This window comes from Coregonus clupeaformis, chromosome 17 (genome assembly GCF_020615455.1).
Source record: "Coregonus clupeaformis isolate EN_2021a chromosome 17, ASM2061545v1, whole genome shotgun sequence".
NCBI classification, from domain to species: domain Eukaryota; kingdom Metazoa; phylum Chordata; class Actinopteri; order Salmoniformes; family Salmonidae; genus Coregonus; species Coregonus clupeaformis.
Window position 1 is genome coordinate 35,960,159 of NC_059208.1, and position 143,199 is coordinate 36,103,357.

The 143,199-nt window shown below is 43.0% G+C and overlaps 6 protein-coding genes across 22 annotated transcripts in view; 4 read left to right on the forward strand and 2 right to left on the reverse strand.

Moving 5' to 3' along the window:
• The first annotated feature begins 3,246 nt into the window (after positions 1–3,246).
• Positions 3,247–38,683, forward strand: LOC121586322 (CUGBP Elav-like family member 3). Of its 7 annotated transcripts, none has more exons than XR_006003929.1 (14): positions 3,248–4,066; positions 4,749–5,025; positions 10,174–10,256; positions 27,724–27,772; positions 28,581–28,709; positions 29,167–29,246; positions 29,520–29,663; positions 31,400–31,532; positions 31,750–31,890; positions 32,101–32,376; positions 32,558–32,701; positions 32,914–33,046; positions 35,213–35,297; positions 37,857–38,683. XR_006003929.1 is itself a non-coding variant. In XM_041902928.2 (14 exons), exons 2-13 carry the CDS (start codon positions 4,881–4,883, stop codon positions 33,039–33,041), a joined length of 1,338 nt encoding a protein of 445 aa, XP_041758862.1. In that variant the 5' UTR covers positions 3,387–4,066; positions 4,749–4,880; the 3' UTR covers positions 33,042–33,046; positions 37,857–38,681. The 7 variants fall into 7 exon arrangements, 6 of the variants coding, with proteins under 6 accessions (XP_041758859.1, XP_041758856.1, XP_041758860.1 ...); XM_041902928.2 differs by lacking the exon at positions 35,213–35,297 and having other exon boundaries at positions 3,387–4,066; positions 28,584–28,709; positions 32,101–32,160; positions 32,272–32,376; positions 37,857–38,681; XM_041902927.2 differs by lacking the exon at positions 35,213–35,297 and having other exon boundaries at positions 3,395–4,066; positions 32,101–32,160; positions 32,272–32,376; positions 37,857–38,681.
• Positions 38,684–43,596: 4,913 nt separating this feature from the next.
• On the forward strand, positions 43,597–67,433 carry LOC121586323 (ceramide synthase 2). The gene is made up of 11 exons (XM_041902929.2): positions 43,597–44,165; positions 49,953–50,135; positions 50,426–50,543; positions 54,079–54,197; positions 54,710–54,767; positions 54,909–54,959; positions 55,263–55,355; positions 56,521–56,649; positions 56,972–57,078; positions 57,402–57,555; positions 63,500–67,433. Exons 2-11 carry the CDS (start codon positions 49,954–49,956, stop codon positions 63,647–63,649), a joined length of 1,161 nt encoding a protein of 386 aa, XP_041758863.1. The 5' UTR covers positions 43,597–44,165; position 49,953; the 3' UTR covers positions 63,650–67,433.
• Positions 67,434–86,454: 19,021 nt separating this feature from the next.
• LOC121586324 (histone-lysine N-methyltransferase SETDB1-B) lies at positions 86,455–101,709 on the forward strand. 3 transcript variants are annotated; one of them, XM_041902931.2, is made up of 20 exons: positions 86,455–86,754; positions 87,785–88,042; positions 91,703–91,866; positions 91,980–92,038; positions 92,158–92,665; positions 92,811–92,990; positions 93,266–93,467; positions 93,792–93,865; positions 94,167–94,357; positions 94,550–94,667; positions 94,877–95,036; positions 95,524–95,737; positions 96,160–96,512; positions 96,986–97,102; positions 97,327–97,496; positions 99,986–100,114; positions 100,336–100,617; positions 100,894–101,063; positions 101,194–101,282; positions 101,484–101,709. In XM_041902931.2, exons 2-20 carry the CDS (start codon positions 87,858–87,860, stop codon positions 101,596–101,598), a joined length of 3,480 nt encoding a protein of 1,159 aa, XP_041758865.1. In that variant the 5' UTR covers positions 86,455–86,754; positions 87,785–87,857; the 3' UTR covers positions 101,599–101,709. The 3 variants fall into 3 exon arrangements, with proteins under 3 accessions (XP_041758865.1, XP_041758864.1, XP_041758866.1); XM_041902930.1 differs by lacking the exon at positions 86,455–86,754 and adding an exon at positions 86,761–87,068; XM_041902932.2 differs by lacking the exon at positions 86,455–86,754 and adding an exon at positions 87,099–87,484.
• Positions 101,710–102,084: 375 nt separating this feature from the next.
• LOC121586325 (dual specificity protein kinase CLK2-like) lies at positions 102,085–116,785 on the forward strand. Of its 3 annotated transcripts, none has more exons than XM_041902934.2 (13): positions 102,085–102,240; positions 105,115–105,296; positions 105,553–105,838; positions 106,690–106,780; positions 107,893–107,959; positions 108,838–108,954; positions 109,691–109,857; positions 110,418–110,512; positions 111,012–111,141; positions 111,939–112,021; positions 112,578–112,657; positions 115,231–115,321; positions 115,538–116,785. In XM_041902934.2, the coding sequence occupies exons 2-13, from the start codon at positions 105,115–105,117 to the stop codon at positions 115,724–115,726; spliced, it is 1,578 nt and encodes a 525-aa protein (XP_041758868.1). In that variant the 5' UTR covers positions 102,085–102,240; the 3' UTR covers positions 115,727–116,785. The 3 variants fall into 3 exon arrangements, with proteins under 3 accessions (XP_041758868.1, XP_041758869.1, XP_041758870.1); XM_041902935.1 differs by lacking the exon at positions 102,085–102,240 and adding an exon at positions 104,117–104,152; XM_041902936.1 differs by lacking the exons at positions 102,085–102,240; positions 105,115–105,296; positions 106,690–106,780 and having other exon boundaries at positions 105,753–105,838.
• Positions 116,786–125,392: 8,607 nt separating this feature from the next.
• On the reverse strand, positions 125,393–132,591 carry LOC121586326 (dnaJ homolog subfamily C member 8-like). Of its 2 annotated transcripts, XM_041902937.2 has the most exons (10): positions 132,352–132,591; positions 131,791–131,877; positions 130,489–130,590; positions 129,932–129,988; positions 127,273–127,339; positions 127,085–127,179; positions 126,762–126,833; positions 126,559–126,650; positions 126,238–126,313; positions 125,393–125,950 (listed from the first exon to the last, which is right to left on the reverse strand). In XM_041902937.2, the coding sequence occupies exons 1-10, from the start codon at positions 132,352–132,354 to the stop codon at positions 125,825–125,827; spliced, it is 777 nt and encodes a 258-aa protein (XP_041758871.1). In that variant the 5' UTR covers positions 132,355–132,591; the 3' UTR covers positions 125,393–125,824. The 2 variants fall into 2 exon arrangements, with proteins under 2 accessions (XP_041758871.1, XP_041758872.1); XM_041902938.2 differs by lacking the exon at positions 132,352–132,591 and having other exon boundaries at positions 131,791–131,895.
• A 1,011-nt stretch (positions 132,592–133,602) lies between these two features.
• Positions 133,603–143,199, reverse strand: part of LOC121586327 (heterogeneous nuclear ribonucleoprotein R-like) — a 13,756-nt gene continuing 4,159 nt past the window's right edge. For 4 of the 6 annotated variants that reach the window (XM_045226308.1, XM_045226307.1, XM_045226305.1 and 1 more), the window contains exons 5-11: positions 139,796–139,909; positions 139,385–139,561; positions 138,981–139,116; positions 138,666–138,871; positions 138,392–138,541; positions 138,178–138,299; positions 136,679–138,056 (exon numbers count right to left, since the gene is read on the reverse strand). In XM_045226308.1, coding sequence (XP_045082243.1) covers positions 137,447–138,056; positions 138,178–138,299; positions 138,392–138,541; positions 138,666–138,871; positions 138,981–139,116; positions 139,385–139,561; positions 139,796–139,909 — 1,515 coding nt within the window. In that variant the 3' untranslated portion in view covers positions 136,679–137,446. Of the gene's footprint in view, positions 134,166–134,296; positions 134,477–134,500; positions 134,519–134,816; positions 134,903–135,965; positions 136,041–136,678; positions 138,057–138,177; positions 138,300–138,391; positions 138,542–138,665; positions 138,872–138,980; positions 139,117–139,384; positions 139,562–139,795; positions 139,910–143,199 lie in introns of those variants that run through there. The other 2 variants (XM_045226309.1, XM_045226310.1) reach the window with 2 other exon arrangements.

Consider the following 143,199-nt stretch of genomic DNA (forward strand, 5'->3'; position numbering starts at 1 on the left):
CAAGACGAAGTCAAGCTTCAGCGTTTGATTAAGACGGCGGGAAGGATAATTGGTATAGATCAAGAATCAGCCACCAACCTGTACACAAAACTCATCCTCCTAAAACTTGAAAGCATTTTACAGGACAGTACTCATCCCCTTCACTCAAAATTCAGTTACAGCAGCAGCCGGACAAGGAGAAAGAGACTTCTTCAAAATAAAATTAAAACAGATAGATATTGGGACTCTTTTATTCCAACAGCCATTAGGCAGTATAATAGATAGTCTGTTGGTCCCTCGACTACACAGCATATTGCACTTTCACTTTAAATGTGTAGCTATAGCACTTTGAATGAATTCTATTGTGTCGTTTCTGTGTTTTCATGTTTTATGTACCGTCTTTTTAAGCACATGACCAAATGAATTTCCTCCTGGTGGGATAATAAAGTTGATCTGAATCTGAATCCATCAAGAGAAATACGCCATTGACAGAAACAACTTGAATTGTTGCATCTCATTGTGTTGTTGTCCTCAGGGGGCTAGCTAGCTAGCAAAAAGTGTCCCTTTCCTAAATTAGCTATGGATGGAGATAGGGATTTGGACTTGTGACTTTACTTAATTCTACGTACTGGCCAATGATTACAACAGCAATTCTGATCCAACCATAAATTCATACATTGTGCCCCTAGACTGAGACGTTGGAAGTTCAATATGTAGCTAGATGTAGCTAGAAGGCTAATGTTAACTAGCTAACGTTGCCCATGAAAGGAAGTTAGGCTAGCGAGCAAGCCAGGTAGCCTAGGACAACAAAAAATAAAAGTGTGTACTGTATGACAGAGTCATAGACCGAGGATGGCATTGGCGTTTCTCTACAAGTAGGGTTAGTCAACATGTTTTTTCTACTTGCACAAACGCATGCATGCATGCGCGCACACACACACACACACACACACACAAATCAGAACCATGGACAGCCACATTATATTTAGCTTACATTGGACTAAATTGTTTTTGGTATCTTTTAGTAGTCATTGTATTATACTAAGCATAGGTGATTTGATGATGTTGAAATGTTGAAGTTGAAATAGTGCTGGAATAGCAGCTCCTGTTTTCTTTGTGACTTGCAGTAACTCTCCGTGGGTCTAAATCAATAGTTGTTTAGTAGTTCGAAAATGTCAGAAACATTAACTTGCTTGACCATGCTGTAGGTCATGTTACTGCTTGTTACATGCAATATGCTTTGTGGACTTCACTGGAAAGAGGTTGCTCTCCGGTTTTGTGATGAAACAAAGGTGTGGTTGAATATATTCTGCCACTGTGTCTTCTTATTGTCTCGGCCTTAGGCCTATATATCACGGTCGCAAGGCATATGAACTAACAGGTTATAGAGCAAATAACGCAATTATCACAACACATACAGTGCATTCGGAAAGTATTCAGACACCTTCCCTTTTTCCACATTTTGTTACGTTACAGCCTTATTGTAAAAAAGATTTTTTTTAAAAATTATCCTCATCAATCCACACACAATACCCCATAATGGCAAAGCGAAAACAGGTTTTTAGAAATGTTTGCAAATGTATTAAAAATACATTTGGGACCTCAGACTGGGGCGAAGGTTCACCTTCCAACAGGACAACGACCCTAAGCACACAGCCAAGACAACGCAGGAGTGGCTTCTGGACAAGTCTCTGAATGTCCTTGAGTGGCCCAGCCAGAGCCCGCACTTGAAGCCGATCGAACATCTCTGGAGAGACCTGAAAATAGCTGTGCAGCGACGCTCCCCATCTAACCTGACAGAGCTTGAGAGGATCAACAGAGAAGAATGGGAGAAACTCCCCAAATACAGGTGTGCCAAGCTTGTAGCGTCATACCCAAGAAGACTCGAGGCTGTAATCGCTGCCAAAGGTGCTTCAACAAAGTACTGAGTAAAGGGTCTGAATACTTATGTAAATGTGATAACGTTTTTTTTATATATACATTCGCAGAAATGTCTAAAAACCTGTTTTTGCTTTGTCAAAAAAAGCAATTTAATCAAATTTAGAGTACAGCTGTAACATAACAAAATGTGGAAAAAGTGGTCTGAATACTTTCCGAATGGGTTGTAAGGTTGTAATATGGCATTTTTTTCTGGCTTGGCTTCCTCAGTGATTTTACTGACGCACAGCTACTGATTGCGTTAGCTGTGTAGTAATGTATCTCTTCTGAACAGTGGCCTGGCAAGAGAGCAAATGTTCAATGAATGACAAAATCGCACATTATTAGCTCATTGTTATGGATGTATCCCCAAAAAATCACTAGAAAACAATTTAAACAAACGCAGATGCAGCTAATTTGCTGTTATTCTGGCTGCACTGTTTGACGTGACTGTGTTAGCCAAAGTTGGCTGGCTAGCTAGCAAGCAAGGGATAAGAACGCTGCCAGCCATCATGGCAATGGAACATTTAGAACGAACGATTGGGTCGCGTCCATAGATTTAGCGTGCATTCATAAATCCACTCTGGCTATCTACTCCGATTTCAGAGCACTCTCGTCTAAGTGTGCCAGATGGCAGAATAAAAGCATACTTATGCTTGAACCGAAAATGTGGTCAGAGGCTCCGTATGGAGGGTGTGACGCAATTGCGGAGCCTCTGGAGGCACGCAGAGGCCAAATTGAGCTCCATACCGCATCACTGTGCGCCTTCCAAAATGTTTTAACAATGTGGAGGGCTACAGTATAGCGCCGCATTGACATGATTGGTTGAAGGTAGGTGGGGGCGGGAGGTCCTGTATAAACACAAACTCACTTCCTTGACAACAGCTCTGTTCTGCAATATCCCAAAAGTATGTTTCCTCTGACTTCTGTGGAGGCAGCATCGCAGTAAATGCTGTATGGCCACTGCAGTTTGTGGATTGACCATTTAGAGCCTTTACTGGATGAATTTAGGAGCATGCTACCATGTAGAGCCTTTAATTTATGAATTTACGAACATGCTGCACATATCGGTGTCAGTAAACGTCGGCAAAAAAACATAATAAATTGTTGCCAGCAGCATAGTTAATCACCAACGCTCTAGATATCATGAACACAGCCTAACCAGCTCTGCTAGGGCGAGTAAAATGGTCAGTGAGGTGTCATTTGTGTCTTGAAGTAGCTAGCAAGCTAGCCAACTTTAGCCAGTTAGCTTGGGTGCTTGACTGCGGTTGAGGTCAGAACGCTCGGATCAACCCTACGTCCAGTGTAAACTCTGAACGCTCCTAGAGCGAAATGCTCTGAATGTATGAAGGGACAATCTGATAACGGTCTGAATTTACAAACGCCCAGAGCTCACCCTGAGCACTCTCTAACACTCCAGAGTGAATTTACGAACAAAAATGCTTAATGACTGGGTTGCGTCTCTGGCAACCGAACCGATAGAACGAACGAACGGCCAGCCGGCTTGGGTAGCAACCCTAGATTTGTGTCGGGAAGATATCTCTCTACTTCTCTATGGGGCGATCAATGGGAATTGTTTTAAACGGCCGAAATTCAGTTAAACTGCAGTACCGAAGCAATACTGTATGTGCAGTCAAAAGCGCGCTTCCAGGCGGGAACCCTGGCCCCTTGGCAGCAATAGATCGACCGGAGGGAGACACCGGTTTACGACGTGAAAGGCAACGAAGTAGACAGACAGAGAGCAAGCCAACGCGGGAGCGAGCGGCAGGAATAGCCTACCATTTCCTGTGTTGGATCATAGGGAGCCTGTCTTTATAACCACCAACCGCTTGAATAATCCCAGAGAGGTTGTCATTTTTATATAAAATCCTAATTTGTGTGTATTTAAAGTGGGAAACAGGGTTTGTACACAAATAAATAAAAATTACTAGGTAAAGCATCACACGCTCATGTTTATGGATAAAGAAGGACGTCGCTCGGATTTGTTACGTGCGCTCTTTTGGTGGTAATATGTCAAGGCACGGATTCAGAAGGGTCCTACATTAGACAAATGAATTGAACTGGAGAATAGACACAAACCGAAAAGAAACCCGATTTGATAGGGGACAGAGGAGAAAGGGGGATTCAGCTAGCAACGAACCATAAGACGAAGGAGCATCATAGAGAAATAGTAGGTTATTCTTTTGTTGTCCTATTGACGTGGTGTAAAATTACAGATTATGTTCAAGTCATTGTTATTGTCACCACATCTTGACAAAGGGACCGAACAGGCTATATGTTGACACACCGTGACAGTATAGCCTATGGGTTTAAACCAGCAGTTTAGACCCATAACGGTTGAACAAAGGAGTAGGCTACTTCGATGTCAATGTTATTTACATATACAAATATTTAAACAAAGATGTATATATATATATATATATATATATATATATATATATATATATATATATATATATATATAATAATGAGAGAGAGAGAGAGAGAGAGAGAGAGAGAGATTGTATATAGATAAATAGAAATTTGAGTCAGAACCTAATTGGTTAAAATCAACTCATCAATTTCACCCCCCCCCAAAAAAAATACAAACAATTATAGGCTAAATCATTTCAATTCATTATAATTTCAACATTCCTAGATTTTTGCATGACTATACCAACTTGTGACTGTGAAGTTTTTGTTAGTCAGCCTACACCAGATAGCTCCTGCTCTTCAAAAAATGTAAAGAAAATGAAAGTTATTATACATTTTAAGAATGAATTAATAATTTATTTAGTCTACATCTCTTCTTCTCATCTTTTCCTCTATCATTGTTTTCTAAACACCTTCCCTCTTTCTCTCCTCGTCTACAGGACTGAGTTGTAACGTTTACCCGTCATCTCCAACTCGTTCAAAGATCTATAGGTTCTTCCTGCTCCCTCTCACCACCTTTCCAGTGTCCATCCTCGGTGCGCAGCGGGTTGCTCCCATCCCACACCGTCTCAATGAAGGAGGCCGATGCAATCAAGCTCTTCATCGGGCAGATACCCCGAAATCTTGAGGAGAAGGACTTGAAACCCATCTTCGAACAGTTCGGGAAGATCTATGAGTTGACGGTGATAAAGGACAAATACACGGGGATGCACAAAGGTAAGGGGAGATTAAACAATTACTGTATAGGCTATGCTGTAGAGTGCATGGAAGTACTTTATTATAATATAATGGACAGATGTCTCACTTATCCCCTCCATAGGCATAGTAGCCTACATTTATTCTCTACATTTATTCTCTACAACAGAATACTAAAGGAGAAGTTCTTTTTTCAACCAAATCTCTATTTTTGTTATAGAAGGGTCCAGATAACTTTTTTGTGATTTGTGATTTCACATGTTTTAGAGAAACTTATACCAGACACCAAATTACTTCCGCATCCCCGGGCGCCGATGGATTAAGGCAGCCCCCCGCACCTCACTGATTCAGAGGGGTTGGGTTAAATGCATTCAGTTGTACTGGCTAGGTATCCCCCTTTCTCTAGTATGGGGGGCCCTGAAAAAACATGAACAAAGGCTCCAGAAACACCCAAATATGTCCTTTTAAATGACTAAAATTTAAATGTAACATGTAGAAACGGCAAAGCTCTCAGTCTAGGGATGCAGGTCTTTAGATGTTGTACACATGAAATTGTGTCATGAAATTGTATATTCCATTTTGTTGCGACTCGAGCGATAAGTCTCTGTCCATTCTACAGGCCAAAATAAAAGAAACACTTGAGTAAATGAGGGATACAAAGTATATTGAAAGCATGGGGTGCTTCCACATAGGAAGTTCCAGACACTTGTAGAATCTATGCCAAGGCACATTTACATCCATTGTGAATGACAACAGTTCCTCTCTCAATACGAAAAATCTTTACAACACTCCCCCTCGATAACAACCAAGCCTCGGTGTGAAATGGAACATTGTCATGCTCTGATCCCATATCTCCACATAGTTTTGCAAACAGGCATGCGTGCAGTGGATGTGGTTTGATGTAGTTTACAATCGAAGTTACCTACTGCAGTACATCTCCGAGTTCTGTGCTCAGGTCTTTTGCTGCCAGTTGCGCTCGGTGTATCATAAAATGCGTCCATATGACAGAGGGAGACACATTCATAACTAGAGTGCAGAGGCCTGCCCGCCGTCCCGCCATAGATGGAGCCCCATCTGCGCAAAAGCCCACCATTCGATCCCGTATGGAATCTGTTTTTCGTCAATATAGCCACGCAGCAGACTGAACATCCCTTATGCCGTTTCATGCTCGGGAATCGTGAGACAGAACAATATGTCCTCGTAAATAGCATCCCCCGCCATGTAGTGTGAACAAAAGTCAATGCATGGGCATCTAGGCCCTCACAGCTAATGTCCATTTGGAGAGCATAAACTGGGGAGTTTTTGAGTCGTTCAGTCAGTTCTCTTGATTGCTAGCAATAGCATAAATTCTTCATTTAACAGTGTTATCTGACAAAGGTATTGATGTGAGTTTCTGTGCCCCTGCCTCCCCACACATTGTTTTCAACATATCAATTGCAGCCTGTATTATCAAAGTCTCTGCAATAGTGTGTGGTTTCATAGTGTAGCAGGCCTAGCCATCACCGGGAAATGATTCAAGTGCGGCCTTTTTAAGTGCGCTCTCTGGTTTAATTTTATTTAAAAAAAAATTTAAATTTTTAGTCATTTAGCAGACTTACAGTTAGTGAGTGCATACATTTTTCATACTGGCCCCCCGTGGGAATCGAACCCACAACCCTGGCGTTGCAAGTGCTATGCTCTACCAACTGAGCTACAGGATATCTTTTAGATTTGAATAATTTTCATTTAGATTTTTAAGGTTAACCACATTACAATGATTTTGAGAAAACGATGTTATAATATATATTTTTCGTTTATATATATATATATATATTTTTTTGTCAGGATTTTGACAAAGTTAAAACAGGTTTTTAGAAATATCTTATTTACATAAGTATTCACACCCCTGAGTCAATATATGTTAGAATCACCTTTGACAGCGATTACACCTGTGGGTCTTTCTGGGTATGTCTCAAAGAGCTTTGCACACCTGGATTGTACAATGTTTGCACATTATTCTTTATAAAATTCTTCAGGCTCTGTCAAGTTGGTTGTTGATCATTGCTAGACAGCCATTTTCAAGTCTTGCCATAGATTTTCAAGCTGATTTAAGTCAAAACTGTAACTAGGCCACTCAGGAACATTCAATGTAGTCTTGGTAAGCAACTCCAGTGTATACAGTGGGGAAAAAAAGTATTTAGTCAGCCACCAATTGTGCAAGTTCTCCCACTTAAAAAGATGAGAGAGGCCTGTAATTTTCATCATAGGTACACGTCAACTATGACAGACAAATTGAGGGAAAAAAATCCAGAAAATCACATTGTAGGATTTTTAATGAATTTATTTGCAAATTATGGTGGAAAATAAGTATTTGGTCACCTACAAACAAGCAAGATTTCTGGCTCTCACAGACCTGTAACTTCTTCTTTAAGAGGCTCCTCTGTCCTCCACTCGTTACCTGTATTAATGGCACCTGTTTGAACTTGTTATCAGTATAAAAGACACCTGTCCACAACCTCAAACAGTCACACTCCAAACTCCACTATGGCCAAGACCAAAGAGCTGTCAAAGGACACCAGAAACAAAATTGTAGACCTGCACCAGGCTGGGAAGACTGAATCTGCAATAGGTAAGCAGCTTGGTTTGAAGAAATCAACTGTGGGAGCAATTATTAGGAAATGGAAGACATACAAGACCACTGATAATCTCCCTCGATCTGGGGCTCCACGCAAGATCTCACCCCGTGGGATCAAAATGATCACAAGAACGGTGAGCAAAAATCCCAGAACCACACAGGGGGACCTAGTGAATGACCTGCAGAGAGCTGGAACCAAAGTAACAAAGCCTACCATCAGTAACACACTACGCCGCCAGGGACTCAAATCCTGCAGTGCCAGACGTGTCCCCCTGCTTAAGCCAGTACATGTACAGGCCCGTCTGAAGTTTGCTAGAGTGCATTTGGATGATCCAGAAGAGGATTAGGAGAATGTCATATGGTCAGATGAAACCAAAATATAACTTTTTGGTAAAAACTCAACTTGTCGTGTTTGGAGGACAACGAATGCTGAGTTGCATCCAAAGAACACCATACCTACTGTGAAGCATGGGGGTGGAAACATCATGCTTTGGGGCTGTTTTTCTGCAAAGGGACCAGGACGACTGATCCGTGTAAAGAAAAGAATGAATGGGGCCATGTATCGTGAGATTTTGAGTGAAAACCTCCTTCCATCAGCAAGGGCATTGAAGATGAAACGTGGCTGGGTCTTTCAGCATGACAATGATCCCAAACACACCACCCGGGCAACGAAGGAGTGGCTTCGTAAGAAGCATTTCAAGGTCCTGGAGTGGCCTAGCCAGTCACCAGATCTCAACCCCATAGAAAACCTTTGGAGGGAGTTGAAATCTGTGTTGCCCAGCGACAGCCCCAAAACATCACTGCTCTAGAGGAGATCTGCATGGAGGAATGGGCCAAAATACCAGCAACAGTGTGTGAAAACCTTGTGAAGACTTACAGAAAACATTTGACCTGTGTCATTGCCAACAAAGGGTATATAACAAAGTATTGAGAAACTTTTGTTATTGACCAAATACTTATTTTCCACCATAATTTGCAAATAAATTCATTAAAAATCCTACAATGTGATTTTCTGGAATTTTTTTTCTCATTTTGTCTGTCATAGTTGACGTGTACCTATGATGAAAATTACAGGCCTCTCATCTTTTTAAGTGGGAGAACTTGTACAATTGGTGGCTGACTAAATACTTTTTTTCCCCCACTTTATTTGGCCTTGTGTTTTAGGTTATTGTCCTGCTGAAAGGTGAATTTTTCTCCTAGTGTTTGAACCAGATTTTCTTCTCGGATTTTGCATGTGCTTAGCTCTATTCCATTTATTTTTATCCTAAAAAAACTCTGTAGTCCTTGCCGATGACGATCATACCCATAACATGATGCAGCCCCCACCATGCTTGAAAATATGAAGAGTGGTACTTAGTGTTGTGTTGGATTTGCCCCAAACATACTGTAATGCTTTGTATTCAGGACATAAAGTTTATTTTTTTTGCAGTTTTATTTTAGTGCCTTATTACAAACAGGAAGCATGTTTTGGAATATTTGTTATTCTGTACAGGCTTCATCCTTTTCACTCTGTCATTTAGGTTAGTATTGGAGTAACTATTGGAGTAACTATAATGTTGTTTATCCATCCTCAATTTTCTCCTATCACAGCCATTAAACTCTGTAACTGTTCTAAAGTCACCATTGGCCTCGTGAAATCCCTGAGCGGTTTCCTTATCTCCTGAAACTGAGTTAGGAAGGACGCCTGTATCTTTGTAGTGACTGGGTGTATTGATACACCATCCAAAGTGTAATTAATAACTTCACCATGCTCAAAGGGATATTCAATGTCTTCTTTTTTCATTTTTACCCATCTACCAATAGGTGCCCTTCTTTGCGAGGCATTGGAAAACCTCCCTGGTCTTTGTGGTTGAATCTGTGTTTGAAATTCAATGCTCGACTCAGGGACCTTACAGATAATTGTATGTGTGGGGTACAGAGAAGGCGTAGTCAATCGAAAATCATGTTAAACACTATTATTGCACACATACAATTAGTGAGTCCATGCAACTTATTGTGAATTGTTAAGCAAATTTTTACTCCTGAAATTTAGGATTGCCATAACAAAGGGTTTGAATACTTATTGACTCAAGACATTTCAGCTTTTCATTTTGAATTAATTTGTAAAAACATAATTCCACTTTGACATTATGGGGTATTGACTGTAGCCCAGTGACAAAAAAAATCTAAATGTAATCTATTTTAAATTCAGGCTGTAACACAACAAAATGTGGAAAAAGTCAAGGGGTGTGAATACTTTCTGAAGGCACTGTATTTGGGAGTTGTTGGAGCCTTTGTTCATGTTTTTTCGGGGCCCCCATAATACACAACGAGGATGAGGAAGTGATTTGCTGTTTGGGGTAAGTTTCTAAAAAATTTGAAATCACAAAAAAGGTGTCTGGACCCTTCTATAACATCCCATTTACATCAAAAATAGAGAATTGGTTGAAAAACAACAACTTCTCCTTTAAAGTTACAATGCAACCTGCTGCAATTTCTCTTTGTCCACTGTTGTATCACAGTATACTAATACATCATTTGTTGAATGGTATAATGAACCCTCAATCCTACCCCAGGCTGTGCCTTCCTGACATACTGCGAACGAGAGTCTGCCCTCAAGGCCCAGAATGCACTGCACGAGCAGAAGACGCTACCAGGGGTGAGTGCGCTCTCTGACGTTCAACAGCATACACTGGCAGAGTTCCAAATGGCACCCTATTCCCCATGTAGTGCACTATTGGCTAGAGCCTTATGGCCTCTGGTCAAAATTAGTGCACTAGTACTACATTGGAAAATCGGGTCCCATATGGAACTCGGCCACTCCGATGAGCAAAAGGCAGAACAAGTGGCATTCTACCTCACTGCACTACACACACAGACACACAACAGTGTGCCACAGAAAAACTAACTCCCTCTGACATGTGAGCTCCACTTCCCTTTGAGTTGATGTGCCCAAGAGGAAGGTCAGAGGTGGCTTTCCTATATTCCCTGTACATGACACATCCAGTCAGAGCCTTAGACATCCTCCTACAACGTCTTTGGTTGTAAGTGACAGCTTAGGGGCATGCCGAAGTCACTTTGCCCTCTCTCTCTCTCGCCCCCTCTTTCGACTCGCACATTCTAATCAAAGTTAGAGCAGCTTGATTAGCATAATTAGCAGGTGTGCTGCCAAGTGACATTTATGGAGCAGAATGTGACGTGACAGGCGTTCTCTCTCGGCAGTCTCTATAGAAACAGACTAGTATTGTGTTCCAAATGCTATTCCCTATATAGTGCACTACTTTTGACCAGGGCTCATAGGGTTTAATTCAAAAGTAGTGTACTATATAGGGAATTAGGGGTGCCATTTGGGCTAAATGCAACACGGCTAGGAATTATTATTGGACAAGCCTGCTTTCCTCCTTCACTCAGTCTCTGCCTCTTCTCAATATTTTCCACTCATCTCCCTTTTCTTTTTATTAAGGTTTACTGAGTTGAATTCTTTGTTGGGTTTTATTACCAGTATTCCCATTTGAAGATAGTAGTAGGCCAAATCAACGTTTATTTGTCATATGCACAGGACATGGCGTAGTGTACTCAGTACAATGAAATGCTTACTGGTAAGCTGAGACAGTGAGGGAGTATGGGTTTTAGTAGGGGCGTCTGGGAGCCAGAGCGGTAGTTAGCACTAGCAGCAATATAAATCCTGTTATTAGCTTGACAGTAGTCTGACCTTCCTGACGTCTCAGAGGGGATCAGCAGGCACGTTCCCCGTCGCTAAACCTTCTCTTCCCCGTCTGTCTCCCCAGTGACTCCCCTCCCAGACCTCCTCACCCAAGTCTTGTACAACCGTCCGAGAACAACCTCCCCCTCGTGTCCCCCATCCTAACCCCCGCAATGATGAAAACCACGTTATTAGCTACACACTGACTACCACCCCCTAGACAAGTAGTACCCCCACCCCAACTACCAGCTGTGGTGTAATCGTCATCTAATAGCACCTGCACTGCCAGATAATTAACTTCACCATCCTCTTGTCAGGGATGCTACAAAGAAATTACATGAAAGTAATTGAAAGACACAAATACACCAATGCGCTTCTGAATACAGAAAGCTGAAGCATGTCATTATCTCTCTCCCTGTGCATTTATATTCAACGTCCCTCTCTCTAGTGAGCTATACACTGCCTGCTATGGTGGAAAATGTTACTGCTTTTAATTGTCCTCACAATACACAAGCTGCGTCCGAAAAGCAGATATAGAAGTAAGAAGGAGAGGAAAAAGAAAGTGAAAGGCGGGCAGGATGAACAGATGGTCTGATCTGAGTGGCACCTGGCCTTGTGTTTAATTTCAGGTGAGAGACAATCTGTCTCAAAGCTCACCGACATGGAGGCAGAGGAATAGTGTCAAAACACATTCACACACGGAGGAAGAGCGAGGTTGTAGACAGGGAGGGGAAAAATACACAAAAATAAGAATCTGCTGCTGTACTTTCTCTCCTCCTTTGCCCATCTTGTACTTGTGTCTTCCTGTCTCCTCTATCTTTAGCTCTCCATCTCCCCGCTGCTATCCCTTGCTGTCTGAATTCTGTTTTGTTGCCATCCCAGTGTGTCTGGTCAGCTTCTCTACTACAGCTGCTTGAGAAGTGAAACTCCTGGCAGATAAACATGACTACACAGACACGAAATGGGCCAACTCAGAAATTGCTCCCCATCCCAAACAATGTAACCTATATATCTCCTCTCCTCTATCCCCTCTATCTCTATCTGAGTTTTGGATCCTGGTGTTCAGACTGACATGATTTGCTGAAGGGGGGGATGGAGTATGCCAGGGAAGAAAATATCCAGAGATCTGGATTGGAGTTGAATATTTTTAGATCTTCATAAATGGAATAGAAACACGCACACTGCTCTTGCCAGTATCACTTTAGTTTATTCAGCTTTGTCAGGGCTTTTAAAAAAAGATCTTCATAAAGAAAATACGTTCTCCCCAAAAAATATTTTGTTGGAACATCTGACTAAGCTTGACATTTACTCAGCCATGCATGACAAGTCAGACGCATTATTTTGTGAATAGTCTCAAAATTATTTCATTTGTATGACTAACAATTGAGCATACACACAGTGCTTATATACAGTATGCCTGTGGGGTAGCCTATTTGTTCTGTGTACTGTGTGTCCATGTGTGTAAGCATAAAAAGCAGTGAGTAGTCTGAGCAGAGATTATTATAATATTGAATGCATATCTGAGCACACATGTCTGATTGATCTATTAAAGAGTGTGTGTGTTACATTTGGATATGTATGCATATCATTATGCGCTGATATCAATGTGTGCAAGCCAAGGGATGGTACAGATATTGTGCAAACTCACCTCACTGTAGAAAGGCTCAACAGCTGTCACTTGAGGAGACTGTAGTGATGAATGTAGAATAGATTCAATTTATGATGAAGATAAATGGGTGTGAATTGAAGAGAAATTGGATGAATGGGTAGAAGGGTGGGGGAGGGGGCAGTGTTGTGTTTGAGACCACCTAAAGTGAGACCATTCAAGACCAAGACCGGCGCAAATCGAGTTCTAGTCAAGACCAAGACCGGAGGCGGGGCGAGACTGAGTCAAGACTGAGACCGAGAGGGGGACAAGGGGTCCGAGACCGAGTCAAGACCGAGACCAGAAAAATGCAAGTCCAATTTTTTTTTTTTTTTATTGAGTCATTTAGCAGACGTTCTTATCCAGAGCGACTTACAGTTAGTGAGTGCATACATTTTCATACTGGCCCCCCGTGGGAAACGAACCCACAACCCTGGCGTTGCAAGCGCTGAGCTACAGGGGAAGACCATGATTGTAATTTTGTCAGATCACCACTATAATAAGAGTTCACAGTATTTCTGTGTTCATATTTCAGAACAACATATGGATTCCTTAGACATTCAGAATAGGGAAAAAATGCATGCTGAGGGAAAATAGAGCCACTCTACAAATTATTACTAACCCAAACACAGTGGGGGACAATTGGCCTTCAAAGGGCTAAGGATTCATTAAATAATGATTATAATAATAATAATTATATTATTATTTTCAATTATGTTCTAATTTAATCTCTTCCATTTTTGTTGGAAAGGAAAGGGTTAACACCGAAGAGAAAAAAAGATCCAATCAGGATTTTTCATTGCTGGTCTCTGGGGAGATAAATCTAGCTAGCTAAGTCAGCCATTGGCTAGGCCATCAGAAGCTAGATAAAGGAATATGCCATTCCACTGTATTGAGGCAAAATTTTAGAGTGACGGTGGAATCAACGAATCACATTTTTGACTTAGTGAGTGGGACCGTTTTTACAAAAACATATGGAAACGTGTGCCTTCTTGAAGGCCAACAGGTCACTGCGCAATAGTGAGCAGTAGTTTTCCCACGGTCTAGCTAGCTAGCTTTTTTTGTCGGCTAGTTTGCAGCGGCTGCAGCATGTGTTATCAAAGAGGATGTTGTTGATAATTTGTTAGCTTTTCCCTTTTCAAGAATAACTTGAGTTTCAAATTATCATCATCTGGTGAGTGGAACTGTGTTTTTTATTGCAGCGCGCTTGCTGTTAATAATTTGTGTGTGTGAAACGTTGTTGCATTTAAAGTGGAACTGACAGCATTTTAGCAACATGCAATCTTATTAAAATCTGTTCATATAGCGACCATTTAGATATGGTAATTTTCATAAATTCTTAGAATGTTTGGGAATTACATATACCAATATACTCACGTTGTATAATGATTAGAAGACAGGCACAGGAATATGTATTAGGAGTTTTATTTACTCCACCCAACACACAGTATATAACAAAGGGATGTAACCCAAACAAAAGAGCGAGGTGTAACCTCTACACAATACACGGGACGAGACCCCTAATAACAAGAGCACAATACACGGTACTCATGAGACCAACGGACATGGGACAATAAACGACAAGGACAATGGGGAACAGAGGGCACATATATACACATACGAATCAGGGGGAATGGGAACCAGGTGTGTGTAATGAGACAAGACAGTCCGGGGTTGGTGGTAATGAACCAGGTCAGTGACGCCTAGAAGGCCGGTGACGTAGACCTCTGGTGAACGGAATGAGCAGCAGTACAGGGGGGATCCGTGACAGTACCCCCAAACGCGCTGCACTAGCAGCGGGACAACACCGGCCTCGGGGACGACCACAGGAAAGCGGTGCGGTCAGTGCGCCGACGGTGAAAATCCCTGGTAAGTGAAGCATCCAGGATGTCCACCGCAGGAACCCAGCACCGCTCCTCTGGGCCGTACCCCTCCCAGTTGATGAGGTACTGGAGACGCCCGACGCCTCGAATCCAGGACTTCACGGACTGAGTACGCCGGACCTCCCTCGATGTCCAGAGGAGGAGGTCGGGCCGTCACTGGGTCCAGCCTCAGCGAGGGGACCAGGCACCACTGGCCTGAGGAGAGACACATGAAAAGTCGGGTTAATGCGGTAATCAGCAGGGAGTTGCAAACGGTATGTTACCTCATTAACCCTCGTCAGGACTTTAAACGGCCTCACAAACTGCAGCCTCAGCTTCTGGCAGGGCAAGCGGAGGGACAGGTTCCGGGTGGAGAGCAAGACCCGGTCGCCTGGAGAGAAAACAGGCGCCTCACTGCAATGGAGGTTGGCCTGTTCCTTGTGCCGACTCACGGCCCGCTGGAGACGAGTGTGCGCAGCGTTCCAGATCTCCTCAGCGCTCCGAAAACACTCATCCACCGCAGGGGCCTCAGTCTGGCTCGGATGCCAAGGTGCCAGGGCCAGCTGATACCCCAACATGCAATGGAAAGGAGTGAGGTTAGTGGAGGAGTGGCTGAGGGAATTCTGTGCATACTCAGCCCAAGGTAGAAAATACGCCCACTCCCCCGGCCAGTCCTGACAGTAACACCTCAGGAACCTGCACACTTCCTGATTGACCCTCTCCACCTGCCCATTAGCTTGAGGACGGTATCCAGAGGTGAGACTGACCGTGACCCCCAGGCGTTCCATGAACGCTTTCCATATGCGTGAGGTGAACTGAGGACCACGGTCTGACACAATGTCCTCCGGGATCCCGTAGTGCCGGAAGATGTGCGTAAAAAGAGCCTCCACGGTTTGCATGGCCGACGGGAGCCCAGGCAGAGGAAGAAGGCGACAAGCTTTGGAAAACCGGTCCACAACGACGAGAACGGTGTTGTTCCCCTGGGAGGGGGGAAGGTCAGTGACAAAGTCCACCGAGAGGTGAGACCAGGGTCGTTGTGAAACTGGCAGGGGAAGGAGCTTTCCATAAGGGAGGTGTCTGGGTGTCTTAGACTGAGCACAGATGGAGCAGGAAGAGACACAAACCCGTACGGACACAAACCCGTACGTCCCTAGCCAAGGTGGGCCACCAGTACTTCTCAGTCAGGCAGGCGATGGTACGGCCTATCCCAGGATGACCCGACACAAGCGCTGTGTGCACCCAGGAAAGGAGGCAGTCCCGCACACCCGTGGGCATGTAGGTGCGGTTCTCCGGGCACTGTGCAGGTGCGGGTTTCGTACGCAGGGCCTGCCCTATGTCGCCGTCCATGTCCCACACCACTGGCGCAATGATACGGAACGGAGGGATGATGGGGGTCTCCTCTCCCTGCATCTCCTCTGCGTCATAGAGGCGAGACAGGGCGTCCGCCATCACGTTCTTCGAGCCTGGCCTATAGGAAAGCGTAAATTGGAACCTGGTGAAGATAAAGCCCACCTGCCCTGTCTTGGATTTAGCCTCTTCGCTTCCCTGATGTACTCCAGGTTGCGGTAGTCCGTCCACACCAGGAAAGGGTGTTTGGACCCCTCCAGCCCGTGCCTCCACACCTTCAGAACCTTCTTGACCGCCAAGAGTTCCCGGTCCCCTACGTCGTAGTTCCTCTGGGCAGGGCTCAGCTGCTTGGAGTAGAAGGCGCAGAGCCGCAGTTTTGGAGGGGTTCCGGTGCGCTGGGACAGCACTGCCCCGACTCCTACATCGGAGGCATCCACCTCGACGATGAAGGGGAGTGAGCTGTCGGGATCTGCCTGCACGGGAGCAGTGGTGAAGCATGCCTTCAGCGTCTCGAATGCCCTCTCCGCCTCCGCCGTCCAACAAAGCCGCTGGGGACCTCCTCTCAGCAGGGAGGTAAGAGGCGCGACCACCGTGCTGAAGCCCCGGATGAACCTCCGGAAATAGTTGGCGAACCCCAGGAATCGCTGGACTGCTTTCACAGAGTTTGGGATGGGCCATGACCTGACTGCACTGATTCGTTGCTCGTCCATCTCCACTCCCTCCGTGGATATGAGGTAGCCCAAGAAGGACATGGACTGCTGGAAAAACAAACACTTTTCTTGTTTAACTTAGAGATTATGCTCCAACAGTCTTCCCAGCACAGACCTGACTAACGAGACATGCTGGGTTCGGTCAGCAGAATAGACCAAAATGTTGTCTATATAAACCACTACACCCCGTCCCAGCATGTCCCGAAACACTTCGTTTATAAAGGCCTGGAAGACTGAAGGATCATTAGACAGGCCAAAGGGCATTACGAGATACTCGTAATATCCCGTGGTCGTGGAAAAGGCCTTTTTCCATTCGTCGCCTGCACAAATGCGCACCAGATTGTAGGCACTACTCAAGTCCAGTTTTGTGAAGTACTGCGCCCCCTGCCTTTGTTCGATGATGGTTGGAATGAGGGGTAAAGAATAGCTGAACTTAACGGTGGCTTTGTTCAGTGTTCGATAATCAATGCAGGGGAGCAGTCCCCCACCTTTCTTCTTAACAAAAAAGAAGCTTGAGGAGGCTGGTGACGTAGAGGGGTGGATAAAAACCCTGCTGGAGGCTCTCCATGGCCTCGGTCTCCACGTAGGAGAGGGGATAGACGTGTCCTCTCGGGAGGACTGCGTCAGACAGCAGGTCAATGGCACAGTCTCAGGGGCGATGAGGAGGCAGGCGTGTAGCCTGGGTCCAGATCCTGGTATTCTTCCGGTAAATCCACTTGAGTGGCGTGGACCCGACTTTCCACCGTAGTGGTGTTGACAGACACGGCGAGACACCTCACCTGACACTCCTGCGACCAACCCAGCAATCTCGTCTCGGACCAGGAAATAACAGGGTTCTGCCAACTCAACCAGGGGAGACCTAAAACAACGGGGGGCGTGGGGGTGTCTATAATCAAAAAGGTGATCTGTTCTAAATGAGTGTCATAGGTCAGCAGAGAAACGGGAACAGTGATGTGATGTATGAGCCCTGTCCCTATTGGACTAATATCCAGGGCTCAAACCGGAATGGGTGACTGTAGGGGAACCACAGGAATGCGTAAAGCAGTGGCCAGTGGCAGCTCCGGAATCAATCAGAGCTAACGGAAGTGAGGGTCTAGGATATTCAGGGAATTTAATGGAAAAACACTCTGGTTGAGTTGACAGAAAAGGAGAAGAGATCTTGCATCCTCCCTGGGTTGGAGCAGGGGAATTCCCTGGCTTGTCACCTCCTCTCGTATTAGTGGATAGAGGGCAGGTCGGGGAGAAATGACCCCTTTCTCCACCATAGGAGCAGAGGCCCAGATTCCTCCTTCTCCTACGCTCTGCCTCGGGCAAATGTGCAGAGCCCACCTCCATCGGCTCTGGCCACGGAGCAGGTGTAGCCATGGGCTCCGGATTCCGCGCAGGTCTTCGTCGGGACCGCAGGAGGTTGTCCAACCGGATTGCCATGCTGATGAGCTGGTCGAGTGACAGGTTGTCATCACGGCAGGCTAACTCCATCTGTACCTCCTCCTGCAGTCCGCTGCGAAAAACGGTGACCAGAGCCGACTTGTTCCATCCGGTGGAGGCCACGACGGTCCGGAACTCCAGGGCGAACTCCGAGGCGGTCCTAGATCACTGGCATAGTTGGAGTAGACGCTCACCCTCCTCTCGGCCCTCCACAGGATGATCAAACACCGAGCAGAAGAGGAGGTTGAAGCGCTCGTAGGACACGACCTCGGGTCCTCCCGTCTCCCAGACCGGCGGCACCCCAGTCCAGAACCTGTCCGGTCAGTGCCGAGATGACTGTGGCAACCCTGTCTCTCCCGGAGACAGCCTCGGCATAGCGAGCGAGGTACAGGTCGCATTGCAGAAGGAATCCCTTGCATCTCACTGGCGCGCCGTTAAAGCGCTCTGGGAGGGACAGGGGTATTATGCGGACCGGCTCGTATAGAACGGAGGTAGGTTGTGGTGGTGTGGGAGCTGGTGCCGGAACCGGTGCTGGAGACTGGAGGGACTGCACTTTCCCCTCCAACCACAGGATGGTTGCCAGCACGCTGTCCACGACACTGTCCTCGTGATGCTGGACTGTCTCTACGATGGTCGCCAGCTCGGCCTTTCCCGCTGTCTCCATTTTTATGGGTCGATTATTCTGTCATGTTGTATAATGATTAGAAGACTGGCGCAGGAATACGTATTAGGGGTTTTATTTACTCCACCCAACACATGGTACGTCATCAAAAACGACGGGGACGAAGCCCCAAAACAAACACGTATATATAATTTATATAACAAAGGAATGTAACCCAAACAAAAGAGCGAGGTGTAACCTCTACACAATACACGGGACGAGACATGTAATAACAAGAGCACAATACACGGTACTCACGAGACCAACGGACATGGGACAATAATCGACAAGTACAATGGGGAACAGAGCTTCTACCCCCAAGCCATAAGACTCCTGAACAGCTAATCATGGCTACCCGGACTATTTGCACTGCCCCCCCACCCCATACTTTTTACGCTGCTGCTACTCTGTTAAGTATTTATGCATAGTCACTTTAACTCTACCCACATGTACATATTACCTCAACTACCTCAACTAGCCGGTGCCCCCGCACATTGACTATGCAACGGTACCCCCCTGTATATATAGCCTCCCTACTGTCACTTTATTCTATTGTATATATAGCCTCCCTACTGTCACTTTATTTTTACTTCTGCTCTTTTTTTCTCAACACTTTTTTGTTGTTGTTTTATTCTTACTTTTTTGTTTAAAATAAATGCACTGTTGGTTAAGGGCTGTAAGTAAGCATTTCACTGTAATGTCTGCACCTGTTGTATTCGGCGCATGTGACCAATAAAATTTGATTTGATTTGATTTGATTTGATTTATACACATACTAATCAGGGGGAATGGGAACCAGGTGTGTGTAATGAGACAAGACAGTCCGGGGTTGGTGGTAATGAACCAGGTCAGTGACGCCTAGAAGGCCGGTGATGTAGACCTCCGGAGCTGGTGAACGGAATGAGCAGCAGTACCGGGGGGATCTGTGGCATTTGTGAAAATTCTATAGCAATATAGAGTGGGAAAGTGACCGTGTGTTTGGACAATTAATAGACACTGCAGTAAATAAAACCGTCGGTCTTGTCCAGAACTAGAGTCTACACAGACCTGTGCGCTATAGCCTATCAGAGCTACAGTACACCTTTGATACAAACAAGCCATTTGCCACATGGGCCTGCCATCATTCACTTTGAACTGGACTGTGTGTTTACAGGCAGTTGCAACAGCACGACTTTAGATCATTAGAACGCATTCGCCAAAAGCCATGTAAACACCTCCTCTTACATTTGGGAACTTTACAGTCCTATTGATCAAACAACCATGAAAAGGTAGGCTCTCTCTCCCTCATCAACAACAACAAGATCAACAAATAATGCTAGCCAGAGCAAGATGAGCTAAAATCTAAGTAAGGAACATTAGATTAAACCTCTCAAACTTTTTCAGCTAGTTAGCCTCCTCTTCCTTCTGCAGCTTGCTAGTTAGCCTCCTCTTCCTTCTGCAGCTTGCCTGCCAATGCATGCTTGTCCCAACCAAGCACCCAAGCTAACTGGCTAAAGTTGGCTTGCTTGCTAGCTACAGTGGAGAAAAAATGTATTTAGTCAGCCACCAATTGTGCAAGTTCTCCCACTTAAAAAGATGAGAGAGGCCTGTAATTTTCATCATAGGTACGCGTCAACTATGACAGACAAATTGAGAAAAAAAATCCCAGAAAATCACATTGTAGGATTTTTAATGAATTTATTTGCAAATTATGGTGGAAAATAAGTATTTGGTCACCTACAAACAAGCAAGATTTCTGGCTCTCACAGACCTGTAACTTCTTCTTTAAGAGGCTCCTCTGTCCTCCACTCGTTACCTGTATTAATGGCACCTGTTTGAACTTGTTATCAGTATAAAAGACACCTGTCCACAACCTCAAACAATCACACTCCAAACTCCACTATGGCCAAGACCAAAGAGCTGTCAAAGGACACCAGAAACAAAATTGTAGACCTGCACCAGGCTGGGAAGACTGAATCTGCAATAGGTAAGCAGCTTGGTTTGAAGAAATCAACTGTGGGAGCAATTATTAGGAAATGGAAGACATACAAGACCACTGATAATCTCCCTCGATCTGGGGCTCCACGCAAGATCTCACACCGTGGGGTCAAAATGATCACAAGAACAGTGAGCAAAAATCCCAGAACCACACGGGGGGACCTAGTGAATGACCTGCAGAGAGCTGGGGACCAAAGTAACAAAGCCTACCATCAGTAACACACTACGCCGCCAGGGACTCAAATCCTGCAGTGCCAGACGTGTCCCCCTGCTTAAGCCAGTACATGTCCAGGCCCGTCTGAAGTTTGCTAGAGTGCATTTGGATGATCCAGAAGAGGATTGGGAGAATGTCATATGGTCAGATGAAACCAAAATATAACTTTTTGGTAAAAACTCAACTCGTTGTGTTTGGAGGACAAAGAATGCTGAGTTGCATCCAAAGAACACCATACCTACTGTGAAGCATGGGGGTGGAAACATCATGCTTTGGGGCTGTTTTTCTGCAAAGGGACCAGGACGACTGATCCGTGTAAAGTCTAAGTCCACAACAATGCTTAAACCATATCTACACCCCTGATGCAAACAGCACATGAAGACAATTGCACATCACAAATAGCCTACTAACCAACACTTCGGACTAAACTTTTTCAATATCTGGTTTGCATATCATCAGTGGCGATTTTAGCATGTAAATCTAGGTGGGGCAAACAAAAAAAGAAAAAAATGTATGCATGCCAGCAAAGCCACTACACAACACAACACTAAACAATACATTAATTCCACTATAACGGTGACAAACGGTGCCCACAAACTGTTATGGCCTACATAAAGCTGTCTCAACAGCAGAGTCCCAACACCTTACCACTGCTACACCTGGCTATCATCAGAGCCTTGTCTGGCAGCGAAACAGTCAATTCAGCCTCATTTACTGCCTTTAAAAAACATAGCTGATATGGCTGACTTGCTTAAACAAATGTGGTTTCTACTGACAATTTAGATGTACAGACTATGGCATAAGGGGACGACGAGCGGATAAGAGGCGATCCGTAATTTTGATTAAGACATTAATGAGCGAGCTAGGACGGACATAGTCAATATAACTATTTGTTCAGCACTTTTGAAATGTACAGCGACAGAACATGGGCCGTTCTTACAGTATTCTCACTGTACACAAAGTCAGAACCGTCTGATAAATAAAGGGGGCATATAAGCAGACAATGAAAGCTCTTACAATATTCGATGATGACATTTCTCTAAAACAGGCTATAGGCTACATGTGCACCACCAACAGCTACACAACATACACTTAGTATTACTTTCTTAGCTACAGTATACATATCTCCCTGACATATTATATCATTTATGCAGCAGCATACAATACATTTTTGGATTTACCTTGTTGTGCTGTGCTCACTTGAACAGGAAGGTGGTGCGGCGGTCCTTCGTGGGCAAATTTTGTCATCAAACTTTGTCATCAAAGTCTGGCATTCTCTGGATTTATGGTGCTTTCAAGACAACTGGGAACTCAGAAGGTCGAAACATGACTGCCGAGTGCTGAAGCGCGTAGCGTGTAAAAATCGTCTGTCCTCGGTTGCAACACTCACTACTGAGTTCCAAACTGCCTCTGGAAGCAACATCAGCACAAGAACTGTTCGTCGGGAGCTTCATTAAATGAGTTTCATTGGCAGAGCAGCCGCACACAAGCCTAGGATCACCATGCTGAATGCCAAGCGTCGGCAGGAGTGATGTAAAGCTCGCCGCCATTGGACTCTGGAGCAGTGGAAACGCGTTCTCTGGAGTGCTTCACCATTTGGCAGTCCGACGGACGATTCTGGGTTTGGCAGATGCCAGGAGAACGCTACCTGCCGCAATGCATAGTGCCAACTGTAAAGTTTGGTGGAGGAGAAATAATGGTCTGGGGCTGTTTTTCATGGTTTGGGCTAGGCCCCTTAGTTCCTGTGAAGGGAAATCTTAATGATACAGCATACAATGACATTCTAGACGATTCTGTGCTTCCAACTTTGTGGCAACAGTTTGGGGAAGGCCCCGCAGCAATGTTCCAACATCTAGTGGAAAGCCTTCCCAGAAGAGTGGAGGCTGTTATAGCAGCAATGGGGGGACCAACTCCATATTAATGCCCATGATTTTGGAATGAGATGTTCGACGAGCAGGTGTCCACATACTTTTGGTCATGTAGTGTAGCTCTACTTTTAGAGATATACTGTGCATCTTCTGATGAAGAAAAGCAGCTAGAGGAAAGAGTAGCATAAATAATTGTGGTACTTTTTCTATGTCTGTGTGAGTTTATTTTTGTTTGCATCTGCGAATAGAGATATAGCCTATATTTCCACCTGTGTGTTTTCTGTGCTCTAAGTATCTCTGTACATGTTCGTGTGTGTGTGATGTGTAGGGAGAGATGAGGGAGCGGAGAGAAGAGGGGGGATGGGGTGGCAGGTTGATTATGGTCGCAGGTCTCGTTGCCAGGAGACAGCGGGGACGAGGGATGCCAGGTTGCTAGGTAACCGGTGCGATGCAATGACCAGCGCTGTGTGATGGAGCGGAGGGAGACAAAATTGAAAATGGTCTTTCTGCTCCCCCCCATCCCCTCCCCCTCCCTCCTTGTAAACGCTCTTGAAAGAGACAGAGATGGTCTCCACTGATATATTTACTGTTCAGAGTCACTGCTTTTCTGGAAGACAAGCAGAATGGATTTAAATTTGAGATAAAACTGGGAGACAGAAATGTGTCACCCTCTTTACTGCAGCCTGTTTGGGGCTTATTGATACAGTGAGTGAGTGGAGGGGACAAGAGATTATGGAAGAGGGCAAGTGAGGAGAGAAAAATGTGATGAAGAATGTGATTAACAGGGATGTACACACCCTGTCTCTCCTATCATCTCCCATCCCACATCCCACATTCACACTCCTCAATAAATGCAAGTGTGTGTTTGTTTGTGTGTGTGTGTGTGTGTGTGTGTGCGCAAGCATCTGTAGTGTGATGTGTGTGTTTGCATTGAGGGGATGGGGTGGGGGAGGGGTCTTGCTGTGATTTGATTGGATAATCTATGGATTTAATACAGTGGGGGAAAAAAGTATTTAGTCAGCCACCAATTGTGCAAGTTCTCCCACTTAAAAAGATGAGAGAGGCCTGTAATTTTCATCATAGGTACACGTCAACTATGACAGACAAAATGAGGAAAAAAAATCCAGAAGATCACATTGTAGGATTTTTTATGAATTTATTTGCAAATTATGGTGGAAAAGAAGTATTTGGTCAATAACAAAAGTTTCTCAATACTTTGTTCTATACCCTTTGTTGGCAATGACACAGGTCAAACGTTTTCTGTAAGTCTTCACAAGATTTTCACACACTGTTGCTGGTATTTTGGCCCATTCCTCCATGCAGATCTCCTCTAGAGCAGTGATGTTTTGGGGCTGTCGCTGGGCAACACGGACTTTCAACTCCCTCCAAAGATTTTCTATGGGGTTGAGATCTGGAGACTGGCTAGGCCACTCCTTTGTTGCCCGGGCGGTGTGTTTGGGATCATTGTCATGCTGAAAGACCCAGCCACGTTTCATCTTCAATGCCCTTGCTGATGGAAGGAGGTTTTCACTCAAAATCTCACGATACATGGCCCCATTCATTCTTTCCTTTACACGGATCAGTCGTCCTGGTCCCTTTGCAGAAAAACAGCCCCAAAGCATGATGTTTCCACCCCCATGCTTCACAGTAGGTATGGTGTTCTTTGGATGCAACTCAGCATTCTTTGTCCTCCAAACACGACGAGTTGAGTTTTTACCAAAAAGTTCAATTTTGGTTTCATCTGACATTCTCCCAATCCTCTTCTGGATCATCCAAATGCACTCTAGCAAACTTCAGACGGGCCTGGACATGTACTGGCTTAAGCAGGGGGGACACGTTTTGCACTGCAGGATTTGAGTCCCTGGCGGCGTAGTGTGTTACTGATGGTAGGCTTTGTTACTTTGGTCCCAGCTCTCTGCAGGTCATTCACTAGGTCCCCCCGTGTGGTTCTGGGATTTTTGCTCACCGTTCTTGTGATCATTTTGACCCCACGGGGTGAGATCTTGCGTGGAGCCCCAGATCGAGGGAGATTATCAGTGGTCTTGTATGTCTTCCATTTCCTAATAATTGCTCCCACAGTTGATTTCTTCAAACCAAGCTGCTTACCTATTGCAGATTCAGTCTTCCCAGCCTGGTGCAGGTCTACAATTTTGTTTCTGGTGTCCTTTGACAGCTCTTTGGTCTTGGCCATAGTGGAGTTTGGAGTGTGACTGTTTGAGGTTGTGGACAGGTGTCTTTTATACTGATAACAAGTTCAAACAGGTGCCATTAATACAGGTAACGAGTGGAGGACAGAGGAGCCTCTTAAAGAAGAAGTTACAGGTCTGTGAGAGCCAGAAATCTTGCTTGTTTGTAGGTGACCAAATACTTATTTTCCACCATAATTTGCAAATAAATTCATTAAAAATCCTACAATGTGATTTTCTGGATTTTTTTTTCTCAATTTGTCTGTCATAGTTGACGTGTACCTATGATGAAAATTACAGGCCTCTCTCATCTTTTTAAGTGGGAGAACTTGCACAATTGGTGGCTGACTAAATACTTTTTTCCCCACTGTATCTCATACTGTAATCCTAGTGAAATCCTGTTTGGCATCACAGAGGAAAATATTAACTATGTGTGGTCATGTCAATGTGGACATTTGTGTTTGTGCCTCTGTGTATGTTGAGTTGTAAAAATAATCATAATGTCTCTGTAGATTTAGATTTTTAAAAGGACAATATGAACATTTAAAGCTAAATTGGGTCACAGATAGGGCTGGTTTGGCCTTTGTCCGTGTTTAATCTGTGCTGTGTTTTTAAAATGAGCCTGTTGATTTGCAGAGAAAGAGAAAATATAAAAGATAAAAATATTAAAGTGGCTCGGCTTCACAGTGGAATAGAAGGAGACATTTTCTTGGTCCCTACAGTATCTGCCCTTGAGGCAGCAATTAAATGCAACAGGCACCATCTCTTGTCCTTTTGTCCCTACAATTCCAGTTCTCCCCCAAGCATCCTCTCTCCCTTACGACATACACATCTAATAATCCCACCGTCTCTCGACCTAGTACCACCCTTTATTCCTCATTTGTTTTTTCTCTCCTTCATCCCTCGCTTTTTTTCTGCTACACACAATGTTCTGGGCAACCTTGTTTACCTGCTGTGGATCTCATCACAAGGTTGTCATGGTGACCGCAATGTGAGGTGGAGACTTAGTCAGAGGAGCAGGGCTGGTTGCCGTGCCGACCTCGAGTGCCACTGCCTTGATGGCCTCCCCTTCTCCAAGCCCCTGCTCTTGTATATTCTAATTCCATTCTCTTGTGCCATCTGCTCCGCTTCTCATCTCCTTATCACAACCGTGGTAAACATGGAAGCACTCAAGTCATAATAGACTAACCTAGCGTTTATATGAAATATACTCTGTAATGTTTTATTCAGGGCATATTATATCCTGAAATTTGATTTGAGACATTTCTATCAAACAGTTGTTGCATCATGATTAGGTTGTGTCGTTAAAGTCGAAGTGTAGGCTAAGATGTGATGTTTTGGTTTTGTTCTGTGTTTTAATACAGTAGTCTTTCACCTGATGCAAATTAGGACTGCATTTATTCTGCAACTCATTTAGTGGATGACTTTATCCAAGGTGACTTTGCCGAACATTTGAGGCGTGTAGAAAAACAAAACCTCTGAGCTCAAAATTCTATTCTATTTGCTGACTACCGGGAACATTCACGATGTGCAAATGCATTATGATTACTGCTTTCAATCCTTCCCGGTAAACAGGTGCTTCTCAATCCCCATGGTCATCTAATTAATTGTCGTAATCAATGGGACACTCTCCATTAGAAAACCCAAGGCCTGCCGGTGATGATGTTTGTGCATGCAAGTGGCAAGGGCCCGACCATCTCTGATCAATACTGTCTCCCGCTGACCAATCACAGCTGATCAATCAGAGACAGGGATCAGTGACTCAAATGTCACCAGCTCCATAATTAAGACCTTCATTAAGCCACCGTTAACACACTGTCACTCTGCTCCACTCTGCTCACAAATCCCTGTCCTCTCTGCATCCTCCACCTGCTCTCCTTCTCAGTGCACCACCATACATTTGAAAGAGAGTATTGAAGTGCCTAGCTAGGCCTGCATCATTATAAGGATTGTGTCAATGGTCCACAAAAGTAATTTCAGTGGATTATGTTTTTATGATGTGTGAAAGGTTGTCTGTTTCCTCCTTTGTTTTGGTTGCTCTCTCCTCACTCTGGCCTGATTCTGATTCTATCCATTCCTCTACAGCGCTTTCCCCCTCTCTCTCTGTTCAGAATCTCTCACCATTCTAATCCAGCGTGCTTCTGTAATCCGGATTAGCCAGCGAGCGTTCTTAATCTTATCACTTGCCTAATCCCGCGTGGGTGTGTGCCAGTGTGTGGGTGTGTGCTTTTCCTGTGTGTGTGTGTGTGTGTGTGTGTGTGTGAGAGACACTCACTCTCTGGGAGGGAATAGAATTGATAGGGAATGAGATGAGAGTAAAAGAAGAACAGTAAGCCAGGAGGGTAATGGGCAGGGCTTCATCAGAAGCCGAGGGAGTGGCCAGCTCATATTCCAGCCCTTTCTTGTGTTCTACATACATGTACACATTATATGTAATAATAAACAAGAATCTTCATAATTATGGATGTGCCTTGGGATAAGAGGAACCTACTTACTGACCATGTAATATGGGCTTTCGATTTCAGATGAACCGGCCCATTCAAGTGAAGCCAGCAGACAGCGAGGGCAGAGGGGGTAAGAGACAGCTGTTCATAGCAACACCCGTCCATAGCAACACCCGTTCAAACAACACCTGAAGAGAAATGCAACTGTTCTAACAACACCTTTCCAAAACACCTGTCTAACGTATTACCTTTTTGAAACAACAAACTGATGTTTCAAGACAAAACCCTGAAACGGCTTCAGCCCAGCTTCAGCAAAAATACCCACTCATCACTGCTGCTAAGCAACACCTGTTTCTAAACAACACCTCTTTCCCATCCCCCAAATATTCAAGTAGCAGCATTCTTAAGTGCCTGACTAAAGAAAGTAAATATAATAACGATTTCAACTGCTGTTTTCATTACCTCAAAGACATTGTCACCTAGCATACCGAACAGTGGATGACGAAGGAGCATTCCAGTCAGAGCCAGATCATGCTCTTTGTGCAGCAGGTTTATTGATACTGCACTCTGGTGGCCTTTTCCATATATAGCAGGGTTATAGCGCAATAGTCACAGACACAATATACTATTTATTGTAACTACATCCAATAAAAAAATTAGCTGATCGATTAACACGTTGGGTTTATAAAGTAAAACAAGGTGCAAATTCCTGAGCATGTTCTTGTGTTATATGATAGCTTTTTCCTCTTCACCTACATTTGATAATTTTTCTCTCCTTTCTCAATCATTCAATCATTCCATTTTAATCCATGCCCTTTGCCTCTACCTATTCTTGGCCTCAACCAACCACTCTCTCTCTGTTCTTCCCTCCATCACTCTCTGTCCATATTCCTCTCTCTTCGTTCCTGTCTTGGCCCTTCACCTCACCTTCCCCTTAGAAGACAGGAAGCTGTTTGTGGGCATGCTGGGGAAGCAGCAGTCTGATGCCGACGTGAGGAAGATGTTTGAGGCGTTTGGGAGCATTGAAGAGTGCACAGTGCTCCGTGGGCCTGACGGCACTAGCAAAGGTAGCTAACACCATTACTGCAACACTGACCGCTACAACGTCTAGCTTTACATCACCAGCACTAATATTACCATTAAGGTCAGAAATCAGTCACATCTAAACTCGTGACACTACAAAGATAGATGCTTAATTTTCTGTGTTTGTTGTATGAGGCATGACTAATGTTTTTATTTTATTTATTATTTAACTCTTATTTTACCAGGTAAGTTGACTGAGAACACATGCTCATTTACAGCAACAACCTGGGGAATATAATGATGCAATATGTTTTATAGGTCATAGTTAATAATGCTCAATGCGGTTTATGAGCTATGATTGATGAAGCAATTAATGTTTTGTGGACCACAGTTAATGACGCAGCTATAACTAATGAAGCGCCGAACGTCTGGTGCATTTTGTAGGGATATGTTGTGTCACGTGAGGGGGGCCAGGGTTTTACAATGTGTCATGTGTTGTAGGCTGTGCCTTCGTGAAGTACCAGAACAACACAGAGGCTGCGGCAGCCATCAGCACTCTGCATGGGAGCCGTACTCTACCGGTCAGTCTCTCTCAATCTCACTCTCACACACACACACACACACACACAGTAATTTAGACACTTAACATAGTGACTCATCAACAGTGAAACGCTGCTACTGTCAGACCTCCTCCTACACAAACACTCCATAGCCTATTGTAATTTATAGGAGTGGAGAAAATATTTGTGGAATGCCCTCCTCAGTCCTCGTGTTAGTGATATAGGTAATTTGGTACAGTGATGTGTGTAATTTTCACTGTGTAACATCTGTAATATCCCTCTCTCTCCCTGCAGGGTGCCTCCTCCAGCCTGGTGGTGAAGTTCGCCGACTCTGAGAAAGAACGAGGGATAAGGCGCATGCAGCAGGTGGCATCCCAGCTGGGGGTCATCAGTCCCATGACATTACACCTCGGGGCTTACAATGCCTACACACAGGTAGTGAGTACTAGTAGTACTGAACCCCAAACACAGGCATTATGCAGAGATTGGAATACACAGGCGAACACACTGGTAGTAAATGGCTATGTCGCAAATGGCACCCTATTTCTTATATGGGTCAAAAGTAGTGCACTACAGTGCATTCGGAAAGTATTCAGACCCCTTGACTTTTTCCACATTTTGTTAAGTTACAGCCTTATTTAAAAAAAAAATACTAATCAATCTACACACAATACCCCATAATGAGAAAGCGAAAACAGGTTTTTAGAAATGTTTACAAATGTATCAAAAATTAAAAACGTATTCAGACCTTTTACTATGAGCCTTGAAATTGAGCTCAGGTGCATTCTGTTTCCATTGATCATCCTTGAGATGTTTCTACAACTTAATTGGAGTCCACCTGTGGTAAATTCAATTGATTGGACATGATTTGGAAAGGCACACACCTGTCTATATAAGGTCCCACAGTAGACAATGCATGTCAGAGCAAAAACCAAGCCATGAGGTCAAAGGAATTGTCCGTAGAGCTCCGAGACAGGATTGTGTCGAGGCACAGATCTGGGGAAGGATACCAAAACATTTATACAGCATTGAAGGTCCCCAAGAACACAGTGGCCTCCATCATTCTTAAATAGAAGAAGTTTGGAACCACCAAGACTCTTCATAGAGCTGGCCGCCCGGCCAAACTGAGTAATTGGGGGAGAAGGGCCTTGGTCAGGGAGGTGACCAAGAACCCGATGGTCACTCTGACAGAGCTCCAGAGTTCCTCTGTGGAGATGGGAGAACCTTCCAGAAGGACAACCATATTTGCAGCACTCCACCAATCAGGCCTTTATGGTAGAGTGGCCAGACTCCGCCTGGAGTTTGCCAAAAGGCACCTAAAGGACTTTCAGACCATGTGAAACAAGATTCTCTGGTCTGATGAAACCTCTTTGGCCTGAATGGCAAGCGTCACGTCTGGAGGAAACCTGGCACCATCCCTACGGTGAAGCATGGTGGTGTCAGCATCATGCTGTGGGGATGTTTTTCAGCGGCAGGGACTGGGAGTCAGGATCGAGGGAAAGATTAACGGAGCAAAGTACAGAGAGATCCTTGATGAAAACCTGCTCCAGAGTGCTCAGGACCTCAGACTGGGGCAACGGTTCACCTTCCAACAGGACAATGACCCAAGCACAAAGCCAAGACAACGCAGGAGTGGCATCGGGACAAGTCTCTGAATGTCCTTGAGTGGCCCAGCTAGAGCCTGGACTTGAACCCGATCGAACATCTCTGGAGAGACCTGAAAATAGCTGTGCAGTGACGCTTTCCATCCAACATGACAGAGCTTGAGAGGATCTGCAGAGAAGAATGGGAGAAACTCCCCAAAACAGGTGTGCCAAGCTTGTAGCGTCATACCCAAGAAGACTCGAGGCTGTAATTGCTGTCAAAGGTGCTTCAACAAAGTACTGAGTAAAGGGTCTGAATACTTATGTAAATGTGATATCAGTTTTTTATTTTTAATACATTTGCCAACATTTCGAAACCTGTTTTTGCTTTGTCATTATGGGGTATTGTGTGTAGATTGATGAGGGGGAAAAAACAATTTCATCAATTTTAGAATAAGGCTGTAACGTAACAAAATGTGGGAAAAGTCAAGGTCTGAATACTTTCCAAATGGGAATAGGGTGCCATTTGGGAAGCATACTGACAGTGAATGAGATCGAAGGACTCACTCTCTCTCTCTTTCTTCCTTGTAGCTGGTGCAACAGCAGGCTCTGGTGGCCCAGTCGGCGTACTTGTCTCCTGTATCCACTATCACCATGCAGCAGTTGGCTGCCCTCAACCCCAGCAGCCTTATTGCCACGCCCATCGCATCACTCACTACCTCAGGTAATAAGAAGCTGCCATCCTCCGCCACTTCATCCCCTCCCACAGGATTCTCTGCTCTGCTCATCTCACAGTTTCTCTTTATTCTTTATACAGTATATATCTCGTTTTTCTAGAGTCTTTGCCCCATATATTTCTGCCTTTGATTCTATTTTATTGCGTTTGTTATTGTGTTTGTTTGACCATGTCTGTCTGTCCCCTGAATGGTCGTCCTGTGCAGGTACCAGCACTCCGCCCACCATGGCAGCCACAACAGTGCCTGCTCTGCCTCCACCACTCAGCTACCCTCCAGTGCCAGCTCCACTCAATGGACAGTCAGCATCTGAAACCCTGTACACCAATGGAATCCATTCTTACCAAGGTATCTCACTCAATCTGATGGAAGCAAGGTCAGAGGATCATTATGAATATGTAATCAAATTAACCTTATCTAGGATTTTGGTTTGTTTACTAAGAATCCTGTTGTACGGCACCCAATGCTATTTGGAGCATGTAACCATCCTAAAAAAGCATGTTTGTACAGCAGTTGATAAATCATGCTGTTATTTTTCTCTTTGATTCTCTCTCTCAGCTCAGAGTCCAGTTTTAGATCCTCTTCAGCAAGCATACGCAGGGATGCAGCACTACACAGGTGGGGCAGTAGTGAGTCCGTTTGAGTCCTTAAAATTTCCCGGAGGGAATTTTAGGTTTGAAATGCCCTCTCAACAGTCCTTAATGTTTACTTATGCAAACACACCCACAGCAACCTACCCTGCTGCCTATGGAATGGTGGGGCAGCCATTCCCACACCAACACACAATGCTTGCACAGCAACATCAGCAGCCTCAGCAACTGCAGCAACGAGAAGGTGATTTCTACCTACTTGTCCTCCCTCCTATGAATTCTCACTTTTGACTATTTTCAATGTTGGTTTCCCACAAAGTTTACACTGCCTCAATCACTACCTCATCCTGATCATCTCAAGTCACGTTAGAACCCTCAGGGAGCCTTGATGGTCTAACCTTCCACTGTATTCTTCTTCTTCTTAGGTCCTGAGGGGTGTAACATCTTCATTTATCACCTGCCTCAGGAGTTCACTGACTCAGAGATGCTGCAAATGTTCATCCCCTTCGGCAACGTCATCTCAGCAAAGGTCTTTGTTGACCGTGCAACCAATCAGAGCAAGTGCTTTGGTGAGTGATGATGATGACAACGAGTGCGTCCAAAATGACACGCTATACCCTATGTAGTACACTACTTTTGACCAGGGCCCATAGGGAATAATGTGCCACATTGGGAACACAGTCAATGATGATAATGAGGAGGCAGTGCTGGGAAGGATTGCTCCCTTCTTGTAGTATTAATACTTTCACAGAATTGTCTATAACTGTTTGCTTCTCTTCAGGTTTTGTGAGTTTTGACAACCCGTCCAGTGCACAGACGGCAATTCAGGCCATGAATGGTTTCCAGATTGGCATGAAGAGGCTCAAGGTGCAGCTTAAGAGGCCCAAGGATGCCAACCGACCCTACTAAATGAGGTGAGAATGAGGGGTGAGGTGGAGGGTCAGGGGGATTGACAGGCAGTGGAAACTGTGTTTAAGGTAGGTTATGGCAGGGGTATTCATCTTATAACCTAAGAGGGCAGGAGCCTGCTGGTTTTCTGTTCTACCTGAGAATTAATTGTACCCACCTGCTGTCCCAGGTCTAAATCAGTACCTGATTAGAGAGCAATAATGAAAAAATGCAGTGGAACTGGCTTTGAGGTCCAAAGTTGAGTTTGAGGGGGTTATGGGATAAAGGGAGAATTGTATGTTTTAATTTTGTGTATTAAATTATCAACTGGGATAAAATACACTACATGACCAAAGGTATGTGGACACCTGCTCGTCAAACATCTCATTGCAAAATCATGGGCATTAATATGGAGTTGGTCCCCCCCCCTTTGCTGCGACAACAGCCTCCACTCTTCTGAGAAGGCTTTCCACTAGATGTTGGAAAATTTCTGCGGGGACTTACTTCCATTCAGCCACAGGCATTAGTGAGGTTGGGCACTAATGTTGGGCGATTAGGCCTGGCTCGCAGTCAGCGTTCCAATTCATCCCAAAAGTGGTCGATGGGGTTGAGGTCAGGGCTCTGTGCAGACCAGTCAAGTTCTTCCACACTGATCTTGACAAACCATTTCTGTATGGACCTCGCTTTGTGCACGGGAGCGTTGTCATGCGGAAACAGGAAAGGGCCTTCCCCAAACTGTTGCCACAAAATTGGAAGCACAGAATAGTCTAGAATGTAATTGTATGCTGTAGCATTAAGATTTCCCTTCACTGGAACTAAGGAGTCTGAACCATGAAAAACAGCCCCAGACCATTATTCCTCCTCCACCAAACTTTACAGTTGGCTCTAAGCATTGGGGCAGGTAGCGTTCTCCTGGCATCTGCCAAACCCAGATTTGTCCGTCGACTGCCAGATAGTGAAGCGTGATTCATCACTCCAGAGAACACGTTTCCACTGCTCCAGAGTTCAATGGTGGCGAGCATTACACCAATCCAGCCGATGCTTGGCATAGCGCATGGTGACCTTAGGGTTGTGTGTGGCTGCTCGGCCATGGAAACCCATTTCATGAAGCTCCAGACGAACAGTTATTGTGCTGCCATTGCTTCTAGAGGCAGTTTGGAACTCGGTAGTGGGTGTTGCAACCGAGGACAGACAATTTTTACGCGCTACGCACTTCAGCACTCTGAGGTCCTGTTCTGTGAGCTTGTGTGGCCTACCACTTCGGGGCTGAGCCGTTGTTGCTTTTCACTTCACAATAACAGCATTTACAGTTGACTGGAGCAGCTCTAGCAGGGCAGAAATGTGTGAACTGACTTGTTGGAAAGGTGGCATTGTGACGAGTACTGAGGATACGAAGAGGCAGGACGCAGACACAGGAATCAACAATGTAAAGGTTTACTTAACACTGAGCAAGAGAACAACAACGAGCACGTACACGTCATGACACTAACAATCACACACAACACAACACTGAACAGTCCAGGGCTATATAGGGATGGTGATGAGATGATGAGGTGCAGGTGCGCTGGAGGTGATTAGGGTGCGTTGGGTTTCCATTCCGGTGTTGCCGAGGTGGTGCGCTCAGACCGGTGGCTCAGTAGACTGGCGAATCAGAGCGCCTGAGGGGAGCAACGGGAGGAGACGTGACAGGCATCCTATGATGGTGCCACGTTGAAAGTGACTGAGCTCTTCAGTAAGGCCATTCTACTGCGAATGTTCGTCTATGGAGATTGCATGGCTGTGTGCTCGATTTAATACACCTGTCAGCAACGGCTGTGGCTGAAATAGTAGAATCCACTAATTTGAAGGGGTGTCCACAAACTTTTGTATATATAGTGTAAGTGAACCAGATCCACATGTGAGTGAGGTGACAGTCTTTTAAAAGCAGTAAGTAATTAGTTAAAACATTTAGACAACATCATAGGAATTATTGGTTTGTTGAGATATGGCCATAACACTGCCATGACAAATGGGTTGACAACATGTTTCATTATTCAAAAGTAGATTTTAAATAGTCCAGACAAATATAACAAGTGTTGTATGATTGGGTTGAAGACAATAACTACGTCATTAATTTATTTTGTACTTTTTATTTATTGTTTTTGTGCTGTCTCATATGTCATTTTCCTGAAAAACATCATACCACACTCAAGACTGTCCTGTCCATACATATATCGTGGAGACTACGTGGCTATGGTTGCCTAGCAACCGCTAAAAAACCCTTCCTCTCACAGCGTTGTAAGTTAATTGGCCTGTGTTGGTTGCTGTGGCGATATTGCCTGTGATGGTTACCATTAGCAATTTTATTTTTGGCCGTTGCCTTTATTCACCATGCTCAACTGCATGGCGAGTTGCTGTGGCGACCATGAATTGTGTTTGGTGCATTGTGAGTTCCCTCTATTATTTTGTCCTGTTTTGCAAACACTGATCAATTATATGGCACTGTACCTCAGATTTTGTAAGAAATTGATTATCATGACATGCTATTATATTTTTTGTAATACAAGTATTTTATTGCGCAGAGCAATATTAAGCATTAACCATAAATCAAATATGGATCTAAATATTTCCTTTGATGGATTTTGTTTTTGATTAGTTTCCTTTTTGTTGTTTGTCATGATTATCATTCTTACATATCCCCCATGTTTAGTTGGTTGTTGTTTTAGTTTCCGGGAGTGCAGGGTTTTTGTGAGGTTGTAATTGAATCCATGTGACTTTGTGCCTGAACTTTGTTTATTTTAGGTATGACTCATTGTGAGAATAAGTATGTGTAGCCTACCTACAAGTTAGTGACATAATGATGCTGTGTGCGTGTATGTGTACGTGTGCGGATCCACATAAAGTACTTGTGTGTATTAATAAATAAAGTAGTGTGTGTGGTTTTGTGTGTGTACCAAGTGAGACACTAACATTTCATGTGAGGGTTTTGGGTAAAACTGTATGGTTGTCATTGTGACACATCACACGTGCTGCTGACTGAGGTACAGCATTCCTCTGTAGGAATTCTGGGTTACTACGAATTTCCAATCAAACAAAAAGCCATAGGTTATGGTCTCATGTGCAACCTTTGATATAACCACTTATTTTAGAGGATGAGTTTGAAAATCGTCCTCTGTTATCTCTTAAAATTATTTAATAAGAAATGTTCATCTCTTTTGACGCAATTGTTTGGTCAATGAGATGTAACATTAGACTAGAGTATTAAGAAGAGATTTCGTTTTTTTAAATACCGCCCAGAATTCCTATTGTGCATGTCTGGAATTTATTTGCCTGCCAAAACGAGACAAAAAAATATTTAAGTAAGAAATGCACATCAATGCAGCAGTATGGTTGTCACTGTATGAGATGCATGTACCCTAGGCGTGCGTGCTTGTATAGTTAAAAATTAGGACATCCATGTGATATCTGTGTAACCAACGTGTTTGCAGATGTTTCTCCCACACTTCCGAAGAGTGTGAACATATTAAATATACAGTGGGGTCAGAAATGATTGACACCCTTGATAAAGATGAGGAAAAATTACTGTAGAAAATGAATAATTCAAATTCTGACCTATATTGTATGCAATTGGTAAATTATATAATTTTATACTAATACTGCTCAGGGAAATAGATTTTGTTTAACAAGTAATACTTTTTTTTCTTAAGAAAGGTAGGGGTCCAAATTATTGACACCACTGTTTTCAAAACCTTTCAATACCTCACCTTGCGAGGATAACGTCACTGAGACTTTTTCTAAAATGTTTTATGAGTTGGAGGACATATTGGGAGGGATCTTAGACCATTTGTCCATACAGAATCCTTCCAGATCCTAGATATCATTCATCTGCGCTTATGGACTGCCCTCTTCAATTCAAACCACAGGTTTTCAGTGGGTTTCAAGTCCTGAGACTGAGATGGCCATTAAAAAATGTTGATTTTTGGCAAATTAACAATTTATTTGTAGATTTAGATGTGTGCTTGTGGTTGTCTTGCTGGAAGATTCACTTGCGGCCAAGTTTCAGCCTCCTGGTAGAGGCAACCAGGTTTTTGGCTAAAATATCCTGGTACTGGGTAAAGTTCATGATGCCGTTGACCTTAACAAGGCCCCAGGACCAGTTTAAGCAAAATAGCTTAAGGGTAGGCCTTGTCAAAGAAGTCAACAGCATCATGAACTTTACCCAGTCCAGGGATATTTTAGCCAAAAACCTGGTTGACTCTGCCAGGAGGCTGAAACTTGGCCGCAAGTGAATCTTCCAGCAAGACAATAACCCCAAGCACTGAAGCACACATCAAAATCCACAAATAAATTGTTAATTGGCCACAAAATCAGTCTCCAGACTTGAAACCCATTGAAAACCTCTGATTTGAATTGAAAAGAGTAGTCCATAAGCGCAGACAAAGGATATCAAGCATCTGGAAGGATTCTGAATGGATGAATGGTCTAAGATCCCTCCCAATGTGTTCTCCAACTCATAAAACATTTTAGAAAAAGGCTCAGTGCCATTATCCTTGCAAGGTGAGGTATTGAAAACAGGGTGTCAATCATTTTGACCCCTACCTTTTTGAGGAAAAAAATAATTACTTGTTAAACAAAATCTCTTTCTCTGAGCAATTGTATTAGTATAAAATAATATAATTTCCCCATTATTTTAAGCATACAATATAGCTCAGTATTTGAATTATTTATTTTATACAGTCATTTTTGCTCATCTTTATCAAGGCTGTCAATAATTTCGGACCCAACTGTATATGCTCATCTAAACTGTTTTAATATTTGTATTCATCCTCTCTCTTTCTTTCTGTCTCTCTCTCCCAGGGAAGATATGAGTTCTATCAAGAAACTACTTCCAGCATTTTGGTTTCGCCCAAACCATATAGCAAAGGAGCAACAACACTTCTAAAAAAAATAAGATAAAATATATGTATCTTCTAAAAATCTGCAACAACAGAATAAAACAAATGTAGGTGGGTGGTTCGGAGTACACATACCATACCAACAGCTGGATTCAGTCATTATGTACATACTGTACTGTCAGCTACAAGGTCTACATGAAAAAGCATATCACTTATTCTAATGAACAGGGTTTTACTGTATAGTGTGGTTTGTGGTCCATAACTTAAGAGGGAAGGGCAATGTATGGGGATGGAGAAGTGGGATGGGAACCTTATTGGGGAAAAATTACTATTCTGTATGATTACCATTGGTCGAATTGGTATGTAGATTTAGTTTATTATTTAAAATTAAATTAAAGATGAGGAGTAATTAAACAGAAAGAACAATCAACTTCTTCTCACTGTACATATCTTTGTTTTAAATGGAGTCAAATAATGAACAAATGTGTAAGTTATTACAACCACTACTTCTGGTATTGGAATAGGGGTGTGAGGGATGGGAATTGGGTGGAATTTTTGTATCTTCATTTTTTTACTTTTAATGTATTTGTTAACCAATTGAAGAGGGAGACATGGCTATTTTTTATTTTAGAAAATATAATATTCCTGTGGTCTACAGTACAAGACTATGGATAAACTTATTGTAGAATTTGTAATTACATAAATGTAATTATCAAAAAATCATAATTGTTTCATTATTTATTCTCTACAATTGCTGTTTTTAAATATATGTCTTTAAGAAAAATAAAGTACAATTTCGAAAATGATGTGTGCATATGCATTGGTGTGCAACAGAGAGCTGTGGGTTTTTTAAATGCAGTTGCGGCCAAATATATAGGCACCCTTGCACTTTTCTTAAATAAGAAATTGATAGAAACTTTTGCTTTCCACACCTTGTTAGATTTAAACATTGCAGAACCACATTTATTTTTGTAAACTTAAGTTTACAATTTTAATTTGGAAAATAAAGAAAAATGGCATGACAAAACTATTGGTACCCTGGAACTAGTACTTGGTTGCACAGCTTTTGGCCAAGATACAGTAACTGCCAACAAATGCACCCTACCTACAATCAAAGATGTGGGAGGTTGTTTTGCTGCCTCTGGTACTGGGGGCCTTGAACATGCACAAAGCATCATGAAATCAGCAGTTTATCAGGTGTTTTGTAGTCCAATGTTCAACCCAGAGTCTAAAAACTGGGTCTCCATTGAAGGTTGTGGGTCTTCCAGCAGGACAACGACCCCCAACCCATCAAAAAGCACCCAGGAACGGTTAAGAAGAGATACTGGACTGTTTTGGAGTGGCCAGCTAAGATTACAGATCTGAATCACATCCAAAACCTATGGCGAGATCTGAAAACAGCAGTTGGTGGAGGGCACCCCTCAAATATTGAAGAATTAGATGAGTTTGCTGCTGAAAAGTAGGCCAAATTGTCAGTAGAAAGGTGCAGCCAGTTCATTGATGGCTACAATAAGCATATGTCTGCAGTTGTCATGGTTAAGGGTGTGAAACCAAGTACTAGCTTCGGGGTGCCAATAATTTTGTCCATGCCATTTGCCTTTAATTTCTCAATTCAAAGTTGTAAACTTAAATGTACAAAAATAAAATAGGTTTTGCAATGTTGAAAATCCAATAAGGTGTGGTGACCCAAAGTTGTATTTTCAATTTCAACTTATTTTAGAAGAAATAGGGAATTATTTAAGAAAAGTGCAAGGGTGCCAATATTTGTCTGTAACTGTATACCTTGAAATATGGGTTTTCTAGCTTTCACTTTACTCTAGTACCCCTTTCATACACAGACAAAAATCCCACTAATTTACCATGCCTGCTCTTTAAAAAAGTATATCGGAAAGGGCTAAAAAATATATTTAAAAAACACGGCAAATGAAAAACCACATAAAGACCTAGTCATGATTCCTGCATTTTTACAGACCCTGCAAACAAAATACAGGTATTGGGTCTGTGTGAATGGTCCTCAGCTTTTTTTGCACGTAAATTCATTAAGACTTCCATTGTTTAACACCTCCCTAATTTGAAATGCAAACTGCTCCCATGGTTTAACAACTCCCCCCACCCCTCCCTCTTTGCCAGTTACGCACTGATATGTATAAAAGGGTTATACCTGCAAGAAGGTGGTAAATAAGGGCTTATTTGAAAGGGGGTCATGTAAACATTGCCTTATATTTTTTTACAGGTAATATACCACATCTTCTGTCTGAAATGGGTATATCAAACTACATGTTAGTAAATGTTAAATATTTGCTGTAAAATATTTTCTTGGATGATGCCTGTTTGTCATTTGAAAGCATATCCAATTTATATGGATCCACAGGCAAAAAAACAACAACTGAAAACTGAACAGTATCTGAATAGATATGCTGTCATTGGGTGGAGTACAGTATTTTGTCTGAGATCACCTGGAGTTTGCTGCTCTACAGGTCCCAAGAAGTAGAGCATTCTAGTCATTGCAATAGAACTGTGACGTGCAGAGAAATATGTGGGGAAATATGCTGCAAAGGGTAACACCCAGGCTACTGCTGAAAGGGTTATTCATTCACATGTAGTCTACTTTACCATTGGGTCGTTCCATGTCATTTCAGCAAGCCATGACAACCACCGTCTCAGATTGTTCTGAAACCGTTTCTGTAGTTAGAAACAGATAAGATTAGCATTCCTGCAACATTGTTTTGTTGAAATATAATTTGATCTAAAAAATTCAGCTAATTGATTGCACCCAAATTGACCATTTTAATTTACAGGATTCAGATAATATTAAATAAATACAGTACCTAAAATTCAATTTGGACCAGACTTTTTTCTAACAATGAGTAAGAAATTAGGAATCCAAAGAAATTGTAAAACGCCACCCACGGACCCCCCACGCCAATCCCACATGAATCCTATAAATTAAAGTGGCCAATTTGGGTGCAATCAATTAGCTTAATTTCTTAGAGATCAAATTATACTTCAACAAAATTGTTGCAGGAATGCTAATCTTATCTGTTCCTAACAACAGAAACAATTTCAGAATCATCTGAGATGGTGGGTGTCAATCCTCTTTCTTGTGCTTTTTGAGGTGGAAAGACCCCATTGCAATATAGCAAGACACAATTTAAACACTGAGATTCCCATTGGCCTAGACCAGGGCTCTCGCAACCCTGTTCCTGGAGAGCTACCCTCCTGTAGGTTTTTGCTCCAACCCCAGTTGTAACTAACCTGATTCAGCTTATCAACCAGCTAATTATTAGAATCAGGTGTGCTTGATTAGGGTTGGAGTGAAAACCTAAAGGACGGTAGCTCTCCAGGAACAGGGTTGGAGAACCCTGGTCTAGACCTAGCGTATCTATATCAAACCTCCAGCAGCATAGTTAAACTAGTTTGTACTGGAGGTCGAGCCGATGGTCCATTGAAAGCATGGCAAACTTATTTTTAACCAACCTTTACCTGGCAATACTTTCTTAATTCTTGATTTGCAAGGAATCCGTGTCTTATAAACGTTTGTTTCTAGTTCCAGGAGGAACTCCAAAAACCAGAGAATATTCTGAAAAATATTAAATCCATTTTTGCTGGAACTAGTCATTTCTAAGCGACGTGGCTACGTGTAGGAGAAGATAACAACATGTCACACAGCACAACCTAAACAACACAAACAAAGACCTATACACATGCAGGAGGCATTTCTCACTCGGTACAAAAAGTGGATTTGTGTTTATAATTTTTTACTTGCAGGCGCCCGGCCCGCCTCAAGGAGTCGCTAGAGTGCAATGGAACAAGGAAATCCCGGCAGGCCAAACCCTCCCCTAACCCGGATGACGCTGGCCCAAGTGTGCGCCTCTCCCGGTCACGGCCGGCTGTGACACAGCCTGGGATCGAACCTGGTTCTGTAGTGACGCCTCAAGCACTGCGATGCAGTGCCTTAGACCACTGCGCCACTCGGGAGGCCCACAAAAAGTGGATTTAGTATCTTTCTTTATATTTCCTCGTTATCGGAGTTCCTCCTGCAACTGGAAACATGCGTTTATAAGACACCGGTGCCTTACAAATCGAGAAATAAGGAAGTATCACCAAGTAAAGGTGAAAAATTGTCCCCTATCCATAACCCATCCTAAGCTAAAACCCTGTACAGCAGGGTTCTTCAATTCCGGTCCTGGAGGGCCGAAACACCTCTGTTTTTTATTTCTACCTGGTAGTTAATTGCACTCACCTGGTGTCCCAGGTCTGAATTAGCCCCTGATTAGAAGGAGAGGATGAAAAACAGAAGTGTTTCGGCCCTCCAGGACCGGAATTGAAGAACCCTGCTGTACAGGGTAGGCCTACAGGAATCTAAGTAGAACTATAGGCCCTGCTTTTTCACTCATATTGCAGCCTTGCCTGGCTACCCAGAATCCTTGCTCTGGCCAAACTCTACACCACACCGTTAGTTTCTTCTCAGCAATGAGTCTAGATCTGAGTACCTCCCGACCCCTTCATGGAATGAGAACACATTCGGGGCCGTCTGATTGGTCCAGAAACCAATGGGTTGGGCCACAGCCAGAACACGTGGGTAAAGCAGCGTTTGAAAATGTGTCAATGACTTTGATACTCTGATTGGTTAGAGATGATCCAATCACTGATTACTTTGTTTGGTACAACGCCCCTCCTCACTACAAACCACTTCAATTATGGTAGTCTGACTGAAGTATGTAGCAAAAGACAGAGCAGTGGAATAATTTAGTGTGAGTTGTCATGTTAATTGCAGCCTAGATAATAGGCTACAATTGATTTCATGATTTTGTTTAAAAATGTGATTAATTCTAGCTCTAACACCAACAATTTGTTTCATAGTCATTTATTACAGGTCAGCCCCACAGATTCTCAGCAGATCTTCAGACAACATTTACACAGTTCAGTGCATGTAGCCAACGATTTCCCTTTATGCAAGATAGTCGATTGACGACTCTGACAATGAAAATACGCAGGCAGAAGGGGGCGAGATCAGGTGGGACCATTCTAGCCAATGAGAGGGCAGATACGCGTGTGAACAACGGGGTATAGAGAGAGATGGATAGATATAATTTTTTGTTGACCAAATTCGACACATTGACTTCCATACAAAAATGCCTCACTTCGTAGGCTTATTTTTCGTTGAAAGATTTTGGACGGAGTAAAACCTCTCGCTTGTATGGCGGTCAATGACTGTCGAATTTGGTTAACTAAAAAATGTAATGGCTTATTTGATCGAATAGACGTTTCGTAATCATTAGGTTGTTACGAGTGTACGGATATAAGTAGGACACACGTGACATCCTAGTAACTTTGAGAAAAAAGCACTTTATAATGTTGTACCTGGTAGTCACTAGTTACCTAGTCATAAACCCCGCTTATTTCTACAATTTATCTTCTTAAAATGTGATTTTAAACCTAACCTTAATGACACTGCTAACCTTATTCCTAAACTTAAATTAAGACCAAAAAGCAAATGTTTGTTTTAATGATTTTTTACTATATAGCCCATTTTTACTTTGTGGCTGTGGTAACTAGTGGAAACCGGTGTGCCTGTTGTTCACACGCGTATCTGCCCTCTCATTGGCTAGAATGGTACCACCTGAATTTTCCTCCTCCCATTTTTGAAGAAATGTACTTTCATTGTTAAAGCCGCCACTGGAGTATCTGGTCAATATAATGGTTAATCTGTCGACTGCGCTAGGGTTTGGCAGTTGCGTCTCAACACGTCCAAGCCTTTTCGCATGCCGTAAAACGTCACTTTAAATAGCCTGATCCCCGCCACTCCCATTGTCCCGACTCCTGCCCTTACCTCAGTGCTCCTACTCTACCATCTTCTACTCCCATTCCGTTTGTCCAACTGAGAAACCGGGCTAACCGACGCCAATTCCCAGCAAACATTTGTCATATTGCTCCGAGCAAGTAAAATAACTGTTTATTTCCGGGCCCTCATCCCAACAAAAAGTATAAGTATTTCAGAAGGGAGAAAGTGCTACAAGCCAAGGGGGATCATTACATTTTCCTTGAAAATGCAGAAAATTGGCGATGATCGAGAGGCCGGATAATAATCTTCAAAGCAGACTCCAACCCATTTTCATAATCAATTTGGATTATCTCTGATGGCGTCGCCGGTATAGAGTTCAATTGCTTATTCTACAGGGGACATACCGAAATATTCCAGGGGCGGTAAGAGTTTCCGCCTTTTCACACTGCGGCGAATAGGCCTACCTGCTTGAAAGATCAAACGGAGGTAAGATCCCACCATTATATGGAAATAGATGTGTTATCGGTTTTGTTTGAGTTCTTGCAATTGCCATTTGAAAACAGGCTACGTAGGCCTACTCACCTCGTCTGTCTTGCTAGTATTTTAACATTCACTCTCCCTTGGATAGTTAGTCACCTGCGATGCGCGCGCCTATAATGGCTTTTCCGCAAACTTGTCACCCCCTACCACACAAACAAAGAGATAAACATACTTTAATGTTTTAACAAACTATTCAGGAATACGACAGAAACTCATGTTAACTCGAGTTTGTCTGAATAGGCTACGTGTGGGCTGATCTCGTGGTGATGTTTGTTTAGGAACACGGCGATAAATGAAGGTCATGGTTTGAAATGCAACCATGAACTATCGCACAATAACACAGTTTGGAAAGAAGAAAATCGTGAAAACGAATGCTTTGGACGTCCTTCGTTTAATTTGGTTGTGGAGAAAATAGCCTGTAACGAGCTATAACCTACAGATGATGAAACGTAAAAAGTTCCACACCCTAAAGAAAGTTACCGGAAATGTTCAGAAGGGTGTGATTGCGGCCCGCAATTCGGGGCGTTGCTGCATTTGCAGGAACCCCTCTATTGGTCCAATTCTATTGGTCCATTTTTAAGCTAGGACTCCGTTACAGTAGCTGGCGGGAGGCAGCGGGCGACACCAGTAGTTAGTTAGTTAGGACACCGGTAGACAGTGACCTTCGCCCCCGCTTGCCGAACACTGCTTTCCCACGTTTTGTTAACGTTACAGCGAGGGCAGGTGCTCGTCAGGTGGGCGCGAAGGACACTGTGTGCTAGCTAGCTAGTTAGTACTTCGGTAACGTTAGAGGCAGGGGCAACACCAGTAGGTAGGTAGCTAGCTAGGACAATAGCCGCGGGAAGTAGGGGTGCTGAGGGTGCTGCAGCAGCCTTTGAAAAATCAGAATTTAAAAAATTATAATAATTGAAAAAAATATTCACCAAGTAGTGCATTGGGCCTTTACGTACCGATATAAAAAATGTTTTCAGCATCTCTGCTTTGGCAAAAAAGGTAGTTGTATAATGAGTCACTCACCACCTTCCGGAGACATTTGAAACCCCACCTCTTTAAGGAATACCTGGGATAGCATAAAGTAATCCTTCTACCCCCCCTTACCCCAACCCAAACCCCAAAACAAAAAAAAAAACATTGTAAAGTGGTGATCCCACTGGCCATAAGGTGAATGCACCTATTTGTAAGTCGCTCTGGATAAGAGCGTCTGCTAAATGACGTAAATGTAAGAACAGTATCTTGCAGGATTCAGTAGTTGGAATTGTAAGAGTTGTTGACCTCTCCCTTTCGCTGCGATTTGTCATTCTAATGGAATCCAGAAAGAACAAAACCATGTCCTCAAACATTTACATCAAAAGGTGCAAAGTTATGGGCAAAGAAAAAAGTAGTCCGGGTAGCTATTTGGTTAACTATTTAGCGGTCTTATGCCTTGGGGATAGAAGCTGTTCAGGGTCCTGTTGATTCCAGACTTGGTGCATCGGTACCGCTTGCCGTGCAGTAGTAGAGCGAACAGTCTATGACTTGGGTGGCTGGAGTCTTTGAATGTTTTTAGGACCTTCCTCAGACACCGCCTGGTATAGAGGTCCTGGATGGCAGGGAGCTCGGCCCCAGTGATGTACTGGGCTGTACGCACTACCCTCTGTAGCGCCTTGCGGTCGAATGCCAAGCAATTCCCATACCAAGCGGTGATGTAGCCAGTCAAGATGCTCTCAATGGTGCAGTTGTATAACCTTTTGAGGATCTGACGGCCCATGCAAAATCTTTTCAGCCTCCTGAGGGGGAAGAGGCATTGTTGTGCCTTCACCACTGTGTTGGTATGTGTGGACCATGTTAATTCCTTAGTGATGTGGACAATGAGGAACTTGAAGCTGTCGACCCACTCCACTATAGCCCTGTGGAGGGGGCGTGGTCGGTCCTCGGTTTCCTGTAGTGCACGATCAGCTCCTTTGTCTTGCTGACGTTGAGGGAAAGGTTGTTGTCCTGGCACCACACTGCCAGGTCTCTGACCTCCTCCCTATAGGCTGTCTCATCGTCGTCGGTGATCAGGCCTACCACCATCGTGTTGTCAGCAAGTTTAATGATGGTGTTGGAGTCGTGCGTGGCCACGCAGTCGTGGGTGAACGGGGAGTACAGGAGGGGACTGAGCACGGGGGTAAGAGCGTTGCGCATGCTGTCAATTAACTTCTGGGCCACATCCTGACTGATGGCAGCCCATTCTTGCATAATCAATGCTTGGAGTTTGTCAGAATTGGTGGGTTTTTGTTTGTCCACCTGCCTCTTGAGGATCGACCACAAGTTCTCAATGGGATTAAGGTCTGGGGAGTTTCCTGGCCATGGACCCGAAATTTCAATGTTTTGTTCCCCGAGCCACTTAGTTATCACTTTTGCCTTATGGCAAGGTGCTCCATCATGCTGGAAAAGGCATTGGTCGTCACCAAACTGTTCTTGGATGGTTGGGAGAAGTTGCTCTCGGAGGATGTGTTGGTACCATTCTTTATTCATGGCTGTGTTCTTAGGCAAAATTGTGAGTGAGCCCACTCCCTTGGCTGAGAAGCAACCCCACACATGAATGGTCTCAGGATGCTTTACTGTTGGCATGACACAGGACTGATGGTAGCGCTCACCTTGTCTTCTCCGGACAAGGTCTTTTCCGGATGCCCCAAACAATCGGAAAGGGGATTCATCAGAGAAAATGACTTTACCCCAGTCCTCAGCAGGCCAATCCCTGTACCTTTTGCAGAATATCAGTCTTTCCCTTATTTTTTTTCCTGGAGAGAAGTGGCTTCATTGCTGCCCTTCTTGACACCAGGCCATCCTCCAAAAGTATTTGCCTCACTGTGCGTGCAGATGCACTCACACCTGCCTGCTGACATTCCTGAGCAAGCTCTACACTGGTGGTGCCCCGATCCCGCAGCTGAATCAATTTTAAGAGACGGTCCTGGCGCTTGCTGGACTTTCTTGGGCGCCCTGACGCCTTCTTCACCACAATTGAACCTCTCTCCTTGAAGTTCTTGATGATCCGATAAATGGTTGATTTAGGTGCAATCTTACTAGCAGCAATATCCTTGCCTGTGAAGCCCTTTTTGTGCAAAGCAATGATGACGGCACGTGTTTCCTTGCAGGTAACCATGGTTAATAGAGGAAGAACAATGATTTAAAGCACCACTCTCCTTTTAAAGCTTCCAGTCTGTTATTCTAACTCAATCATCATGACAGAGTGATCTCCAGCCTTGCCCTCGTCAACACTCTCACCTGTGTTAACGAGATAATCACTGACATGATGGCAGCAGGTCCTTTTGTGGCAGGGCTGAAATGCAGTGGAAATATTTTTGGGGGATTAAGTTCATTTTCATGGCAAAGAGGGACTTTGCAATTCATCTGATCACTCTTCATGACATTCTGGAGTATATGCAAATTGCCATCATTTCATTTACATTTTACATTTTAGTCATTTAGCAGACGCTCTTATCCAGAGCGACTTACAGTTAGTGAGTGCATACATAATTTTTTTATACTGGCCCCCCGTGGGAATCAAACCCACAACCCTGGCGTTGCAAACGCCATGCTCTACCAACTGAGCTACACCCCTGCCGGCCATTCCTTCCCCTACCCTGGACGACGCTGGGCCAATTGTGCGCCGCCCCATGGGTCTCCCGGTCGCGGCCGGTTACGACAGAGCCTGGATTCGAACCAGAAACAAAACTGAAACAGCAGACTTTGTGAAAATTAGTATTTGTGTCATTCTCAAAACTTTTAACCACAACTGTAGTTACACAGGTGACATGCTGGTAAAAATGAGGTAAAACGGATTTCAGTTTCCCTGCATTAAATCACAGGCCACAAGAAGCACACTATTGAAATGCTCACAATATTGTTTCTACTCTTTGGGCTGATGATTGAATACAAAGTAGCCTATCGTTCGTCTCATTTGACCATCTGACTACAATGTTTCATTTACGGTGTTATTTGTGAGGTTTCCCTCCATGTCCTTTGACATTGTAAGTAAGTCAATAAGTCACCTGGAGGGTAAAGGAGATTCCAGGATCTGCTGTTTGAAGCAACTGATGTGACAAACACCATGCATATGCGTGCTATACTGACTGTAACTACTCCATCAATTAATTAAGTCAGTGGTGTACTATTGTCAGTATGTTTCACATACACACTCCACTGCTTTACAATTTTTTTTATTTTTTTAAGCCAGCTTTCTCTGGAAACTGCAAGAATGGTCCTTCCTCCTGTGCAAACAAAAAGGGCCCCAGAGCGCCACCCCTATTAATTCACAGTAAGCATAGGAGTGTTCAAAGTCCTTGCATGCAATCCCTGTTAAACAATCAATCAACAGACAGGAGAGGGGTGCTGGGTGTCACACAGTGACTGTTTTGTTTGGAACATCTCTCTAGTGTAGCTGGCACTGAGGCTTCCCTGTGTGAAAACTCTTAAACCCTTTTGTACCAAGAACTGTCATCGTAAGTGAAAATAATCCCAACCCCCCCAAAAAACAAGGCATCTCCTGTGCCTAGGATTGTGTAAAATGTGTGATGTTGGGCACAGATCTTCTCTCCCTGTGCATTAATTTGATGATCTGGCTGTGCACAACTATCAGTGTCACAGTCAGTGTGTGTTTTAAAATAACCAAGCAGGTAGTGTTGTCATGCTGGCCTCTTGCCCTCAAACAGACTTCAGACACAAAGGTGCCTCAGTAAAGTGAGAATCAGGCCCTCTTGTTTACACGCCATTTCTAACAAAACTAGCAAACCTGCCAGTAATGACTGTAGCAGTGATGTCATAGTGGCTCTGAGAGCCGTTCACAGCAAAGCCCATTGCCTGTATTGTAATTAAACCTACACAGTATCTTTCCCACTCTACTAGTATCAATGGCTGCATCTATGCCACAACAGCTGCTCTGCACTGTCAAAGCTTGTATTCAGATAGCTAATGGATTCATCTGGGAAATGTCAGGAAGTCCTGCAGTAGGTGTTTGAAGCATCTGTAGATTATTCTTTGTGTTATAAATTATTATACACCAGGCCAACACATTGTTGGAAATGTTGATGGGTCAGATAAGGTCGTCAATGTATTAAGTGTCACCAGCTCACTCCTGTTTTCATGGCTGAGTGACTATGCAAATATGGATGGATGCACCAGCACACCAAGATCAACATGACATAATAATCACATCACAAATAATCACAGAAAAATTATGGCTGCAAATAGTAATCCTCTTTTACCTATTGTCTAATGATATTTAATCCCCACAATTTAAATTCACTAACACAACAATACATTCCGTACAAATATTTGAGGCAGCATTCCTTTACTTTAATCGTTTTGGACGTAATTTTGGTATGTGATCTACCAAAGAATGTCTTGACGTCAGACTGTACCTGACACCAAAAAAGCCTTGTCCCTTTGTCTAAATGTATTTTTCTTTCTTTCTTTCTTTCTTTCTTTCTTTCTTTCTTTCTTTCTTTCTTTCTTTCTTTCTTTCTTTCTTTCTTTCTTTCTTTCTTTCTTTCTTTCTTTCTTTCTTTCTTTCTTTCTTTCTTTCTTTCTTTCTTTCTTTCTTTCTTTCTTTCTTTCTTTCTTTCTTTCTTTCTTTCTTTCTTTCTTTCTTTCTTTCTTTCTTTCTTTCTTTCTTTCTTTCTTTCTTTCTTTCTTTCTTTCTTTCTTTCTTTCTTTCTTTCTTTCTTTCTTTCTTTCTTTCTTTCTTTCTTTCTTTCTTTCTTTCTTTCGCAGAATGTTGACCTTGCTCAGGGAGCTCAGTGACTGGGTCTGGCAGGACCGGCTGTGGTTCCCAGCGGGCCTGGGTTGGGCCGACCTCAAGGACCGGGATGGCCAAGTCTTCGCTAAAGGAAGGGATCTCTGGGTCATCTTCCCCATCGCAGTATGCTTCCTGATTATCCGACAGATATTTGAGAGGTCAGTACTCAAGGCCCAATACCAATAATCCTTTGGGCCCTGGTCAGAAGTAGTGCACTATAAAGGGAATAGGGTGTCATTTAGGACAAAACCAATACCTCCCCCTCCTCACATTGCAATGGCCTCGCTATGTTCCATTATTTTTGCTGTTGTTTTTGACCCGTATTGCTCAAATATTGTTTGCCTGTTCATCTAGCTATGTTGACTTATGTGTTCACTGCAACAACCAGAACTGATTTACAGTCCCTACAACACTTTCCTCTCCTCCTTTGCTTCCTTTGACTATCCAGGACCGTAGCCGTTCAACTTGCCTCTTTACTTGGAGTGAGGGAGAAACCGCGTGTCAGAGCTGCTCCCAACATCACACTGGAATCCTTTTTCTGCAATGCATCAAAGTTCCCCTCACAGGTAATTGCACAGCATAACTGTAATGCCAACACCTTCCTAATCCTACATGTAGGAAACTACCATACAGTTCCACTGACCAAATCCAAGTGACCACTCAGTTCAATAGTTCACACAAATGCCACACAACTCCTTAGTCAAATCCAGGCACGATTCCTACATTAAATCAACCATTATTTAAAGTGCATTTAAAATCGCAACACACTTTACAGTAAAACAATATAATGAAGGAGACATTAGCACATAAGATGTTGAAGGGATAATCCACCCCAAACCACTAATTCCTATGATTAACATTTACATTTACTTCATTTAGCAGACGCTCTTATCCAGAGCGACTTACAATTAGTGAGTGCATACATTATTTTATTTTTTTATATTTTATTTTTTTATACCCCCCGTGGGAATCGAACCCACAACCCTGGCGTTGCAAACGCCATGCACTACCAACTGAGCTACATCCCCTGCCGGCCATTCCCTCCCCTACCCTAACGACGCTGGGCCAATTGTGTGCCGCCCCATGGGTCTCCCGGTCGCGGCCGGCTACGGCAGAGCCTGGATTCGAACCAGGATCTCTAGTGGCACAGCTAGCACTGCGATGCAGTGCCTTAGACCACTGCGCCACTCGGGAGACAACAGTGTTAAATAACACTAATATGTGAAAACAACAATGTTTTTTGTGAACAAATGTTTCATTTTGTTGTTATAACAAGGTTGGTAGCAACATGTGAAAATCATTGGAAATCTGTTGCAGTTCAAGTCGACTACAAACCCCACAATGCAATGTTCTCTCTGGGCTGGTTGGCTAGCTAAACTCAGCAAAAAAAGAAACGTCCTCTTACTGTCAACTGCGTTTATTTTCAGCAAACTTAACATTTGTAAATATTTGTATGAACATAACAAGATTCAACAACTGAGACATAAACTGAACAAGTTCCACAGACATGACTAACAGAAATTGAATAATGTGTCCCTGAACAAAGGGGGGATCAAAATCAAAAGTAACAGTCAGTATCTGGTGTGGCCACCAGCTGCATTAAGTACTGCAGTGCATCTCCTCCTCATGGACTGCACCAGATTTGCCAGTTCTTGCTGTGAGATGTTACCCCACTCTTCCACCAAGGCACCTGCAAGTTCCTGGACATTTCTGGGGGGAATGGCCCTAGCCCTAACCCTCCGATCCAACAGGTCCCAGACATGCTCAATGGGGTTGAGATCCGGGCTCTTCGCTGGCCATGGCAGAACACTGACATTCCTGTCTTGCAGGAAATCACGCACAGAATGAGCAGTATGGCTGGTGGCATTGTCATGCTGGAGGGTCATGTCAGGATGAGCCTGCAGGAAGGGTACCACATGAGGGAGGAGGATGTCTTCCCTGTAACGCACAGCGTTGAGATTGCCTGCAATGACAACAAGCTCAGTCCGATGATGCTGTGACACACCGCCCCAGACCATGACGGACCCTCCACCTCCAAATCGACCCCGCTCTAGAGTACAGGCCTCGGATTAACGCTCATTCCTCGACGATAAACGCGAATCCAACAATCACCCCAGGTGAGACAAAACCGTGACTCGTCAGTGAAGAGCACTTTTTGCCAGTCCTGTCTGGTCCAGCAACGGTGGGTTTCTGCCCATAGGCGACGTTGTTACCAGTGATGTCTGGTGAGGACCTGCCTTACAACATGCCTACAAGCCCTCAGTCCAGCCTCTCTCAGCCTATTGCGGACAGTCTGAGCACTGATGGAGGGATTGTGCGTTCCTGGTGTAACTTGGGCAGTTGTTGTTTCCATCTTGTACCTGTCCCGCAGGTGTGGTGATCGGATGTACCAATCCTGTGCAGGTGTTGTTACACGTGGTCTGCCACTGCGAGGACGATCAGCTGTCCGTCCTGTCTCCCTGTAGTGCTGTCTTAGGCGTCTCACAGTACAGACATTGCAATTTATTGCCCTGGCCACACCTGCAGTCCTCATGCCTCCTTGCAGCATGCCTAAGGCACGTTCACGCAGATGAGCAGGGACCCTGGGCATCTTTCTTTTGGTGTTTTTCAGAGTCAGTAGAAAGGCCTCTTTAGTGTCCTAAGTTTTCATAACGGTGACCTTAATTGCCTACCATCTGTAAGCTGTTAGTGTCTTAACGACCGTTCCACAGGTGCATGTTCATTAATTGTTTATGGTTCATTGAACAAGCATGGGAAACCGTGTTTAAACCCTTTACAAAGAAGATCTGTGAAGTTATTTTGATTTTTACAAATTATCTTTGAAAGACAGACGTTTCTTTTTTTGCTGAGTTTAGTTAGCAAACGTAGCTACACTACACACAAAAATACCAAAGTCAATATTAGCATGTGAAGTAACTAGCTAGCTGTAAAATCGCTTGAAAAAAACTGCACTATCAATTTAGGAGTCTAACTTGCAGTTCATCCTTCCCATGTTTCCCAGAGACACACACGGTGCATTGAAAGATGGTACTTGAAGGAGAAACTGAGGGTGCATTCGTAAATTCACTCTAGCTATCAACTCCGGTTTCAGAGCACTATCGTCTGAGTGTGCCAGAGAGCAGAATAACTGAGGAATTTACGAATGCGTAACACCCATTGAATATGACCGGTGTCAGTCAACGTTGGCAAAAAAAACGTAATTAAATTATTGCCTGCAGCACAGTTAGTCACCAATGCTCTAGATGACATGTAAACAACCTAACCAGCTCTGCTAAGGTGAGTAAAATGGTAAGAGGGAGTTGTTCTCTCATTCGTGTCTGGAAGTAGCTAGCTAGCTAGCTAGCTAGCTAGCTAGCCAACTTTAGCCAGTTAGCTTAGGTGCTTGACTGCCGTTGTGAGGTCAGATCGCTCGGATCAACCCTACTGGACAATCTGACAACCCTCTGAATTTACGAACGGCCAAAGCGCACTCTGAGCGCACTCAGGCACTCCAGAGTGAATTTACGAACACACCCTGAGTTGAATAATTTGGTAAACTGTTTAGATTGAGCACATCTAAGCGAAATATATACTGTACTTCGTCATGACGATATAAACGGATGGATATGTTCTAGACAAGTAAACCATCTATTGGCTAATTTGGCGATCTGGGGTGAAGGTAATTATTTTAAAAGCGTTATGAAATGTGATGTTGTGTTATCTCCTGTGACGAGAACCATGTAGCTATGACACATTCATACACAATTTCCTGATTTCACAGAAGGACCACAAAGAGGTTTAATCATTGTGCGATCCGGAATGGCTCATAGGAGCAGGAGCCTATCTCCTGTTTCTGTAGCGTGAGGCAGCTTGATGTACAAGTATACCCCCTGAACAGGACGCTAGTCTAGCTCAGGGCCTTACCCCCAATTTACAGTCTGGACTCCCAACCTTCCAATCTCAGGGCGGACACTCTAATCACAAGGCCACTGAGTTGGTACACTGATTAAACATAGGCCTTCACCAAATTGACAGGAGTTTCATATTATTATTTATTTTGGGGGGTAGATTATCCCTTTAATTTAAGTCTGTTGCTCTTTAACCCTCGTTTCACTCTGTCAGAGTTCAGTGGAGGAGTTAACTAAACAGTCGGCCTGCTCGGTGCGGCAGGTCCAGAGGTGGTTCCGGCGGCGGAGGAACCAGGAACGGCCGAGCCAGATCAAGAAGTTCCGGGAAGCCAGGTACCCTCAGCAGCAAAGTGCAAACCCACAAGCCTTATGTTTCTATCTGTGGTTATACAGTTGGAGGCTACAGTCATTTCTGTATTGAATATGGTTGAAATCAATTGTTTTAGCAAAGAAAGTATAGTACCGCTAACTGAAATGAATAGTAGCGGAGCAGATGAAAATGGTTGAATGGAACTTGCACTTGCCAACATTTAATGAATTAAACAACCCTTATTTATTTCCGACGTGGGCGTATTTCTATTGTGTAACATGTTAGGTGTCATGTGCCTTCTGTAAAAGTGCCTGTTATTGTCTTTACCGTGATTTGACGCGAGTCTTATTCACCTGATCAAAATACAAGCTCTCTTGTATAGTTTACAGGTAGTTGTAGCTTATGTTTTACTTTGTCTTGAAGGAGCCGTAGTTTGCATTGTCTATCTGTGTGTACATATGACATTGTTGTAAGCTGTGTGAAATTGTGTTCTGTTCATATGGGGTTTCTGAGGTTGCTGTGTGTTCTCTTACAGTTGGAGATTTACCTTTTACCTTCTTGCTTTCATTGCTGGCCTGGGTGCCCTAATTGATGTGAGTACCACCATTTACTGTTGGCATATATTTTCTCTAGCAATGCTTTGCCTCTGTAATGTTTTATACATTTGAGTGTGCCATTTTGTGTTTGTTGTGTTTGAGACCGAAATCCTCACTAATATGTGAATCTCTTCCCAGAAACCATGGTTCTATGACATGGAGGAGATGTGGAATGGCTTCCCCACACTGGTATGTCCATTCTGTGTCACCTTTTTTCATCATATTTTCTATAAGACTGTTGGTCTCTAAATCTTAAATTGGTTTTAAATGTTTAGTTGGTCACAAGCAAAGGAGTTTTCAAAGGTTTCCAGTACGTGCTTGTTTATCAAATTGAATGAGCTGCCTGATAGAAGATACCAGCTTGGCATTTCTAGACACCTTTTCTAAATGTTACGAAAATGTAGGCATGTACTACTTTAAGTCACTTTGGATAGAAGTGTGTGCTAAATACCATATTTTTTTATATTCAATGTTTGGTCTTCCCTCTTATAGCCACTGCTGCCTTCTCAGTACTGGTACTACATGATTGAGCTGGGATTCTACATATCACTGCTCTTCAGTGTGGCAACAGATATCAAGCGCAAAGTAAGTGGAGCCTAATTCAGAAACCTTTACAATTTACATACAGTACCATTACAATGGCAACAGGAGAGACTGTTGTCAAGAGGGCAGAGGGAGAGAGAAGACATAGCTAACCACATCTCTGCAGATGTCAGTTTGGGTATCACAACTAAGTTATATGACCTTCAGTTCACCACAAAAAATATAGTAGTTTCGGTTGTAAGTAATTTCCCCTCTTCCTTGTTGTGTGTATGTCTCAGGCAGGGAGGGGTGTTGATGTGTCTAGGGCATCTGTGGGTTAATGTGTGACTGGCGCACTGTGGAAAGGTATGGCAGTGGAGACTGATTGACCATGTTCTCCAGCCGTATTTATTTTCCAGCCGGCGAGTCCAAATGAAAGGTGGCAACTCTTCAAAACAGTCAGCAGACTTGACTGAAATCCAGTCCTGTTTGTCGGTTGATTTGACAGACACAAGGAATTAATAGGGCTGATCCAAAACAATGGTTTTAGAGACTTGTTTGGGATAACTTTTTTGTTGTTACATTAGCTCTAATTGCAGTGGAATTCCGAATTGGGCATTTTTGCTCGCCTCAAGCTCATGGCTAGGGTTTTTAGTTCAGTTGTAATTGGAAAGTGCACATGGATACATGCACTCAGTGTTTCCATTATCCATTTAGGCACATTAATAAATTGGCGACAGCCTGTATGACTTCCCATCTGTTTCATGTGTCAGGTAGCCAGCATGGATAGAATGCAAGTATGTACTAATTTGCCATGTAATAATTCTCATGTGCGAACTATCGCCACGGTCTGTGTCATGGTGAAACTTGCACTCCTGTAGATCTGAAATAATTGGCTGGTGAAACTTGCATCCAGCCAACCAGAAAAGCAAGGCGAAGCAATTCAGTCAAGACAATTCTTGTCCTGCAAATAAATATTCAGCAGTGTTAAAGCTCTCATTAAAATAACTGTAGTTCAGAACAACGCATCCAAAATAAACTTGATAATCAAGTTGCGAGTGAGGAATGTCATGACCATGGTGCCATATCCATCAGAACTATAACTAGTTTCAACAAGATTTTAAAGTGAACAACTACCACCTCCCTCTGTTATGACTGAAGCTGATGTGCAGTGCACAAAGTAAACATAACATTTGCATAACTGACACTCCCCCTCTCTCTCTTCCAGGATTTTAAGGAGCAGATTGTTCACCATGTGGCCACTATTCTGCTGATCAGTTTCTCGTGGTTGGTCAACTACATCCGTGCCGGGACTTTGATCATGCTGGTGCACGATGCCTCAGACTATCTACTGGAGGTACAGCCCCCCACCCCATACCCAATCGTATTACTCCAACAATGCAATACAATGTCATGCAAAAAGGCATCTGGCTATTTCACCATTACAAACCTAAAGAAACTATATCCATTCCATGATAAGTATAGAAGAGTGAGTGTTATTTCTATATGGACAGTAATTGTATTATCATTATAATAATAAATGGTGCTTACAGAATTTCTACTCTCACAGAACTGGTCATACTGTTAAGCCTGCCATCTAGAGGAGAATATTATAGGAAACGGCAACCGAATCGTTATTTCTTTTCTTTTATTCTTCTTCTTCTGTTGCTTCTTTTTAGTCAGCAAAGATGTTCAACTATGCAGGATGGAGAAAGACCTGCAACTACATCTTCATCCTGTTTGCAGCTGTGTTCATCCTTACCCGCCTCGTCATACTCCCCTTCTGGTAAGATGCTCAGATCTTGGATGACACTCATCTGCATCCTAGAGGTGGACACATATTAAGCCTAATCCTGGACTAAGAAGCGTTTTCAACTGAGCTTTTCCATTGAGCTTGCTTTTTAGTCCAGGACTAGGTTTAATCTGCGTCTGGGAAACTGCCTCCATATGTCTAAAGAACCGATAACTAAGTGTAAAGTATTATTTTCTGTCATTTTTCAGTGATACAGGATGCAATGCATTCTAGTGATTTACTTAGGTTGTTGTCAAAATGCTTTTGACTGCTAATGCAGATCTGTATTGACTAGATCTGTCTGTTTCTTCCCCCAGGATCATACATACTACGTGGGTGTACCCATTGACCCTCTATCCCCCTTTCTTTGGGTTCTACTTCTTCAACGGGCTGTTGTTTGTGCTGCAGTGTCTGCACATCTTCTGGGCTGGCCTCATCCTGCGCATGGCCATCAAGTTCCTACCCGGAAATGTACGTATTCCCAAACCTTATCACTATAGGGAGGTTTCCTGGACACAGATTGAGCCTAGTCCAGAGCCCTATATGTGGTTTGAGGAGTTAGTAAGGTATCTCTGAGTTCAACTCGGGATAACCGGTACCACAAACGTGACTCACCTTTTAGCCAGGTACATTTCTTTGGCAATGAATCCTTCAGAACTAACCTGCTCCTGGGCAGGTTAACTCAGGGCTAACTCCATTTATTCTGAATTAATTGTCTGAGCTGCGAGTTGAGGACCAATAAAATCATATTCCCTCTAGTAAAGATTGCATCATCATCACCTTCAAGACGACTGATTAAATATTTTATTAGTCAAATGTATTTTTGTGTTCAGAAATAGTAAATGTTAAATACCTATCACATTACACATTTAGTAATGACAGAATGCATTTGAAATTCACGCATAGTAAAACTTGTGTACGACTTAATACAATTATTTTATTGATAGGAGTGGGGAAAAAGGTGCTCAAACCACGTAGGGCTCTGGAATATTAAGCTTTTAGAAAACCCTGAGTAGATCTAGCTTCAATCGTAGTATACCCCTAAGGACTAAAAAGAAAACTCAGAGAATTTCCATTGAAAGTGCTTTTTAGTCCAGGGTGAGGCTTAATCTGTGTCTGGGGAAACTGCCCCTATGTCAAACTGTTCTGAGCCTTACTGCTCTACTTTCAATCACCCAACTGTACATGTAAACCTACTGTTCGACATCACCACTCAAACTCAACGTTTACTTACAATTATTTTGATATGTAGTTGTCTGACCTAGCTAACTTAAAGCTAGAGTCCTTCATTGAAGCAATAACAAAGCGGACACCCCGCCTCTGTTTTGGTAAAAAGTTGAGGGATGGGCCTGGAGAAAAGTAACCACTCTCAAATTCATAGACTGGGCTATGGATGCAAGGACTGATCATCCATTATATAAAAATGATAGTTTTAACCATGTTTATTACTGTTTGTTTACATTGCTTATAAACATTGTTGTAAAATAAGCTTGTATTTTGGGTTCTGATGTGGTACGACAGTTTAACTAAGCTCATGAGGCATTTATAAGTTATATTCTTCAAGAATCAATAGGTACATTTATATGCAGTGCCTTCAGAAAGTATTCACACCCCTTGACTTTTTCCACATTTTGTTGTGTTACAGCCTGAATTTAAAATTGATAAAATGCAGAATTTTTAGTCACTGACCTACCCCATAATGTCTAAGTCGAATTATATTTTTTGACATTTTTACAAATTCATTCAAAATTAAAAGCTGAAATGTCTTGAGTCAATAAGTATTCAACCCTTTTGTTATGGCAAGCCTAAATAAGTTCAGGAGTAAAAAATGTGCTTAACAAGTCACAAGTTGGATGGTCTCACTCTGTGTGCAATAATAGTGTTTAACATAATTTTTGAATAACTACCTCATCTCTGTACCCCACACATACAATTATCTGTAAGGACCCTCAGTTGAGCTGTGACTTTCAAACACAGATTCAACCACAAAGACCAGGGAGGGTTTCCAATGCCTTGCAAGGAAGGGCAACTATTGGTAGAGGGGTAAAAAAATAAAAATCACTACAAAGATACAGGCGTCCTTCCTATCTCAGTTCCCGGAGAGGAAAGAAGCTGCTCAGGGATTTCACCATGAGGCCAATGGTGACTTTAAAACAGTTTTATGGCTGTGATAGGAGAAAACAACTGAGGATGGATAAACAACATTGTAGTTCAGGGATGGGCAACTTTGATGGGGGTGGGTTCCACAAAGAAAACGGAACTCAGCCCCGTGTAGCTCAGTTGGGAGAGCATGGCGTTTGCAACGCCAGGGTTGTGGGTTCGATTCCCACGGGGGGCCAGTATGAAAGATGTATGCACTCACTAACTGTAAGTCGCTCTGGATAAGAGCGTCGGCTAAAATGATTAAAATGTAAATGATGAGGGGCCGCAGTGGCCCACCACCACCTTGCAAGCAAAACATTTTAGCGGCCCCCCTCGTGACAGCGAAGATGAAATAAATCAGTTAATTTCCTGCAATGATGCACATTTTGCCATGGGGCGTAGAGAAAATGTTGCAGTTTTAAAGCAAGTTTGATGCAATTCTACAAATTTTGCCATGGGGCAGAGAAAAATTAGCAGTTTTACAGCTGATTTCCTGCTATTCTACACATTTTGCAATAGGGTAGAGGCAAATGTTTGCAGTTTTTAATATGATAACTGATGATCAGTAATTTGACCTTACTACAAGTTTAGATAGCTGGATGCTAGATTAATCTACCAATCTAAAAAAAATATATGCTGACATGGGCTAATTGAGTGACTGCTGATGCACAACCAAATTTCGAAATTGCACCTTGTGTATTTTATTATTCTAACTCAACAGTTAAAAACATTTTATATATTTTTAATTGGTCCGTGGGCCTACAAAAGGGCAGCTAGTTTCCCATCCCTGTTGTAGTTACTCCACAATACTAACCTAAATGACAGAGTGAAAACACTGAAGCCTGTACAGAATACAAATATTCCAAAACGTGCATCCTGTTTGCATTAAGGCACTAAAGTAAAACTGCAAAAAAATGTGGCAAAGAAATCAACTTTGTCCTGAATACAAAGCGTTATGTTTGGGGCAAATCCAACACAACACATCACTGAGTACCTCTCTTCATATTTTCAAGAATGGTGGTGGCTGCACCATGCTATGGGTATGCTTGTCTTCGGCAAGGACTAGGGAGTTCTTTAGGATAAAAAGAAACGGAATTGAGCTAAGCACAAGCGAAATCCTAAAGGAAAACCTAGTTTAGTCTGCTTTCCAACCGACACTAGGTGACAAATTGGTGGCCTAGTTACAGTTTTGACTTAAATCGGCTTGGAAATCTATGGCAAGACTTGAAAAGGGCTGTCTGGCAATGATCCTGACCCTGAAGAAGGCACAGTGATGCCGAAATGTTGGTGGTTTTTTACCCAATAAATAACTGGGAGTTTATACATTAACTCTTTATTTGTTGTTATAGCTTACAGTTTATTCTCCGTTAGTCAGCACCTCTACACAAAGTGATGTTCTCTAGGTGTGCGCCAGCTCATGCTTTTTATTTGTATAGCAATTATCATCAACCTATTTGACAGAGCTTGAATAATTTAAAAAATAATAATGTGCAAATATTGTACAATATTGTGGGCAAAGCTCTTAGAGACTTACCCAGAAAGACTTGCAGCTGTAATCACTGCCAAAGGTGATTCTAACATGTATTAACTCAGGGGTGTGAATACTTATGTAAATGAGATTTCGGTATTTCATTTTCAATAAATTAGCAAATATTTCTAAAAACATGTTTTCACTTTGTCATTATGGGGTATTATGTGTAGATGGGTGAGAAAAACAATCTATTTATTCAATTTTTAATTCAGGCTGTAACAACAAAATCTGGAATAAGTCAAGGGATATTAATAATTTTTGAAGGCACTGTAACTTTTTAAAAAATGTGTTACCTTTTGCGGCATAAAGTCATGATATTTTCATCTGATTTGTCAATCACTTCAAAAGGGCTCCTTTACTAGGCTACCAGCGCACGTTCATCCACACGCAACATATTTCCAGCCTCCAAACAGTTGTGAATGGAAAGAGGCATCGGTTACACAAACACCAAAAAGTGTAATGACATTTGGCAATTGTCATTAGGCCAGAATTTATGCATCCACTGCTGTCCGCACGTGTCTGGGCCACTCATCTGCCTTGGCAAAATGTCGGTCTTCTCTTCGAACCACATCGCATTTTGGAGCGTAGACTATACCACCTGTTTTCAAGTCCATTCGCTCATTTTTCATGCCTCTGACATACGGTAATGATAAATAATGGTGTAGTAGCCTACAGTTTTCTTGACATTTTGTTTTCATTATAGGCTCATGTTTTACCAGTATGGCGTACCCCCCACTATTTATTTTGCCGGGACGCCGTACCACCTTACTCTCACCCCTGGTTAGTACTAGTAGCCTAGTCAATGCAATATTGGCACACAACGGCATAAATGTAAACCTTGAATTTGTAGGTTTAAAATATCCCTCTGGTGGCCAGGGTTGACCTATTTTTTAAGAAATGCCGTTGGTTGGTGGATATAAAGTCTAAGACAGTGGTCACCAACCTTTTTTGGAGTCGAGATCACTGAGTCAAAAGGCAAGCCGACCTCTACCGCTCAGATGTTTTTTAACATGATTTTAAAAAGTTATGTTAAGCCTATGCAACATTAACCTATTAAAAACATTACTGTAGTAATGGGGTTTGTTTAGTAGGCTTTAGGCCCAATACATTATCACCACATGTTGGCTTTGCTTGAATTGCCCTGACAATGCATTGTTGTTCTCTCAGACAATTTTTGTTTTATATATTTCAACATTTGAGGTAGGCTATATGATCACACCAGTAATAGATCAGTTGTTGTGTTACTTGTGAGGCACAGCTGAGTGAGCATAAATGTAAATAATTAGCTTTTTTTATTTTACTGGGTTGATGGTGTCTGCCTCTGATGGTCAGTCTCAGCAGAGGGAGACGGCAACAAACTCAGAGGGCCGCTCTCCCTTTCCTCTGCTGACACTGACCAAAAAGGGGGGACAGTCTTCTTGTTGTTCAATTTAGTTATTTCCTTTAGACTTTGCTGAGGCCATATGGTTGTTTTTGTCTGTCTACTTGGCATTGTTTAGAAGGGCTACTTTGTCTGTCTGTATAATTATTCCATTGCTGATATGTCTGTCGCTTGCTGGTAGGGCTGGCCACGACAACAACAACAAAATCTTGGTCGACCGAGAGTCGTCGGTTCTTTCAACCAATCGATTGGTCGAAATTTTAAAACATGTATTCTTACTTATCTAGACACACCCTATGTTTGAATAAAATCAACTATATGTAGGGTACTGAGCTTGTCTGATGTTTTAAGCAATGCGATTTAAAAATGAAGACACACAAATTACTAAAGAGGGAGCCAGAGATCAATATAGCCTAACCAGAAGCAAAAAAAAACGGTTACCGATGCTCCTCCTCCCACTAGAGCATGTGAGCTGAGTTGAGAGGGTGGAAATCCTGCTCATGGAGCGGTGTGCAAGCTCCTTTCCAACCGCTCCGCTCTGCGCTCACAACCCGCACTGCCGCTCCAAATTCGCTCCATTCGTTAAAATCACAATTTAACCAACACCAATCTATTTTTGTGACTACCTGGACCTACCATTTGGTTTTGAAGTATTGAAACCAAAACCATATGGATTTGAATGAAAAGTATTTGAATAAACATGAAAAGGTGAATGTAAGAAGCTAACATAATTTCAAATAGGCTACATGTTATATTAAACAGCATATAAACACTAAATAGGTCAGGAGCCAGACAGGGAGCCTAAGAAGGAACGGAAATGAATTATTTCGGCTATATTATTTCAAGGCTATAGCCTACAAAGAAATACATTGTGAAGCAATGTAGTGGTCGGCCCTACTTGCTAGTATTATTTATTCTCACCCAGCCATGTTTACCAAGTGACAGGTCATTGGAAAATAAAATGACAAATGTAGCTTGTACAAATGTTGTGGTTGAGTTATAGGCTACAGTTTCGATATAGCCTTTTAACTGAGGATCTAAATACATAACCCCATGAAACTGATTTGAGATCAAATGGTTGGTATGCAGATGCTGCATGGACATTTCACCTGTAAAATTTGAAGAATTATCATTCACTATTGACAGTGAGAAATGTGAAGGGAGGTTCTCTACGAGTAGATCAGAGAATATGCACAAAGTAGAGAGTCCTGCACATGTGCAGAAGCCCCGGGACCTCCAGCCGCTAGGAAGGGGGGTCCAGAAACTTAAGTGCCTTAACTTAAATGCACTAATTGTAAGTCGCTGTAGATAAGAGCGTCTGCTAAATGACCTAAATGTAAATGTACTCTCTCTCCCATCAGGATATCGTTGAGGATGAGAGGAGCGACAGGGAAGAGACTGAGTCAGACGAGGAGGACGAAGACCATGAGAAAATGAAAAATGGATTTGTGCAGAATGGCAATGGCCACACAGTGCATAACAACAACCACCGCCACAGCAAAATGGAGTGATTTGTTACAGAGACACCAAGGAGGATGTGTCTGGAAAGGGGAAGAGCAACTCTCACGCGGCCTAGGCCATGAGGCCAAAGTAGGGCAGAATGGAAGGTGGAAAAGCCACACACACACACACACACACCGCTGAATGATATATACACAAATAATGCTAAAGATTACACTCCTTACGAGGCCCAGATGGGTTTCACTGCTCTGTAGATCACACTAGTTGAAGGAGGGGGGAGTTCAGGAAAGACTGCAATGGAAACAAACTGTGTGCATGGTCTATGAGCTGTCCAGTGCCTTAGCAACAAACTGTTATTCCCTATTATTTCTATCCATCCCCCTCTATTTCTTACTGTTCTCTGAGTCCTTACATTGCAAATAATTCACTAAGGCAGGATTTCCCAAATTGGGTCCTGGGTCCTGTGTTGGTTATTTGAATCAGCTGTGTAGTGCTAGGGCAAAAACCAAAACGTGTACCCAGGTGGGGCCCCAGGACCGAGTTTGGGAAACCCTGCACTATGGTGCCTAGCCGTACTCGCAGCTTCCCATCCTGAGTTATGGAAAGCGATATAACTAATTGTTGTTCACAGGGGCATTCCCTTCCTGCATGCTTGGTTAACGCTCTGAGTATTGCTAGACTTAAACTTGACTGTTCAAATGCTGCCTTCTCAGTACACTGACACCCGTCCCAGATAATGACACACTGAGGTAAATGACATGCCATGTGCTAACACTTAAAACTGCCAAGAGAGATGAGGTGCTCTTAATGACCACAACATGGTACAGGTCAGTGTAAGTGTTCAAATCACCATGTCAGACCACTAAAGCATACAGTAGCGATAATGGAAAATGAGTCTTTGTTTTTTGCACCTACCATTTTGTTATTGGATTGTAGTAGAGCAGGCACTACTATTGTTGTCATGGCATTCTTATTCAACCTGGACTGTGCCAGTGTTGTTAATGTTCTTTGGTAAAATGTTGTTGAAAAAAATATGGCGGTTAATAATTAAGTTTTAACGGTTTAAAAGCTGGCAAGTTTGGTTTGCATTGTGTGGATATTTGTCTTAGTTTATGCCGGTCTCCAAATGAAATGGCTCTTGGGGAGCAGAAAGCACACAGCTTGAAATAATACTTTTTAAATGTTTGTTCATGTTTTGAAAATAACTTTTTAGTTATCAGATTTGATTTTGTTTTATTTCTTTATTTAAAAAGTCCAGTCACTGATCCAGACACATTTCAGAGAAATGGTCCAACCTACCCAAACCAGTCCAACACTTAATTCAACCAGACTGGAGGAGAATATATTCATTAAAATCTGTATTTTTCTGCCCATTCGTCCAAAAATGCACTTTATGGGTTTCAGTTATGGGTCAGCATAGACCCAATACAACATAAAGCAAAATGAACATCCAGGCCATACTGTATGTCTATTTGAGTGAGTTGGATTATGATTGGGGTTTACAATTACACTACAGTTTTCATTTCTTATTTATTTCATTTTGTAAAGCGTTTGGTTCAATTCATTAGGTTTTTTAATAAAATGGGACACCAAAGTATGTTTTATTTCAGTTTTGCAAGTGCCTTATCTGTTATGTGTAAAAAAGAATCTCACAATGTCTCTTTTTCAGTCTTTTTCATTTCCTGTCTAGCATCTTTCTCTTTCTTTATTCTCCAATATGGACTAATTGGTCACAGGTGGTACACTATATAGGAAATGGTGTGCCATTTGGGATGCACTTGATCTCCCTGCAGTGCTGTAACATGTTATTTGTTCCCCTTCACTTCTTCATGTCTCAACGCAAAGACCAATCCCTATGACCCTCCCCCCTTCCCTCAAAAACGCTTTTCCCCTACTAGTGTTTTTATTTTGTCATATTGCAAAGATATGATAAAGGTTATTGTGGATGAAATGGTTGTCTTCTGTGATTTATTTATTTCTGAATACGTTTTGTGTGTTGTCTGGTTCAAAGTACAAACCATGGAAATTCCGTAAAATGACTGAATGGTCCCGTCTGCTTTCCATTCCTAATTCCTCATGCTAATTATATTGTGTCACTAACCTTCCATTGTCCTAATGCGGGCTAGCTACAGTCATATCAGATGGGGGTAAAGTTAATTTGACTGAGTTGCCGTCTCAAGGGGATAATCTCAATTGCATACTCCTCGCGGCCTCTCTCCTTGCATCCTTCTCAAAACCCATTGGAGAAGGTCAGAGGGGAGGGACCTCTGGCTTTCTCTTACAATGGGTTTTGAGATGGATGCAAGGAGAGAGGACACCAGGAGTATGCAATTGAGATTATCCCAGAGTCTCTGTTGGACGTAAAAGAAGCAGTGATCACTGCTGCATCCGGCTTCCCCATCTTCTCTTAGTCATCCTCCATACAGCTTCGCGGATCAAATTATATTTTTCACTAATCTCATCCTCCAGTCGGCTCTCTTTTTCTGTCGAACCTACATGCGGTAGCAATTGAGCCTGGGAACGAGGTCACTTACTCACTAACATTGCTGCCCCTTTTCTACTTACTTTATTTGTACTTGGGCTATTTCAGACATTTTAATTAGAACGAATGAATGCCTTTGGCCATGTTATTAAAGGTTTGTTTGCATAACCAAATGTTACTTCTCCTTTGAAGATAAGAGTAATGTTTCTCTGTTGGTGGTGGCTCCAGTAGTCTGGTTTAAATTTAAATATGCACATAAATGCTAGAGAGTCATTTAGCAGACGCTCTTATCCAGAGCGACTTACAGTTAGTGAGTGCATACATTTTTTTTTTTTTCATACTGGTCCCCTGTGGGAAAAGAACCCACAACCCTGGCGTTGCAAATGCCATGGGGGGGAATACGTTTTGGATCCTTAGGCTAGGCCTGCTTAACAATGGTATAGTTTGAAAAGCTTGTCAGCATTTGAGTGGCTGCAGATCTAGCCAAAAGATAGTGGTTGGACTATTGAAGAATATTGTTTTGATATTTCTTCTTATCCATATGTCAATGAAACCAGATACCATACTCTCTCTTAAGGTCTTCCTGACAGGGAAACAAAGGACAGGGGTAATTGATTCACATGTGAACTCCAGGGAACATTATTCAACTCCTGTTAAACTATTTATAAAGGCTTTAGCGCCAGGGGGAGGTCGCATGTGCCCATGGATGTGTGTGTTCCCGAGAGTGTATGTGTGTCTGCCTGTGTATGTGTAGAGTATTTTGTGGGGTGCACATTTTTCCTCTGATTGTGACAGGGTGGGAGGATGAAGAGATCTGTAATAGAAGGATTGTGTTATGTAAGAAAAAGCAATAAGAGGGGAGCTGAAATTGAGAGATCCCTGAGAGCTTTGACAGGTGGGTTCATGTTAAAAGGGGTTCGGAAAGGTTCTGTGAAACAACAGGGAGACAGATAGACCTGTGCCATTTCTTCATACATATGAAAGACATAAGCAGGGACGGTGAGTTTTAATCTATGTTTTATGTTATCAGATTTATTGGGAGTTATGCTCTTTGCGTTTAAGAGGGAGATTGTCATTACTGTTTGTCATTACTTGTATAACCATCAAAATAGAAATGTGTGTATCTTAGTTGTTTAGTTGAGTCCATTCAAATGCTATTTTGCCACAGTTGGAGCTTTTCATATGTGTACATTTTTATTATAGGACTACTGCTAAGTACTTTGACTGTTTTGTGTAAACACAAACGAAATGTATTAATCGATATGAACTATATCTCTTGTTGCAATTTCATATTAACTGTAAAAATTGTGTTATGTTTAAGATGCTTAAAATAAACAATACTTTTATATACACGTGTGTACAAAATATTGAAAAGAGAAACACATTTAAGTATTATCGGAATATTGAGAATATCAAAGGGTGCTCCTAAATATGTACAAAGTACTGTATTAGCTCTCTTTCTTTTTTTTGGTCTATTTCTTCTCCGTCAGAGCAACATGTTTGTATGAGTGTATGTCTTCTTTGTGAGCAATACATTAACAAGGGTACACGTACACCTCAGAGCCAGTGAGTGTGTTTGATTAAGGTTAGACTGATAATGATGTTTCCTCTCCCATAGGAGGACACTCGCTGGGCTGGGGGCCAATGTAGTGTTCACTTATGCTGCAAGTGACTTACCTTACAAGACTTACCTTGGATCTCTAATGAGATATAATATGATTTACATTGCAATTTCACGACAAGATATTACCTACCTGAGAAGACAACTTACCTGGCAACTGATCTCAACATACAGTGAATATACATTGGAAGACAAGCCATAGGAAAAGCAGCTAACTCTCAGTTTTCTTAATTTATCCTGTTCATATAATAAATAATATGCCATTTAGCAGACGCTTTTATCCAAAGCGACTTACAGTCATGCGTGCATAAATTATTATTTTTTTGTGTATGGGTGGTCCCGGGGATCGAACCCACTACCTTGGCGTTACAAGCGCCGTGCTCTACCAGCTGAGCTACAGAGGACCATCCAGGACAACTATTATCTGCCTAAGGAATCCCACACCTGGGACCTGTAACACAAGCATCTCTCAACCTACTACTGACCCTTACCTTGTTCAGTCACATGGACCAGCACCAGCCAGCTCCCCCTCTGTCCAAGCTGGAGGTGGATGTGGACCTGGGCTTTGCTCTCTTCTTTCTCGTCCTCCTCTGCTTCTTCCTGCTGCTGACGGTGGTGCGCTGCGCTCAGACAGTGGTGGACCCTTATGGCGCCATCTCAATCTCCACCTATCAAGAGGAACAGATCACCAATTAAGAAGAGAGGCCCCCACAAAAGAGAGGCCCTCACAAATCATGTGCTGGAGAGAGTTGACATTCTGCCACTCACCATGCTGGAGATATACAGCATGAATCCCTTAGCTGTGTGAAAAGATAGGCTAAATGAGGGATGTGGCCATGAAGTGCTTTGAAAGGCTGGTCATGGCTCACATCAACACCATTATCCCATAAACCCTAGACCCACTCCAATTTGCATACCGACCCAACAGATCCACAGATGATGCAATCTCTATTGCACTCCACACTGCCCTTTCCCACCTAGACAAGAGGAACACCTACGTGAAAATGCTATTCATTGACTACAGCTCAGCGTTCAACACCACATTGCCCTCAAAGCTCATCACTAAGCTAAGGACCCTGGGACTAAACACCTCCCTCTGCAACTGGATCCTGGACTTCCTGACGGGCCACCCCCAGGTGGTAAGGGTAGGTAACAACACATCTGCCGCGCTGATCCTCAACACGGGGGCCCCTCAGGGGTGCGTGTTCAGTCCCCTCCTGTATGCCCTGTTCACCCATGACTGCATGGCCAGGCACGACTCCAACACCATCATTAAGTTTGCAGACGACACAACAGTGGTAGGCCTGATCACAGACAACGATTAGACAGCCTATAGAGAGGAGGTCAGAGACCTGGCCGTGTGGTGCCAGAATAACAACCTCTTCTTCAACGTGATCAAGACAAAGGAGATGATTGTGGACTACAGGGGAAATAAAGAGGACTGAGCACGCCCCCATTCTCATCGACGGGGCTGTAGTGGAACAGGTTGAGAGCTTCAAGTTCCTTGGTGTCTACATCACCAACAAACTATCATGGTCCAAACATACCAAGACAGTCGTGAAGAGGGCACGACAAAGCCTATTCCCCCTCAGGAGACTGAAAAGATTTGGCATGGGTCCTCAGATCCTCAAAACGTTCTACAGCTGCACCATCGAGAGCATCCTGATTGGTTGCTTCACCGCCTGGTATGGCAACTGTTCGGCCTCCGACCGCAAGGCACTACAGAGGGTAGTGCGTACGGCCTAGTACATCACTGGGGCCAAGCTTCCTGCCATCCAGGACCTCTATACCAGGCGGTGTCAGAGGAAGGCCCTAAAAATTGTCAAAGACTCCAGCCACCCTAGTCATAGACTGTTCTCTCTGCTACCGCACGGCAAGCGGTACCGGAGCACCAAGTCTAGGTCCAAAAGGCTTCTTAACAGCTTCTACCCACAAGTCATAAGACTCCTGAACAGCTAATCATGGCTACCCAGACAATGTCCCCCCCTTTTCTTAAAACTGCATTGTTGGTTAAGGGCTTGTAAATAAGCATTTCACTGTTGTATTCGGCGCATGTGGCAAATAAAATGTGATTTGATTTGAGTTTATATCATTAAAATTAGCAACAAACTTTGGTTTATTTGGGAGATTCAGCAGAAATAGCTAGGCCAGTGTATAATACAAGATGATCACCACTGAAATTCGGCATGCCACCCCGAATCCTCTCCAAATACTACTGCTGCACCATCAAAACTTGAATCAGAATAATTTCCACAATGGCAGCTGAGTTGCACTGTTCATTTGTATCCTTTTGTAAATCAAGTTTTTGCGTGACCTGTACTATATGTATTTCTCTAGTCTGTACATTCCCTGATGAGTGATTCATGTTTAATGCGTTGACTGTATAGGGTTTAATGCCAGACAATCTTATCAGATCATGCAATGTTTACTGTATCAGAGGTTGATACTCTTTTTTATTTTATGAAAAATTAGAAAATCAGAGCATGTTGAAGTTGTCACAATTTAGGCTGAGATGTATGGAGGTAAATCATTGTCATAATGATTTGAGCATTTAGAATATATTTATAGTTGTAAACACAATTTTCAAATGTGTAACTGATGAGTTGTGAACATGAAAAAAAGTCATGTGTAGTTGTAATCGCATTTGCAAACTTGTATGTTAATATGTGAAAGCAATAATTGCATCTGTACACCTGCGCATGTCAAATTCGCACGCTCAGACTTTTCGCACCATGACAAAAATATTTGCAGAGAAAGAGAAAGAGAGAAAGAAAAATAGAGAAAGAGAACATGAGCTCTGGGAGGTGGGACCTGTTTCTTCTAACCAATTAGATTAAGTTTTCATAGACCAGCATACTCTATACTGGTCGGTTGGTGACAGCTCACATGGGCCGTGTTGTCTGGAGCAACCACCTGTCAATCACGACATGCGTTACCAGTTTCCTTAAGGAGACGAGAATATTGGGTAGGATTTAGACCTTCCTTGTCTCTGGTCTACACTCCAGTCCAGTTGGTGGCGGTAATGCACCATAAAGTTGTTTGCCAACCACCATAAAATATCCACAGACGAAGAAAAATAAGTGTCACCAGTTTACCACTGACTAATTGTGCAATGTCCACCAAGAATCGTAGCTGTGTCATGGCGGGTAAGTTTAAATGTCTTTCTTTTATGGCTAGGTAGCAAGCTTTTTATTCTTTGTAATATGTTTTTGAAAGCTATTGTCCAAGTCATTGTTATTAAGAGTTTGTAATGCTAACGTAGTCTGATACTACCTACCAAAATCTATTAGGTAAAGTTATTTTGCATGCTATTTTTAAACTAGCTAGCTTGATTCTGTATGGAACCATAACTACACTGAACAAAAATATAATCGCAACATGCAACAATTTCAATTCATATAAGGAAATCAGTCAATTGAAATAAATTCATTAGGTCCTAATCTATAGATTTCACATGACTAGGAATACAGATACGCATCACAGATACCTTTAAAAAAATAAGTTAGGGGCGTGGATCAGAAAACCAGTCAGTATCTGGTGTGACCACCATTTGCTGGAATATTGGCGGGAACTGGAACACGCTGTCGTACAGGTTGATCCAGAGCATCCCAAACATGCTCAATTGGTGACATATCTGGTGAGTATGCAGGCCATGGAAGAACTGGGACATTTTCAGCTGCCAGGAATTGTGTACAGATCCTTGCGACATGGGGCCGTGCATTATCATGCTGAAACATGAGGTGATGGCAGCAGATGAATGGCACGACAATGGGCCTAAGGATCTTGTCACGGTATCTCTGTACATTCAAATTGCCATTGATAATGCAATGGTGTTCGTTGTCCATAGCTTATGCCTGCCCATACCATAACCCCACCACCACGGGGCACTCTGTTCACAACGTTGACATCAGCAAACCACTCGCCCACACAACGCCATACCCGCGGTCCTTCTTCTGCCCAGTACATTTGAAACTGGGATTCATCCATGAAGAGCACACTTCTCCAGCGTGCCAGTGGCCATTGAAGGTGAGCATTTGCCCACTGACAACGAGCACACAGATGAGCTTTCCTAAGACGGTTTCTGACAATTTGTGCAGAAATTCTTCGGTTGTGCAAACCCACAATTTCTTCAGCTGTCTGGGTGGCTGGTCTCAGTCGATCCCGCAGGTGAAGAAGCAGGATGTGGAGGTCCTGGGCTTGCGTGGTTACACGTGGTCTGCGGTTGTGAAGCCGGTTGGACGTAAATTCTCTAAAAATACGTTTTGGCGGCAGCTTATGGTCGAGAAATTAACATACAATTCTCTGGCAACAGCTCTGATGGACATTCCTGCAGTCAGCATGCCAATTGCACGCTCCCTCAACTTGTGTGACAAAACTGCACATTTTAGAGTGGCCTTTTATTGTCCCCAGCAGAAAGTGCACCTGTGTAATGATCATGCTGTTTAATCAGCTTCTTGATATGCCACACCTGTCAGGGGGACGCATTATCTTGGCAAAAGAGAAATGCTCACTAACAGGGATGCAAACAAATTTGTGCACAACATTTGAGAGAAATAAGCTTTGTGCGTATGGAACATTTCGGGGATCTTTTATTTCAGCTCATGAAACATTGGACCGGGAATCAGAAAGCAGGTGAGTTTTAATACAGGTGAGTTTTAATACTGACAAGATACAAAAGAACAGCACGGAGACAATGCTTCCGCATTGTCTCCGTGCTGCTGTGCTGTTTGCTGCTACTTGGCTACCTGCCAAACTATTCACGTTTTACTTTTAATAAACGTTTAATCAATCTCTGTGTTCAACAAATTTACCAACTTTTTAGTTTTGTCCTCACTCATCTTTTTTCGTTAAACTTTTTCACCCCGGACGTTTTATCCCGAGACAGAAGAGTCATTTTCCTGTGCGTTTTTGCTGCCAACTTTCCTTTTTTCCATCGCAACTTTTTTCCCTCATTCAACTTTTTCACTCCGGACGCTTTATCTGGACATGGTTCGTCAACATCTTCAACAGCCGAAGCTAAGTAGTAACATTAACATGATGTCTTCTAATTGCAGTCGCTGTACTCATAATATACAGGAGAACGATCGCCTTACGGCGAGAATAGCTGTGCTACAAGCCCAGCTTCAGACGCAATCGTTAGGCAAGGGTAATTTCAGTGTAGGAAAGGAAGAAACAGCGTCTGTGCCACCAGTAAGTACAGATAGTAACGTTAGTATAAATCCCCCCGCACAGTCCCCGCGAGCCGGACAACTTTCTCATGGCTTCTGGAGGGAAATACTGTTGGAATGATCAACCGGTGTCGCTCATTCAGCCGACAGAAACTTTCAACCGGTTTTCCCCATTATGTAGCGAGTCGGAGTCTGAGTCTGAGTCTTCTCTTGTCTCTACTCCTCCCGTTACGGGGTCTGAGACGCCGAAGGCTCCCACCATTAGCTCTGACAAATTGAAAACCCTAGTCATTGGCGACTCCATTACCCGCAGTATTAGACTTAAAACGAATCACCCAGCGATCATACACTGTTTACCAGGGGGCAGGGCTACCGACGTTAAGGCTAATCTAAAGATGGTGCTGGCTAAAGCTAAAACTGGCGAGTGTAGAGAGTATAGAGATATTGTTATCCACGTCGGCACCAACGATGTTAGGATGAAACAGTCAGAGGTCACCAAGTGCAACATAGCTTCAGCGTGTAAATTAGCTAGAAAGATGTGTCGGCATCGAGTAATTCATAATCGGCATCGAGCAGATCATATTCTAATTTTTGGTGATTTTAATATTCACATGGAGAAGTCCACAGACCCACTCCAAAAGTCTTTCGGAGCCATCATCGACTCAGTGGGTTTTGTCCAACATGTCTCTGGACCTACTCACTGCCACAGTCATACTCTGGACCTAGTTTTGTCCCATGGAATAAATGTTGTAGATCTTAATGTTTTTCCACAAAATCCTGGACTATCGGACCACCATTTTATTACGTTTGCAATCGCAACAAATAATCTGCTCAGACCCCAACCAAGGAGCATCAAAAGTCGTGCTATAAATTCTCAGACAACACAAAAATTCCTTGATGCCCTTCCAGACTCCTTCTGCCTACCCAAGGACGTCAGAGGACAAAAATCAGTTAACCACTTAACTGAGGAACTCAATTTAACCTTGCGCAATACCCTAGATGCAGTTGCACCCCTAAAAAAAGAAAAAACATTTGTCATAAGAAACTAGCTCCCTGGTATACAGAAAATACCCGAGCTTTGAAGCAAGCTTCCAGGAAATTGGAACGGAAATGGCGCCACACCAAACTGGAAGTCTTCCGACTAGCTTGGAAAGACAGTACCGTGCAGTACCGAAGAGCCCTCACTGCTGCTCGATCATCCTACTTTTCCAACTTAATCGAGGAAAATAAGAACAATCCAAAATTTCTTTTTGATACTGTTGCAAAGCTAACTAAAAAGCAGCATTCCCCAAGAGAGGATGGCTTTCACTTCAGCAGTAATAAATTCATGAACTTCTTTGAGGAAAAGATCATGACCATTAGAAAGCAAATTACGGACTCCTCTTTGAATCTGCGTATTCCTCCAGGGCTTAGCTGTCCTGGATCTGCACAGATCTCCGCGAGGGCCTGGGATCGGGAGAGACACTTAAGTGTTTTAGTACTATATCTCTTGACACAATGATGAAAATAATCATGGCCTCTAAACCTTCAAGCTGCATACTGGATCCTATTCCTACTAAACTGCTGAAGGAGCTGCTTCCTGTGCTTGGCCCTCCTATGTTGAACATAATAAACAGCTCTCTATCCACCGGATGTGTACCAAACTCACTAAAAGTGGCAGTGATAAAGCCTCTCTTGAAAAGCCAAACCTTGACCCGGAAAATATAAAAACTATCGGCCTATATCGAATCTTCCATTCCTCTCAAAAATTTTAGAAAAAGCTGTTGCGCAGCAACTCACTGCCTTTCTGAAGACAAACAATGTATACGAAATGCTTCAGTCTGGTTTTAGACCCCATCATAGCACTGAGACTGCACTTGTGAAGGTGGTAAATGACCTTTTAATGGCGTCAGACCGAGGCTCTGCATCTGTCCTCGTGCTACTAGACCTTAGTGCTGCCTTTGACACTATCGATCACCACATTCTTTTGGAGAGACTGGAAACCCAAATTGGTCTACACGGACAAGTTCTGGCCTGGTTTAGATCTTACCTGTCGGAAAGATATCAGTTTGTCTCTGTGAATGGTCTGTCCTCCGACAAATCAACTGTACATTTCGGTGTTCCTCAAGGTTCCGTTTTAGGACCACTATTGTTTTCACTATATATTTTACCTCTTGGGGATGTTATTCGAAAACATAATGTTAACTTTCACTGCTATGCGGATGACACACAGCTGTACATTTCAATGAAACATGGTGAAGCCCCAAAATTGCCCTCGCTAGAAGCCTGTGTTTCAGACATAAGGAAGTGGATGGCTGAAAACTTTCTACTTTTAAACTCGGACAAAACAGAGATGCTTGTTCTAGGTCCCAAGAAACAAAGAGATCTTCTGTTAAATCTGACAATTCATCTTGATGGTTGTAAAGTCGTCTCAAATAAAACTGTGAAGGACCTCAGGCGTTACTCTTGACCCTGATCTCTCTTTTGACGAACATATCAAGACTGTTTCAAGGACAGCTTTTTTTCCATCTACGTAACATTGCAAAAATCAGAAATTTTCTGTCCAAAAATGATGCAGAAAAATTAATCCATGCATTTGTTACTTCTAGGTTAGACTACTGCAATGCTCTACTTTCCGGCTACCGGATAAAGCACTAAATAAACTTCAGTTAGTGCTAAATACGGCTGCTAGAATCCTGACTAGAACCAAGAAATTTGATCATATTACTCCAGTGCTAGCTTCCCTACACTGGCTTCCTGTTAAGGCAAGGGCTGATTTCAAGGTTTTACTGTTAACCTATAAAGCGTTACATGGGCTTGCTCCTACCTATCTTTCCGAGTTGGTCCTGCCGTACATACCAATACGTACGCTACGGTCACAAGACGCAGGCCTCCTAATTGTCCCTAGAATTTCTAAGCAAACAGCGGGAGGCAGGGCTTTCTCCTATAGATCTCCATTTTTATGGAACAGTTTGCCTACCCATGTGAGAGACGCAGACTCGGTCTCAACCTTTAAGTCTTTACTGAAGACTTATCTCTTCAGTAGGTCATATGATTGAGTGTAGTCTGGCCCAGGAGTGTGAAGGTGAACGGAAAGGCTCTGGAGCAACGAACAGCCCTTGCTGTCTCTGCCAGGCCGGTTCCCCTCTCTCCACTGGGGTTCTCTGCCTCTAACCCTGTTACAGGGGCTGAGTCACTGGCTTGCTGGTGCTCTTTCATGCCGTCCCCTAGGAGGGGTGCGTCACTTGAGTGGGTTGAGTTACTGACGTGATCTTCCTGTCTGGGTTGGCGCCCCCCCTTGGTTTGTGCTGTGGTGGAGACCTCTGTGGGCTATACTCGGCCTTGTCTCAGGATTGTAAGTTGGTGGTTGAGGATATCCCTCTGGTGGTGCGGGGGCTGTGCTTTGGCAGAGTGGGTGGGGTTATATCCTTCCTGTTTGGCCCTGTCCGGGGTTTCTTCGGATGGGGCCACAGTGTCTCCGGACCGCTCCTGTCTCAGCCTCCAGTATTTATGCTGCAGTAGTTTATGTGTCGGGGGGCTGGGGTTAGTTGGTTATACCTGGAGTACTTCTCCTGTCTTATCCAGTGTCCTGTGTGAATTTAAGTATGCTCTCTCTAATTCTCTCGTTCTCTCTTTCTCTCTGAGAACCTGAGCCCTAGGACCATACGTCAGGACTACCGGGCATGCTGACACCTTGCTGTCCCCAGTCCGCCTGGCCTTGCTGCTATTCCAGTTTCAACTGTTCTGCCTGCGGTTACGAAACCCCTACCTGTCCCAGACCTGCTGTTTTCAACTCTTAATGATCGGCTATGAAAAGCCAACTGAGAGACCTGAGCCCTAGGACCATACGTCGGGACTACCGGCCGTGGTGACTCCTTGCTGTCCCCAGTCCGCCTGGCCTTGCTGCTATTCCAGTTTCAACTGTTCTGCCTGCGGTTATGGAACCCCTACCTGTCCCAGACCTGCTGTTTTCAACTCTTAATGATCGGCTATGAAAAGCCAACTGAGATTTATTCCTGATTATTATTTGACCATGCTTGTCACTTATGAACATTTTTGAACATCTTGGCATGGTTCTGTTATAATCTCCACCCGGCACAGCCAGAAGAGGACTGGCCACCCCTCATAGCCTGGTTCCTCTCTAGGTTTCTTCCTAGGTTTTGGCCTTTCTAGGGAGTTTTTCCTAGCCACCGTGCTTCTACACCTGCATTACTAGCTGTTTGGGGTTTTAGGCTGGGTTTCTGTAAAGCACTTCGAGATATTAGCTGATGTAAGAAGGGCTATATAAAATAAAATTGATTGATTGATTGAACAAACATGGGAAGCGTACTGAACGTGAGAGAAAAACAGGGAAGTGTAATCAGGGAAGTGATGAAGTCCAGGTGTGCCAAATGATGAGGCGCATGTGTGCGTAATGAAGGTTGCCAGGTGTGCGTAATGAAGGGTTGCCAGGACCGGTGGTTAGTAGACCGGCGACATCGAGCACCAGAGAGGGGGAGCGGGGGTAGACGTGACAGATCAACACTTCACATGTTACGTTTATAATTTTGTTCAGTATAGTTCAAGCCACTGTCAGCCACATTAGAATATAAAGGTATTATTGGACTGGTGCCCAGATATCACTAATGCTACATGAGTAACAGAGAGGGCAGTACAGACTTAATTTTGTTAAGTATTAATTGAGGACCCAGGTGAGGAGGGACACAATTTTGTTGGCCGCCAGGTCCTCTGTAGCCAGTTCCTGCACCCTCATGGACACCATGTTGTGGTAGAGCTTGAAGAAGAAGCACTGCTCACTTTGGCCTCCAGCCTTGCCCATGGCGCGCTGCAGCACTATCAACAGTTGCTTGGCCAGGTCGTCCGACAGGCCCTGCACCTTGCCAATGTAGTTTCGAATGAGGTTCATGTTGTTCGTGTTTATTGCTGCCCATGCAGTACTGATCGTACATGAGGTCATTCCATGAGCACTCCAGGTTCATCAGCTTGTGCCGGCCCTCCAGCAGCTCGGCTTGCTCTATCATTAACAGAGTGTCTGCCACCATCTCAGGCATTGCATAGGGAGGAGAAATATGAATACACAAATACATTGTAACTGTACAGTGTCACATACACTCAATAACTGGTTGTGCCACCTTTAGCTGCAATGACTCCAACCAAATGCTTCCTGTAGTTGTTGATTAGTCTCTCACGTCGCTGTGAAGGAATTTTGGCCCACTCTTCCATGCAGAACTGCTTTAACTCAGTGACGTGTGGGTTTTCAAGCATGAACTGCTCGTTTCAAGTCCTGCCACAACATCTCTATTGGGATTAGGTCTGGACTTTGACTAGGCCATTCCAAAACTTCAAATTTGTTGCTTTTTAGCAATTTTCATGTAGACTTGATTGTGTGTTTTGGATCATTGTCTTGCTGCATGACCCAGCTGCGTTTCAGCTTCAGCTCACAGACGAATGGTCTGACATTCACCTGTAGAATTCTCTGATACAGAGCAGAATTCATGGTTTCTTCTATTAAGGCAAGTCGTCCAGGTCCTGAGGCAGCAAAGCATCCCCAAACCATCACCTTTGGTTAATTTGTGGTCTGTATATTTTATCATTTCATTGAGGATACCATCAACACCACAGGCCTTATTGGGTTGGAGGGTTTGTATTTTGTCCTGTAGTTCATTCAATGTAATTGTAGAATCCAGTGGGTTCTGGTAGTCTTTAATAGTTGATTCTAAGATTTGCATTTGATCATGTATCTTTTTTTGCTGTTTGTTCTTTGTTACAGGGCCAAATGGATTGGAGAAGTGGTTTTTCCATACATCTCCCTTTTGGATAGATAGCTCTTCGTGTTGTTGTTTGTTTAGTGTTTTCCAATTTTCCCAGAAGTGGTTAGAGTCTATGCATTCTTCAATTACATTGAGCTGATTTCTGACATGCTGTTCCTTCTTTTTCTGTAGTGTATTTCTGTATTGTTTTAGTGATTCACCACAGTGAAGGCATAGGCTCAGGTTTTCTATGTTTTTGTTTGGATAGGTTTCTCAATTTCTTTCTTAGGTTTTTGCATTCTTCATCAAACCATTTGTCACTGTTGTTACTTTTCTTCGGTTTTCTGTTAGAGATTTTTTGATTTGATAGGGAAGCTGAGAGGTCAAATATACTGTTTAGGTTTTCTACTGCCAAGTTTACACCTTCACTATTTACATTTACGTCATTTAGCAGACGCTCTTATCCAGAGCGACTTACAGTTAGTGCATACATTATTATTATTTTTATTTTTTCATACTGGCCCCCCGTGGGAATCGAACCCACAACCCTGGCGTTGCAAACACCATGCTCTACCAACTGAGCTACCTCCCTATTACACTGGAACGTTTTATCCAGGAAGTTGTCTAAAAGGGATTTAATTTGTTGTTGCCTAATTGTTTTTTGGTAGGTTTCGACATTACTTTCCTTCCATCTATAGCATTTCTTAATATTATTCAGTTCCTTTGACTTTGATGCCTCATGATTGAGTATTGCTCTGTTCAAGTAGACTGTGATTTTGCTGTGCTCTGATAGGGGTGTCAGTGGGCTGACTGTGAATGCTCTTAGAGACTCTGGGTTGATGTCAGTGATGAAGTAGTCTACAGTACTACTGCCAAGAGATGAGCTATAGGTGTATCTACCATAGGAGTCCCCTCGAAGCCTACCATTGACTATGTACATACCCAGCGTGCGACAGAGCTGCAGGAGTTGTGACCCGTTTTTGTTGGATATGTTGTCGTAGTTGTGCCTAGGGGGGCATATGGGGGAGGGAATGCTGTCACTTCCAGGTAGGTGTTTGTCCCCCTGTGTGCTGAGGGTGTCAGGTTCTTGTCCAGTTCTGGCATTTAGGTCGCCACAGACTAGTACATGTCCCTGGGTCTGGAAATGATTGATTTCCCCCTCCAGGATGGAGAAGCTGTCTTCATTAAAGTATGGGGATTCTAGTGAGGGGATATAGGTAGCACACAGGAGAACATTTTTCTCTGTTGAGATAATTTCCTTTTGAATTTCTAGCCAAATGTAAAACGTTCCTGTTTTGATTAATTTAATAGAGTGAGTTAGGTCTGCTCTATACCAAATTAGTATACCCCCTGAGTCCCTTCCCTGTTTCACACCTGGTAGTTTGGTGGATGGGACTACCAGCTCTCTGTAACCTAGAGGGCAACCAGTGGGTCCGTCTCCTCTATACCATGTTTCTTGTAGGATGACAATGTCTGTATTTCCGATTTCTTTGGTGAAGTCCAGGTTCCTGCTCTTTAGGCCAAAGGCAGATGACCTCAGGCCTTGGATATTCCAGGATGAAATAGTGATGGCTTTGTGTTCCATAAAGTGTCTAATGTTGTTGGTCATGTGGTTTGGCTCATAATAATGGCTGGAATGGAGCGAATGGAATGGCATCAAACACATATAAACCAACTCTTTAGTATTATCCCAGTTTACCTATTTGCTTATGGTCTTGCCTAGCGAACAGTTTTTTAAATTATATGAAAAAAAAATATTCAATTTTATTTGGAACGGCAAGCCAGACAAAATTAAACGGGCCTATTTATATAATGAATATGAATTCGGAGGACAGAAATGATTAAATATTAAAGCATTAGACCTATCACTAAAAGCTTCAGTCATACATAAGTTATACTTAAATCCAAACTGGTTCTCTAGCAAATTAGTAAGATTGTCTCACCCCATGTTCAAGAATGGCCTTTTTCCCTTTATTCAGATTACAACCACTCACTTTCAGTTATTTGAAAAGGAAATAATCTCCCAGATATCACTATTTCTAAAACAAGCCATAGAAGTTGGTTGCAATTTCAATTTAATCCTCCAGAAACGACAGAACAAATAATGCAACAAATATTGTGGTTAAACTCAAATATACTAATTGACAAAAAAACTTCTTTTTTTTGACAAAATGTTTAAAAAAGGTATAATCTTTGTAAATGATATCATCGGTAGGACTGGTGGAGTTATGTCGCACATGCAGCTAACAAAAACATATGGAAATGTCTGCTCTACCCAAAATTACAACCAAATAATTGCAGCCTTACCGCAAAAATGGAAGAGGAAAGTGGAAGGAGGAGAAAGTAAGGAACTTGTCTGTCGGCCTTGCATTAAAGAACATAATTGGTTAAGGAAAACTGTGATAAATAAAAAGGTATATCAGTTTCATTTAAGGACCAAAGGATTGACAGCTGTCCCATATAGATTGCAAAATAGTTGGGAAGAGATTCTTGACGTACCGATCCCATGGCATAGTGTTTATGAACTGATACGCAAAACGACACCGGATTCAAAACTTAGAATCTTTCAATTTAAATTATTATATAAAATGATTGCTACCAATATAATGTTATTTATATGGGGGATAAAATTTTCCCAGCTCTGCAGATTTTGCTGCGAAGAGACAGAATCATTAGATCATTTTGTTTTGGTACTGTCCATTTGTAGCTTGTTTTTGGACACAGGTCCAGGAATGGCTAAAGGATTGCAATATTTACCTGGAGCTAACCCTGCAGATAGCTGTGGTCCTCTGTAGCTCAGCTGGTAGAGCACGGCGCTTGTAACGCCAAGGTAGTGGGTTCGAACCCCGGGACCACCCATACACAAAAAAAATTATGCACGCACGACTGTAAGTCGCTTTGGATAAAAGCATCAGCTAAATGGCATATTATTATTATTATTATAGCACTACTGGGTGATCTGAAAAGTCATAGTCAATCGATCAATAACATAATAATACTTTTAGCAAAAATGTTTATTTTCAATTCACAATCTGTAGAAACAATGAGAATAGAAAGGTTCAGAACTTTTGTAAGACATCACAGTACAGTTGAAATATATATGGCAAATAGAAATCCTATATGGATGGTGTTAAAAGATAGATGGGAAGTGTTAAATGGAATTGAAGGATGGGACTAATAACAACTAACAACAAACAATAACAAGATAACTAATAATGTAGGCACGCTGTGTCCATAATAAGTGCATGGGTTGTAGGTTGGGAGCTTTTGTGAAGGAGCACAGTTAGAAAGATATGGCATATAGAAGCAAACCGGATGGACATCATGAAAATGATCGGAGAGGTTGAGAGCAGAAGAAGTTCAGGAGAAAGAACAAACAAAATGTAATTACTGTAAAATTGACTGTGTCCATAAAATGTAGATAGTGGGTATGGGCTGGAAGTAGAGGCCTAGGCGTTGTTGTTCACTAGTTTACTCCAAGTGGGGAAAGGGTGGCGGGGTTGGAAAGTAATAAAGGGGAATGTATATATTTTTTTAAAGGATATGTATGTGTGTGTATGTGTATATATATATATATATATATATATATATATATATATATATATATATATAAAAAACATGGGGGATTGGAAGTGAACAGCACCAGCTGTTCCGGATGACTATGTGATCACGCTCTCCGTAGCCGATGTGAGTAAGACTTTTAAGCAGGTCAACATTCACAAGGCCGCAGGGCCAGACGGATTACCAGGACGTGTACTCCGAGCATGTGCTGACCAACTGGCAAGTGTCTTCACTGACATTTTCAACATGTCCCTGACTGAGTCTGTAATACCAACATGTTTCAAGCAGACCACCATAGTCCCCGTGCCCAAGGACACTAAGATAACCTGCCTAAATGACTACCGACCCGTAGCACTGACGTCTGTAGCCATGAAGTGCTTTGAAAGGCTGGTCATGGCTCACATCAACACCATTATCCCAGAAACCCTAGACCCACTCCAATTTGCATACCGCCCCAACAGATCCACAGATGATGCAATCTCTATTGCACTCCACACTGCCCTTTCCCACCTGGACAAGAGGAACACCTACGTGAGAATGCTATTCATTGACTACAGCTCAGCATTCAACACCATAGTGCCCTCAAAGCTCATCACTAAGCTAAGGATCCTGGGACTAAACACCTCCCTCTGCAACTGGATCCTGGACTTCCTGACGGGCCACCCCCAGGTGGTAAGGCTAGGTAACAACACATCTGCCACACTGATCCTCAACACGGGGGCCCCTCAGGGGTGCGTGCTCAGTCCCCTCCTGTACTCCCTGTTCACCCATGACTGCATGGCCAGGCACGACTCCAACACCATCATTAAGTTTGCAGACGACACAACAGTGGTAGGCCTGATCACCGACAACGATGAGACAGCCTATAGGGAGGAGGTCAGAGACCTGGCCGTGTGGTGCCAGGACAACAACCTCTCCCTCAACGTGACCAAGACAAATGAGATGATTGTGGACTACAGGAAAAAGAGGACTGAGCACGCCCCCACTCTCATCGACGGGGATGTAGTGGAACAGGTTGAGAGCTTCAAGTTCCTTGGTGTCCACATCACCAACGAACTATCATGGTCCAAACACACCAAGACAGTCGTGAAGAGGGCACGACAAAGCCTATTCCCCCTCAGGAGACTGAAAAAGATTCGGCATGGGTCCTCAGATCCTCAAAAATTCTACAGCTGCACCATCGAGAGCATCCTGACTGGTTGCATCACCGCCTGGTATGGCAACTGCTTGGCCTCCGACCGCAAGGCACTACAGAGGGTAGTGCGTACGGCCCAGTACATCACTGGGGCCAAGCTTCCTGCCATCCAGGACCTCTAATCCAGGCGGTGTCAGAGGAAGGCCCTCAAAGTTGTCAAAGACTCCAGCCACCCTAGTCATAGACTGTTCTCTCTGCTACCGCACGGCAAGCGGTACCGGAGTGCCAAGTCTAGGTCCAAAAGACTCCTGAACAGCTAATCATGGCTACCCGGACTATTTGCACTGCCCCCCCACCCCATCTTTTTACGCTGCTGCTACTCTGTTCATTATTTATGCATAGTCACTTTAACTCTACCCACATGTACAGTGGGGAAAAAAAGTATTTAGTCAGCCACCAATTGTGCAAGTTCTCCCACTTAAAAAGATGAGAGAGGCCTGTACTTTTCATCATAGGTACACGTCAACTATGACAGACAAAATGAGAAGAAAAAAAATCCAGAAAATCACATTGTAGGATTTTTAATGAATTTATTTGCAAATTATGGTGGAAAATAAGTTTTTGGTCAATAACAAAAGTTTCTCAATACTTTGTTATATACCCTTTGTTGGCAATGACACAGGTCAAACGTTTTCTGTAAGTCTTCACAAGGTGTTCACACACTGTTGCTGGTATTTTGGCCCATTCCTCCATGCAGATCTCCTCTAGAGCAGTGATGTTTTGGGGCTGTCGCTGGGCAACACAGACTTTCAACTCCCTCCAAAGATTTTCTATGGGGTTGAGATCTGGAGACTGGCTAGGCCACTCCAGGACCTTGAAATGCTTCTTACGAAGCCACTCCTTCGTTGCCCGGGCGGTGTGTTTGGGATCATTGTCATGCTGAAAGACCCAGCCACGTTTCATCTTCAATGCCCTTGCTGATGGAAGGAGGTTTTCACTCAAAATCTCACGATACATGGCCCCATTCATTCTTTCCTTTACACTGATCAGTCGTCCTGGTCCCTTTGCAGAAAAACAGCCCCAAAGCATGATGTTTCCACCCCCATGCTTCACAGTAGGTATGGTGTTCTTTGGATGCAACTCAGCATTCTTTTTCCTCCAAAACGACGAGTTGAGTTTTTACCAAAAGGTTATATTTTGGTTTCATCTGACATTCTCCCAATCCCCTTCTGGATCATCCAAATGCACTCTAGCAAACTTCAGACGGGCCTGGACATGTACTGGCTTAAGCAGGGGGACACGTCTGCACTGCAGGATTTGAGTCCCTGGCGGCGTAGTGTGTTACTGATGGTAGGCTTTGTTACTTTGGTCCCAGCTCTCTGCAGGTCATTCACTAGGTCCCCCCGTGTGGTTCTGGGATTTTTGCTCACCGTTCTTGTGATCATTTTGACCCCATGGGTGAGATCTTGCGTGGAGCCCCAGATCGAGGGAGATTATCAGTGGTCTTGTATGTCTTCCATTTCCTAATAATTGCTCCCACAGTTGATTTCTTCAAACCAAGCTGCTTACCTATTGCAGATTCAGTCTTCCCAGCCTGGTGCAGGTCTACAATTTTGTTTCTGGTGTCCTTTGACAGCTCTTTGGTCTTGGCCATAGTGGAGTTTGGAGTGTGACTGTTTGAGGTTGTGGACAGGTGTCTTTTATACTGATAACAAGTTCAAACAGGTGCCATTAATACAGGTAACGAGTGGAGGACAGAGGAGCCTCTTAAAGAAGAAGTTACAGGTCTGTGAGAGCCAGAAATCTTGCTTGTTTGTAGGTGACCAAATACTTATTTTCCACCATAATTTGCAAATAAATTCATTAAAAATCCTACAATGTGATTTTCTGGATTTTTTTTTCTCAATTTGTCTGTCATAGTTGATGTGTACCTATGATGAAAATTACAGGCCTCTCTCATATTTTTAAGTGGGAGAACTTGCACAATTGGTGGCTGACTAAATACTTTTTTTCCCCACTGTACATATTACTTCAACTACCTCAACTAGCCGGTGCCCCCGCACATTGACTCTGCACCGGTACCCCCCTGTATATATAGCCTCCCTACTGTTATTTTATTTTACTTCTGCTCTTTTTTTCTCAACACTTTTTTGTTGTTGTTTTATTTTACTTTTTTATTAAAAATAAATGCACTGTTGGTTAATGGCTGTAAGTAAGCATTTCACTGTAATGTCTGCACCTGTTGTATTCGGCGCATTTGGCCAATAAAATTTGATTTGATTTGATGCAGACAATTACATTGATGGAAGTTACAATCTATCTGCAATATTAAGCTGATCTACCCCCCCCAAAAAAAACTGTGTATGATGTATTTGATACTATTCCACCAATTCCGCTCCACCATTACCACAAGCCACCTGCAGGAACCAACCCTATGAACCATGCCAATGTAGCTTTTTTGTGTAGCAGTATATAAGAGTACTGAAGGGACAGCCCTGGCAGAGCTTGTGGCAGACTTGTACTTTGTATGTGTGTTTGTTGTAACCGCTCCAGTTAACTGATAATAAAGAGTGATTCATTTAATATTGACTTTAGGTGTCCCTGGTGTTCAATTTCCACCACAGTATGCAATTGAGATTTTACAAAGATTATGAATATACTGACAAGATACATGTCTCGTTGTCCACAAAGGGGCACGGCGGGCTGTCTAGCTCCCGCCTATCTTTTCTTTGGATTGGTGGATACATCTCATTGTTGTAATCTTTTTTTGAATATTCGATGAGGGTTGTTGACGTCAACCACCTGTATTCAATGGTGAGGGACGCTATGCTACTAGCCTCATACCATGAATATGCATAGCCATCGCAAGGCACATCCGATATAAATAGCTTATTCTCAAAGTTGCCGGGATGTCACGTGTCCTACTTATATCAGTACACTCAAACAAATTAAGCATTATGAAACTTCTATTCGATCAAATAAACACCACGTAGAAAATAAGCCATTCATTTTTTTAAAAATTAGCCAAATTTGACACTTTCATTGACCTCCATACAAAAACACCTTGCTTGGTGGGCGAAACAACGAAAGAACGCCACCTGCTGGATGGAGACAGATTTTCCGTTGAGTTGGGCCTCGCTCTTCCTCTTTGTATCTTCCCAGACACTTGAGGAACCTTCATGTATGGAGTGACCACTTCTCACATCACAACGTGGAGCAAAGAAGAACGCCTAATGAGGATATGACATCAATATATAATTTTACAAACATTATGGGCAACATTATTAACTAGATACATTCAACCAAATATATTACAGTAGATTTTTGCTGTAGCTACTAGCTAGGTATTATACACTGTCTGCAGTGCACACATCTATCCATCGAAGGAGAACACAAGGGGGTAACGTTACCACCCACTGCCATGTTTGCAAGCGTCTTCTAATTCATCACGGCGGTGGGGTTAGTAATAGTTAGTCAGCCTGCACGTCTGGTGCTTTTATTTCGACCAGAGAATATGCATGGGAAATAGGACACACTACCTATACACGATCTATACACTGCCTGCGTTAAAAACACAAAGGTTTAAGAACCGCAGCATGTTGAAAAAAATAGGCGAAACGGAACAGCCGGCGATATACCCTCCCCCTTGCCTTGGTTGCTAAAGCTAATTTAGCTAGCTGACTGGCTAAAGCTAACGTTCATTTAGCTAGCTGACTGAGTTAACGTCGTTCGCGGAAGTGGACAGTGAATGTTTTTTTTGCGGGAAGCTTCAGGTGAGAACATAAAGGTTTTTGGAAAACAATTTGGTTAACCGAAGAAAGAGTATTCAGCCATAGTTAGCATGTAGCTAGCTATACAAGTTTACATAGTTACCCGTAAAACATTTGGATTAGCTACCCGTAAGACATTTGATTTGGATTAGCTAGCATAGTAAATAGCTACTAACGTTAGCTAAATATCGAGTTGAGTTTAACTTTGCTAAGCTAGCTAGCTAACGTTACTACCGGTCGCATTAGATACGCTAACGTTAGTCTGATTAATCAGGCTTTAATACACAATTCACGTTAATTGGTTTACAAATAATTGTTTATTACAGCCTGTTTAATCAGACTACGATAACGTCAGCTTGCTACCTCATAACATACACTTTCTTCGCCGTCGTTGGACAGTTTGGACCTTTTCCATTACAGTAAAATAATCATTCGTTTATAGCTGCATGTTCTTTTAAGCTTACGCTTGATACCTCTTTGAACTAATGAAAGGCGTTGTGTTTGTCTTGTTTTATCAGCAACTGTAACATTTCACGGGCCAAATGTGTTGATTTGTTGGGCACATGCCATTGATGATCTGTTGTTCAATCAAATGGCTCAATGTTTACATTACTCAGTCAATTTAAATATCTAAACAAATAACGAAAACAACATTTAACTGCAGGCTATGCTATGAGCTCTTAGAAAAACGGATGGATATTGTCATGTTTTGTCAACAGGACCAGAGCACAGACCTACTGCTGAAAACCTGAGAGCACCCATTAGAAGGAAGCTTTCACAGTCTCCCAAGTCATGGACAGTGGGGATGATGAAATGGAGATGACCGTGGGGGAGCTTCAGGGCTGGATACAGGAGGAGGTGGAGAATCAAAACTTGGTGAAACTCAGGAGGACCCAGCTGGCCCAGATGCAGAACCTAGTGCAGCGGAAGGAGAAGCAGGCCCTCTGCACCCGCAGCCTTTTCAACACCGCCTGCGAGTAAGTGTTTTTCAGCCTGTTGGCCTAAGTGTTTAGCCTGGTCCTAGATCTGCTGTCATGTTGACTTCTTGTCACTTTCTCATGCCAAATAGAAATGTTTGGCTTGACCGTGAGCAGTGGCGTTGGCAAGAGCACAAACAGATCTGGGATCAGCCTGTAAGTGTTGTTTTTTGGTCTGCAATGCTTGCATCTTATTTTTATTGCAGCTTATTGGATGACTGTCATTCATATTCCATTGACCCAGCTCAATGTAACATCGATAGGTTTAGGCTACTACATGATACTAGAATTTTCCCTATACCCATCATGAGGTTGCCACAACCTAGCTACGAATGAAAGTTTATAACAGGTCAGAGAGAGAGACAAATTGGAGTAATCAAGGCGACAGACATTGACAAATTCAGTACCGCCTTGCACACTCTTGCCTACATCTAGCTGATCTAGGATGTAATCATTAGTCCAAACGTTGCAAACAAGAGTTTCTATTGACAATATTCAGGTAGGTTTATCCCCGTTTTGTTCCGAAAATCGGCAGAATGAAAACAAGGGGTGTGCAGAGTACTCAAGTGGCGGCAGGTAGCTTAGTGGTTAAGAGCGTTGTGCCAGTAACCGAAAGGTCACTGGTTCTAATCCCCGAGCGACTAGGTGAAAAATCTGTCGATGTGCCCTTGAGCAAGGCACTTAACCCTACTTGCTCCTGTAAGTCGCTCTGGATAAGAGCGTCTGCTAAATGACTAAAATGTAAATGTACTCTGACAAAACATGTATTGTAACGGTGTCGTAATTATCAGTGATCAGAATAATTCACTCACTTTAAGTCACTCACAGTCAATAGTCTCATGGCACAAGTGTCCCCTTCTCCAAACATCATGTATGAATTAGAATCCGTAGCTAGTCATTGTTGTTCAATATACCTATTTTGTATCGACTTTGCTGAGGCGATATGGTTGTTTTTGTCTGTCTACTTGGCATTGTTTAGTAGGCCTACTTTGTCTCTGTATAATTATTCCATTGCTAACAACGTCTGTCATTATGTTGTGATCCAAGCCCATGGTTGCTATTATTTCTTCTCGCCCGGGCATGTTTACAGAGCGACAGATCAAAATTACAAATGTAGATAGTTTATTTTGATAGTACAAATGTTGTGGCATTAGTGTCAGGAGAGAAGTTTTCCTCCTCTCGAAAGTGAAACGATATACGGGGCAAGCGAATTAGCCTAGCTTCCTCTAAATCTGTGTCTGGAATAAATACAGGCAGTAGTAGACAGCCATGCATTAGGGTATGTATTAGCCTATTTCATTGATAATTGAATAGGACTAAGTATGTTAATAGCCTGATGTGCATTTTATCTGCCAGGGTTGTTTACCTTTGAACAATGTGTGTGAAGGAACATAACGATGCGCTCTGAGTGATAGCGCACTTGAGGTATAGGCTTTACCGGCATTTAAAGCGCACTTCCGGGTTTTCCGATCACGAGTAGATCCAATTACGAGTACCAACTGTGATAAAACTGAATGAGTATGACGATTGGCACACCCCTAATGAGTACACCCCTGATCACCCGCACACACGGTTCACTTTCAAAGCAGCCACATACAAACTGCATCATTACTTTGCTCTGTTGAGGAAAACTCATTACAGTAATCGGTCAGAACCTATTTATCACCAATAATAATTTATTCAAGCAATTGCAGGGAAAATGTAAGAAAATGTAAGATCACTCTCCGGATAAACCGGAGAGGAACTCAAAAGTATACAGAATCACACTTTCATTTATATACTTCATCTACACAAAGAGCTGCTTACCCCTCCAAGGGGGAGGCAAGCTTACATGAGAGATAAGGGGTACTTGGATCCACTTTCTTAAAACATTGTACAAACAAGAACAGGTTCTAACCAGTTCTCACAGCTTATGGGTCTAAGAAAGGGGAGTGATAAGGTCTTTAGAGTCTTAACAGATGGAACAAGAATTCAGCCTGGCTGGGCCTTTAGGAGCCAGTAACAGATCACTCCTTTGTGCAGTGTGTGAAGAGGGTACTGGACAGCTGTGGAAAATTACCAGTGACGTAGTACCATTCAACTCAAGCATTTACATAGCATTAGACTGTAACATAACCATTTTCCCCCAACAGCTCGTTGTACAATTCCTTCTCGCATCTACGCAGTCTCCTCCTCTCATCTTTTGGACTTCAGTGCACAACACAACAGCTGTCTGTGACCAGGCAGAAAAAAAATGTCCAAGCCAAACCTTCATACCATAAGCGCTAACAGCTACACATCGTTTTCACCATATTAGCTAATGTCATAGTCAACATAGCTACTAGAACGAAAGCGTTAGTAAACCCGCTACAGTCACTCAGTACAGTGTAGCAGTTACCCTGGGGGCCCCGGTGGCAATAAATGAATACAACCGAAAGCTTACCTTGACTTGGAAGCGTTTCAGTGTTGGATAGCCTTACATTGGATAGCCAGCTAGCCAACATAAATAGCATTCCTCTCTGTTTGAATCAGGTGTTTGAGTAGGCTGAATTAGCTAGCTGCATTAGCTAGTAAGTGAAAGTGAGAAAATATGAAATATAGCTAGCTCTCTCGCTGCTGCTTCTCTTTAATTTCTTAAGAAATTCATTTGTTAAAACCTGTTAAACTATTGGCTTTCTCTCTTAGTCAACTATTCACCACATTTTATGCACTGCAGTGCTAGTTAGCTGTAGCGTATTTGGTGACGTTAATATATTTAATATAGTTTTATCTAAAAAGGATAACTTTTTTTTAAATATTTCACTTCATTTTTCAGAAATGTACTGAGTAGGATGATCCTCCCTTTCCTCCTGAGGAGCCTCCACTGCAGCATATACATGTGAGACTGTTGGGTCTGCAGCAGTGCTTTTGGACTCGTGGCTGTGGATTTGTTGTGCACTGATTTGACTGTTGACATTCCGAAGGCTGCAGTTCCGAATTCTTCGGAAGCCTCTTCCCGATAGCTAAAGATCCGAAGCTTCTGTGTAGGATTCTGTACTTTATGCACAGTCTCTGCTCTACTCGTTCTGCTGTCCAGAGAACAGGCTACTCTGACGAATCTTTGTTTAATGAAGTTTAACAAAGCTAAATCAATGTCTGCAAGATCACATAATGATAGATTCTACATAACAGAACCGACTATAATAGCATAGTATAACGTTACTGTAAGACAAAAAACACAACCTAATTTCTTATGAGATTTTAGGATGATTGTGTGATTGGTCACATTTTTCTCTCATGCGGACAAAACTCAACAGTGCTAGGCAAAATATGTGCTTTGATTGAAACAACACAGGTATGCTACAGTTTGTTAAAACCATCTGCTCTAAAATTAGCTCACTGTACATAATTCAAAACAAAACTACTTCAAAACAACAGTACATAACTCAAGAAGATGTAACTGCATATTCCCATAACTGTTTTGAGATCAAATAGTTGGCATGCAGATGCTGCGTGGGACTTTCACCAGTAAAACTTTAAGAGTTATAATTCATGATTGAGTGAGATGTGAAGGCAGGGTTACCATAAAAATGTGTGCATAGAGGTAAAGAAATATATGCACAGAACGTGGGGAAGAAACTTCCAGGGGGGCGAAACAGGTTTGTTACCTTCGGGGTCTCTACCTTGACTGTTTCTCCACAGGTCTGTGGTGGAGTGTGAGACCGTTATGAAGGATCTGTACAGCAAACTGGGCATGGAGTACAGAGACACAGACTCTGAAGATGAAGGAGTGGGCCAGCAAAGCGTCATCGAGATCGATGATGGGGATGCGGACAGAAACGACAACACCATGGCCACAGACAGTGGTAAGGGATTGAGGGAAATGTTGTTTCAATGGGAACACAGAGGGGATGTGACCCTCAATCCCAATCAGTTATGCTTTATTCTTTAATTAATCTCCTTTCGATCTTTTTCTCAGTTGCTGCTTCCGAATCTGCTCCTGAAGGAGTCCCAGCTACAGACAGTGACACAGAAAATGTGAGAACAGCCAGATAGGATGCAAATGCACGTGCGCACACACAAACACACACACACACACTTCTAGGTGTGTGGTCTCAGCCATGCTCCTGACATGCTTTTCTCTCATTCTTCCTTAGTACAATGACATGGCAGATTACATGGAGAGCATGCCATCCTCTCCAGCTGTGACCAACCCTTTTGTGACTGTAACTGTTGCCCCAAATGAAGCCTCAAACTCTAGTGATACTCCAGCAACTCCCCTTGCTCAATCAGATTCTGAACCACCAAGTCCACAAGAAGACAGTGGTGATGAGTATACTCCGTCAAAATCAAAAAAGATCTCAACAAAACGTCCCGAGTCCAGCAAACGTGGACGGCGGAGAAAAGGTGAAGGGAAGAGAAGAGAATCTGCCCGAACCAAGCATCAAGTTGTGTCCTACAGGAAAGACTCGCCTCTTGCCCCTACAAAGCCCAGAGCAGGTGACTCCTCTGCATTGACGAAACAGCAGAACTCAAGCAAAGGTGGCACAGCTTCCCCACCAAAATCACAAGAGCCCGGCAAGAGTGAGAAATCTGCTGCCAAACCACAAGAGGCCAGCAAAAGTGGTTCCAATGCCCCATCAAAACCACAAGAGGCCAGAAAAGGTGACTTATGCTTTGCATGTTGGATTTCAAATGTCTGACCTTGTTTTGTGTTATTGATCTTCTCTAAATTGCATGCAACTTGTTGTCAATGATATCTTCAATGACAATCTTTAGTGCTCATGGTGGTCTTCTCGCTCTCTGACAGAAACGTCCACTCCGTTTGTGGTGACCAGCGTGTCACAGGCTCCGACCCATGCACCCAACCCTGCCACTCAGCCACCCCCTGGCCTCACAGAGGAGGAGATCAAGACTGACATGATGGTCCTGGCCAGGAGGAGGACCAAGACCTGGCACCCAGGCAAGATTACAGAAATCAAACCAACAGGTAAGAACACACACAACCACTGATTATTTATATTCTCATTGTATTTGTTTGTAATGGTGTAGATATGTCCGTTGTCTATGCTTGATGTGTTTTAATGTATGCACAGAGCCGCAAACAGAATGTCCCCATGGGGATAATAAAGACATTGTCTTTTCTTATCTCAACAGTCACTTAAAATCTATTCCTAAATCTTTGCTTTTATATCAGTAAATGTCCTTTACGGAATTCTTAGTTTTCTCCATGCTCTCTATATCTCAACCGTTGATGCTCCACAGAGAATGGAAGCAGGTATAAGGTGGACTTTAGCGAGAAGGGGAGGAGCATGCTGTCAGGACACCACATAGCCTTTGACCACACTGCTTCGCTGGAGCGGCTGTACGTGGGTGTGCGTGTGGTGGCCAAGTTCAAAGACGCCGACCAGTCCTGGTTCTACTCTGGCATTCTGGCTGAGCTCCCCAACCGAAAGAACCGCATGAGGTATGAGAGTAAAGTGTGTGTGTGAGTAGGGCTGTGGCGGTCATTACATTTTGTCAGCCGGTGATTGTCATGCAAATAACTGCCGGTCTCACCTCGAAGCCAGTTCTTCTGCATTTTTTCATTGTTCCCCTCTAATCAGAGACTGATTTAGACTTGACACCAGGTGTGTGCAATTATCAGGTAGAACAGACAGCATAACAGCCCTTTGTGTTAGTGATAGTATTATGTGTATGTGTGGTTGGATGATATTATATGTAAACATTATGCTGAAATGATCCATCGATGTCTTAGTAAAGCTCTGTGGCGCAACTCCTTGTGTTTCAGGTTCCTGGTCTTTTTTGATGACGGCACACCTTCCTATGTTGGCTTGCCGGATCTTCACATTGTTTGCAGACCACGTAAGAACAGTCAGACCTTTTTTTCTCTCTTACATTTACTCAATACTTCTTGGCTCAATCTTGTTTGTTCCTCCTGCCAAATGTAGGATGTTTTATTCAGATCCAGCTGTTCCCTTGTAGTTGGTGAATCCACCTGTGCCACAAGATATACAAAAGCAATTCATTGGCTTGTACGGGCAGCAAAACTCATACTCGGGCGTTGTCATGCAACAAGTTTAATCTGCAATGTAGGTGTTGGTGAGATTCTTGTAGAAAAACACAGACACACACAAGCTAAGCCTCCTGTCTCTATCGACTTCAGTGCCAGAGGTGTGGGAGGACATAGAGGATGAGGCCAACAGGGAGTTCATCAAGGATTACATCAAGGTGTATCCCAACCCGCCCATGGCCCAGTACAGACCAGGCCAGCCCATCAACGTGGAGTTTGAGGGGATCCAGAGGAGGACGGAAGTAGAGCAGATCGACTGCAGCTTGTTGTGTGTTGTCTTCAAGGTGAGAAGCTACAACTGCTTAATCTGTAAACATTAATTAAATTGATAGTGATGGATTTGCAGTATATTGTGCTTGGTATTCTGGTTATGCTTACCTAACTAAAGTCAAATTCTTCAATGAAACACATAATGCCAAGCCTTTTTTCCTGTATGTCTCACTGTGTGGTAAAGTGTGTCTGTGTGTTGTTCTCAGGATGACGAACATAAGGAATGGGTGTACCGAGGCTCTTTGCGTCTGGAGCATATGGCCAACATGAAGAAACGTGTTGAGGAGGCAAAGGATAAACCAGCAATGACACGGCCCAGCACTGGTAAGTGTCTGTCTATCTCCTTGTTACTCTGTGTCCTGTGGATAAATATGAACACATCTACAGCCTTGTGTTTGTCTGAATGAATGAGCATCTATGTCAGTCATCTGTTTCCTTCCATGGTGTGTACAGTACTTTGTCATTCCTGTACTTGGATTTATAAAGTGGACAATGTGTTTATTTAGCGAGCACACTCTTTGTCCATCACCCAGGGGGAGCAGTTTCGAATACTACTACTATCCACCAGACTAGCACGGCCGCTGCCAACAAACCTCACGTCAGCCCCTCGTCAACAGTTATACCAGCGCAAGTCACTTCCAACAATGTCAGCCAGGGCCAACCAGCTGCTGGTAAACAGTCAGCACCCTTAGGGTGAGTAGAATTTATGTCTGTGTGTTTATACTGTTGCTGTACTCTTTTCAAAAGTGCGTCTTGCACGAATGTCATGAATATGTATTTCCTGCATACATTTTTTAAATTCAATTTTATTAGGGCGGCGGGTAGCCTAGCGGTTAGAGCGTTGGGCCAGTAACCAAAAGGTTGCTAGTTCTAATCCCCGAGCCGACTAGGTGAAAAATCTGTTGATCTGCCCTTGAGCAAGGCACTTAACTCTAATTGCCCCAGGGTCGCCGTCAATAATGGCTGATCCCTGGCTGTGCACTCTCCGAGGGGGTCTTAAGGGGAGTGGGATATGCAAAAATCACATTTCCATTTCACACCACACGCTTGTACAGGTTACACACAGGGCCAATATAAGTACCCCTTATTTGACCTTTGGATCCTTGTTTCAGAAAGGCAACCTTTCCTCCCTCGTTCTTTCTCCCTCAAACCCATGTCGTCTTCTCCCTGATCACGTCAGGAGGCCCTACGGCCAGGATCGTACAACCGACAAGGAGTCGTCTGTCATCACAGCTAAAGGTTCGGTCACCTTCACCCCCCACCGTTGCTGCCCGGCCTGCCTGAACTGCATCAGGTCAAAGGTGGAGGCCAAGCACCGTGGACGCAACCCGCTGCTCGTCCCCCTGCTCTGTGAGTTCCGCCGCATGAAGGGCCGCCGCCGGGTCAATAACAAGGTGTGTGTAGGGTGAAGTTGCCCCTAGATGCTGATCTTGGGTTAGTTTAGCATTTTCCCCTCTAATGGTTAAGGTTATGATTGGGGGAGGTGAAGCTGATCCTAGGTCTGTAACAAGGTGAGCACCTAGCTGATTGGACTGTTTGGAACATTATACTTCATGATACAGAACTCTGCCATTACCTATATTGATGACTCCGCTCCAGGGGGGCTGTGACGTGCCTGACACTGTGCTCTTCTTAACTGGAGAATTGGGAGCAGAGCAATTGACACATTTCCATTGTAACAGATGGAAAAGAATGGATCATTCTGTTGTCATCCAAGGTTCATACTTCTTGTAGTTATTCAAAACTCTGGTATGGTTATGCTCTCTCTTTATGTTTTCTCACCTCCTTCCTCCTCCTCTGGCCCTCTGTCTCTCAGACGTATTTCCACATCTTCTACCGGTCTCCGTGTGGCCTCAGCCTGAGCAACATGACTGCGGTGCAGGACTACCTTCAACAGACCCGCTGTGACTTCCTCTTCCTGGACATGTTCTGCCTGGACCCCTTTGTGTCTGTGACCACCACCCACCAGCCCCGGCCCTACAAGATCAACATCCCAGACCTGACGCTGGGCAGAGAGAACCAGCCGCTGTCCTGCATCAACGAGCTTAACAACATCCGGCCACCCTCTGTGATCTACAACAAGCAGCGCGTGGCAGCCAGTGGGGTCTCCCTCAACACCAGCTCTGACTTTCTGATGGGCTGCGACTGCACCGACGGCTGCAGGGACAGGTGTGTCCCCCAGGGGTTAAAGTTCTCCATCACTGCGACATATTTCCGTAAAATGTTTGAAAGGACTGGACTAGCAGTTTAATACATGTACAAAATAATCCTCTTTCCCTAAGAGCATGATGGTCATGACTTTTTTATATGAAAGGGGAGGTTAACTTGGCCCCGCAGACAATCGATTTGAGATCGACTTAAGTTTCAGTCATGGGATTTTTGTTGTTGTTGCTTTAACCCCTGGTGTGTCATGGTGCCATGTTTTTGATACTCCTTGATTTCTGTAATGTAAAGGTAGTAGCTGAAGAGGGGTGTAATTCCCTAATGTGGCACATCTCAAATATTCCAGGTCAAATTACAGCTCATCTATATCCATTCACCCAATGGTGATGTCTTAATCCAAATATATTCAGGGGTATATAGGGTATGTGGAGGTTGTTTTGACATATGTATTTATGGACATGTATATTGTGTTGATGTAGGTCGGCATGCTCCTGTCACCAGCTGACCGTCCAGGCCACAGCCCTGTTGCCAGCGGGCCCTGAGGACGTTAACGCTGGCTACACACACAAGAGGCTGGAGAAACGCCTCTCCACAGGGTGAGGCTGTCAATGTATCTCTTCATTTCCATCTTGTCAATTATCCATCAGTCGCAGTATCCATTTGACTGTTGGTCTCAGTTTTCTCCTTTCTCTCAGCTCTTTCTCTGCATTTGTTATCTGTGACATGCTTTGAGAGCAATGTCTGAAAAGCCCTTATTATTATTATTATTATTATTATAATAATAATAATATCTATATCAACCACCTCCCTCTGTCTGCAGTATATATGAGTGCAACGCACTGTGCCGCTGTGACCCACGGGTGTGCTCTAACCGGGTGGTGCAGCACGGCCTTCAGCTGCGGCTACAGCTCTTCATGACCGTGGGGAAGAGCTGGGGAATCCGCTGCCTGGATGACATTGCCAAGGGCACCTTCATCTGCACCTACACTGGTGAGTGAATTAGGAACCCAATCTAACCTAATTTAACCCAACACAGACAGACAATCTGCTGTTAAGTATGACTTCTGTTGATTACATACTAGGGCTGACCCCATTTTAGTCGTCTGGTCGATTGTGTGGTCGATAGGCTGTTGGTCAACCGAGATTTCTTTAGTCGAGCAGTAGCAAAAATGCGCTTTCTCCCACGCTGGATAGCGGTCGCTGTCCGTGGTTCTGAAACGCATCAGTGCGCTGTTGAATTGCCGTATTTTCCTAGACCATGTTGCTATGTGCATAATGGCAAATTTAACCAGCATATTGGTGTTGAGAACAATGCGGCGGAGGCAGCAGCAGAGTTAGGAGACGAGAAACAGCCCTTGCCTTAATTGTGTAAGAAAAGTGAGGAGAGAGGAAACCCTACCTTAGTTAGTTCTAGAATCAATAGTAGGGCTGACCCCTTTTAGTCGACTGGACGATTGTTTGGTCGATAGGCTGTTGGTCGACTGAGATTTCTTTAGTCGAGCAGTAGCAAAAAAATATATATGTCATGGCGTACAAGACACCGGTCTGATTGGGGCCTGTCTGAGTGGACTGATCCATTGTGGAGGCTGTGGGGATGGCACAGTCCATCAGTCTAAGATGTGCTACTGAAATTGTATATGGTTATATTACGTAAGAACAATGGTGCAATACTAATAAAAAATAATATTATTTTATAACAAATGCGCTTTCTCCCTCATTGGATAGAAGTCGCTGTCCACGGTCCTGAAAGACATTAGTGCGCTGTTGAATTGGCGTCTTTATAATAGCAACGTTATCCAGCATATTGGTGTTGAGAACAAGGCAGCAGCAGAATGAGATGAGAAAACAGCCCATGCCTTATTGTCTAAGAAAAGTGAGGAGAGGAAACCGCAACTTAATTAGGTCTATACTGTTAACCTAACTGTTAAATGTGCCTGGCTTTATAAATCATAAATATATCTACAAAATAAAGACAGATCCTGCTTCTGTTGCCTGTTTGAGTGTTTGTTTAATAGCCTACTGATTCCGTGATATTTATAATAATAATAACGCTCCTTTTTCTTGATCTCCTTTTTATTGCTGTTATTATTACTAATATTATTATTATTATAATAATAAATAATGTCATTATCATTAGTAGGCTTAGTATAGCAGCCTTGTATAACCACCATCGAGCTGTAGGCCTAAGAGCGCATCCTGTTTAGAAAACAAAAACAATAACTGATTCGATAAGTTGAACTAAGTGCTGCGCATAAGCTATATATGAATGGCCTACATGTAGCCTATCAACTTTCAGTGAACACTTTTGTTTATATGTTTTGTGCATATAAATTGAATATTGCCAAATGCATCAGTAAAAAAATATTGACCCTATTTAATGCAACCCTTGCTGTTAATAGATCGCAAAGCAGCAGCATACAACTGACCTAAACGTTTGGAAATGATAAGTTCACTTTCTCATCCATAGCCTTAAAACGCATCTCAAGTGCTCACATCTGAAGGCTGGGGGGCATTTAGGACATACTGCAGATCGTTAAATTATCCTAATGATTATGATCACACTTCTTCAATTCAAATATTATGGCGACACTAAAGGAAATATGGTTTGGTATGGTTTAGAAACTTGGGAACCAAGCTCGAGTTATCAGTGTGGCCCTATCACCTGGACATGTTGAAATACTGTATCTTCATGCCTAGAATAAAAACCTCCAGGTTTCCTTCATAACTGTCCATTTATTGGGAAAACAGAAATAATTACTGGGGTCAGTTTGGAAAAAAACTAATCCCGTCCAAATCGTCTTCTGGAATAACGGACATTCTAGTAATACTAGTCCCGTGCTAATAGGTCTTTGGTCACGTGCATGCGATGCATACATGTGTCATGTAAAGAGAGCAAGGGTTGAGGGAATAGGGAATGTTTTTCCTAATCAAATTAGGGATTTCGGTAACACAACTTTTCAGTCAGAAATGGCTGTAATTATGTTTAATTATCGGACAGTGCGATAAACACTTTGATGTTCTGTGGTGGTCGCTGCAGCAGGGAGGAGAGAGTGACAGCCGGTGCTAGTCACAGACACTCGCTGTCTTCCTATTTAATTTTTTACAGTGCAGCAAGTCTGAGCCAGGCGGCACAATCAAATCAATTGCGGTCGGACTCCCTCTAGTCATTTGTGTGTCTAAATTATTTCATCAAACAGTTTGCCAAAAGCGTCAGACAAGCTCAGTGCATATAGTTGATTTGATTTAAATACACATTTAAAAATGTCTACCAATCGATTGGTCCAAAGAACAGACTACTCTTGGTCGACCAAGATTTTTTTTTTGTCGGGGACAGCCCTATGTATATATCCTTTTAGTGCTCAATCCCTCTAGTAATGTTACCCTTTTCTTCTTCTCTCCCTCTACTATTGCAATGTCATTCTTCCTGTTATACTGCACACAATGCTCACAAATTTTTCCTTTGCCGTCTCTCCCCTTAGGGATAATCATGAACAAGAAGAGTTTGAGCACAGAGGGCAACATGTACGTGGTCAACCTGAACCACATAGAGGGAGCTGAGAGCAAGGAGGGTTACGAGAGTGAGGTCCGCTACTCCGACAATGAGTCAGGTACAGACACGCAGAGCCTGGCCTCACCTGCAGCCGTAGCATCAGATCTACCCTATCTGTGTATTATGTTTATATTAATGTGAAAAAGATACACTGGGTTTCCATGTCGATTCATGAATTGTAAATGCACATACCCAGTGGAGACACAGAGAGCAGGGAGTGCAAGGAGAAACAACAGAACTGACCATCTCTGTAATGTTGCGGCCTCTGTTCTCCATCAGGTTCAGAAGAAGAACCCATAGAAGAAGACAACAGTGAACATGATGATCACTGTGATGGAGGTGATGATGAGGAAGAGGAGGGAAACCACGATAAAGAGCATCTACGTATAAAGAAGAACTCGTATGATGAAGAAGAACCCAGTGACTATGAGGACAATTATGAGGACAAGGATTACGATGTCAGTGAAGATGATGGTGGCTCTGATGATGACTTCAGGCACAAAGTCTCCTCTATGGAGAGGAGCTACATCACCCGCAGGCATGCCAAAATACTACAGGAGGGTAAGAGGAAACAGTATACACAAAAGTATAATGAGAGAAAAACAAACATGGAGGGAAACGAAAAAGCTTACTGAGGTTTAGTAGAGCATTCATTCTTATTTGGTTTGATAAATGTTGGTCTCTCAAAATACTGTTGGAAGGTAGAGGAAAGTAAAGCACAGACAAAAATATAGACAGAAACGTGTTTATGAATTCTCCACTTTTGTTTCTGGATTTAAAAAAAATAAGTTATAGGACTTTGGTTCCCAGACTAATCAAATGACACTTCTCTCATAGACCCAGCGAAGAAATCGGGCTCTGATGCCAAACCTTCTGACCAGCAGGATGGTACAGCAGCGGGAAATGACAAGGAGGCCTCAAATGCCACTAGGCGTTTCTTTGATGGCGAGGAGTCATGCTACGTCATCGATGCAAAGCTGGAGGGGAATGTGGGTCGCTACCTCAATGTGAGTCATGAGGAGAAATAATCAGAGGGGATCGTGTTCGATCGTATGCCCTGATTGTATGATTTTGCCTATATCCATACTTATCAGAGATTCGCCAACTCAATATCTTATCCTGTTTTTCTCTCTACAGCATAGCTGCCACCCAAACCTGTTTGCGCAGAATGTTTTTGTGGACACACATGACCTTCGATTCCCCTGGGTGGCCTTCTTTGCCAACAAGTAATGACCTTCTGTTATGACTTATGGGATATTATCTATCGCTTGTGCTAATAGTTGGTATTTTGAGAGTCCAAGCCAGGATTAATGTGTTCTGCTCATGCCTTTGGCTCTATAATAAATGCCCATGCCCAGGTGGACTAAAGCATGTGCATTATAATATGCACTTCTGTATATTCATCATATTGTCTCTGTATTTTTCAGGCGCATCAGAGCTGGTACAGAGCTGGCGTGGGATTATAAATGTGAGCTTGGTGTGAAAAGGTCATCAAGAGTCCTTAATTGTCGCTGTGATCCAGAGTGCAGGGAAAAGTTATGAAAGCCCATACTACATCTTCCAGCTTCACCGCTGCAGTCAATTTATGAATATGCTGTAATAGATAGTCTTAACCATTTTTCAATAAAAACATTTAACGTTTTTGTATTTTAATCATGCACTGCCTGAGTTTTTTTTTTGTTCATATTACAATTCTTAAATTGTGCTTTAATAAATTAATTCAGAAGTATTGAAATGTCCTTTTATAGCATTCTTAATTTATTCTGCAAATGTATTCTGCCAGAATAATATTTCTGTAAACTATATTCACACATTTTGAAATTGTTTCTAAAAAAAACTTTTGTAAAGGTATTAAACATGAGTGAAGGCTCTAGCTCGCACTTGTGAAGAAGGCTCTGGTCAAAGACGGAACAGTAGCTCTGTGGTCTGGCTGCGGCTGGAAGAGTGTGTTTTAATTAGGTGTTGTTTACGTGTGGGGAGCAGTGCTAGTAGCTTCGAACCATCCCGATCTCGCGAGCTTACATTATGTTTCTCTATAGCGAAACAGAATGTAAGCTCGCGATATCAGGATGGTTCGTACGAAGCTAGAGCGCTAGCTGAACAGATGGTGAAGAGAAAACGAAGAATTTAAGCGCAAACACGGATTTCCTGTGGGATAAGCACACAGGCCTGGCTGATAAAACGGTAAAATAATATGGAAATACACGTGTGCACGACATTGTTTTCGGGTTTCAATGTCAAGCTGATCCACGCGAGTCCAATTATAGTCAGCTAGCATCAAAGCTAACGAACGCGAGTAGCTAGGTAACGCTATGTAAAATGGCGGTCAAATTAGCTAGCTAGCCAGTGCAATGCTAGCAATAGGGAGCTAGTTAACCAGCCGAACTAAATATATATTAGCTACATATTGTCAGATAGTTAGCCAAACATATTTATTTATCTGAACAAAATTGCTTTTTATGCAATTATTCACGAAAGCAGTTCGTGTGACTGGTGCATTTCTGCGAAATATCATGGCGTCGGCTAGCTAGTATAGCCAGCCAACTCGACTGTCTGAATACTGTCGCTAGTGAGCTAGCTAGTCTGACTCAACAAATTGCCATTTGTCAAGATACTTAGCTAACTAGTTGTCTAACTACACATTTTTGGTCATCCCATGTCTTTAGCTATCACACTTAGTTAAACTGGCACAGTGATTAACTCACGTCATTACTTAGCTAACCTTTGCATTTAGCCAGGTAACATCAACTAACTAGGGACAGTAGTTGGTTTATTAGCCAACTAGGTAACATTAGCTATTAAAAGGCCACCCCAACCTAACAGCGCCTTCAGAAAGTATTCACACCCCCTGACTTTTTCCACATTTTGTTGTTACAGCCTGACTTTAAAGTTGATTACATTTAGATTTTTTGTCTCTAGCCTACTGGTATTGACCTAATCATGTGAAAGTGGAATGATTTTGTTAGACATTTTTTGGAATTAATTAAAAATGAAAAGTTTAAATGTCTTGCTTAACAAGTGTCATAAGTTGCATGGACTCACTCTGTGAAATAGTGTTTAACAGTGGTGTAAAGTACTTAAGTATCTCTACAAAACTATTTATAGTTTTGACCACTTTTACTTTGCTACATTACTAAAGAAAATAATGTACTTCTTACTCCATACATTTTCTCTGACACCCAAAAGTATTTTGAATGCTTAGCAGGACAGGAAAATGGTGCAATTCAAGCAACTTATCAAGAGAACATCCCTGGTCATCCCTACTGCCTCTGATTTGGCGGACTCACTAAACACTCATGCTTCATATGTAAATTATGTCTTAGTGTTGGAGTGTGCCCCTGGTTAACGGTTAAAAAAAGGAAAATGGTACCATCTGGTTTGCTTAATATAAGGAATTTTAAATTATTTATACTTTTACTTTTGATACTTAAGTATATTTTATCAATTGCATTTACTTTTGATACTTAAGTACATTAAAACCATATACTTTTAGACTTTTACTCAAGTAGTATTTTACTGGGTGACTTTCATTTTTACTTGAGTCATTTTCTATTAAGGTATCATTACTTTTACTCAAGTATGGCAATTTGGTACTTTTTCCACCACTGGTGTTTAACGTGATTAAATTACATCATGGACTTCAGGAGACAGCGGAGGGAGCACACCCCTATCAACATCGACAGGACTGCAGTGGAGAAGGTGAAAAGCTTCAAGTTCCTCGGCGTACACATCACTGACAATCTGAAATGGTCCACCCACACAGACAGTGTGGTGAAGAAGGCACAACAGCGCCTCTTCAACCTCAGGAGGCTGAAGAAATTCGGCTTGGCCCCTAAGACCCTCACAAACTTTTACAGATGCACAATTGAGAGCATCCTGTCGTGTTGTATCACCGCTTGGTACAGCAACTGAACCGCCCGCAACCGCAGGGCTCTCCAGAGGGTGGTGCGGTCTGCCCAACGCATCACCGGGGGCACACTGCCTTCCCTCCAGGACACCTACAGCACCCGATGTCACAGGAAGGCCAAAGAGATCATCAAGGATATCAACCACCCGAGCCACGGCCTGTTCACCCCGCTATCATCCAGAAGGCGAGGTCAGTACAGGTGCATCAAAGCTGGGACCGAGAGACAAAAAAACTGCTATCTCAAGGCCATCAGACTGTTAAATAGCCATCACTAGCCGGCTACCACCCGGTTACTCAACCCTGCACCTTAGAGGCTGCTGCCCTATGTACATAGACATGGAACACTGGTCACTTTAATAATGTTTACATACTGTTTTACTCATTTCATTTGTATATACTGTATTGTACTGTATTTTAGTCAATGCCACGCCGACATTGCTTGTCCCAATATTTATATATTTCTTAATTCCATTCTTCTACTTTTAGATTTGTGTGAATTGTTAGATACTACTGCACTGTTGGAGCTAGGAACACAAGCATTTCGCTACACCCGCATTTGATTTGATCTCTGTACCCCACACATACAATTATCTCTAAGGTCCCTCAGTTAAGCAATGAAACACATTCAATGACAAAGACCAGGGAGATTTTCCAATGCCTCGCAAAGAAGGGCACCTATTGGTAGATGGGTAAAAATAAAAAAGCAGACATTGAATATCCTTTTGAGCATGGTGAAGTTATTAATTACACTTTGGATGGTGTATCAATACACCCAGTCACTACAAAGATACAGGCGTCCTTCCTAACTCAGTTTCTGGAGAGGAAGGAAACTGCTTAGGGATTTCACCATGAGGCCAATGGTGACTTTAAAACAGTTAGAGTTTAATGGGTGTGATAGGAGAAAATTGATGATGGATCAACAACATTGTAGTTACTCCACAATACTAACCTAATTGACAGAGTGAAAAGGAAGCCTGTACAGAATAAAATGTTACATTTGATACCTCCACCACCTGTTCCTCACCTTGTTTGCTTTGACTAGTTTTCTTCCTTTCCCCCACCATGCAGCTGTTGTGTATCCCTTCCTTACTGAGTGCAATCAAACCCCTCACCAACTGCAATGAAATACCAAGTAATATGTCTTGTCACAGATGCCACACTCGAGACGGTACCCGTCCTCAGAAAGGGCCAGCCGGAGCAGCTATCAAGACCGAGACAGAGGACGCAAGCAGAGGCACCGCAGATCGCCCTCTTTTTCCTCTAGCAGTGACCGGGATAGAGACAGAAGGGGACGGGGAAACCGACAGGAGGGAAGCTACGCTCGCTCCAGGAGGTGTGTTTGTATGGTTGTATTATATTTGTGTACTTGCATACTAAATAGTTGGTATGGAAGCTTTTGTACTGTATGATAGTTTAGTTTATCTGGTATAAATGTTTTTTTAAAACTCTCAATAGGTTAATGTACCAGTATCAGAGTGCTCTGATGGCATTCATTGAATAACGTGTAACCTGAGTTTCAGCAATGTGCCGCCTTAAATGGTCAGAGACACCACTGCTCTAACCCGTTGTGTTGGGTGCTTCTGTTGCAGCTACGATAATCGTTCGGCAGACCGCAGGCCATACGACCGACGCTATTGTGAGGGCTACCGGCGCCTGGACCAGAGCCGCGAACGAGACCGCGGAAACCGGGAAAGGGAACATGGAGGTGCACCAGCAGCAGCCGACGGTTACTACGCACGTGACTTCTCACCGAACATGTGCGACTACCGGCGGGGGCGCGAGAGGGAACGGGAGGAGTCGTACCGAAGGAAGGGCAGCAGGCGTAAGCACAAACGAAGGCGGCGTAGAACCAGGTCCTATAGCCCATCCTCCTCGGTGAGTACAGCCCGGCCCGAGCTTGTCCTTTAACCCTCCCGCTCCTTTCTTTCTATCTTTCTCTACTCCTCTCTTTCCCTCATGTCTTTCTGTCTCTACTTCTCTATAACCTTCTTGTCCACAGCTCCTGGACTTGGTAAGTAGTACAATCTTTTTTGTTTTGTTTTTGTCAGCAGGATTTGAATAGTTTTGTCTTAGTTAATTCCAGATTTACCTTCTACAATCTTCTCATAAAATGTGTTGTGTAGTGAGACATTGACTGTTTTTGGACACACGTTGTGGATAAAGCATAATCCACATTCTCTCCTTCTGCGTTAAGTAGACAAATGAGAGAGGGGACCATAGGGTGGGATGTATCTATGTATTACTGATTTTAATCTTGAAGAACTATTTTCTGCTTGATTGCCTTATCATCCTCTCATTTTATTTGTTTTCTTGGGAAGTACTCTGCTTCATTTTATGTGGGCAATATCATAGCTTGATGTAGATATTTTTGGTATTTTATGAATTGGCTTTTTGTTCATGAATGGATATGCAGGTTGCTTCCTTATTTGTAATAACACGGGTTAAAAGGTAGAGGGGGAGAGAAGCAGAGGACAAAATGTGATCTTTGACTTGTTCCCTTGCACTATATCCCTATCGTTATATATTTCCTCACGTGGTGTCATACGAATCGCCCTATGACCACCAAACCCACCTACAACCACTACGTCAACTACAACATCACCCTCCTCCTCCCTCCTCCTCTACCTGTGCCGCCTTCCATCGCCGTGGCTACGGCTGCCCCTGAAAACCCCCTGTCCCCTGTCGGTCGTGTCGTGACCTGCTAATGCCGTGGGGGCTGAAAACAGCGGAGTGACAGCCGGACGCGGGCACTGAGTGTGAGGGACGACGAGGAAGGGCACCTGATCTGTCGGAGTGGGGACGTCCTGCAAGAGAGATGTACTCACTGCCACTACTCTATCGTAACCCTTCTCCATATGAGTATTTAAAACCATAGAGCATTCACTGACAGGGGAATGCCTGATGATGATGCCATGGTAGAATGCTGTTGGCTCTAGCTCAAAAAGCAGGGTGGATAGCACACATTTTTTTGAGGATACCGGTTTTAGATAAATACTGCTCGTTGTGTTGAGGCTATCCCACTGTGGTTTTATATCAGAAATATTAGATTTTTTCCCTAACACAGCATATCCTTTTAACTTCTTAATTGTCTCTCTTGCGCTTTAGTTTAAACTCAAGTCCAGGTCTAAATACATGTATTTTTTAGTAATACTTTCATTGGGAAAAGCAATTAGGAACGTTTATGTTTTGAATAGTTTTCCAACCCCTCATCTAGCCCTTTCCTTCAAAACTAACATGAGGCCTACCTAGTAAACATCCATAGGGCCTATACAACATTTAAGTTGTCTGCAGTGTTGCATTTTTGATGCTACACTTTATAAAATTATTTTTAGTGGTAAATTAAGAGCATGATTTGTATGGTTAAAAACCACATTATGATCCATGATCTCATAACACCCACCCACCTCTTAACATATAGTTTTACCATTTTCCAGCTCGCATCCCTGGCATGACTTGTATGTTATCTTCTTCCAGTTTGAAACCACATTTATTTGCTTAGTGTGCACATTAACACTTATTTCACAAGTTTTGCTTGAGTGGGTTTTTCAATTACATAGGTTAACCAGTAAAACCCAACACATTTCTCCCTCCTGACGCCCTTGCTCTAAAATAGGCACACCACCACAACATCTGTAGGAATATACTTTTTTGTTTTCCTTCCTATAGGCTGCTGGGGGGGCACTCTAAATTTTTCCCATTATTTGTTCTGGTAGTGTGTGGACCCCAATTATCATAGGTTATCTAGGACCGTGTAAAAGTAAAGATTTTCTTTAGGCATTCCATTTGTCCACAACCTGAAAAGGGGGATGGGTGCTAGTATTGAAACGCCTGTCACTTTTTTTTGCCTTGGTGTCCCTGCTCTGGTCCACATGTCTAATTCTTCTCTTCCCTTCTTTCCCGCTCTCTTTCCCGCTCTGTCTGTCTTCCAGATGAGATTGTCAGCACTCTGGGGGAAGGCACCTTTGGGAGGGTGATGCAATGTATTGACCATCGTCGGTATGTATCCACATAAAAACAACTGCTCTGACTGTTAGCTGGTGGCCCTTTAAAGCCTCTGGAGTCCTATTTTTTTTCTCTTAAGTGTTCCCTCTCCCTGCACTAGGCGTTTACTATTTACAAATAGTAGTTCTAGAGTTAGAGCCCTCCTCCTTCAGCTGATCCTGTTATTCCATCATGTCGTGGCCGTTTGCTGAGGGTGGATTAGCGCCTGCACTTAGGCTGAATATAGACCTCTGTGTGCTTCCCTATGGGCCCTGGTCAAAAGAAGTGCACTATAAAGGAAATGAGTTGCCATTTGGGACGCAGCCTCTGCCTCGCTCACCCTCCCTTTAATTATGGAAGAGCGTCGTCACTCCGTGCCAGTAGAAATGCAAACCATGCGCGGCAATGATACCCCGTGCAAATTTGTTCCTTGCTAATGTCCCTGCCTATGCTCCCTTAAGCACAATACGAGTTTGAACTTTAATGTGATAAAGCCATACTTAATTTTGGGAACATAACATGTTGCATAATCAACATGCAAGGACAAGGGAATATAATTTACTCATCACAATACAGTTTGCTTGTATGAAATAAGGTGGAATTTCATGGCTTTGAGACCCTATTTTCTCAACAAGGTTATAGAATTGGACAAATTAAAGAGACTGAAATATCTGTTTTCAAAAGCTATCTTTAGGGTATCCATCTTTTTTTAGCTACCAAACCTGTGACACCAGGTTCCCAAGCAACGGCACTAACTTGGGTTATGTAGATGGACCTACTTTAGGGAATCACAGCTTTGCACCATAAGGTATTCCCTCATGTATTGTGTGTCTATATTCATATGTGGTGTGGTTAGTTATATCTTTGTCATGCATACGGTATGTGTCTTACAGGGGAGGGGCCGCTGTTGCTCTGAAGATCATAAAAAATGTGGAGAAATACAAGGAAGCAGCTCGTCTGGAGATCAATGTGCTGGAGAGAATCAATGAGAAGGACCCGGAAAACAAACAGTGAGTAGCCTACTACTGACTCAGACCACTACGGTGTATTGTTCAGTACCAGGGATTTTTCTGCCATTTAAATAGTTGGGCGGGCCGCCTAAGCGTTTTTTCGGGTCGGCTGAGTCAAAACAGTGTACTTTTTAAAAACAAATAATTACATTCCTTTTCTGAATGGAAAAACACTTTCAGTGTAAAATTAAATGACTAAAATCAGATATAAAGTATGTAGAAAATAATGGACCTATATATTTTGAAGTAATATAATCTTTGAGAACTAACAATCACTAAAATAAAAGCTAGACAGTCAGGGAGACTTGAAAATTCCAAAAACAATGAATTTAGCAGTATTGATTTTATTAGGTTTGAGCAAAAGAGGTTTATTAGGTTTAACATTTTGAGCTTTTTAAACTGCACAATTTTCTCTCAGCTCCATGGCAAACTGTTTAGAATTGCAGGAAATTAGCATTAAAACTGCACAAATGTATCTCGGCTCCATGGATAAATCTGTAGAATTGCATGAAGTTGGCATAAAAATGCAAGCATTTCTCTACATCACTGAGATGGGGGGCCTCAGAAATTCAGCCTTGCTGACCATGCCCATTGCCACACCCACCACCTAAACACCTTTTTGATCCAGAAAAAAACCTGATTACACACGATCCTGTATCATTTTGTTTTTATTGAATTATGTTTGCTTTGTTAGTTACATGTAATATGTAACCCCTCTCCTCATCTTTCCTCCCAGCCTGTGTGTGCAGATGTATGACTGGTTCGACTACCACGGCCACATGTGCATCTCCTTTGAGCTGCTGGCCCTCAGCACCTTCGACTTCCTCAAGGAGAACAACTACCTGCCCTATTCCATCGCCCAGGTCCGACACATGGCCTACCAGCTATGCCTGTCCGTCAAGTGTAAGTTTATATATTGATTTGTTTATTTTAAAAAATGATTGCCTTTATTTAAACGGGTAAGTCATTGAGAACACATTTTCTTTCACAATAACAGCCCGAGATAAGTGCACTCAGATACTAGCAGTCAACTAGTCATAATTCTCGCTCCAAAGCCTGGCTGTCAATTGTAAGTGCACTCCGATATTACGCTACTATCTTGTATTTATTGCCTTTATTTAACCAGATTAGTTATCAAGAGCACATTCTCTTTAACAATTTCAACATGACCTACCAACTGGCATAAGTCTCACTCCAACAACCAATGCCCTACATAGACCCCAAACACTACCATCACACAATCCTTCATTCATTCCTTTTTGTTGATTTAGCCTCCCCCTCCTTACTCACCTAGAGAGAGGTTGGAATTGGAATGTAAGGCCACCATTGTTTGCAATAAGAAGCCTTTAGCCACATAAGGGCATCGTTGGTTCAAACACACCTATTAGAAGAGTGCTCTTTTCGTGGACCACCATCGAATGTGAATGGCTGTTGGGATTTTAACTGGGATTTTCTCCTCACAGTTCTTCATGATACCAAGTTGACGCACACAGACCTGAAGCCAGAAAACATCCTGTTTGTCAATTCTGACTTCACTATGACCTATAACGTAGAGAAGGTGAGACGAGGAGTCAGACCTCAGGATAATAGGCTTTCTGCAGAGCCTGTTTTGCTTTCATAGGATGCATCCCAAATGGCACCCTATTCCCTAATAGTGCACTACTTTTAACCAGGGCCTGTTCAAAAGTAGTGCACTACATAGGGAAATGGTTGCCATTTGGGACAGAACCTGAGTGTCATCGCAAATGCTTTGGCAGTCAGATATTGCCTGAAGTGCAAATGATGATTAGGCCTAAATGTCCCAAAGCAAAACAAATGGGAAGCATTTTCAGTTTGGATACAGGTATGGTTTAATGTCAGAAGCATGAAAATAGATAATGTCAAGGTTACTAGATATCAGGAATGGACTAATCAAGGTGTCACTGACTAGCCCCTTGTCTAAAAGTTTAGCTTTACTTGTTTCATGAGGTTTGAAATCAAGTTTGTGCATTCTGCCTTTTAAAAAAAAGAAGAAAACAAAGTTCTAAACCATGTCCTTTTCACCTTCCTCCCTACAGAAGCGCGACGAGCGGACAGTGAAGAGCACAGACGTACGGGTGGTGGACTTTGGCAGCGCCACGTTTGACCACGAGCACCACAGCACCATCGTCTCCACAAGGCACTACCGCGCCCCGGAAGTCATACTAGGTGAGTGACCTCCCACTTCAGACTCCAGAGTTACCCCTATCTTCCTTCAGGCCAGTTAGATGAACAATTGGATGAGGACTGTTCTAAACTAAGGGTGGTGTAACCACTACATTGGCAATGCACTGCTATAGTCTGTCTGGTTGCTTCAATTGGGCGAGGAGGGCTATTCTAAAACAGAGGGGGTGTTCCTTGGCAGTGGCATTGAACTGCCATAGTCTGCCAGTTCTGTTCCAGTCAGGTAGACACTGAACAACAATCCACAGTCAGACACTAAGCACAGTTGACCGGCTTTAGTGCATGAGATGAGAAATAGTTGAGTGTGCTTGCTCAGAGTTGAGCTGGGTTGATTGTCTTTTCACATACTTTCAAAGCTCAAGGTGTAAACTTACCCTTGGCCTCCTTGTTCTATTTAAAGAAATTCAATCTTCACCCTCTTGATCTACAATGCTTGTTGTGAAGTAACAACCAATGTTTAGGCAGAAAGCTGCTGCTGCTGAAACTTTGGTTGTTGCTTTTGGTAAATCGAAGCACTGGAGCAAGCGTGTGAGTCTAGGGTCTTTAAATTGAGCTTTTTCACTTTTTTATTCGGTTCCACCAGCCTACACAGCACCAATTCAGATGTGCATTAAACAATAAGGGGCCATTTCCTGGACACAGATTAAGCCTAGTCCTATACTGAAAAGCAAGCTAAATGGAGAATGCCAATTGACAATACTTTTTAGTCCAGGATTAGGCTTAATCTGTGTCCGGGAAACCACCAGAATATTTGTTTACCCATTCTGTGTTTTGTCCTGTAGAGCTGGGCTGGAGCCAGCCTTGTGATGTGTGGAGCATCGGTTGCATCCTGTTCGAGTACTACCTGGGCTTCACCTTGTTTCAGGTAAAACCCCACTTCCCTTCCCAACCCCATGCTGTCTGTGGCGACAGCTGCCTCCAAGATTTCTCGGAGTCTGGTCGATTCAGGTTGTCAGGAGTGAACGAAGCCCAGAATGGCTTGCTGCCTGGTCACTTGGATTGGTCAGCCCGGAATCGGACCAGTATCACACCAACATGTGTACCCACAAATACATTCGCACACATACACGCACACTCTGAGCCAGAGACCGCAGCAGATAAACACAGCTGCTAATCCTATTGGGATCAACCCTTGGTTGAGGTTGTCCTCCGTGTTCTGAGTTTTGCCTGGCTACCATAGGTGATAGCTCTCACATTCTATTCTGTTCAAAGCTCTCAACTTCAGCCACATTTTATTCTGTTATCAGTAAAATTGTTGCAAGATAGGTGAGGTCTCTAATGCTGTATGTTGGCAAAGGTCTAGTTGCTGATATCCACTATCTACATTTATGGTCATTTATACACTGAAAGAGATGAATGGTGATGAAAGAGATGACATTAAGATTTACCTTTGCTATTTTGTTTGTTCATCCCTCCCTCAGACTCATGATAACAGGGAGCATCTGGCCATGATGGAGAGAATACTGGGGCCGGTGCCCTCCAGGATGATACGCAAGACAAGGTCAGAACTCGCACACGACCAGGTGCATCTGTGTAGTTGTAGGTCAAAAAGTAATCCATCACACACCCCCATAGTGTTGTTTTGTCTAGTGTCTAGTTGTTGACGCAGAGCATCAAAGTAAAGTTGTGGGTTTAAGCCACATCAAAGGGCCTGTTAGTAATAGGCTGGACAATAGAACAAGTCAAAATTCACCCAAGGCTGAAAAATGGCCAAAGGAAGTTGGCTGAGCTGGAACACTAATGTGAGGCAATAGCTAATTAATTGAAACTAACCTTCGCAGAGCCTCTTCTGACTGGAGTGATGCTTAGAATTACATTTCCCCTAAATGGCTCAAAATAAATTATCCCTTTTTATTTTACCACTACAATCTGTTCTTAGGACGAAACTGGGGGGGAAAAAACATTTTACATTTACGTTTTACATTTTAGTCGTTTAGCACACTCTTATCCAGAGCGACTTACAGTTAGTGAGCGCATACATTTTTGTTTTCTTCTTCATACTGTGTAGGAGAAAAAAAACGTGTGTAGAAAGTAAACATCCGCACCTCGATGGTGTCAACTGTGCTTATGTCTGCGTAATGAGGAAGTAGGGAAAAAATGAAAACATCTGACTATTTCTGGTCTAGTGATCGATGACAACCGAGCTCGCTGCCCAGACAACAATGGTCCATATACCCTTTAACCAAAAACACCATACATTAGTTAATTATTTAAAAAAACTTTCTTAAGATGGGTAACATTATCTGCCAAAGTCACACCCCCTTAAAACACCAATCGGCTAAAAAGCTAGGATGGGGCTGGAGAAATGTAACCACTACAATGTACAGACAGATTATTTTATTTAGCAAACATTCTTATCCAGAGCAATTTTCAGGAGCAATGAGGTTAAGTGCCTTGCTCAAGGGCACATCGACAAATGTTTGCCTAGTCTGCTCAGGGATTCGAACCAGCAACCTTTGGGTTACATTGTTCATTGTTATGCTGTAAATGGCTATTTTATGGTTGCAAGTGATAGAATTAACTAACAAATATTGTATATTTTGCAATTCTGAGTAAATAATACTTCAGTAAGGATATACACTTTATTCAGTGACCTTAGGTATAGAAACTGATGGTCAGATCAATACATGGCTTCGAAAAATGTTGTTTCAATTGCTAAATAATTCCAATAGATGGCAGCATAAGACCACAAATGAAATCTCAGAAGATCCGTTTTCTTTCCCTGGATACATTTTTCTGCTCCCTCAAAAGCAACACAGGCCTAATACAAGAGATATATCTGTAAAGTAATGAGTAACCATTTTAGAAAATCATGGGACATAGTTTTTGGTTGCATGCTATTTTATGTCAATCATATTGCTGCTATAGACTATAACTGATGCTTTGTGGTCTTGTGCTGCCATCTATTGGAAATATTTAGCAATTAAAAGTTATTAATTCACATAAAGACATTGGTGAGGCAGCTGAGAAATAGTGTATGTTTCTTATTAATACCTGAGATCAGTCTCAAACCTGCCCCACCTATCCCAGTCAATTGCTGGACTTTCACATAGGAGTTACTATGTCACACCCAGTTCAAACCACATCAAGTATTCTGCCTATCATAAAATAACTAATAACAACAACAAAAAACAGCAAAATGCTTACATAGGTTTTGATTAAAAAAATAACAATCAATGCTATTTAGTACTATAATGGTATTTACTAACGTAATATTATTATTAAAATCGTTTCTAAAAATGTTCTAGGCTACCCTACCCAAGAATTAGGGTTAAGGCTAAAATAGGTTATCCATATTGTTAGGGGTTAGGGCTAAAATAGGTTATACCTAGGGTTAAGGCTAAAATAGGTTATAGTAGGTTTAGGGTTTTTAGGGCAAAAAACAGTGTGTTTATAGCTCGCTTGCTCCTCCCTGTGGCCTTCTGTGGGTACTACAAAACTCATTTGTGACCCTTGCTAGGCTCATAATCTGAGGTAGCAACTATGAGCTAGACCTATCCATTTGGTTTGCAACTCAGTGAACCTGCGCAGCATTCGCTCAATTCGATGCCTACGAACGAACAGATTTCGACGCATATCAAATTACCCATAAGCTATTTAGTTTTAATTAAAAATGTATTCTGGCTGTTTAAATCAGCCACATCTTGAAAAAGGGACATACGTTTTGTTTAGGTTTACACCTTTTTCTGAAAAAAAATATGGTTAACCATGACCAGAAAATGTTTGATGGCTATGTGCCAGCCATCGCTAGCACTGTGGGTCAACACAATGTGTACCCAGGCAAACAGTGAGCTTGCTCACCAATAGCCGTAACTTGGTTAATAATAAGTTGCCTGAGGTAAGCCTACGAGTTTAACGTGGGCAGGTCTCATTGCCAGCAATAGCGAAGCAGGCATTGTGATGCAGAACAATGCCTGGGAATATAAATTTCGGAAGGCGAGTTGGTGCCACGGTGCTCAATAGAACTAATAGGAGCTGGCAGGGTGAAAAATGCCCTAAAATAAGGCCTGTTTTTATCTCTATATGCCACTCTTCCTCAATCTTTGCAATAATTTCTCTCTCCCCTTAACTCAGGAAGCAGAAATATTTTTACCGTGGCCGTCTGGACTGGGACGAGAGCTCGTCAGCTGGGAGATACGTGAGGGAGAACTGCAAACCCTTACGGGTAAGAGAACAGCTCCTTTTCCCTCCCTTGTGTATCACCCCACTACTTATCTTCTTTCCCCTCTACTTCCCATTTACCCCCTCATGTCGGCTTAACCAGGGATTTCTGATATCAATCTCTATTTAGACATTATTAAAATGAACCCTAACCCCCAATCTAGTATCCACATTTTCCTGATTTTCATTATGCTGATCACATCTCTATATGCTCTCTCAGAGGTACCTGTTGTCAGAGGCCGAGGAGCACCATCGGCTGTTTGACCTGATTGAGAGCATGCTGGAGTACGAGCCCGCTAAGCGCCTGGCCCTGGCAGACTCCCTCAGACACCCTTTCTTTGAATCGGGGACAGCAGGCGATGCGGTGGGGGGGAAGAGCTGGGAGGGCAACCGCGACATCAGCCGGTGACCCCGTGACCTCCACACTCTTCTTTTATTCTTTTAAATTTTTTACAGACTCTTAACGATAGAGCGATTTAAGGTGGAGCAGACCGATATGACCACTTAAGGCGGTACGGCCAAATTTGATGGGCCTGACCAGTCTGTCTGAAATCCTTTGGTCATTCATCACAGCATGGACCTGTTTCCTCCTGCTTACTGTACTGCCCCCACCCATCTCCACAGTTAGGAGAGAGGCTCATGCTGGCAGCTAGAAGACCAGAAGGACTTCAGAAGAAGACAGACCTCTACTTAGTCCTCTCGGCTTCTGCTCCAACAGAAGACAAATGACCAAGAGAGGAGTTTTTAGCCCAACCTTAAACTACCCAGACCCAGCTCCAGTCTTCCGCATGTAAAGGAAAGGACTGGCCTAGTCTGGTGGAACACTAGTGAGAGCAAGAGAAGCTTTGCTATGAAATCCAATATTGTGACCGCTTCATTTGAGGTGAAAGGCTTGGAGAAGAGGGGCATTGTAATGAGTAACGTGCTATTTGGAAACTCTTGACCATGCCACAGCCATCGATCTGGACTAATATTAGCCAATTGGATGGCACGTTTCGTCAATAAGTGATTGACACACCACATTTATTGCTTATATAGGCCTCTCCTATTGATATAATATATCATCTGTATCTCTGTTACGTTATGCAATGCTTTTGAGGAGAGGGATTATGATGCCATATTAATGTAATAATAGTACTCACGACTGGACATGTTTTCTCAGCTGGTCTTCATCTTGTCTGGGGAAATGACAGACCCTCACACAAATCAGACCCCACACAACACAAACTGCAAACTGCCTTTTACATGTGTGATAGTATCAGGCCTGTGGTCTGAGATGAAGCACACACAGGTTCATAATAGTAACGTATGGCATCCCAATGCCACAGGCACACCGCATCACACAGTTTACAGTATTTATTATGAGACGTTACTGGTGTTCATCTCCCTGTACATTAAATTTTTTGTATGAGATTTAAATGTATAAAACTATGTATGATTCTGTAGAATTAAAGTTATGTCCTCCTTTGCCAAGGCTTGTGGTGCCTTTAATTTCAGCTTTGGCCTCTGGTTGAGTTATGGGGAGGCGTTTTGTCTTAAATACTCAACTGTGTCTTTTGAATCCCTAATGTATCTCGTGACTGTAGCCCTTATGACTACAGTGTGTGTGTATGTGGCCAAACTAGTGTTGGCATAAGATATAGCAGGCTGTCAGGAAACCCTTGACTGACCCTGGCCTATTGCTCTATTTAGTAGTATTGTACCACCAACTCTGCTGCTACTGCTAACCAAATAGTCTGTAGATAAGTAGTGTTAGGACATGGGCTCTATCTTCTCACCTTCTCAACCCTATTAGAGGAGAAGGACCAAGGTCCCTCCCCTCGGATTTTCTCCTCCGATGTGTTTTGAGGAGGAGTAGAAAAGGGTTTGCAAGGAAAATGAATTGAGATTCACCCATGGACACTCCTCTAAAGTCTGACGTGTGATCTCTGACACAGCAGGCTCACCCACAGGAAGGGCCAAGGACAGGAGGATCAGCTGTGGCAACCATGCAGCAACTAAGTTTTTTTATTGGATTTTGTAAATTTTTATTACCAGTTTATTTCCATCAGTCAAAATGTATAGACATGATGAAGGGTGGTGGTGACTGAGTGACTCTTGTGCTATTTGGGTACAAAGTAGTGGAAGGCTGATGGATCCAGGTTGCATCAATGAGTCACTCAACTTCAATTGGCAGCTATTCTAAAGAAAAGAGGATATCCCCTCGCTGATATTGAAAACAAAAGTGATTCATGCCTCTTAACTGTCTTCCTCAAGACCATGGGTTCTCTCTCTCTACCCCCTCTCTCATGCTTTATTTATGGTCAGATCTACTCATCCATCAGAACTAACAGATATAACCTGGCAACACATAGGTCTGTAACTATACCTACACTGACAGTTCATTACAAACTAACCAAATTCTAAGAATGGGAATGGGTCATTCCATGTCATCATTGAAATCGACATGATGCTTGTTTCTTTCCTACACTGGTTTGTTTGCCTCCCTGTAGGTTCTAATGAGATTAGTGCTTATGTCTTAAACTAATCTGCCTGAGAGGAGGAGACAAGCCACTTTACCGGACAAATGCGCACAAGTCCATCAACCGGAGTACCTCAAGCAATGCTGTTTTGCCACTGAGGAAAAATGTGGATTACCTGACTTTCTTGGATACTGCAAATATACTATTTACAGGTAATAATAATGTGGGTAACACTTGAAAGAGCCTTGCATAGATTTTTGTTGTGATGTCTGTTATTCAGTATGGTTGGCTGTATTGTAAATAATGTAGTCGACATTGGTTCCATTTTGTCATTGATAATGCCCCTTTCTATGACTGTTCATATCAACTTGCAATCAGAGACGGTGCATGTACTTTTATGTAGTTTCCCTCCTTTGTACTAGCCTTGTGCAGAAAAAATCTTCCCAACCTAATCATTATTCTATCTTTGCCGTTGACAGGTTTGAAAAAAAAGAGGCCATCAGTTGAGTTCCTCCAGCTCTGAGTGAGAGATACTGAAACACTACGCTCAAAGCAGCGCAGACACATACAACTAGAGATGGATTTTATGGTGGATCTTAAGTCCCTGGGTGATCCCATCAAGCAGTTCAGCAATTATGTGTCGGGAACGGGGACCAAACCAGACAACAAAATACGCACCAAAAAGTGCACGGGGGCCCAATGGAAGAGCATAGTCGTGAGCACGGGCTCAATGGAAGAGCGTAATGAGAAGGAAGAGTGTCTCTTGCACCAAAACTTGCAGAGAGCTGTACCAGACTCCTGGCTCAGAGCATACCATGCTGACATTCAAAGAGAAAGGTAGAGATGGTTGGCCATTGTTTTTAGTAGATATAAAATCATTGAAGGCCAGTTTCCCAGACAGAAATTAAGCCTAATCCTGGACTAAAAAGTACTTTCAATGGAGATTCTTCATTGAGCATGCTTTTTAGTCCAGGCCTACACTAAATCTGTGTCTGGGAAACCGGCCCGTAGAGCTTATATAGATAAGTATCAAATGTTTAAGAACAGTGCATTCGGGAAGTATTCAGACTCCTTGACTTTTTCCACATTTTGTTACGTTACAGCCTTATTCTAAAATGGATTGAATAAAAATATAAAAACTCAATCTACACACAATAGCCCTTAATGACAAAGCAAAAACAGGTTTTTAGACATTTTTGCAAATGTATAAAAATAAATAAACTGAAACCTTACATAGGTGTTCAGATCCTTTGCTATGAGACTCAAAATTGAGCTCAGTTGCATCCTGTTTCCATTGATCATCCTTGAGATGTTTCTACAAATTTAATTGATTGGACATGATTTGGAAAGGCACACACCTGTCTAAGGTCCCACAGTTGACAGTGCATGTCAGAGCAAAAACCAAGCCATGAGGTCAAATGAATTTTCCGTAGAGCTCCAAGACAGAATTGTGTCGAGGCACAGTTCTGGGGAAGGATACTAAAACATTTCTGTAGCATTGAATGTCCCCAAGAACAAAGTGGCCTCAATCATTCTTAAATGGAAGAAGTTTGGAACCACCAAGACTCTTACTAGAGCTGGCCAGGGAGGTGACCAAGAACCCAATGGTCACTCTGACAGAGCTCCAGAGTTCCTCTGTGGAGATGGGAGAACCTTCCAGAAGGACAACCATCTCTGCAGCACTCCACCAATCAGGCCTTTATGGTAGAGTGGCCAGACGGAAGCCACTCCTCAGTAAAAGGCACATGACAGCCCACTTGGAGTTTGCCAAAAGGCACCTAAAGGACTCTTCAGACCATGAGAAACAAGATTCTCTGGTCTGATGAAACCAAGATTGAACTCTCTGGCCTGAATGCCAAGCATCACGTCTGGAGGAAACCTGGCACCATCCCTACGGTGAAGCATGGTGGTGGCAGCATCATGCTGTGGGGATGTTTTTCAGCGGCAGGGACTGGGAGACTAGTCAGGATCGAGGTAAAGATGAACGGAGCAAAGTACAGAGAGGATCCTTGATGAAAACCTGTTCCAGAGCGCTCAGGACCTCAGACTTGGGTGAAGGTTCACCTTCCAACAGGACAACGACCCTAAGCACACAGCCAAGACAACGCAGGAGTGGCTTCGGGACAAGTCTCAATGTCCTTGAGTGGCCCAGCCAGAGCCCGGACTTGAACCCGATCGAACGTCTATGGAGAGACCTGAAAATAGCTGTGCAGCGACCCTTCCCATCCAACCTGACAGCACTTGAGAGGATCTGTAGAGAAGAATGTGAGAAACTCCACAAATACAGGCGTGCCAAGCTTGTAGCGTCATACCCAAGAAAACTCGAGGCTGTAATCGCTGCCAAAGGTGCTTCAACAAAGTACTGAGTAATGGTTCTAAATAATTATGTAAATGTCATATTTAAGTTATTTATTTTTAATACATTTGCAAATATTTCTAAAACCTGTTTTTGCTTTGTCAATATGGGGTATTGTGTGTAGTTAGAGGGGAAAAAAACAATTTAATCAATTTTAGAATAAGGCTGTAACGTAACGAAGTGGAAAAAGTCAAGGGGTCTGAATAATTTCCGAATGCACTGTATATCTCTTTAGGAGACTCACACAATGCCACTGAAGCTAGTGTTTCTGTATTGTGTTACTGTAGGAAGAAGATTGAAGAGAGGTCCGTCAGAAGGAGCCAGCACTGCCTCCCTAAGGTAATTATGTGTGTGTGCATGTCACGTGTGACTGGTCATAATAACAGATGGAGATCACTCGTTCAGTGGACGTCTGATCTGACAATATACCCATTTAATATTGACGGACTATCACAAGACATATTCTAATTGAACTGACCTCATGTCTCTTGTTAATACAAAGTGCTTGCATGGGTACCATTGGCCAGGATTTTAGACTTAACTTACAAGAGACAGAGACTTTAACCTTTTTTTTCTATCCCCATGTAGAGTAAGACCAATGCCAAGAGCAACCAGAAAGCTGCGAAGGATGATTCGTTGTTTGGTGCCTTCCAGGGGCTCAGTGATCGTGACAGGAGGCGCCCAGAGCTCTATGGCCTCAGGCGGGGACCAGTGTAAGGTCATGTGAGACAAAATACAATTTGTATCTGGCCTCTGCTTCCAGGCTTCGCTCACGTTCGTGAAAGCCTGGGCCGAAGCTACATATCATCTAACACTTTAATCTCGTCCACCAGCAGGCTCTCTGTTGACCTAAACTCAGCAAAAAAAGAAACTGTCAACAGCGTTTATTTTCAGCAAACTTAACATGTGTAAATATTTGTATGAACATAACAAGATTCAACAACTGAGACAAACTGAACAAGTTCCACAGACATGTGACTAACATAAATGGAATAATGTGTCCTTGAACAAAGGGGGGTAAAAAATCAAAAGTAACAGTCAGTATCTGGTGTGGCCACTTGTGCATTAAGTACTGCAGTGCATCTCCTCCTCATGGACTGCACCAGATTTGCCAGTTGTTGCTGTGAGATGTTACCCCACTCTTCCACCAAGGCACCTGCAAGTTCCCAGACATTTCCTCCGATCCAACAGGTCCCAGATGTGCTCAATGGGATTGAGATCCGGGCTCTTCGCTGGCCATGGCAGAACACTGACATTCCTGTCTTGCAGGAAATCACGCACAGAACGAGCAGTATGGCTGGTGGCATTGTCATGCTGGGTTTGTGCCCATAGGTGACGTTGTTGCCGGTGATGTCTGGTGAGGACCTGCCTTACAACAGGCCTACAAGCCCTCAGTCCAGCCTCTCTCAGCCTATTGCGGACAGTCTGAGCACTGATGGAGGGATTGTGCGTTCCTGGTGTAACTCGGGCAGTTGTTGTTGCCATCCTGTACCTGTCCCGCAGGTGTGATGTTTGGATGTACCAATGCTGTGCAGGTGTTGTTACACGTGGTCTACCACTGCGAGGACGATCAGCTGTCCGTCCTGTCTCCCTGTAGCGCCGTCACAGTACGGACATTGCAATTTATTGGCCACATCTGCAGTCCTCATGCCTCCTTGCAGCATGCCTAAGGCACGTTCACGCATATGAGCAGGGACCCTGGGCATCTTTCTTTTGGTGTTTTTCAGAGTCAGTAGAAAGGCCTCTTTAGTGTCCTAAGTTTTCATAACTGTGACCTTAATTGCCTACCGTCTGTAAGCTGTTAGTGTCTTAACGACCGTTCCACAGGTGCATGTTCATTAATTGTTTATGGTTCATTGAACAAGAATGGGAAACAGTGTTTAAACCCTTTATAATGAAGATCTGTGAAATTATTTTGATTTTTACAAATTATCTTTGAAAGACAGGGTCCTGAAAAGGGGACGTTTTTTAATTTATGTGTTAACAGTTGAGACTGGGAACGAGGTTACCTACACTTACCCTTGTGAGACATTGAGAAGACACTGAACTCTGGGGAAAAACAACACTTGTGGTGATAAGAAATGATGATGAAGCCAAAGTTTTAAAGGTAGACTAGATGCAGAAAGTAAACAGCATAGTCGGTCAATTTCCGCAACAACTAAGCGCGAGGCTCAACTCCTGTTTTGGTCAAGTACCTACCATGCTCTAATGGCATAAAGCGAACATGTGCGCATGCGCAGATAGTGTGTGAGCTCATCTTGCATCCCACTCATCTCAATATCTGCTGCTTGTGGCAACATCATTTTGCTGAGTCTACCTTTTTAAGTTTGTTTAAAGATGAAAGGGGTAAGTGCACTGGCATACCGGACACCCCTGCAGCCCCCGCAAAGCAGGGGGGCCCACGCACCTGTCATCGACGTCTACTTTTTATTTATTTAATAGATAATTCACAGTAACCCTCCAAAAATAACTCTGCCCTTGCGGGGTTCAGAGAAACTGCGTTATGCCAGTGGGTAAGTGAATGTGAAGATGCATTTCAATTGCTTGATCTTTTCTGTAGCAGTGGAGAACACTGTCATTTAGTGCTGGTAAGTCAGTCCTGTCTTGTCGTGCGCTCACTTGTTAATGTTCTGCTCTAGACTAGACTACCGTGTCAGGGCCCTTGACTTGAATAGCCTGATGTTGTATCCTATATGTGTCATTGAACGGATTTACAACTAAGTAAATGTACTTTGTATAATTTTGGGCCCTTATCACAATTTGTCTTTCTGCCAAATGCAATTGAATGTATTTTCAATTAATGATTATTAAAGGCAATGTTGCAAGAGCATAAACTGGCGACTCTCTTTGGACATTTATAACTTGATCACTCATAGATGACCAATAAGAATATATTGGACATTTCTACAGTGAGGGAAAAAAGTATTTGATCCCCTGCTGATTTTGTACATTTGCCCACTGACAAAGACATGATCAGTCTATAATTTTAATGGTAGGTTTATTTGAACGGTGAAAGACAAAATAACAACAAAATCCAGAAACACGCATGTCAAAAATGTTATAAATTGATTTTTTATTTTAATGAGGGAAATAAGTATTTGACCCCTTCTCAATCAGAAAGATTTCTGGCTCCCAGGTGTCTTTTATACGGGTAACGAGCTGAGATTAGGAGCACACTCTTAAAGGGAGTGCTCCTAATCTCAGTGTGTTACCTGTATAAAAGACACCTGTCCACAGAAGCAATCAGTCAATCAGATTCCAAACTCTCCACCATGGCCAAGACCAAAGAGCTCTCCAAGGATGTCAGGGACAAGATTGTAGACCTACACAAGGCTGGAATGGGCTACAAGACCATCGCCAAGCAGCTTGGTGAGAAGGTGACAACAGTTGGTGTGATTATTCGCAAATGGAAGAAACACAAAAGACCTGTCAATCTCCCTCGGCCTGGGGCTCCATGCAAGATCTCACCTCGTGGAGTTGCAATGATCATGTGAATGGTGAGGAATCAGCCCAGAACTACACGGGATGATCTTGTCAATGATCTCAAGGCAGCTGGGACCATAGTCACCAAGAAAACAATTGGTAACACACTACGCCGTGAAGGACTGAAATCCTGTAGCGCCCGCAAGGTCCCCCTGCTCAAGAAAGCACATATACAGGCCCATCTGAAGTTTACCAATGAACATCTGAATGATTCAGAGGAGAACTGGGTGAATATGTTTTGGTCAGATGAGACCAATCAAGCTCTTTGGCATCAACTCAACTCGTGGAGGAGGAGGAATGCTGCCTATGACACCAAGAACAAACATGGAGGTGGAAACATTATGCTTTGGGGGTGTTTTTCTGCTAAGGGGACAGGACAACTTCACTGCATCAAAGGGACAATGGACGGGGCCATGTACCGTCAAATCTTGGGTGAGAACATTCTTCCCTCATGCCAGGGCATTGAAAAGGGGTTGTGGATGGGTATTCCAGCATGACAATGACCCAAAACACACGGCCAAGGCAACAAACGAGTGGCTCAAGAAGAAGCACATTAAGGTCCTGGAGTGGCCTAGCCAGTCTCCAGACCTTAATTCCATAGAAAATCTGTGGAGGGAGCTGAAGGTTCGAGTTGCCAAACGTCAGCCTCGAAACCTTAATGACTTGGAGAAGATCTGCAAAGAGGAGTGGGACAAAATCCCTCCTGAGATGTGTGCAAACCTGGTGGCCAACTACAAGAAACGTCTCACCTCTGTGATTGCCAACAAGGGTTTTGCCACCAAGTACTAAGTCATGTTTTTCAGAGGGGTCAAATACTTATTTCCAGCATTAAAATGCAAATCATTTCATAACATTTTTGACATGCGTTTTTCTGGATGTTTTTGTTGTTATTCTGTCTCTCCCTGTTCAAATAAACCTACCATTAAAATTATAGACTGATCATTTCTTTGTCAGTGGGCAAACGTACAAAATCAGCAGGGAATCAAATACTTTTTTCCCTCACTGTATTGATATAGTGTAACGATTAGAGTTCAACTGACAAAAACAGCTCTGACAGACTAGGCCCCAACTTTCTGTGGTACTGTAGATTAATTGCAGCAGTGTTGCACTCAAACATTTGATATGAAAACAGAATGGATGCACAATGCTACTGCTAAGGAAGAACACTGTGCTTACGATAAAGATGATGGCTAGAGGGTCACAACCATTGGTCAATTGGGGCAACTCGTTTCAATGTATTAAAGAAAAGAGTGCAGGGGCATCAACATGGGAATAAGAGTTGACTTTATGTCTCTGTCCCAAATGACACCCCATTCCCTATTTTGTCATGTGTTTTGCCCAGGAGCCATATGGTTCTGGTCAAAAGTAGTGCACTATATAGGGAATAGAACGCTGCCTCTGTAGTGGAATCCCAACCCACTGTGGATTTGACATTCTGATGAAGGCAAAGCAAGAAAGGGATACATGAGATGCTGTCGCTACCTCGCTCTCCAACCAAGGTGCATGGATAGAGGAGTAAACTGAAGGGAAGAGAATATTCAGGCACTCTTTCAGAAATAATAAAGAAGCATTTCTGAAATCTACTTCCATTGTCCTCCAAGAGCGGCTGGACAGTCTCCTTGTGTTTCACAGTAAGGGAAGAATTCCTTCATATGTTATAGTATCTAGTACCTATTGACGAACCCATACCAGGCAGTCATTACCTAAGGATGTCATTATTCTACCCTCAACTAGACTGCCTCGTTTCGGAGTCAATACTTGGAAGACCACAAAATAGACTTGTTACAAACAAGCTTTTATTTAAAGGTATATAAAAAAAAAAAATACAGCACAAGAAGTCCAGGCAAACTAAGGTGGTTACAGAAATGGAAGATATCCTGTTATCTTTCCTACTTTAATTGAGGCAAGTCAGTGATGCTCTCATGGAGGTTGCAGATCACAATTATGTACATTAAAAAACGAGCACAAAAGTACATTTCTCAGGAGGGTGGATGCACTGTCAAGTGTAAGTAAGAATGTTGGGTTGAGTCGCGATTCTCCACCCTTCTTCCGAAGTGTGCACTTGCAAACCTTCTCGCATGGATTTTTACAATGGTGGAAACTCCCTCCAACCAATACTTACACACCACTCCTATGCTTTTAAACAAGTGGAGTGTGCAAGTACACACTTTGGGTAGTATCCTTAACCATCACACCTCAACAGACATCACTCTCTCTGCTCCATCTTGACTTTAGGAGGTTTCAGGAACGACCGGGGTTTCTTCTCTTTTTTAGCCTTGCTTTTGCCTGCCTGGAAACTCCTCCAACTATCCACTCGGCCATCCCTTGTTTCCTTGTGACAAAATGGCAAAAGATGTAAGGTATAGTCAGCGATGCATGAAGTAAACCGCAATATCGGGACGACTTCTACAACAACTATGAGTATCTGCAGTTTACCCTGCTGCTGGTGGTAACGCCATATCCCTGAATCTCAGTTATACAGCTGAAGAGCCAGAAGCTATTCAACACTAGGTACTTCGTCCCTCCTCATCCCAGCTTATTTTGGGTGATGTTGATCAAAGTTTACTGCTCAAAATATAATTTTCACTCAAATGTAATTACAACCTTTTTTCAACATACCTCAAAGTTTTTCTGCCATTCTCTCTCTCTCTTAGCTTTCTCTGCCGTCTCAATTTCTTCCTCTCTTGCCCTTTTCCTGAGGAGAAAAATAACATGAAACATTGAATGGTATTCCCTCCTTATGGACACCAAAAGACCACAGACATTCTGAGGGCCATGTATTCCTAGAATTCTCCCCAAAATATTTGACAAGTATTACAAACAATACCCACCTTCCATGCAATAACATTGAGTGTTCTGTGCTGATATGTTCTGTATTTCAACGATATACCTCCAAATGCTTCATGTACAATATTCAGTTGACTGAAATGGCACTGTTACCGTTCATGCATGTCCTTGGCATCCCTTTCCTTCCTCTTGATTTCAAGCTCTGCAAACAGCTTCATAGTCTGCTTGTACACCGCCTGTCTGAACTGAGGGTTAGATCAAGAGAAGTGGTTTCCTTAGTAAAATAACAATAAGCCCAATATTAAAACAAACAGACTTACATCTGTTACAAATTATATTTAACCACTTGTCAATACCATTTCTGGGTCATCCTCCTCCACGAATTGAGGCTTCCCATCCTTCTTCAGCTGTTTCTTCTTCTCTTTCATCTGTTGCAATGGAAGATGCCACATCACATGACACTTTTACTACAAAACATGAATTTTAAAACTGTAATAGTAGCATCAATACTATTAATACAATTGTACAGTAAATATATGTCCCAAATGGCACCCTATTCTCTTTATAGTGCACCCTATGGGTCATGGTCAAAAGTAGTGCACTATATAGGGAATAGGGTGCCATTTGGGTAGCTACCTATGAGACGTGTGAACAGAGGGACAGGCAGTCAGTTACTCACATTATGCTCAACATATTCCCTTCCTGCTTGGATTACATCAACTGCCCTCTTCTTCTGTTCCGGGTCCAGCAGGTTTTTGTATGCCTTGTCCACAGCTAGAAATACAGTGGGATTGGGGTTGTTAAGAACTCTTTGAATGTATTCGGCTAACGGATGTAGACATATTGTGCCTGCGTTCATATTTCTACCTTCAAAGGCTAGTTGTGCTCTGTCTGGATCATCCTGGTTCTTGTCTGGATGGACCAAGATGGACAACTGAAATGGAAGGAGAAAAATAGTTAGCTTTTGTCAGTGTGAGAATCAATTATAAAGTTTATTCATTATATTCACAGGATATGTTGGTGTGTAAACAGTGCAATGAAACGCTTATTTGCAAGCTACTTCTCAACAGTGCAGTGAAATAAGTACAAATAAAAATAAACAATAATACAAGAAAATAAGTGATAGGCGCCAGAGACGTTAGATCGGGTTCAAGTCCGGGCTCTGGCTGGGCCACTCAAGGACTTTCAGAGACTTGTCCCGAAGCCACTCCTGCGTTGTCCTGTTGGAAGGTGAACCTTCACCCCAGTCTGAGGTCCTAGGCACTCTGGAGCAGGTTTTCATCAAGGATCTCTCTGTACTTTGCTCCGTTCATCTTTCCCTCGATCCTGATTAGTCTCCATGTCCCTGCCGCTGAAAGACATCCCCACGGCATGATGCTGCCACCACCATGCTTCACCGTAGGGATGGTGCCAGGTTTCCTCCAGAAGTGATGCTTGGCATTCAGGACAAAGAGTTCAATCTTGGTTTCATCAGACCAGAGAATCTTGTTTCTCATGGTCAGAGTCCTTTAGGTGCATTTTGGCAAACTTCAAGTGGGCTGTCACGTGCCTTTTACTGAGGAGTGGCTTCCGTCTGGCCACTCTACCATAAAGGCCTTATTGGTGGAGTGCTGCAGAGATGGTTGTCCTTCTGGAAGGTTCTCCCATCTCCACAGAGGAACTCTGGAGCTCTGTCAGAGTGACCATCGGGTTCTTGGTCACTTCCCTTACCAAGGCCCTTCTCCCCCGTTTGCTCAGTTTGGCCGGGCGGCAAGCTCTAGGAATAGTCATGGTGGTTCTAAACTTCTTCCATTTAAGAACGTTTCATTCATAATGACATAAGATTGTTGTTAGCTTTCTAAATTATAATGTGTGCGACTAAAACCAACGCAGCAACCATTTTACTGCGTGAACGTTTTCAGTCATGCCATTTGCAGTTGAAATATAGCTAATACATTTTGTATTGAATGACAGTGTAATTTACATCAGGGGCACAACTTTCACTGGGGATGAGGGGGACATGTCCCCCCCACATTCAGAAATTGCATTTTTGTCCCTAGTTTTATCATTTAAATGTGATACAAAACCAGGCAACAGTGTTCTTTAGGACCATGCGGACGCCACCGAGCGGTCGGGTAGGCAGTTTGGAGTGGTTATCCGACTGGATAAAAAATGTAATACAAATAAAAAGTTGTCCACTCCACTTCTAAAACCAAAGTTGCGCCCCTGATTTACATTATGGTTTCAGTAAGAAAACATTGTCCTAAAAAATAGCTAGCATGTGCTTGTCGTAACAAGCTCTCATTGGGTTTCCACTAGTTACTATAGCCACAAAGTCACAATTGGCTATATCGTAAAGAAATCATGCTTTTTTGGTCTTATTTGAAGGTTAGACATGAGGTTAACAGTGTGGTAACAAGGTTAGATTTAAAATCACATTTTAAGAAGAGAAATTGTAGAAATAGGTGGGGTTTATGACGTTGTGGCTGTGGTAACTAGTGACGACCATCATTGCTAGGTTGCCATAAAGTGTTTCTTTACATGACCTTTGACTGTTGTAAAGCGCTGTAATGAATCTACTCAATACAAATGCTGACATCTAGTGGTGACACCACAAACTGCAAGTTACACCATTTCACTGCATAGGTTGTGAACAGCGCAGCTTCAGATTTACTTTGAGACAAAGGTTAATTAATTCAGCCCTTCTTGTTAATAAATGTGCTTGTGGTGTTTCAGCACATATACTTCTGGATTCTTATCCACTGCCAGACAAACCTTTACGTTGTACCTAAGAAGGTCAACTGAACAAGTGTTTTGTATTTACATTCGTAGTTATAGAGGATATCGTTGCTTTTGGTGGTCATCATGTAAACCACAAATAAAAAAATTTAATAATGTTAATTTTAATATTTAGTTAAGAAATCATAATTTAGAGTATCTGTTCATCTTTTGGCACATCAATGGTGTTAAAAAGGTATTTTTCATTCGACCTCAAAAAAACTATAATCGGCAGATATTTCGATAATCTGACTTTTGCCTCCCTAAAATCGATATCGGACCCAAAACGTCCATATCGGTCAGGCTTTTTATTTGCAGTAACTTCTTTGTTGTTGTAATATCTATCGCAAACGGACGTGGCTGTTTCACCATTAAGGCTTTCAGTTTTAAGATATATTTTTTAATTTTACCTTTATTTAGTCAAGTTAAGAACAAATTCTTATTTACAATGACGGCCTACACCGGCCAAACAAGCCTGGAATAGAACCAGGGGGTCTGTAGTGACGCCTCAAGCACTGAGATGCAGTGCCTTAGACCACTGCGCTACTCGGGATGGGAAATATAAACTATAGAATATACAGTATGTACTATGACATGTACTATGTCAATATGACCGTTATGTACAGTAGATAAAGTGATCAGTACTAATAAATAAAAGCAGCAGTGATGGTAGTGAGTGAAGTGTGTGTGTGCATGTAAGCTATCAAGGAATCTGTTGGTCCAAGATCAGATACTCCGGTACCTTCTGTCAGAGATGTAGTATACCTACCGCTCGGAATCTCTTCTTCAACTCCTCATCTGTTGCCTCTGGATCGATTTGTAACACCTGAAATTTAAATTAGGCATCTCACTAAAAGCAAAGTTGACACTGCATAGCCTAAGCAACACAGATGTCAGTAAAATACCTATTTACATCAAGCGATCCAAACCTCTTGACAGTCGCTGGTGTTGTACAAAGGATGTTACACTACCCCTTTTCCTTTGAGAAACACTCTTGCACTTTATCATCTTGCCCAGACACAATGGTCACACAACGTTAAAGCCATTTAACTTCTGACACCAATAGAGCACCTTCAGCAATGATCTCAAACGGGTTGAAACCTGCAACGATGCATGTCAGCACCTTTAGCAATGATCTCAAACGGGTTGAAACCTGCAACGATGCATGTCAGCACAACACCTAAGTCATTATGCCAAGAGGCCTGAACTTCTTGATGAGGTCGCTGGTGTTGTACTAAGGACCCTTCAATGCAGTTCTACATATCAATCTTGTTACAATAATAACAGATCAACTACAGCTGCATGTGACAGGAACTAGCCACTTACCTCAAAGGGGTTTAAATTGAAGTAGGACGACCCAGGTCTGAGCAGCCTGACTATTTGCTGCTTCGAGGTTAGCACAGAGTCTCTTTTCTCTATCTGCTTTACCTGTTGGACAAGGTCATGTCATATTAGGTAAGGTCACAGAAGTTCACTCGTGGACATTTACATAATCTTGATCCCTCTCACTAGCCAGCTGGCATTATCTGTCAGGACTCATGAGTCCACTTGGGGAAGGTTGGATAGACGGAACTGAGCATGTTTACATTCATGCCAGAGCACTAGCCAGCAGATCCGACAGGCTTCCAGCGTAGATTAATGCTGTGTTTACATGGTACGCATTAGACGGCAAACCGGATGTCATTGTTTTCAATGAGAGCACGACGGTAAATGCCGTTGAGGCTGGCGGTGAATACCATCAGCCGCTACGGAAGACACTATGCCGACTGGTATGACAGCTTTTGCATACCTCGTCTAAACACAGCATAAAACACCACGGAGTGAGATTAACACTGACAGCGTTATTGGTTTTGGTACACCAGAAGAACATTCATTCCCATTGGAACGCTGCATTTGCCTTGCAGCATTGTGTTGCAGTACGTTCTGCGTGGTATACATTGGATTTATCAAACATATGAATCAAATTATATACATAGATGGGACAGAAATGGTAGCAGAATGTGAATGTTGCTCACATATCCAGATGATAATGTGTACCATTTTGCACAATGACACTGCTCTGGTACGTTTTCCAAGCCATATCTCGCGCTGGCTCTGCAGTGTCTTAATCTACACAGGAAGCCTGTAAGACCCTAGTACAGCTGTAAACAAGCAGGTCGGATCTGCTGCTAGCTAGAGCACGTAGTGTAATAAAGGCTTCTGACGAATACGTTGGGGGCGTATCCCATAAGTGAAATACCGAAACGAATACTTGAAAGAGAACAGACCAAGTACAAACATTTCACCACTGTTTAAGAAAGCGAAACAAAATTAATCTACACTGACAAAACAAAATAGTGGTTTACCAAACTATATGCGTATTAGGATCACAAAGAAGTGTTCTGGCGAATCAACAACACAGCTGTTAGTGTTAGCAATTGCTAGCTAGTAAATGCACACCATGTTATACGAGCTAACTAGTGTCAGCTACTGAGCTAGCTAACGTTAGCCTCTCGAGCTTTTTAGCCAGCAGATGCTTATAGGCCCCATAAATACAAATCCAGAGCATTAATGATCGGAATTTGTCAAATCTATAGCATTAGGTTACATAACACATTGAGTAGCATATATTTCCTAAACGTATCCTACCTCTGTGTAGAAATGATTGAATAAATCATCCGGACCACTTTGGGCAGAGGGCTCTCCTCCAGCAGCCGCCATCTCGGCTTCATTCATCTGACGTCACAACATCCACTATCACATGACTCAATGCAGTTTTTTTGCGCGCAAATACACACAAAAAAATAGGGACCTTCAATAAACATTACGGGCCGATTTCACAGACACAGATTAAGCCTAGTCCTCGACAAAAAATGATTTTAATGGAGAATCTCCATTGAGAATGCTTTTTAGTTCTGGACTAGGCTTAATCTGTCTCTGGGAAACCGGCCCTACATGTCAATCAAATATATAATACATAAAGATTTGTGATCGCTAATAGTACAGGTCAGGTTTCATGTTGCCCTTTGAATTATTTTCCAAACCATTCAATAAACTGCATAAAACATGGCTAGTTGATGTAAAAGCTTCACTATAAAATTGACAATACTTTGAACATTATTCTATTTTTTAGTTGTTGTTGATTAAAACATAGAAATGGGCGAAAATATTTTTGGGTGCTCAAAAATATACCACATTTCCCTCATTTACCATTCACTGCCTGTGCACAGAAAAAGCCGTTTTCAATCGGACACATCGAAGTATATGCGCGTTCATGGGAAGGGAGCTCTCGTCAGATTCGGAGCCCGTGAAGTTTCCTCCACGCCAGTCCATAGAGAACGTCCTCTAGGTTGGGCAGTCCTGTACAGGACAGTCAACAGCTGCACGATCACCTACTAAATCCTTGTTGAAACATCGACTGCATGTCCGCAGTGTACTGCATCTGAGGCGGCAGAGGTTGAAATGAAAATCACTATCTTAATCATTGCTGCAAGTTATATAATTTTTTCTCCAAAATACGAGTTATGCTCATGTGTACTGTATGGAGAAATATCTTATAAACCCCCAGACAAATCTATTAAGAAACCTATTGGTCAGTCACCTGGTTTTGAATCCTCTTGATGATTCTATGGCTGATTTTTTATTTTATTTTTTTGCTGATGAAGAGTATGACAAGCAAGCCAACAACCAGAGCAAAGGTGACACTGGGCCACTCATGAAGTGCCCAGAACATGGCATCACCTCAAGCTCCATGGACAGATGTGTCCCGAAACGCCATTCCAACTTGGGATCACACCATCTCCGATAGTGTCCTCTTTTTCTTCTCTGGTCAAATGATGAGGTGTATGCTCATGAGAAACCAGAGTTTGTAAATTCAGATTTTTTTTTTTTTTTTTGTCATTTAGCAGACGCTCTTATCCAGAGCGACTTACAGTCATACCGGCCCCCCATGGGAATCGAACCCACAACCCTGGCATTGCAAACGCCATCCCTGCCGGCCAAACCCTCCCCTACCTTGGACGACGCTGGGCCAATTGTGCGCCGCCCCATGTCTCCCGGTCGCGGCCGGCTACGACAGAGCCTGGATTCGAACCAGGATCTCTAGTGGCACAGTTAGCACTGCGATGCAGTGCCTTAGACCACTGCGCCACTCGGGAGGTTAAGAAGACTTGAGAAGATGAAATTTCCACAACCTCAAACCCTTTTCTAAAATGTAAGCGCTAGACACAGGGGCCAGTATGAAAAATGTATGCACTCAGTAATTGTAAGTCGCTCTGGATAAGAGGGGTGGCGGCAGGTAGCTTAGTGGTTAAGAGCATTGTGCCAGTAACCGAAAGGTCGCTGGTTCTAATCCCCGAGCTGACTAGGTGAAAAATCTGTCGATGTGTCCTTGAGCAAGGCACTTAACCCTAATTGCTCCAGTAAGTCGCTCTGGATAAGAGCATCTGCTAAATGTAAAATGACAAATTATTTACATTTAAGTCATTTAGCAAATGCTCTTATCCAGAAAGACTTACAGTAGCGAGTGCATCCATTTTTTGTACTGGTCCCCCATGAGAATCAAACCCTGGCGTTGCAAGCGCCATGCTCTACCAACTGAGCCACACAGGTCCCAGTGTCATATAGGTGTACATGTTCAATGGAAAAGGGCACTGTCACTTTTTGTCAAGTCATATCCCACCTTTCACATACATCAACACCAGTCTTGAAATCCCAAAGTATAACAAGAGTCAATTTACTTGACCCCAAAAAATGTCTGCCTACATTTTCAATGCAAAACATGGTCCAACGTTCCCCTCATATTTCATAGTCTCTGCCGGGTCTCCGGCTGGTGTCCAAGCAGGCTGTCGGGAGGAGGAGCCAGAGCGACAGTGGTGGTGACGGTGCCTGTCGCGGACGGCTCTCTTGGCCTCCTACAGGGTCTCCAGGCGCTGGATGACCTCTCTCACCCGTGCGGCCAGGCTCTCCTTAAGGTCCAGGCCTTGATGTAGCTGCTTAGACAGGGAGTCTGCCTCTGACCACTCCTGCATAGGGATGTGGAAAACATTAAATCACCAGAACAAATCCACAGATTAATCAGTGCAACTCAGTGTCCATACAAATAAATATAATTTATAAAAGATAAAGATTTTATATTGAAAAATATTATTTTCACCTTCCATTTCTGTAAGCATGGTAGCCAGCAGCAGCCATGACAGACCAGCATCAGAGACAATAGGTATGGGGACAGGAAGATCAACATAGTAGAGTAGCCTTGGAGTCTTTTCATCAGCCTGGGCTCGCAAATATGCCACGAGTTCATCAGGGGAGATGTCTATGCCCACTGTGGCCCAGGCTGAAAGTTTGGGAAAAAAATAAGGTCTCCTTAGGGGGAGGGCTGTAAAAGAGCCACAGAGAACGCCATAATCAACCAATATCAGACATTCCTGTGAAACATAGCATAGGTTTGGCAACACCTCAATGGAATCTAAAAAAAAATATGGAATGCTAGGTTATCAATGGAATCCTACTGGAATATTCTATGCAAATATCAGTGAATGATTGACATCACATATCTCAGAGCATCTTCAATGGATTTACTTTAAAATACTGTAATATAAATTAAGGGCTCCGATTTCAAATGTTATAGATGAATAATACACAACCGAATAGAAAAAGAACAAATGACACCTTACCCATAAGTCTACTCCATTTGTATGAACCTAACTGGTCCACAGGTAGGGCAGGGTGAGGGCTAGCTTGAGGGAAGCTCCCCTACAGTCTGGTGACAGAAGCAACATATAAAACACAACTACTCTTATTAAATAGCATCCTTTTGATATACCTTCAATTAGACATTAATACAAAGCTAAATTGTGGGCAACATGAATACAATTTGCTTGTGCGATAAGGCACACCTGTGAAACAAATACAGACACTGCTCTCTTGTGGATTTGAAATGTAAATACCAATTTCCAGGCACCGTCTTGTCTATCGCTTGCCCAGCCGTTGACTAAATTGTAATCTTCAAATGCATTGGGATCAGTGTAGTTATCAATTACCACAGTAGTAACAGGTATCCATCATACAGAAGGTCAATGTCAGATTTTATAATTGCCCAATAAAACATATGCTTTGTCATTTAAAAAAAAGGAATTCTAGTCCCCCTTGCTTTCCTTGAGCAAGTTGCCTTGAGATTAAGACAATAAATCCTTTTTCAAAAGAATGTGGCATGGGGACAGCTGAAGCGATTATCACAATGGGGTGTCGCTAAGGCTTGCATCCCAAATGGCACCCTATTCCCCATGTAGTGCACTGCTTTTGACCAGGGCCCTATGGGCTGTTTAAAAGTAGTGAATTGGGTGCCATTTTAGACGCAGCCTAAGTGACAGGTGTTCGTTTGGTTTGGAGGTTTAGGCCCATCTCCTTTATAAAAGCCTAGTGTCTGACTGTCTGCTTTTGTCCACTTCATTCCGTGCATTAAAAAGTCTAATCTGCTTCGGAGTAATGTGGCCAAATGGCTTTAATACTATTGTGACCTACCACCCACTCCTTGGTCAATCAGGATGACTAGGCTACATCCCAACTTCAAATCTGGAGAAAGTAATTGTCTTGTCTAGATTTATAATAACAATGCAATTATTTAGAAGCTTCATTACCCTAGTTTGAGGATGCAAGGATTGATATCCACAAAAATAATCAATTTAAATGTAGGCCTACATCATTCACAATAGTATATTATTAGCAACAATAACAAGCATGGCATGACTTCAGCTGGAAATCGCTCCCCTTTGATTTTAGTCGCAGCTGTAGGCGAGGAGAGACAGTACTCTAAACTAGCTCACCCGGGCCTTTTGTAAGGAACACAGTTCAGGGTGAGTTCGTTCCTCACTCAAGCGATGCCGCTCTTGCTTCACCACCTGGGTAAGTTGGAATAAAAGGACAAAACATAAAAGACTAATAATAATAATAATATCATGGGACCAAAGGCATTTACTATTAGCAGCAGGGCTTGAAGGGTCATTGCTACCGCAGCAAAAGACAAAACGTACAGCAGCAGCACAGACGTTACTTCTGATAAATTGCGTGTTTATTTTCTTTTACTGTGTAATTGGGCCTCATGGTGTTTGAGAGGAGGTGAGTTGCAACTGATCCAGTGCTTTCAGGGAAGGGGAATGCATTTAAATTCTTGGTTGTTCTGGTCTTGATGTAGAGTCCAATGTAAAAGATTGTGAGGTAGAAAAATCTGCATCGGTGTACAAATGTACAACTATTATGTTAATTTCATTTGTATATCTTTTAACTTTCATCAGATCATCATAAGAGGGTGGGATATCCTGGAAAATAAAGGGTTATAATCCTTTTTTTATTCAGTCATTCAAACATTTGTGCTCTCTGACATCCAGTCTTTAGGTATGACAATTTAATCGTCTCTTGATTTATTCTTTGAGCAAAAAGCAGACAAAATATTTTTTCAAATGTGAAATTTGAGGTAGGATTAGAAGTAGACTCATATACTGAATGACACCATTGAATTTGAAGGTATCTGACAATTGAATGATGCTCAACTGAGTTTTATTGAAATGGAACAAAGGTAAAAGTTATAAATACAAACATCAGAGAACAAACTGATATGGCTTTTAAGGTAAGCCAAATTCTAACGGCAAGTTCAAAGAAAACACGAAGTTATATAATAATATAAGTTTAAAAAAACACAATTGATCTACCTCTAGAAATGCTAGACATACACTTTTAACGTTACAAAACTTTTAAATGCCCTCCTTCCTGTGGATTTTCTCCATCACGGCAAAAAAATGAATATGAAGCTCTAGCCATAAGCAATTATTTACAAGCAAGTCCCTATGCTACTATTAGAAACCAGAAATAAGGGGAATACAGGAAGGGGAGGGAGGGGCTTGGACACAAACTTTCCTGCAAGGCAATATCATGATTTTAACGGCCTCTCAGACTTTTGAAAATGAATGTCCACATTTAAAATGCTCATTGTTGGCTTTAAAATAAACAAATAAAATGTTGGAAGGTAAAAGTGATGTGCGTTTTAAGACATACGTCCCATGTAACCGTAAGAAATGATTCAGCAAAACGGTTACATTCACATTTTCAGGCCAAAATGCAATTCCAGCCAATCATGTTGTGCCAATTCTGGGGGTCTTTCCATTTTTTCTCTCAGGGAAATATCTACCCCCTCGCCCCCCCCATGAGGGATGAAGAATAAAAAGTCAAAAAAACAAAACAAAAAGTAAAAAACATTACGTTTTTACTCTGTCTTTTTATTTTATTTTGCCAAATACCGTTTTTGATGCGTCTACTTCCACTGCTGCCCATAAGAATCCTGTGAAAACTCCAGGGTGTCATTACTGTAACCATAGTTACCAGAATAGTCGGCCCCTTGCTGCAGGGGCTGCTGGGCGATGGGCTGAGACCCCCAGTTCTGATGGTTGGTCTGCCGGCGCTTGGAGTCAGGCTGGTTGAAGACGTCCGCCTTCCTCTTCCCGCCCACATTGCCCCCGCGGTTCCCCCTGGCTCCTCGGGTACCGCGGCCCCTCTGTGGCTGGAAGGGTCCCCCCCGGCCCCCTCCTCTGCCACCCCTGGGCCCTCCGATGGGTGGCCCCCTCTGGGCATAGCCGCCTCGGCCCCGTGTGGGTGGTGCTCCGCGGGCCCTGGGTGGGGGCGGACCTCCCCTGCTTGGCCGGCTGCCACGGCCCCTCATGCTGTACACGTCGTCGTAACCGTAGTAGGGGTCCTCGTAACCCCCGCGGTAGTCGTGATAGTCATAGCCGTAGTAGTCATCGTAGTAGTCCTCGTAGCTGTAGTAGTCTGGGGGGTAGGCTGCGTAGCCACCGCCCCCTCGGCCACCACGGCCCCTACCTGGTGGAGGCATGCGTGGTGGTGGGTAATAATAATAGTCATCATACCTGCAGAATACAGGAACAACATATCAGCTTCAATGTAATCCCATGATGGGAGATTACTCAATTACTACTCAATTAGATATAACTGATATTAGTCAAGCACAGTTGCTTTCTGTGGCCTCACCCTGGGTTTCTGGTGGTCTGGCGCTGAGCCTGCCGCTCTTTCCTCTTCTTGTCTGGGGGCTTGGCCAGGACTATCTCAATCTCCTCTCCCCCAAGCTCCTTCCCATTCATTTCTGCCATTGCCTGAGAAAAGCAGCAAAAACATTATCACAGATACAAAGCAAGGTTAAAAAACACAGAAAACAAGGAGTATGTTTTTACCAAGAGTAACCCACCTTCACAGCTGCGTCCCTGTCCTCAAAGTGGACAAAGGCGTAGTCTTTGAGCTTCTTCACCCGCTCCAGCTTTCCAAACGCAGAGAAGGTCTTCTCCAGTAGCTCTTCTGTGACCGGGGTGGCCAGCTTCCTGACAAACAGGACTTTCACCTGATGACACAAACATTACAATTCAATTCCATATTGATCCCAGTTTATGCAGAAAGAGGTTATTTTAAGACAAGAAAAATTAGAGTGAGTGTGCTTGTGAGAGAGCGAGCGAGACATGACTCACCTTAGCCATGACATCTGGGTCGGGCTCAGCGACCGGGTCGGCCCACTCCACAGTGACCGGGTTCCCCCACACCTTCACCTTGCCGCTCATGAGGCGGCGGCGGGCCTGGGCTGCAGACTTGTGGTCCTCGTACTCCAGGAAACAGAAGCCACGGTTCTTCTTCTTGTCGTCTGGCTGGTGGTAGAGGATCACTTCCTGAAGCCCCTCTGGAGGAAGAACGAGAGACCTGAGTTACATAACTGATATCTGACCAATGATAAACCACAGAACATAAAACAATGTAAACCAAATTGGGGTGTCTACACTTTCACTGACCTGTGACTTTGCCGAAGTCCTCCAATATGCTCTCTCTGGTCTTGTTCTTTGGGATTGATCCGACAAACAGGCGGTTGTTTGCTACAGATACGCACACTCCAAGGTACTTCCCAGACCGGATTTCATAGTTATCACACTGAAAACAACAAGAGGAAAGATTGCTAGTCAGGGTTGATATGGAAGCTGGAAAAGGTCCTACGACTGGTCCAAAATGAAATATGTATCACATCTTGGGCAGGTTTCCCAGACAGATTAAGCCTAGCCCTAGACAAAAAAAAGCACACTTAATGGAGATTCTTTATTGAAAGTGATGTTTAGTCCAGGTCTAGGCTTCATCTGTGTCTGGGAAACCAGCCCCTTGGTTCTTTGAAGGTGAAGACTATTGACTGACTGCAGGGACTTACAAGTTTCACAGCCTCAGCTGCTGCATCCTTGCTGCAGAAGGTGATGAAGGCGTAGCCCCGGTTCTGACCCGACAGGGGGTCCATCATTAACCTCAGGTCCCAGATAGGGCCCGCCTTCTCAAACAGTGGCACCAGCTCATCTTCATACAGATCTCTGGGGATCTTTCCCACAAACACCTGAAGGCAGAAAACAGAGACTAGATCATTGAGGGTTCCACAATGTGATCGAATGAGCTCCTTTGATACTTTAGCAGGGGAAGACTACTGTAGTGTTGCTGTAAACCTCTGTTGACTTCCTTGGGACCACAGTCTTTCAAACTCCTTTATCTTCTCTATATCCGTCAAAGGCTTTGCCACGATGACCCTTTCAAATAACGTTACTTGAAAATGGTGCATCTCCGGCAGCTTTACCTCAGTTCCAATCCCAGGCTGTGCTCCTTGGAACACTTCCTCTGGTGGGGGCCCGCCGTATTTCCTCTGTCCCGTGGTGACGTCCAGGGTGTATCCGGTCTGCTCCAGCAGATCCTGGGGAACACATAGACATCAGCATAACCACTACAGAACTACACCACATGAGCGGGAACACACAAATTAAAGCCCCGGAAAAATTTTTTTTGACGGAAACTTCAATGGGCACAAACTGGTTGAATCAACGTTGTTTCAACGTAATTTGTCAACATATTGTGAAGTGGAAAGTACATAGAATTTTAAAATGTAAATGTTTGAGGGTGAAATTTAAAACCACAGGATGATATCACCATGGTTACCAATTTTCAACAGATAAACCTTGTAGTGTTGAATTTGCAGCTTTGAAACACAGATCTTCAACATCATATCCACTATCAGAAACAAAAAAACAATAGGCTGGGAGGCAGCTCATATGGGAGAGTTGGTCTCTCTACAGCTATCCCATTTGGTCTCCCATGCAGGGTGTTAACCAAACCCATCCATGTTTAGCTTTGATATTTGTCACCGATTACTACCAATGTGCTATCGTGAGACAGAGATCCTCTAAAAAAGGTGCAATATGCAGTTTGCCTAATTTCAGTTTGTGACAAAACCAGCAAGTGTAGAGAATCATCTAAACCTCTATGAAATATATTTTCAATAACCAAAAATATTGTATTTTCAGCTGTTTGAAGCTGGTGTCCAAAACCGAAAGTAAAAGACGCGAAAAAGAAAGAGCACATAGAACAGATCTACCGCTTCATTTCAATGACAATTACAGATCTTTAACCCACATGGGTCGGGTCTCCCAAAAAGAGAGAGAGAGATATACAGTGAGGAAAAAAGTAATTATTTGATCCCCTGCTGTACGTACCACTGACAAAGACATGATCAATCTATAATTTTAAAGGTAGGTTTATTTGAACAGTGAGAGACAGAATAACAACAACAAAATCCAGAAAAACGCATGTCAAAAATGTTATACATTGATTTGCATTTCAATGAGTGAAATAAGTATTTGACCCCTCTGCAAAACATGACTTAGTACTTGGTGGCAAAACCCTTGTTGGCAATCACAGAGGTCAGACGGTTCTTGTAGTTGGCCACCAAGTTTGCACACATCTCAGGAGGGATTTTGCCCCACTCCTCCTTGCAGATCTTCTCCAAGTCATTAAGGTTTCGAGCCTGACGTTTGGCAACTCCAACCTTCAGCTACACAGATTTTCTATGGGATTAAGGTTTGGAGACTAGTCTCCTGAGTGGCGCAGTGGTCTAAGGCACTGCATCGCAGTGCTAGCTGTGCCACTAGAGATCCTGGTTCGAATCCAGGCTCTGTCGCAGCCGGCCGCGACTGAGAGACTCATGGGCGGCGCACAATTGGCCTAGCGTTGTCCAGGGTAGGGGAGGGAATGGCCGGCAGGGATGTAGCTCAGTTGATAGAGCATGGCGTTTGCAACGCCAGGGTTGAGGGTTCGATTCCCACGGGGGACCAGTTTGAAAAAAAAAGAAAAGAAAAATATATATATATGTATTCACTAACTGTAAGTCGCTCTGGATAAGAGCGTCTGCTAAATGACTAAAATGTAAATGTAAAATGTAAAAATGAGACTGGCTAGGCCACTCCAGGACCTTAATGTGCTTCTTCTTGAGCCACTCCTTTGTTGCCTTGGCCGTGTGTTTTGGGTAATTGTCATGCTGGAATACCCATCCACAACCAATTTTCAATGCCCTGGCTGAGGGAAGGAGGTTCTCTCCCAAGATTTGACGATACATGGCGCCGTCCATCGTTCCTTTGATGCAGTGAAGTTGTCCTGTCCCCTTAGCAGAAAAACACCCCCAAAGCATAATGTTTCCACCTCCATGTTTGACAGTGGGGATGGTGTTCTTGGGGTCATAGGCAGCATTCCTCCTCCTCCAAACACAGCGAGTTGAGTTACATTTACATTTACGTCATTTAGCAGAGTTGATGCCAAAGAGCTCCATTTTGGTCTCATCTGACCACAACACTTTCACCCAGTTCTCCTCTGAATCATTCAGATGTTCATTGGCAAACTTCAGACGGGCCTGTATATGTGCTTTCTTGAGCAGGGGGACCTTGCAGGCGCTGCAGGATTTCAGTCCTTCATGGCGTAGTGTGTTACCAATTGTTTTCTTGGTGACTATGGTCCCAGCTGCCTTGAGATCATTGACAAGATCCTCCCGTGTAGTTCTGGGCTGATTCCTCACCGTTCTCATGATTATTGCAACGCCACGAGGTGAGATCTTCAATGGAGCCCGTGACCTTATTAATTCAGCCACTTAGATAACTAGCAAGTTAAACATAGGGGACGCCCTAACGCATAATTTTTTGTTTTTTCATACGGGAAAGAAAAGATAACGCATAAGAAATATCTTGCTGCGTTTGGTAAACGCAGATCTAAAATGCTTCTTATTTTCAGCATCAAACACATGTTGTGCGTCAGTTGTATGTACATTTACATACACTTATGCTTTTCTTAACAGAATAGCTAGTGTTTTTCAGTTTTCAAATCAATTTAAAATAGCCTATTATGGTTAATGGCTTTGGTGCCCTAGCGGATGGCCTTAGTGCCCTGGTAGATTGGGCACCTCTTGAAGGCCAAGTGGCCTTGCACCTTAAATCACAAAATTCCAGGCCTGATCAACATGGGCCATCATCCATGTGGACCGCTTTCGACACCTTGTAGTCCATGGCCCAACGAATTGAGGCTGTTCTGAGGGCAAAAGGGGGTGCAACTCAATATTAGAAAGGTGTTCCTAATGTTTTGTACACTCAGTACATGTGATCGTATACAAATGTAAGTACAGTTAGAAAATATATCTGTTTGGGCTTCTTGCGGTCAATTTGCAGTCTACAAATTATTTGTAATTATGTTCTGACCATCAGCTCAAGAAAAGAAAAAAAAATGGGTCCCGTGGCTGAATCTAATTGATGATCCTTGATATAGCCTATGTATGGTCTATATTATAAGATGTGCCATTAGCAATAAGCATTATCAACTGTAGCCCAACTGATGCAGCATAGTGGCTATAAATACATAGGCTGAAGTATGGGGTTTGTCAATCTGCATTTACCCCATTGGACAACATCCCAGGGCTTTTTCTGCATAGAAAAATCTTCGGTGGGCTGGAAAACCTTTTTCAGTGTAAAGTTAAACGACTAAAACCAGAGATAATGTATGTAGAAAAGATAAAGGACCTATATACACTATATATACAAAAGTATGTGGACACCCCTTCAAATGAGTGGATTCGGTTATTTTGGCCCGTTGCTGACAGGTGTATAAAAATCGAGCACACAGCAATGCAGTCTCCATAGACAAACATTGGCAGTAGAATGGCCTTACTGA

What these genes read in the sequence shown, in the direction of transcription:
- LOC121586322 (XM_041902922.2), top strand. Translation starts at nt 4,881, where the DNA reads ATGAAGGAGGCCGATGCAATCAAGCTCTTCATCGGGCAGATACCCCGA. An exon ending in AGCAGAAGACGCTACCAGGG is followed by an intron (nt 10,257 to 27,723) that starts GTGAGTGCGCTC and finishes TTTCGATTTCAG; the next exon opens with ATGAACCGGCCCATTCAAGT. An exon ending in ACAATGCCTACACACAGGTA is followed by an intron (nt 29,664 to 31,399) that starts GTGAGTACTAGT and finishes TCTTCCTTGTAG; the next exon opens with CTGGTGCAACAGCAGGCTCT.
- LOC121586323 (XM_041902929.2), top strand. Translation starts at nt 49,954, where the DNA reads ATGTTGACCTTGCTCAGGGAGCTCAGTGACTGGGTCTGGCAGGACCGG. An exon ending in ATCCGACAGATATTTGAGAG is followed by an intron (nt 50,136 to 50,425) that starts GTCAGTACTCAA and finishes TTGACTATCCAG; the next exon opens with GACCGTAGCCGTTCAACTTG. An exon ending in GGAATGGCTTCCCCACACTG is followed by an intron (nt 54,960 to 55,262) that starts GTATGTCCATTC and finishes TCCCTCTTATAG; the next exon opens with CCACTGCTGCCTTCTCAGTA.
- LOC121586324 (XM_041902931.2), top strand. Translation starts at nt 87,858, where the DNA reads ATGGACAGTGGGGATGATGAAATGGAGATGACCGTGGGGGAGCTTCAG. An exon ending in TACAGAAATCAAACCAACAG is followed by an intron (nt 92,991 to 93,265) that starts GTAAGAACACAC and finishes GATGCTCCACAG; the next exon opens with AGAATGGAAGCAGGTATAAG. An exon ending in AAACAGTCAGCACCCTTAGG is followed by an intron (nt 95,037 to 95,523) that starts GTGAGTAGAATT and finishes TGATCACGTCAG; the next exon opens with GAGGCCCTACGGCCAGGATC.
- LOC121586325 (XM_041902934.2), top strand. Translation starts at nt 105,115, where the DNA reads ATGCCACACTCGAGACGGTACCCGTCCTCAGAAAGGGCCAGCCGGAGC. An exon ending in GGACGTCCTGCAAGAGAGAT is followed by an intron (nt 106,781 to 107,892) that starts GTACTCACTGCC and finishes TCTGTCTTCCAG; the next exon opens with ATGAGATTGTCAGCACTCTG. An exon ending in CGCCCCGGAAGTCATACTAG is followed by an intron (nt 111,142 to 111,938) that starts GTGAGTGACCTC and finishes TTTGTCCTGTAG; the next exon opens with AGCTGGGCTGGAGCCAGCCT.
- LOC121586326 (XM_041902937.2), bottom strand. An exon ending in TGAAGAAGAGATTCCGAGCG is followed by an intron (nt 127,340 to 129,931) that starts GTAGGTATACTA and finishes CTTCCATTTCAG; the next exon opens with TTGTCCATCTTGGTCCATCC. An exon ending in AATGGCAGAAAAACTTTGAG is followed by an intron (nt 125,951 to 126,237) that starts GTATGTTGAAAA and finishes TTTTGTCACAAG; the next exon opens with GAAACAAGGGATGGCCGAGT.